The sequence below is a fragment of the Peromyscus leucopus genome, chromosome 4, assembly GCF_004664715.2.
Source record: "Peromyscus leucopus breed LL Stock chromosome 4, UCI_PerLeu_2.1, whole genome shotgun sequence".
In the NCBI taxonomy this organism is placed as follows: Eukaryota; Metazoa; Chordata; class Mammalia; order Rodentia; family Cricetidae; genus Peromyscus; species Peromyscus leucopus.
The window spans coordinates 42,909,836-43,022,070 of NC_051066.1; the positions used below are offsets into that span (position 1 = coordinate 42,909,836).

The window sequence follows — 112,235 nt, forward strand, 5'->3', positions numbered from 1 at the left end:
GTTGTTTGAACAATGGTTGTGGGAATGTCGTGGGACCAACGTGCTCCAAAGATAAGTCAAAAAGGTTCAGCGGAAGGAAGGAGTCAAGGATGACAGATGGGCCTCCTCGTTTGCCCCATTTGTCCCCAGTGGTATGCTTGCTGTGGACTGGAAACATTAAGGGAGGAGTGACTGGCGGCTGGGGAAAGGGCGGCGAGAAAGGATGAATTTAAAAGCCCCACTAATCATCCTCCTCAACGAGGTGCTGTCTGTTGAAATTTCCATAGGAGGTCTGCACTCTCGCGCTATTCTGCGCACCCGTTCCGGGGGTCACCACTACCCTGCGAGTGTGGAACAGCTTGTTTCTTTGTTAAGTTCTCTCGGAGAAAGCAAAGCAGTAAGCCAATTACTGAGATCATTCAGATGAAAATTTTACTTTTGCTTGAATTAGCCAGAGAATTGAAGCATAAATGGACCTTTTCACTTGACTGATTGAGATAATTGCTTCGCTTTGCTAGGGGAGACCTATCCTTGGAAGTCCGTGTTTGGCCACCAAAACATGTTTGTAATATCCATTATCGACGTTTCTTGAAACAACCATGTGTGGCTAGTTGCCACACTCGAATGCTTTTCTGCAGCTTTCTAGGTAGCCGAAACAATGCAGGAAACAATGGCTTCTCTGAGAAGCTCAGTTGCTTGAATTATTTCGTTTTTGGCCATCTCTAAGACATGTCAGCTCAGTTCTGCAGGAAGAGACCAAACAACACCTATGGAAGTCGGGGGAGGTGAATGGGCAGGTCAGTTCAGTGGAAAACACACACACACACAAAAAGTGAGAATTACTTCCAGGTGCACGGGAACAAATGGCTGTTCCTGAAAGGACTGGGTAGGCGGACTTGAAAGAAACATGTAATTTACATTTAATATTGGAGGAGGGAGGGGAGTTAATAAAGAAACCTGAGCAGGAGCAGACAATTAGAACAGCCGCGGCACTGGCAGCCGAGCCTTTGGCCAGCGTCCTAGGGAGTAGAAGCTTTTGCTTACCAGCATGCGGCACCGGGAAAGAAGAAATCTAAAAGCTCAACCTTGAGCTCCGCGGCAGCTTTTCCTACGGTGGCTGTGATGGGAGCCTGGAGGGTACAGCGCGGTCAGCAATGGCCTAGAAAACCCACTGAACGAGATGGACATTAGAAAAGCCTCGCAAACGTCAGGTCTCTGTAATCACTTTGTGATGGCGCCCCTTACTGGCCAACAGGCAGAACACCCGAGTTCCATATCCTGAATGGAAATGGAAGGTGTTTACTCAGGCATTCGTCTTGTTTCTAAGTTTCTGTGTTTAAAAAAATGAAATGAAATAATAATAATAAGTTGCCAGAAGAGATTTTATTATTTTCTGAATAATGAAAGAAAACGACAGCTGCGGCTTTTATAAAATCCATCAGTTTTATTCTTTGATTTGTGTATGTAAAGAGTCAAATGCTAGGTTTTATGATTATAAAATGACTGCTTAAAACTTGTTAAAGTTATATTGCACATATTTTCAAAACCATTTTAGGTGGTTGAATGAGACACATATACACCACAGAACTGACTTTCTCAAATAATCCCCTCTCTCTTTCTCTCCCTCCTCCCCTCGCCTCCTCTCCTCTCTCAAAGGAGACTGTAATAAAAGAGTTGACATTGTTTAAAATAACCACTTTCTTTTTTGGTGGCTGTTGATTTATTGTTTGAAATCGTGCTTTAATTATGACAAATGCCAATGCTCTCAAAGTGTGCTTGACATTTTGTAACGATCACAAGTCATTGAAAATCTACTATATTGAAACACAGATGAACTGAGAAAATCAAACCATTGTATCTAAAATAAAAATTGAGTGTTTTGCTTCCACATTGTTCTGAAGGTCATTAAAATATTAAATAACCCATGAGGTGTATCTCACTCATTTTTTCCCAACAGACTCACACATGTTGTCATAACTAAAAATAAAACGTGAGATATTTCTCTCCATAAATTTCATATTATCATACTGGCAATATCCGATATTTTGTTATCAAGAATTCTTTGGAGACCTAGTGAGTTACTAGTATCAGAACAAGGCTTTCTTTTAATATAAATCAATACTAAGACATCTTACTGTGCAAAATAAATAATATTGGTATGAAAAATGTTTCCATCATCATGGGATTTCTTTTCTTTTTTAATTTCAGGAGATTCTGCACTAGGTCAATACTCTTGAACAATATACCTTAAAATAGTTAGTTTCAGGTTTTTCATTTTTGTGCACATATTTTACTTTTATATTTTTAGTCACAGGACTCTAGGTTATGTTGTGGAAACAAGGAGTCCCTAAAGCCTCATGGCACCAGATCTGATCTGCCTTCAGGCCTGCCCTGAATGGGCAAAGCCTGGTACTTGGTCTCGTTCCTCTCAGATACTGGAGTTCACAGAGGTTTTGCCTCCCTGGACTTCAGGAGAGGAAGACATTCATGAATGGTTCCCTCAAGGTTTCTAGTTGGGAGTGACATGTGTCTCTTCCACTCAAACACGGCGATGTGCAAAGCCAGTCACATGGACACAGAACTGGGTTTCAATTTTTATTATTCCAAGCGATTTCCTATGCATACACTTTAATCTTTCATGGAGAGCCAAGGCAATAGCTAATCCTGCCATAGCATGTTCTTGGAAAGAGGAAGGAAATGACCGGGAGCAGTACCAGCCAGTCCCACAGGAATCAAGGACACTGACAGGATCCGGTGCAATTTATGTGTTGACTTTTTTTTTTTTTTTTTTTTTTTTTTAAAAGGAAAGAGGCCTAACAATTTATTTGCTGGTTAGGTTTAATGTCTGAATTTCTTTCCATGCCTTACATTTTACTGAAATAAATTGAGCTTAAATTGAGCTCATGGGAGATTTCACAGTGATTGACTGATGAGATTGTTAGGGCTACTCAGGATAGACAGGAGGCACTGGGGCAGTGGCATGGGAGCAGCTGCTTGCAGGTCTCCGGCCTCAGCTTGAGTGTTGTCATGGTGACAACTGCCAGCAGGAACCTACTGGGAGCCCAGTGGATGCCTTGGCTGCCAGAGCTGTGTATCAGACAATGTGCCATTCCCAGCCTTCCAGAAATAAGCAGAATGAACTCTTTAGCTGGGGTGCTCCTTGCTTACTACCTAAGGGAAGATTTAGTCTTGCTTGAACTGCCAATTGCCCACTGTCAGTTCAGACAAAACAACTCTATTTTCTCATTGTGTCTATCTGCTTCCTCTCCACTGATTTTCCATACTATGCTGCTCTGTGTCCACTTCTTAGGACATGAACCTATGCAGTTAGTAGAGCGACCGCAACTCATGATTTTAGGTATAATGGAAAAATCAAAATATAAATAGGTCCTCTACCATTGCACTGCCTAACAGATCATCTGTGGTGATGTAGGTTAGTATCTGCACCCGTATGGTGTTCAACATAGTGGCTCCATGTGAGGGGTCACTTGGTATTTGTCTGATACAACCATGAAATGTATTTCCTAACTAATTTTTATTTCTCTTTAAAAAAACATATAAGTAGCTACATGTGGCCAGGGATATTGTATGGAAAGCATAGTTTCAGAATTATACTCAAATTTGACTACCTAGCTGTAGAGGAAACGTAGTAATATCTCACTCAAAATCGTGCACTTACTACCCTCTTTAAGACATACAAAGATTATTGCTGAAAGAGGTGTACCCTAGTATTCCCTAACTGGTTCTTGTAAATTTAACTTCCAACTCTTCATTACATAGCTAAAAAGGAGTAACAGGAGGGATGATGACCTGATCAGTTATGGGTCGCAACCCTTTCGAAGCAAGCCTTAAATGGGAAAGATGCTGCTGTCTCTAAATAATTTATTACCCACTCTATTGTGATTCTGCAGGGGTACCAGATCCCAGCTACAAGATGACAGTTCTCTGACCATATTTTGCTAGTCAACTGTTTTATTAGGGAGGATGTTCAAAAAGGTAAGTCATTTTGTTCCTGTTTATTATTGTTGCTGGTGCTCATTTTGTGGCTTTGCCTAAAATTCCTCTTCTATATTAAAAGGGACATAATATTTAGTGTGCTTACAATATGCTAATGCCTTACATTAATCTCATATATGATTTTTTTAAGAACCCATAAATTAAGGGTTGTTTTGCCCATTACACAATTAAGCTGAAGCTTAGCAAAGGTCCTGGCTAATAACTGAAAGAACCAACATCCATTCAAACAAAGTGTCTTCAGAGCTCACGTTCTTAGGAAATCCCATTCCAGTGGCTGCAGTATCTCTTTCAACTCTTAATTACCATTTAAATGAGTGGCATGCATTGAAACAGGTCGGAAATTCCCAAATACACTCCATTTAAAAGTGTGAAAACAGCTCTAATTATTAGCCATGTCCTAACCTGTACCCACATAAGATGCCCCAACTCAGTCAGAGAGTTTGTTCTTGCCTTTGAATTAGAATAACTTTGCACGTTCATAAAAACACAGATGTCAGGGACTTTCACATGTGAGTGAAATCGGAGTCTCTGGGAATGGGCGGAGGGACCCATCTTGATCACACTGGGCAGGTGAAGGTGAGAGAGAACAGCTCTAAGGATGGGTGGTGCAGAGAGCACCTGCACCAAGCCATCTGTTGTAAATTCCGAATCCACTTCCAGGGTAAAGGCTTGCCATGTGGGTTGATCTATGTTCCCGGAGAAGCTGCCCAGTTGAGGTGAGGAGGCCATCTTACCATGCAAACTCTGTCCCTGAAGTCTGACAATCCAGGATGCAAAGGAATGTTCCACTCTTACTTAGCATCTAGAAGCCTCTGGCCCAGGAAAAGCAGGAAGGAGAGTTCTGACAGGAGAGGAGAGGGAATGGCAGACTTGCTCTACTTCCTTCCCATGGTCATGGGTGTTATAACAGTCGCTGTCCATGTTCAGGAGACAATGCAGTTTAAGAGGCTAGCCCGTGGGCTGACAGTATGAGAGAGAGGAAAGTGAGAAGACTTGGGACAGATGCCTTTCTTCAGGAAGTTAGTGAGCTGCACAACTCGGGCAGTCCACAGACTAAAAGAGAGCACCAGCTACAACTTCTCAGCTAACTCAGATTTCCTCTTGCTTTTTGGGTTTTGATGCAAATTTGATGTGGGACCAATCTCACAACCACTACCAGCATCACATGCATCCGTGAACTATTGCAGACCAATATCTCAGAATCCCCCAATGTAGCTCAGCCTTGACATGATTTCCAAGACGCCTGTTCCTATTTGAAAACACCATTAAATATAGCCTCATTTTCTTGCTAGAGTCTAGTGACTTCTATCCTCATCCGCAAGGATTACTTGCAGAATTCTTGGGAGGGCTCATTTGGTGAGCATGAATTCTTTTAACCTGTTTATAGAATTTTCCCCCCTGCAACTGTGGCTGATAGTTTTGCTGGGTACAGTAGCCCAGGTTGACATCTGTGGTATCTTAGAACATGGAGTACATTGTTCCAGGCTCTTCTGGCTTTCAAAGTTCCCATTTGATTGTCTCCTAGAGTGCTCAGAGAGCTGATGCTCTGCTAACAGCTTCCCTTCACACTTCTGCCCTGTTGGACTCTACAGTAACCGTGCCTGTGGTTTTAAATCACAGAGTGGTGATGCTGTGTTAGAGCAATAATACGAAATGAATACTCTGATCTTTGAAACAGAGAATTACTCCAAATGAAACACCTTCTTAGAAACCAAAGTTCCACTCCTCTCTTATTGAAAAGTAGCCTAGAGCACATAGTGAAGTCATTATTCAACTTTACTCAGGGACTTTAAAAAAAAAAAAAGGCCAGGAAAAAAAGTAGAATTCGATTCTGGCAAGTATCTCACTCAGTCTTTCCCACATTATCCTATGCTCCTGTCCTTAACCCTCCAGAGTAGCAAAATAGTAGACCCACTTTTTATGTGACTGAAGTCCATTTGTTTCTGTCTCATGACCTTTCAGTACTTCCCCCTTCACTGAGTTCTCACAGTGTTGCATGCTAAGGTTCACTGACGGTCAAGGCCTGCCTCCTCTTCAGGACATTGACCTTGGGAACTCTTGGGTTGCTGCAGTTGCCCTGTAATGACCACAGTGAAGTATGCCAGTGTATTCATTCTTCAGCATGAAGATCTAATTAGTTCTTCAGCTTATGAGTACCCCCTACAGTAATATTGAGGACAAAGTGGATGACCAAAGACCTTAGAACTAAGCCAACTGTCTGGATTTTCAAGTTCTCATTATGAACTAAATTTCAACAACTTTGCAAAAATAAATGCTCAGTGAAATTTGTTTACTTAATTTGTTAGATTAGATAGCATATTAGTCACCTTTCTGTTACCAGAATGAAATCTTTTAGGCAATTACTTTATAAGTAGGTCATTTGGACCCAGTGCTGTAGAGGTTCCCATGCATGCTCTATTGGTCAATGAGTTTGAGCTGCTAGTGAGACATGTTAGGGTACAAGTGAATGGAGAGGCAAACTACTCATCTCATGGCCAGAAACAAAGAAAAAGAAAAAAGAGAAGAGGAAGCAACCAGGTCCCATAATGCACTCTAAGACCACATCCACATTGATGTAGGAATTTCGTATTAGCCTCCACATGGCCAACTAACAGTTCAACCTTCAGGAAAAGCCTTGTTAACTCATGGGCCCGCAGGTGCCATTCAATGTCAAGCTATAGCAGATCTTTGTCTTTATTGTTCAAGTTTATTTGGTTGATTGGGAGATGATAATATCTGTACCTCTGTGGAACAATACAGCCCTTTACAATATACGTTTTACTGGCATTTAACAAGCACACTGTAAAAACATCATGCTGAAGTGAATTATTTAATAGATCTTAGTATATTCACAGATCTATTGTTTATCTATTTCATTACTATATCATTAGACAGACTTGTTTATCTCTTTCATCTATATCATTACTGTTTATCTATTTTCAAATACTTTCATTATTCCAAAAAGAAAACATTAACCATTTCTCCCTTTCACCCTTGCCCTAGCCACTAGCAATTGCTATTGTAGTATCTCATTTCATAACTTTGTTTGATTCTGGACATTTGATTAAACTAAATCATTGACTAAGACGTCATTGGTGGCTGGCTTCTTTCACTTAGCAAACTGTTCCCAAAGCTCATCTGTGTTATAATATGCAATAGCTATATTGTGACCGGATAATATTCCAGGGTCTGAACGTACATTTTATACATTTACCTGTTGCTAAACTTTAGAATACTTTCCTTTTTCTATATAATGGAGATATAATATTGCTAGAAAAATTTCTGGAATCAATTTTATTGTGGGAGATATAGTAATATGTTGTCAATTTTAGTGGATATACACTTAAGAGTATAATTGTTGGGTCAAATGGTAATCTGGGTGTTAACATTTCTCCCTTCCCTTGTCATGAAGGTTATTATAGCCATACTACTGGGCTATCTCACTGTGGGTTTACTTACATTTCTGTAATCAATAATGATATTGGACATCTTTTCACATACAGTATTGATTATTTATATGTCTGTTTTAGAGAGAAATATCCTCAAAATTTTAATCATTTTTAAGGTTGCAGAGAATATAGCATCTTGGACTAAATAACAGTCTGGAAATTGGATATACCTAAAAGCACCAAGCAGAGTCTTGTCTCATTTTCCTATACTAACTTATTTCCGATCACCAAGCCCTCTATGGCATCTCTTGACTCACAGTTGGCAAATTTAGGACTTGAACAGAAAATACATGGTGAAATCACTCTCTATTCCCTGAATGCTTTTGTGGGGGAGGCCGCTGGAATGGCTGCTTCCTTTCACTCAGATCTCTGAGTCAGTGATTGACATTCAATCCATGGCACCCATTTACTTTCTGTTGTATTACTATTATATTATTTCATAGTTTTATAATTATTACATGACATATCTCATTTGTTTGTTCATTTTGTCTTCTCCTTGGAAATGCCAAGTCCACGAAGCAAAGGCATTGTCGAGTATCACTGTATGGTAAGTGTTAGCATAGTGCCTGCCATGTGGTGGACTGTGCTTGGATTTCAGGCACATGGGATTTGTTTCTTGGTAAGTACAATGGTCAAAGAAATGTGTGGCATAGATAAGAATATTCTAGAAGGTTGCTAGATTTTCCCAGTGTCGGAAAGCACCCACAGGCAAGAAAAGAGTAGACGAAAGGAAAATACCATTGTGGTTTTCAATGTTGTTTCTGCATCCTCTTCCCCTGATCTGTACCATTTCATGTCAGTACCACATGAAGCTCAAATTTAGCCCCAATTGAGCACTCCTTCACTCGGGAAATAAACCCCACATTTCTCCAACACTGGAAAATCTAGCTCAGTTTGGGAGAAAAGGCTTGTTCTCATTTGCTACCTTGTTATATTCTAATGAAACCTACCTTGTTTAATAGAGGCTGTCATCTAGCATTAGATGATTGATAGATGATAGATAGATACATAGTTAGATAGATGGATAGATCAGTGATTTGATAGATATATAGATAGATACATATACACACAAATACATAGATAGATATGCAGATAGATACATAGATACATAGATAGATGCATAGATACATAGATAGATGCATAGATGCATAGATACCTAGATATGTCACCATCAAAGATAAACACTACCTTAGGGTGAAAGAATGATCAAAGGTATTTCAAGCAAACTGAACCAGGAAAAAAGCAGTAGTCACTATTTTTATATCTGAAAAAAAAAAAAAATAGGTGTCAACCAAGACCAGTAAGAAGATACAAAGAAGGTAACTTCATATTGATTAAAGAAATAATTTATCAAGAGAGCATTATAATTTTAGACATTCACACCCTGAACATAGATATACCTGATTTTATCAAACAAATACTACTATGTATAAAGTCATATGTTAACCCCAACACAATAATGAAAGGTGGCAAAAAGTAAGTTATAGGAACATTAGGGTTAGACGACATCATAGATCAAAAGGATTTAGCGGACGTCCATAGAACAGTCCACTCAAACTCTACAAAATGCACATTTTTCTCAGCAACCCACGGGACTCACTCTAGAACAGGCCACACACTGGGGCACAAAGCTGGTTTCCACAAGTACAGGAAATTGAAATCTTTTTCTGTATTCTATCTGACCACAGTGAAATCAAGCTAGGAATCACTAAAAGAGAAACTAACTATAGAAGATACATAGACTCATGGTGACTAACTAACATGCTCCTGACTAAGGACTGCATCATTGAAAAATCAGGAAGGAAAGCCACAAGTTCCTAGAATCAAATAACAGTGAAAATACAACACATCCAAACCTATGAGGTACAATGAAAGCAATCCTAGGAGGAAATTTTATGTTTCTAAATGCCTACATTACAAAGATTAGATCTCAAAATAATAGCTTAATACATGTTAAGACCCTGGAAAAACAATAACAAATCAAATTCAAAACTACTAGATGGAGGAATATTTATAATATCAGGTCAGATATAAGTGAAATAGAGCTGGGTGGTGGTGGTACACGCCTTTAGACCCAGGGCTCTGGAGCCAGTGACAGGTTCTGAGTTCGAGCCAGCCTGGTCTACAGAGAGAGTTACAGGACAGTCAGAGCTACACAAAGAAACACTGTCTCAAAACAAACAAACAAAACAAAACAAAACAACAACAACAACAAAATGAAATAGAACTTAAATAAAAATAAAAGAATTGAACATAGAGTTGGTTCTTTGAAGAAGAAAAAAAAAGATTTGCAAACTCTTAGCCAAATCAGTCTAGATCACAGTGAATCTCAGTGTCAGATATCAAGTCACAGAAGCCAGAGCTATTCTACTGGACTCTGGTTTCATTTTAGTATTGCTGTGTTTATGCCTTGGCTCTTCTCTTTTGGAATGAAAACTTTTAATGTTTTGTTGTTGTTGTTGTTAATTTCATTTTCCAGGAACACAGAGTTAAGAGACCATGGATATTTCAAAGAAACTGAACTCTTATGTAGTAGTTTTGTTTGTTTGAGTTTGTTTGGGTTGTGGTGTTGAGGGTCGAACCCATGGCCTTGTTCATACTGAGAGATCACTATAGCGTTCAGCAGCATCTCTAGCCAAACCTGTAATTTGTGGAGTGCTTGAATTTTTTTTAAAAGACTGTGGGACTTTTAAAATTTTGATTATGTTTCATATTGTTATATTAACAAGAGTGAGATTTTAGTGAGAAGGTTATGGATAATAGTGATGTATTTGTGGGTCAGGTTAACAAGCGGTCAGCTTTGATGTATTTGTGTGTCACGTTGACAAGCGGTCAGTTTTGCTGCTAAATTTTTGTCAATTCGATACAACCTGAGACCAGGGAACATCAACTGAGGAACCGGCTAAGTCAGCTGAGCTATAGAAGCATTTTCTTGATTGATGACTGAGGTGGGAAGGCCCAGCCGAATGTGGGCATTGTGAGTGCCAGCCCAGTGCAGGAAGTCCTGGGTTACATAAGAAAGTAAGCCGAGCAAGCGATGGACAGAAACGAGTGAGCAGTGTTCCTCCTCGGTCTTTACTTCAGTCCCTGCCTCTAGGGGTTTCTTCCTTTAGTTCCTGCACTGTCTTGCCGACATGATGGACTGTAACCTCTAAGCCAATGCACCCCCTTCTTCCCCAAATTGGTTTTGGTCAGTGTTTTATCACGGCAACATAAATCCAACTAGAACAGCACCTATAAGGCCAGCACTTGGGAGGCTCGCACAGGAAAATCACAGATTTAAGGCGGGTCTAGACTCCAAAGGCAAAAACTTAGCTTAAAACAAAATAAAACGAAACTTGAGAGTCACATTGACTTTGCTATTTTTTTGTTCACTTCCACTTCATGGTAGCTGTTGCTTTCTTCTAAGGTTCTATTTTTATGTAATTTCCAACTTTTCGTTAGCACGTAGCTGTATAGAGTTTCATTCTGACATTTGCATGCACTCGTATAATGCGCTTGCATTCCATTTACCTCCTCGGTTCCTTTCTTGCTCCTCTTCTCCATTCCCCTCTTCTCTTTCTCTTCCACTTCTCCAGTGGTGCCCTTTGTACTTTCGTGTATTGTTTCTCCCATTATAACTGTGAGAGAAAAAGGATTTCTATGGAACTATTTTATTTTACATCTTCCTGTGCAGGACATCCCTTCAGTCTCCTTTAGGGCTGAGTAAAGCTCCTTGGTGTGTTTATACCACATTCTCTTTATTCACCCCAAAGGCATAGGCTTCTATACTGATTCCATAATTTAGCTATTGTGAATAGTGCAGAGATAAATGTGGGTGTGTGGTATCACTATGGCAACCCAATTTGATTTTTTGAGTATATACACAGAAATGATGTGTCCTTCTGTATGTTCTATTTTCAGTTTTTTGAGAAGCCCCATACTGACTTCCCTAACAACTGTAAAGATTTATATTATCAACAGCAAAGAATAAGGTTCCTTTTTCCTTCACATCTTCACCAATGTTTGTTGTCTTTTTCTCAGTGGTAGTCATTTTGGGGTGGGGTGGCATTCTAATGTAGTGGTCGTTTGCAGTTTCTTGATGGCTAAGAGTGTTGAATATTTTTTTCATGTATTTATTGGCCATTTATAGTTCATCATTTAACAAGTCTCTGTTCAGTTAGATTGCTGAGTTATTGATAGAAAATTTTGTTCTTTTCTTGTGTCTTGTTATGGGATTAAGAGATGGGGCCATTGGGAGGTGATTAGGGCAGAAGGGTGAAATCCTCATGAGTGACAGCATTGCCTTAAAAAGGGACGCGAGAGAGTTCTCCTGACCTTTTATACCACATTTTAAAAAAATGGGAAGGTAAAAGTTAGCAACACGGGAGACAGCCTTTGCCAGAACTTGACCATGTTTGCACTCTGGTCTTAAATTCCAGCTGCTAGAACTGTGAAAGATGAATTCCTGTTAATCCACAAATGCCCCGAGTCAATACATAAATATCACAGACTTCCCCCATATTCCCATGAGATTACATTTTTACATCTGCTTTATGTCTCAAACACTTTTTCCCTGACTCATTGGAAAGTAAGTAGCAGAATGATGCCCACTCATCACTAAATTCTTCACTGCTGCTTCAATCCATTCTGCTACCTGGCTGCATCTCAAAACTCTGAAATAGGAAGAATGATGTGATAGTTCATGTCAACTATCAACTTGACGTAAGTTAGAATCACCTGGAAGATGAGCCTCTGGGTATGGCTGTGGGGGGTTATCTTGATTACATTAATTGAAATGGGAAGACCCACCTACTGTGGGTGGCACCATTCCCTAGGCAGCAGATTCTGGGCTGTGCGGAGTAGAGGAATTGAGCTGCATACTAGAATCTATGGTCTATGTGTGCATTCCTTGCCCTCTGCTTCTCAACTGGGCATGCAGTGTGACTTGCTGCCTCAAGCTCCTGCTGCTGTGACTTCCGCATACAAAGAGAGCCTGAGACCTTTAATGGAGAGCTGAAATACGCTCCCCACCCCCCCCCAAGTTGCTTTTCCCAGAGCCTTTTATTGCAGCAACAGGAAAAGAAAGGGAACAGATGAAGACTCATAAACTCTCCAAGCTTTCAAATGAACACTACCTTCAGGTTTCTACTGGTTGGAACATCTTTTCAAGACTTTGAAGCAGTTCATGGACTCACCTAAAAAAGAAAAAAAAGGAAGAAAGAAAGAAAGAAAGAAAGAAAGAAAGAAAGAAAGAAAGAAAAGAAAGAAAGAGAAGTAACAATTGTCAACTCTGTCAGGTGTTTCTTTTTTCCTGATGTTTTTCAACATTCAAAGTTGTTCCACTGTGAAAAAAAATTTTTTCCTCTCATCTTAGTTGCTGACCTAATTCAGCAGAGCACACTCTATGAAATATTTATTAAGCATCACTTCATGGAAGCACTACATCAAATGGGTCTACAAGGGAAATGCTCAATGGGCAGGTTTCCAGTTCATAAAGAATTATAGCTTTGCATGAGGAGGGGAGCTGATGCTTGGAAAGGGGTAAGGTACAACATGAACTTGACTCTTTGGAAAGACTGCGCTGTCTGCTGTAGCACGAGGTGTAGAGGGACGGGTTAAACTGGGAAGTCAGAGGAATGATCCACACGGCCCTGGACCAGCAGCACCCTGTCAGTTTGTCACTCCTGCTCACCTGTACAGCTGTTTCTTCCTTCTGTCAGCTAAGTGCAGGTCTGAGAGTGGAAGCTGTAGTGGGTAGCCATTCCAGCTTGGATCTGGAAGTTCCAACCCCCATTGAGACTCTGGCAACTGTCATGCCTACGAGGCGGGGCGAGGGGAGGCACCTGGGGACCCGAGAGCTGGATGGGCCAGCGCTCTCTCTGTGCGCTCTCTTGGTGAAAGGTGGACTGTGCAGAGCTCCGGAGAACACAGCTGGATTGCAATACACCTTCCCCAGACCCTGCGACCTACCTTTCACTTAATTTGTGAGTTACGCCATTAAATAAATATCCTTTTAACTACGTGGAGTGGCCAAAATAATTTCTCCAATAGGAAGCTCACACTTGTCTAATCTGAGAGCATCTCAGGAAGGAAGTAGAACAAAACGATGAACACAAAATCAAGAAGAAAACCAGATACGTATGTATGATGAATTCACTTAAATCGAAGTGAATTTTGAGTGCTAAAAACAGAACACAAAATCAACAAAATGAGTTTTCTTCAGTATACCTGACAAATGAGTGTTGTATTTTTCTCTGCATTTGAACAAATCTGAATGACTTAAAGCAGAGTATAGAAAAATAATTCTATCCTATGTCTACCATCTTTTTTAATTTAATTTTTTTCATTTTACATACCAACCACAGATCCCCCTCTCATCCATCCTCCCGCTCTCCACCCCCCCCTCCCCCTCCCCCTCCCCGTCTAACCCAGCCCCTATCCACTCCTCCAAAAGGGTAAGGTGTCACATGTTGGGGCAAAAAAGCCTGGTACATTCAGTTGAGGCAGGGCCAAGCATGTCTAGCATCTTCACTAATATTTAATCAACAATCTGATTCCTCTTTTCAGGTGAATTTTAAGCAATTCCTTCACACTCCCCCTTTTTGTCATCACCCTCATCCTTCGACACTGCAGGCAAAAATTCCCCGTTACCTTATCAGATAGTCAATCATGAATCCTTCCAAATCTGGACTCTGCTCTAGAGACGAGCCAGAGGATCCTGGGATGTCAGGGAAAGACAACAAAAATGAAGGAGAGAAGTGAAAAGAAAAGAGAAGAGGAAACCAGAAGGGAGCTGTTGAACTTGTCCCCGCTGAACATTGGCCCAGGGGCGTTGGTAACTTGTTCTCTTCTCCCATCCATTATGAAATCAATTCGAATGCCAAAAAGGCAGGCCCACTTCCACAGATCTAAAAATAAGCAGCAAGCAGATGAGAAGGACCAGCATGAAGCGATCCACTTTTAGGTTAACTGGAAAGAGGCAAGCACAGATGGAGGATGTTTAGTTTATCTTTGCTTCAAAAAACAAAGACCAGAAAATATAAATGCCATGAACCGTTGACTATTCTCAAACCAAAATTTCTGGTTTCATATTTAAGGCCATGCCCATTTAGAACAAAACACATTCATTTGGGTTTCGTGGTTTGGGAAAAGGCTGGCTGGGAGGAGGTGGAAGCCACGGTGGAGAATTCCTGGGCAATCTGTTGCAAGCCTCTGGAGATGACCATGCAGGCCGTTCTTGTGCCATCATAGTCAAAATAGCAACAGGACCACAAATAATTCAAAGCCGGAACCATTTTTTTTTTCCCACCAGTTCAAACTGGTTCTCTCTGCTTCCCTCAGACGGCTCCGACAGTCCTCCCTCCTCTTCAAAGCTTTCCTTTGCTAAAGCAGTGACAGCTGCCTTTGCTCTGTGTGAGAGAAACACACAATTCCCACGGTTCCCCTGTGGCTCCACCAATGCCCCCTCTGTTGAAGCGTAACGCACACCTTCCCGTGCTGTGTTTGTTTGAGGCTTGCTGCGTTGGCCACTCACCTTCATGTCCAGCAGGCTCTTCTAACTTGGAAATGTAAATTCCACATCGGACTCAAGCGCCTGTTGCTACTTAACCAAAAACTCCCGTCCTAGTCGAGAAAGGTTTGTCGGTGATACACTAAGATGAATTAGAGACTACCGGATCACTTTAGAGAAAATCAGGAGAAAGTGATGGCGAATAAAGGAAGTATCCTTTTCGTGTGTATGCTTGCCAGCTTTTCCTTGGTCATCATCTCTCAGACACTTCAGTCACACCTGGGGCCAGCCTCAGCAATCCAGATAACACCTGTTCCTCTTATAGGACGTGTTCTCTCTTCTTCATCTGGCTCTTTCACGTCTAACCATGGCATGTTTCATGTACATGGGGGACAATATGAAATACACCTGTGTTTTAAACAATAAAAAATATATCTCCACTTTGAGAAAGAGAGCCAAGGCCTAGAGAGAGATAGTTTGGCAGTTAAGAGCACTTACTACTATTCTAGGAGGCCTGGGTTTGGTTCCTAGCACCTCCCAGGTGGCTCTGTCTGTGACTCTGCCTGCATGGGTCTGAAGCTCTGGCTTTTTCAAGTGTGCAAACTCACACTCAGACACACCCATATGCATAATTAAAATAAAACTTTAAAAAAAAACACAATTATTTAAAGAAACAGAATTGCAGGGCTTTGGGTGTCTGTTCCCAGCCCCGTGTCCACGCTTTCCCATTCCCAGCTAATCATGATCTCTACATCTGTGTTGTGCTCACCTCAACTGTTACTCCTCTACAAGAGTTCCCCAGCCAGTGCTTAACTGTAACAATACACAGTTTAGTCTTTGCCACTCAGTACAACCACAAGCCTAGTGGAGGGAAAGTCAATTCTTCCCCCGAGAGGAGGCATGTCCTCAGAGAAAACGAGCTGACAAAGGTGCTTCAGCATGGTATGGTTTCATGGTCCCTGGGAATTTGCTTCAGTCTGTGGTAGGGAAGTCAGAGGAGATGAAGATGCAAGGAGGCACAATCAGACCAGGGCAGGGGGCGGGGCTGGAGCTGGAGGCCCAGTGGCTGCAAGGTCAGGATGGGCACGACTCCTTCTTCTGAGTGAGGGCAGGTGCAAGATCACCGTATTACCCTGTGAGATGCTGAAGCGTTAGATAACTCCTGGGAACGGGAAGGACAGTCAAGCAGGCTGACTCCATCTTGCTCTTCAAAATGGAATCCAGCAGGTGTCATCTGCTGTAGCTAGAGTTTTCCTGCCTTGCCCACAGTCAGGACAAATCTTTGTCACCCGCCAGTCCCACAACCGCTCAGACCCAACCAAGTAAACGCAGAGACTTATATTGCTTACAAACTGTATGGCCGTGGCAGGCTTCTTGCTAACTCTTCTTATAGCTTAAATTAATCCATTTCCATAAGTCTATACCTTGCCACGTGGCTGGTGGCTTGCTGGCGTCTTCACATGCTGCTGGTCATGGCGGCAGCTGCAGTGTCTCTCCGCCTCAGCCTTCTGCTTCCCACAATTCTCCTCTCTCCTTCTCCCACCTACTTCCTGCCTGGCCACTGGCCAATCAGTGTTTTATTTATTGACCAATTAGAGCAATTTGACATATAGACCGTCCCACAGCAATCTGCCACTACAACTTGGACACCCCCACAGGAGATGCCATGCCCCAGGGTCAACTTTTCCCTCTCTGCACGCTGTGCTTACCTTGCCGTTGCTCTTAACCCAGCTGGATAATCTCTTCCTTATTAAACTGGGTGGTTTCTGAGGGGGTGGATTATCTTACTCATTTTTAATAGGTCAGCTAATGTTTGTTTGTACAAACCCTAGTCTCCTGAAATGTAAAATTTGAAAATTTATGAGGTGAAATTTGTGTTCTTGGTTCTCCGACTTTATTAGGAATAGAACGTTCTGAATCTCTCGTGTGTCAAGTTGATTCCCTGAGTCCATCCCCCCACCCCCTGTGCTTTTGGCCCAGCACATCTCACAATTCAGTTCCTGTGTCATTCCGCAATCAGGGAGACCTTTACAATAACAGTGCACAGAAAATAAATGGCGTGGGAAATGAACATTTTCACTGTGATTTGTGTATATTGTATACAACATGTTATGTTTTAATAATTTTCTTCTACTCTTTATTATAAGACTAGAAATTGGTTTTGCTTTCATAATTAGGAAATAAGCAGCCACAGAACTAAGAATTAACAGAAAAAGCTACTGTATTTCAATTAAACTTTTCAGCCTTAGCTTTCATTAAAAAAAAAAAAAAAACAACAACAAAACTTTGCTGATGTAAGGTATCCTTAAAGTAAAAGTTAATAAAATATATGTTAAAACATCAGACATTACCCCACTGTTCAGATGAACGATATTGCCTTGTCATATGTTCTCTCAGTGATGGATGGAATCATTATGGAAGTGATGGATTTGGGTTTGGGCTTTGGCCCTGACAGTCTGGACCGTGAACATAAGTATGTGCTCTATGGCTGAGCAACGGTCTTAGCCATATTTCACTGCTTCTTCTTCTTCTTCTTCTTCTTCTTCTTCTTCTTCTTCTTCTTCTTCTTCTTCTTCTTCTTCTTCTTCTTCTTCTTCTCCTTCTCCTCCTCCTCCTCCTCCTCCTCCTCCTCCTCCTCCTCCTCCTCCTTCTTCTTCTTCTTCTTCTTCTTCTTCTTCCTCTTTTTATTTATCCAAATATTTACGTGTATGGATGCTTTGACAGCATCGATGTCTGTGTACTACTGTGTGCCTGGTGCTGCAGAGCCCAGGAAGAGGGCATTGGATGCCCTGGAACTGGAGTTACAGATGGTCGTGATCCACTAAGTGGGTGCTAAGAATTAAACCTGGGTCCATAGCTACCGAGACACCTTTCTACCTGCCATATTACTTCTTAACAAGATATTTTCATGTAGTGTTTCCCAAGTATCTTCCCATCTCAATAATTACATTTTAAAATCTCTGCAGTTTAACCTGTACCTATATAGTAAAACTGAAATGTAAAAATAAAAGGAAAAAAAAACTACCAAATTTAAAAAAGATTTTCACAGGAGAGAATTAGGTTTGCTGAGTCTAGCCACATTTCCTAAAACATCACCTTTCCTCTTATATACATTTCATACACCAAAATTTCCTGAGAAGATTTTTATAATATATGAATGTATGTTAAAGCAATTCTATTCCAACAAGCATTCCAGTTATTTCAATTGTTAAATAAAAAGATTCTCAAATATTTTTATGACTTTTAGGGCAAGGTACAATGGTACATGCATTTCACCCTAGAATTTGGCTGGCAGGGGCAAGTGGATCTCTCTGAGTCAGAGGTCAGCCTGGGTGAAATAATGAGACTCTGTCTCAAAAAATATAGAAAAGCTCTTGTTTTTATTTTTATGCTTACGGGTGTTTTGTCTGCATGTATGTGCATCACATGTATGCATATCACATGTATGCAGAAGAGGGTGTTGGATTCTCCGGAACTGGAGTTCCAGATGGTTGTGAGCTGCCCTGTGGGTGCTGGGAACCAAACCTGTGTCCTCTGAAAGAGCAGCAAATGCTCTTAACTGCCGAGCCATTTCTCCAGCCCCCACCACAAATGCTTTATGTGTTTCGTTACTCTTCTGCGTGTACGTGATGCTGGATTGGAACTCAGTTCCCCTACTATGGTGCTACAGCTACATCTCTACTCTTCTTTTTACTCTGGGATAAACTTCTAGTCATAGACTTAATGAGACAAATGGCTTGTCCAATTTTGAGGCCATAAATACGTATTGATAAACAGCAGCCCAGAAGTGTAGTATTGGCTTCTGGTTCCACCTGCACTATATGAGCCTTTTTCTCTCAGTCCCCACTAACACTGAGAAAAATGTGTCTGCCAATTTGATTAGGAGATACTCATTTCCTATATTTTCTCTAGTTTGAATATTTAATTGGTAGATTGAGTAGTCTTTGAAATGCTTTGTAGCCATCATCTACTTTCCCTTTCATTACATTTTCATTTAGCCGTTATTCATTTCCCTTTCATTTTTATTTAAGTTCTTTGCTCAGTTTTCTGATAGATGGTTAGTTTTATTGGTGTGTAAAGTACTCATGTGCTTACAATGCCAGTCTTTGTCTCATGAGAAGCCGAATAATTGCTTCCCCAGATGTCTGCATCCTACTGCCCTGCCAACCTCTGAACTTCTTTTACTACACAGCAAAGGAGAGTTAAGGTTGCTAATAAACTGCCCCGAAAACAGGGAAGTTACCATAGAACAGACGTTGGTGTGTATGTCATAAGAGCCTTGGAAGCTGAAGAGAGGCAGAATAAAATTTAGAATGAGAGAAACTGGAAAACACTGCCTTTGCTGGCTTTAGAGACAGGAAAGAAGCACAAAGCGAGGAATCCTGGTGGCTGGAAGCTGGGAAAAGCAAGGGATCAGATTTTCCTTTAGCAGTTTAAGAAGCAGCACAGCTTTGGCAATACATTGGTGCTTTCCCAGTGAGGACCATGTCAGACTTCTGACCTTCAGCAGTGTATAGTAACAGGTATGCTCTACCTTAAACTGTCAGGTGTATGATGCTTACAACCACGATAGAAAATTGCTACACATGTTGCAAAGTTTTTTTCCCCAGTTTTTATACATAGAAGCTTTACAAAGCTCTTTTGCTCCCTATTACAGAGACACAGATAAAGGTTGGGCGTATTTATTTTGGGAGAAAAAAAGGACATTATTATGTTTTCTCCTTTATATTTTTCAACTAATCTTTTTTTTTTTTTGGAGGTGGCTGGTAGTTAAGGCTAAAAAGACAAGAAAATGTGGTTTGGAGAGATAGCTCAGTGGTTAAGAGCACTTACTTCTCTTGCAGAGGACTGGATTCAGTTTCTGGTACACACATCAGGGAAGATCACAACTGCCCGAAACTTCGACTCTACTGGATCTAGTGCCCTCTTCTGGCCTCTATGGGCACTTGCACTATTGTGTATGTGCACCAGTGCAATTTAAAAAAAAAAAGTGACATGAAGAAAGCTATGTATGAAGAAAGAAAGTATGGCTAAATAAAGACTGAGGAGATTCTAGGACCAGGGTCATTTCATGATTATTCCTGCGAAGATATAAAGAAATGTCTAGTTTGGTGAACCAATAAGGTAAGTGTGGCTACTGACAATAGCATTGGTTTACCCAAGCCAATGGTTTACGGTTTCTATGGTGGCGATTAGATTCTCAGAGAGAGAAGCATCTCATGAGAAGCTCGTGAAGGACTCATTAAAGTCTCATGAGCCTCGGGAACTTCACAGCCCTCACTTCCCTCAAAATAGGAAGCTAATAGGCCTGACCTCTGGAGAGTCACCTCCCATCACAGCTACTCTGATGCAAGATGGTGACAGTCATGGCACATTTAGAGGAAAGAGTTACTGTAGAAGGCCCATGATTGCTGGTGGGAGAGTCAGAAGACCAGCTATAGGCAGGATTGTTAAGCAAACAAGGAACTAAACTGAAGACTGGGAGTCTGGTTCTCTAATACAGAAAAAGTGTTTATAAATAGAAACAGAAAGGCTAAAATATTCAACTATGAACGGGGGTGGGGGATGAAGAGAACTACAGATGTGTGTATAAGCCCATAGTTAGGATATTTATTACTGATTATAACTGTGCGAGCACGGGTCTGTCATACAAAAGGGACGAGAAATTATGGTACTGTAGTGGCAAGGAGCATGCTGGCCTTCCACATCTTGACTTCTAGATGACTTCTACTAAACACAAGCAGGCTCTGTGAAGAACCAGAGGCCTCCACGGCTAGAAATGAATAACTAAAATATGATCCAGGATGTGGAATTACCTGAAGAGTGATGGATACATGGGAAGTAAACCTACATGGGGTTGACTTGGCCCAATCTGCATAAGCAATAATAGTAACCAAACTATAACCAATGGAATGAAAGTAGAAACTCATCAGGCCACAGCAAGCTAGTGAATGAAGAAAATGTTTCTCCTGGAGTATAATGCCAATGAATTACCATGGCTGGAAGGACGGACACACAAGTGAGAATGGAAGATGGACCATGTAGGAACCATCAGTGGTTATCAGATGCCTTGGCAGGAACTTGATGAATAATCAAATATTTTCATGGTGTGGAGTATCAGAAAATACTGTCACCTACAAAGGAGAAATGGTGGTTTTGCAGAGCAATAACCTGAGAGGTACCAGACCCAAGCAGGTTATTGAAGTTAACATTTCCAGTGGTGGGGTCTATTGATATGGCATGTTCTGAATGTTGTATCATCTCCAAGCTCGCTGACAAGAATGCATTGCCCGAGTCTATACAGGAGGAAAATGGGGTAGCCCCACATTCACATCCAAGCATCAATTATAGTGAAAGTCAGTTTGGCATCATTAACACTCCAAAGCCACGAACTGCATGACCACCAGTGAAGGACTAGCAAGCAGCTGCAGGCTGAAGGGAACTGAAAAGCCATGTCCACCAAACACAATACATGATCCTGAACTGAGTCCTGGGCTGAGAAGGGAAAAGTGACATCACTGGGACAGTCAAAACAATTAAAAAATACTTTTGGGGTCACATGCCACTGTGTAGTAGTAGAGGGTAATTTTTAGGAATCATTTCTCTTTTTACCATGGGAGTCTCAAGGATGAAACTCAGGCCTTCAGTCTTGGTGGCAGGGAGCCTTATGTTCTGAGCCATCTCCCACCTACTTAGAGACGTGTTGATGAGGTGGTTGGGATGGGTTAGATGCTCATCTGATTGTTTATGGTTGAATCCTTATTATGTGTGAGGATGCCTTTGTGTGAAATTTATCATGGGATATTTAGAAGCTATAGGACACTGTGTCTGTTATTTGACCGCAGAATGATCCATAAAAATATTCCAAGCACAATTCATCGACATTTACATTCCATAATGGAGTCCTTGGATATTGTCTGGAGATAGTGGGAAACCTTTGTAAGCTTTTCACAGGTAGATGGGATATTCCAGTCTGTAAGTTGTTAGTCAAACATAGTTTGAATAGAGAAGCTCTAATGTGAGTCATTAGTCAAAAATTGTTTAGAGAAGCTTTTAAATAAAACATGTTCAATTAAATAATGTCATTTTACAAAATGTTCATAAGTAAAGTGGGAAGTTCTTCACACTCAGCATCTGCCAAATCACAGATGTGTAAAATCCATGCTGTTTTAAAACGTGGTAAGCAAGCCTGCACTATGTACCACGAAACACTACAGAGTTAATTCGTTGGTGCCTTTTTATCTGACAAAGTACACAATTCTTTCCCTCAACGTGCAATGTTGCTTCCACCTGGAAGACACTGACAGAGTGGGTGATGTGCACAGGAAGGAAGAATTTGACCCGATTGTGCCCAGATGCAAAATCAGTACTTGGAATTGTCTTACAATTGATAGTGTGTGGTACAACAGTGAGTAGCTGAGATGCACCCCCCCTTACTCTGTGGAACAAGATGCTCCCCTCAGTGCCTATCAGCATCCTGCACTCTACCCATGACTAGAAGGTGGGGCCAAAAGTCTGAATGAGATTCTCCATCAGGCAGGTTTGGGCAGACAAGCTGAGAATGTTCCTCTGAGGTGCAACCTTCACTGGCTGTTCACTGAGAACTCACATGTTGTGTTCTATATGCCGCCTAAAGGAACACCAGAGGTTTCTAAAGATGGGGACAGAGAATAAGTACCAGGAAAACAGAATTCTGAAGTGACTCAAAGAGCTGGACAGACAGACTGTGAATGAGAAAGAGCTCCGTGAATGATTGGAAAAGCACGCATGATATCATATAGCCAAAAAAGGACAGCAAAACCTCAGGGATACTCAAACTCCAGGTTCTGCTGAAGAAAAGACACCAGTTCGGACCTCCGAATGCTTTCAGACAGTCAATAATTGAATCTCAATGAAACATAACAAACTTCAGTTGCAGTACAAGGACCAACTAGATTGAGCCAACCTTCATCTCCAGCAGCTTGATAGGAACCCCCTGTTCTCTGTGGGAAATACTAAGTGTGCTTATGTCTATATATAATTTAGGTACAATGCTCACTGCAAAACATGAAAATAATTAGAAATAACACAAAAGAAGCAGAGAAATATTACCCACAGTAAATAGAAGCAGACACAGGATGTATTTATATTGGAAATGATGGCGAGGGACTTGAAAACAGACCGAAAAAAAATGTGGACAACTGAAAATTTGAGCAGGAGGAAGGAAACTTTATTAAGATTCAAGTGAAAATGCTGGACATGAAAAAATTCAGCATCCAAAATGGAGAATTTCACTAATGATAGATGTGCGCATAGAAACACAACACACAACACACACACACGATATCAGTAGCATGTCTGAACAATAATATCAAACATCTTTACCCAACTAACATTATAGAACTCTGCATTGAGTCTTCATGAAACACTGAGCAAAACCGATCCCATGCTGGGCTGTGAGATGCCTCAGTAAATCTCATAATGTTAAAATTATGAGAAGTATGGCACCTGACCACAACAGAGCTGAACTGGAGACTTCAGAGACTAGGGAGTCAGAAGTACTTGCTTATCTGGCATATAAGAGAACCATCAACCACAATATTGAAAAGACACTAGAAGAGATGTAACCAAGGAAACTGGGCAAGGAGGAAAATACCAGCCCATTACCGGAACTAAAGCTGTTTCTGCTCAACAAAGTCATGGCCTTTTATATAAAAGAAAATTCTGAAACCTCTATTAATGAAGTCTCAGGATTAATAAGTTCAGTCAGCAAGGTTGGAGAAGTTTGGCCAGTGTGTAAAAATTATTTTCCTGTCTATACATAGGCAATGAAAACTCCAAAAATGATAGTAAGAAAATTTCATTTGTATTTATGACAGAAACTATTAGAGCTGGTCATTTTAAAGAAAAGAAGTGCAAAGTTTATCGTCTGTGAACTCTACGCCATTGCTGAAAGACACCGGATACACAGTAAGTGGAAGAGTGTGCACCATTACCCATCGGAGGATTTCCTGTGGAACTGTGGCAGTCAAAACACCGTGACACTGAGTAATGAGACCTGCCCAGTCACAGAGCAGAGTCCACTGGCTCTCAGAGGTAGCCCCGCTGGAGAAGTTCACAAATGGCATCAGGAAATGAGATACCTTCATGAAAAATTAAATAAGGAAATCTCAACACCCTTGAGCATTCCATGTAAAAGTTATTTCAACATGTATTGCTGACTTCAAATGAAGGTGAGAACAGTAAAATATCTGAGGGCAACATAGGAAAGTGTCGCACTTGCTGCATGAGGACAAAGATATGCAAGGAAGAGTACATAAAGCACAGAACATTAAAGAAATGCGATGACTTTTTATGGAAATTAAGACACTTCAGACATGGAAGGGCACTGTGAAATAAGCAGGCAAATTCTAGGTCAATATGCAATTCATATGCCCATATTTAGGATATATAAGCATCTATAATAATAAAGAAATTTCTCCAATAAGTACTCATAGAAATCAAACTTTAACATGAAAATGTACTCAAAATCATTGTCATATAAATAAAAATTAAAGCCACCACAAATACTATTCCACACTCACTAGAATATCTAAAACTAAAAATCTGAAAATATTGAATGTTAGAAAGAGTCTTGGATCCCTAGAAGCTGCCATGGGTTGGTGGCAGGAATGTAAAATATCTTAATTATTAAAAAATTGAAAGGACTTTTTAAAAGTTGTATACATGGGATCCAAGAGCCTGTTCTGAGGTGTGTATCTTAAAAAAAAAAAAAAGTGAAAACAAGCTAGGCATGCACTGTAGTCCCTGCGCTTCAGAGGTGGGAGGAGGAAAGTTGGGAATTTAAGATCAAGGTCAGCCAAGTAGTAGCACACTCAAGGTCATCCTGGCTATTGTAGTCTGTTTCACAAATGACAAACAAAAATGTGAAAACACATTCACAATAAGGTTTGTCCTTAACTACTTATAGTCCCTATCCTCAAAACATCAAAAAAAAATTAAAAAGAAAAACAATACAAACAACAAAAAACCTTGAATATCTATCAATGGAAGGAGGGATTATTAAAGTTGAGAGGCTTTGGAATAACTGTAATGGAATATTACTCAGCAGTGAAAAACAAGGAAGACTGTAAGTAGGCAAAACCTCATGGTTTAATCTCAAATGCATTATAATTTATAACAAAAACAGATATAAAAAGTATACAATGTATGATTATATTTAGGTTAAAGAAGTAACAACAAACACAAATGTATGCTCAGGGGTGTCACAAGCAGTGTCTTTCTGGGTGGAAAATTCAAGTCCAAAGAGACACAGGACATTTTCTAACAGAATTTATTTCAACATGGGTGACGGTTACAAATATCTATAAGCCCAAGCTCATCGAGTTGAATCCTTAAAACCTGTGTATTTTAGCAAGTATGACTCCTTGTTATAGACATCAGTTTTATGAAAGCACAGACATCTGCAAGGAGGGAGTACTCTCAGCTGCTGCTGAGCCCTCATGTCCCCAACATGGCAGTGGTAAGGTGTGCAGGACCTGTCATGTTTCGGAGTGCAAGGTGGAGGTTGCCTAGATGCTGGGAGCAGCTCTCTGGTATGCTGAGTGACATTGGCTCCATAGAGTTAATGATCATGAGAATGAGCTGTTGACCTGAGGACAAGACAGGTCCTTGAATCCCACCCAGGTCTCCTGTCTCATCCTGTGTTCTCTCCTGCACCCAGAAGCTCCTTCTCATTTTTCCCCCATGTTGTGACCCAGCTACAGGGAACCTCATCGGTGGTTGAACAGATACCGATAGCTGATCTACTTTCAACCTTTATATTCATCTGGACCCTAGCGAGAAACCAAGGAGGCAGCAGGGAATATTTTCTGGCAACAGTTAAGTTGGGGATCCAGTCTCAGTCTAAGTGGGTTTGGAGACAACACTCAGAAGCCAGTGACAACTGAGCCACGCCCAGGAATGAGCCAGGTGCAGAACATCCGTCTGGTATTTGATGGCGGTTGTAGCAATACCCTCACCAGCTAAGATTCAAAGTGGAGTACTCTCTCTGCTCTATCCTGCCTGCCCATTCTTTTTGTTCTTCCCTCTGGGGTTCCAAATTGTTCTGTGAACAACTCAATATTCTTTCAGCAGACTCTTTTTCCATGTAAATCATCCAGAGTTCATTTTGAGGCTGGCGCTAAGAACTCTGACGGAAAACTACAATAACAAGCCCACTAACTTGTTACTGCATGCACGCCTAGAAACAGACCTGATGTCCCTCCGCCTGCAAAGTAGAAGGTTCTGGATTTCCTGGGGGGTGGGGTGGGGGCGGGGAAGCAACTCCTTTGTAACATCCTGGATTCTATTCACACTTTGAAAGAAGGACACTTTTATGATTAATATATTTTAATGAGGAGGCATTTTTTTCAAAGACTTACTGGAAAATTGGACTTAGTTCTCATTTACATAATAGATGGCTGAGATTTTAAAGGGACACCTTAAATCACAACATTACAAACTGGAGACAGGCATTCATGACTAAGCATCCAAGAGCATACTGTGACTGAGATGGATGTAGTAACTGAGGAAATGGTAGCATTTGCTATGTCGTTCCTTGAGAAGTGTGAAGACATGCTCAATGTCCCAACTTTTTCTCTTTAGAACTTTTTACTACTTATTTATTGTGTGTGTGTGTGTGTGTGTGTGTGTGTGTGTGTGTGTGTGTGTGTGTGTGTTGGGGGTGTGTGTGTGCATGGCATGGTGCTGGTGTGGGGGGCCAGAAGACAACTGGGAGTCAGTTCTCTCTCTCTACCATGGGGGGCATGGGAGAGCAAATTCAAGTTTTTAGGCTTGGTGGTGGCTGCCTTTACTGGCTGAGCCATCTTTCTAGGCGGGACCACATTTTTTCTTACCTCACCTTCATGGAGAGGACTTTTCCATTAATACAGAGTCAGGTTGCCACATAGAGTAAGGCAATGATTCCAGGTGGTAGCAAGGTTAATACAGGCCTAAGCGTGGTAAGCAAATGTTTGTACCACTAAGTGGTATTTGCTCCGCCCATGACCTTGGGCTATATGGCCCAAAGGAGGCGGTGCTTCCTGCTGTTGTAGTAACTCTGATAAGGAGTTGGAGAAGGGTCACATGCCCTCTTTGCTCCCTGCTCCTGCCTGCGAGGTGGATTTGCTCGTGGTCAGATCAGAGGACGACTTCTGCTATCTACTCCGTTCTGTAATCATGAGTGTATTTCCTAAATTTATATCTTAATAAATTCTGTTACCCATTTAAAAAAAAAAAAAAAGAGGAGAGAGGTGGTTCAGTGGTTAAGAGCACTGACTGATGTTCCAGAGGACCCAGGTTCAGTTCCCAGGCTGTCCAGCGTCTGATCAAGCCAGGATTTAAAAAAAAAAAAAAAAAAAAAAAAAAAAAAAAAAAAATAGACCCACGTGACTCCACTCCCTTTCCTTATCAGAGGTCACATACAACGGCAGGAAGCACCACCTCCTTTGGGCCCTGTATAGCCCAAGGTCATAGGCAGAGCAAATACCACTATAGTACCACAGAGTAATCTGTCCTGATGTGTGTTGTTTTAGAACTGAAAGATGCAAAGGACGCTGTTATAAATACAGCCAGAGAAAAGAATTGTCATAGAAAGGAGGCCTCTGCTGAGCCTGAAACACAAGCTGAGAAAAGTGGCTGGAGAGGAAGCAGGCAGGGTCACACCAAGCATGGACTGGTCACACACAGGCCAGGGAGGCTAAGATAGCCAGGACACTCAAATGTCTCTTAGAACATTTGGGAGCCACTGGAAGGTTTCAAAAGCAGCAGACCAATGCCTTCGTCTTTGAAAGGTAACTCAAGTTGTTGTAAAAAAAAAAAAAAAATCAACTAGAGGAGGGCCAGGAAAATAATTACAAAACCACTGGAGATCATCTCCATGTAGGGTCTGAAGCAGGGCATTAGGGATACATCGAGAAGCTCCTGGTGCTGTAGACACCAGAGATGAGTTTCATAATGAGGTTGTGCCGATTCTTCTAAGTAAATGAAGGAGGAGCTGGGTTTTCAGTTTGGCAAGAGGTTATGGAAGAATGGGTGTTTTCATTAAGAATATCAAATTCTACTTTTCCTTCCTTCTGATTTATTCCCAAACCCCCAAGAAAATGACAGTGAAGATTTGTAAAAATCAAATCCATAGCAAGCAAGAGCAAGAGAGGGAACGTCTCAGTGACAGCGAACCTGGGAAAACAGAAGGCAAAGCAGACCATCAAGGGACCTAAGGAGGTCAGTCCACAGCTACTGCAAGATCACAGGAACCCTGTGATAACTAGTACCTGTGGAAGTCACAGCACAGGGAAGAAGATGAGCTACAGGTGTGTTGACTGGTAGACCCTCCCCCACCCCCCACCCCCTGGTCCTCTCTCAGACTCAAGCAGCCACCCCTGGGTCCTCTCTCAGACTCAAGCAGCCACTCCTGGATCCTCTCCCACACCCAAGCACTCACTTAGAGATGTTCTTGGTTTAAGGTAAGCATAGGGTGTCTAGGACAGTGGAGGACAGGAACCATGTGGTCTTTTTTCTTGGATGCAGGCATGTCTACACTCTCTAGGTAAAGTACTAGAAGATTCTCCTTGGGAATGTGACTAGTCAACAAGCTCTTCTCACATTGCAGAACTTTCTAGTACTTTGTATTGAGATAGACAATTCAAAATCACTAAACGTTTGAGGAAACAATTACTCTGAAGTGTAGGGAGGAGAACAGAGATTGTGGAAATAGATGGAAACTTTAAAAATCCACCACTATTAATATCCTTACAAAGAAAAATAAATACAGGGGATGTGATATTTGCCTAGCATGTTTGAAGATCCAGGTTTGATCCCCAGTACACACACACACACACACACACACACACACACACACACACACACACAATCAAAGTCACATTTCTAAAAATGACTGAGTCATATACAAGCATCATTTGAAATGGTAAGACAGAAATGAAGCACTTAGTAAAACGCATACTGGAAAACAAAATTGAAATACTCTATATCCTATTCCTTTGATGATGTGGGACATCAGTGAAAAAGGTTGCCCAAATAGATTAGTGAATCAATAAATGAGGACTCTCAAATAGTATTTCCAGAAAGAAACAAGAATACAAAAGAGATTATAATTAAATATTTTGAAAACTTTCCAGAAGGTATGTATTTAAAGAGTAGAGCAAAATGCATGGTCATATGAGAATTCCTTCTGGACACTGGGGCAAATAAAAAAAATCTGTATGTCTTCAAAGAGGAGAAAAATAAGATCACTACAAATGATTAAGGATCAAAGACACATTCAACTTTTTAACATCGGAATTTAGAAGATGAAATGAAACCTTCAGCACGATATAAAAGATTTCTAACCAAGAAATCTAGCAACTAAAGGTATTTTAAACATCAGTTATCAAACAAAGTATGAATCCTGGTTTTTTCTTCCAAAGTGACGGTAAGATGCACTCTTCTGAAATGAGAAAGTAAGCCAAAGGGTGAAGAGATAAAACCCATGAAACAAGAGAGAAAAGGAAACTTACAATGTCAAGACAAAGATAAGTGTGTCATCCAAGGAAAGCAACTATCTGTGTGCAGGGATAGGAAGTGAATCTATTTTTTATATATCAAGGGTTCAGTATTTCTGCATTAATTTCTGCATCCCATAATATTCTGTGATGGAAAAACAAACATGGGAATTGAGGGAAGAGAATTATTACAATGAAATACTGAAATTATTCTGTATAAGAATGAAAAGTATGGTCAGGCACAGATGTATACACATGTCATCCCAGCACTTGGAATCAGGATTTCAAGGCTAGCCTCGGCGACATAGCAAGTTCCAAGCCTGACTGTGATAACTAAGACCTTGTCTCAGAATAAAGAATTAATTTAAATAAATAAATAAACCAGACTAAAATGTAGACTAGAGGGGAGGTAGGCAGGAGGCTGCAAGTTGCATAAGTGAACTAGGTAGAACCTGGAGTCAGAAACGATGCTCTTCAATGTAACAGGGCACTAGGCCTCAGTAGGCCCCAGATCATAGCACAACTGACTTCACGGTAGAAGGGCCATTCAGGTCATAAAACTCAGCATGTAGACAGTAGCACTTGCCAAAACAAAAAAAAGACCTAATCCATCTGTGTTAGTTAGGGTTTCTATTGCTGTGAAGAGACATCATGGCCACAGCAACTCTTATCAAGGAAAAACATTTAATTGGACTGGCTTACATTTTCAGAGGTGTAGTCCAGTATCATAATGGTGAGACATGGTGGCATGAAGGCAAACATGGTGCTGGAGAAGTAGCCAGGTGTCCTACACCTTGGCTTGCAGACAACAGGAAGTGGTCTGAGATACTGGGTGGTATCCTGAGCATAGATGAGACCTCAAAGCCCACCCCTACAGTGATATACTTCCTCCAACAAGGCCACACCTACTCCAACAAGGCCACACCTCCTAGTGGTGCCACTCCCTTCGTGGGACATTTTCTTTCAAATCATTCCACCATCGAAGTCCATAGTTCTGAGAAAGTCTGTGAATGTACTAACCTTGCTTTTTGGCTTCTGTAGTTCTGTCTCTGGCTCACTGTTCTTGTTAACTGAAGTGTGTCAATCAGAATATGGTTTTTAGCTTTCACCTTGAGAAAGACTCAGGGCTACACTGAGATTCTGAACACCCAGTGTACCCGCCACCCCGCTAATAAGATGTCCTATTGGCTTAAACCCATGTCTGAGTAGCCTTCTCTGGCAGATACCACACAGCATTCGAAAATTAGAGAAGAATGGTCACTAGCAATAAGGGGGTGTGTGGCTGAGGGGAGAAAATGTGGTAGTCTAGCACTGAGAACTCATGATACGGGAACCATGGAAATGGGTTATGAAGTTGCCCATGAAGAAGAAGAAATAGGTGTGAAGCAAGGCAAAAACAAACAAATGAAGCTAAAACAAGGAAATAAGAACCAGAATATTCAACGGATGGATAGCGTGAGTTCACTGAAATGACCATGAATTCACAACTGATATTAGCACAGAGGAGGAAAGGGTGAAATGTCCAGATGGCATGGCTACAATTAAAGAATGATTTTGAGGGATATTTGTCCACTGTGTAAAGATGTATTGTTGTGATTGCTGTAATGAAAAGCTAAACAGCCAATAGCTAGGCAGGAGTTATAGGCAGTATTTCTGGGGAGAGAAAGGAAGAGGAGGAGGAATTAGGTGCATAGGAGAAGCCAAGAGACAGAGAGAGGAAGCAGTAGGTGCAAGATGAAAGAGAGGTAACACCACGTGATAGAACATAGATTAATATAAATGAGTTAATTTAAGTTGTAAGAGCTAGTTAGGAACAAGCCTAAGCTATAGGCCAAGCTTTCGTAATTAATAAGAAGTCTCTGTGCCATCTTTTGGGAACTGGCTGGCAGTTCAGAAAAAGACTTGTTACAGAATCAAGTTATTCCAAAGCCTAGCCATAAAAACGAAAAGAGAATGGCAGTAAACAAAAATAAAATACTCATTCCTTTCTAGAAGCTGAAGGTACATCCTTAGCAGATGTTCAAGGTAAGATAAGGAATACAGTTTTCATGTAAAGTGAGTTTCCTGAACAAGGAATAAGAGTAAGAGTTGGCAGAGTAGAGGGTCCCTGGAGGGAGTGAATTTATCAGCTCAGTACAGAAAATGGAGGTAGGAACTGCCAGGAAGCCATGGTGGTAGTAACAGAGGTAGACAGAGATTAATGTCTGGTGATGCCCGAAGTAATAAGGATGTGAAGGGATTACCTTGATGGATGATTAAGAGGGCAGGGCAGAGCCCAGTGTGGATAGGACATTCTTAAGCAGGCATGCCTGGGCTGTATAAGAAAGCTCCTTGAGCAAGCCAGTGAGTGAGTCAGCAGCAGAGGTCTTCTGTGGTTCCTGTCTACAAATCCCTGCCTTTAGTTCCTACCCAATCTTCCCTCAATGATGGACTGCAATCTGGAAGTGTAAACCAAACCAAACCTTTCCTACTCTCATTGCTTTGGGTCAGAATGATTTATCACAACAGAAAAAGTAACTACAGCACACGCCTACAGGCCAACCCAGCAGACAATCCCTCATTGAGGCTATCTTCCTAGGTAATTCTACGTTGTATCAAGTTAGCAACTAAACTAATGCCATTTAATTATCATTAAAATTTGGAGCCAATTTTCTGTATTTGGCTGATGGAGCCATCAGTTTCTCATAGAACTTTGTTTGCTCTGAAACATCATTGTGCTGTGATGTCATAATTATGGGATGTCCACATTACTAGATTATGATCTTCATGAGACAGGGATTATTATATTGTACATCACCAGTAACTAATGCTTAATATGGTCAATAAAACAGAAAAAAACGTCTCATGAGTATTATTAAAAACTAGAGAGCATTGTGACAATATATTTTCCTGTGGCAAAATCCCAAGAATAACAATTTAAAGACAGAAATCCCTATTCTGACTCACACTTCAGAGGTTTCAGATCATAGGCTCCATTGCTTTGGGTGTGTAGTAACCATATGTTGGAACATAGATACTTACCTCAAAGCACCCAGGAAACAGGGGGAGCTAGGAGGACCAACACTCCTTCCAAGGGCACACACATTCCTAGTAACATCACCTCCTCTCATTACACCACACCTCTCAACAGTTCAAACTACCTTCTAATAATGGTACAGGTCCGTGATGACACTTGGGGGCTTCCAACCCAAACCCCAGTACTCTGTGTGAGAGAGAAGGGGAATCACGGCCTCAGGGCAACTGTGCCGACAGTAGAAAATTAAAGTAGTTAATATATAAATTCATTTAAAAATATATGAAGCATTTTAATTGGAAACATGCACGCATATACATACACCTTTTATTTTCTTCATACCAATCTCCTTACACACATGCTGCGGTAGGGCCAAGGCATTGATCAGAGTATGATTAAGTTTCCAAGAGCTCTGAGTATCTTTTCACAAGCTACACTACAACCACAGTGTCTTAACGTATTTATTTCTGTTGTCATTAAAATGAATCGTAGACTCACAACTCACTTTAAAGCCAACAAAACTAAATTTCTTCTAAGAATTCAAACTTGTTTTCCCAGAAATAATGACTTTTTTTTCCATTGGTGTCTATTTTGTTTTATTGAGCAAGGTCTGTCCCTTGGCATACCCTGTCCTTAAATTCTCTATGTAGCTGAGGTTGACTTGAAACTTCTGATCCTCCTGCTTCTATCTCCAAAGTGCTGGGATTATAGGCAGGTGCTACCATTCCTGTTTTCAATGTGGTGCTGGGATTGAATACAGAGCATGCTAGGTAAGCATGCTTCCAACTGAGCTACATCCCTAGCCCTTCATATATGTTTTGATGAATATCTATGTGCATTCTCCGGTAATACAGTGATGTAAAATTCATCATAACCAGCAGTTTTGGTGCATTATTTTCTCCCATGGCTAACTAAGTAGGTAGGCACTTCTCAACTGCACCTGATCATGGAATTGACCTTGAGCAGTGCAAGGTACTGGACTCAGTTCTGATGGCCTCTGGAATGGTCCTCTGGAATGAAGGCAGCATGCCAGGTCTTCAGCAGAAACCAGACCATTTGCCCTGTCAGCTTCAAATTGAGCAAGAGTTCCATAATTTTACACTTGAGTGCAGGCCAATCATGCAAGTGGATGACAGCCAGACTCTATGATTTACTGTTAACACTGTTCCAGAACTCAAGGTAGTTTAAGAGGGAATCTCCCCACAAAGGGCCATTCCCCAATCAAATTGCTGATATGACACTTGAGTAATAGCCTGAAGTGGTTGTATCAGGTAAGACCATTCTGGTGGATATATTTAACATGGATACAACATAATCAACCCAATTTAAGAGACGTTACTTGGACCACAAGGTACCAACATATGGCTCTTTGTGAGGGTCTGCATATTGGTTTAATTTTTTAAAAACATGTTTTACTCAAGTTCATTTATAAAATATCATTGAAAAATTGCTCTGTTTTGTATTGCTCTTAGAGGTAAAATAAATGTTGAGAGCAGGTTTTGTTCAAGATTATTTAAGTCTAGTGAAACAAACCAAGGAACAGAAATTGCACATCTAAGTGGCAAAACACAGTATGCTTACATGCCATTAGTAGCTATAATAATAGAGAAACATTTATTACTAATGGACTGCCAAAATTAAAAGGTAGGAAGTCATCTCAGTAATACAACGTAACATAGTGGCATACTGTTTCAAAACTGTGTATCTTTCTCTCTACCCTAAAAGAGACAGTTGAATGCAAAGTCTTACACCCTCTGTAACTTTAATATAAAGTTAGAAACATGATAGATGTTCCTTAAACTGAAAACTCTGCAAAGTAACTGCTTAGAAAATGTGAAATTTTTAATTCAACTTTTTAAAATTTAATTGATGCTTTATTATTTAAAGCTCTAATACTAGGAAATATTTTCTTTTGTACAACCAAGACCTTACTGGTTTTAAAAGTTAAAGCAAATTCTATTTTGCTTCTGAAATAATACAAGACCTCTCTCTATAAGATGGCCAAAGAGGAAACAGTGACTTCAAAACATAATTTTATGAGATTATTAAAGAAAATTATCAGGAATTCATGTAATTACCATCACCCTCGTTCCTCTTTTCATACCACTGTCACAGTTTGCATTTTCCTTCCAAGAATCTGGGGTTCCACAAACAGCAAACAACTAAAACCTAGTACAAAAACCAGATGCTTCCTCTACCCATGATCAATTACAGATTTTACCCCAAACTGGACAAAATTGAAACAAAAGTTTGCAATAGTGTTCAGGGTTCTTTTTTATTGTGTTTTCCACATAGATAAAAGTAAGGCTATTTTTTTATGAGAAAAATCCATGTAAAGACATTCTATATAATGAATCAATAACGACATTTAGAATTGAGTCAAGTATATTGAAATTCAGTATTATAAATATTCAAGATTAGTGAATTTTGCTAAGAAAATAAGAGTACTAGAAAGGAAAAAAGAACCCTTGCAGCCATAGCTAATAATTTATAAAGTTTTTTGTCTTTTTTTTTTTAAAGTGCTCTGGGAAAACACACAATGTAGCCACTTCAGAAAAGCCGTTTGGGGAAGACACCTGTGCATCAGGAGGAGTGGGCTTCGGATTAAAAAAGATCTGTAAATTTTCCAAAAATTTCAATGTTAAAAATAGTCCTCTCCTTATTCAACTTCATGTTCAAGGAAATATTCAACAGACAAGTAAACAGAAGACAAAAAAAGTTTACCTGGATTTTAAAACAATAAATTCTAGATCTATAAAAATTTCCTGGTGTGTACAGAAAGGCCAATGGCTGACCTTCATTGATCCATTTCTATATAGTTATAAAAATACAGTATCAAATCTTTTTCTATTCCCCCTAAAATTCGGGGAAACATTTTAAGCTGTGAATGTGTGGATGTAGCTATGCATGTCCCCAAGTGTACAAACACACATCACTTTACTAGGAAAATTATTTTCTTCATACTGTAAACATCTCTCTTCTACATCTGGACATTTCAGAATAGTCTTTGGTATTTCTAGTTGCTCTGTTTCCAGACAGAAACCCCCAGGATTTCTGCAGCAGTACTACATAGACATCTTAAGACATAAATAAGGAAAATGCACTTGGAATAAGTTACAATTAGCTGCTTTTGCATAATTTTCAACAACTACAGTGTATGCCTAGTCACAGTTTTATGAGGAAGAGTATGTCCTTTTCAACTCCTTAACTTTAAGGAACACTTAATTGTTTTGGCTAAAAATCCATTTTTGGAGTACGTCTGATGGGTCACATGGCACTAGGTGTGGATGCTCTCCACTTGCTGAAAGGCACATTTTAAATAATGGATTATATAGAAGTTGATCCTAGGAAAAAAGAAAACACAACATACATTAAGTTTCAAGATTCACAGTTAAAAGATAAATATAAAAATGACTTTATGGTTTCTCTAAAGGTAAAGGAAGATTTGCATAACAAATGTATCTGATTCTTAACTTTAAATCTAAGGTCAACTAAAGCTCAATAAAAAAATTGATGATTTTGTTTATAGTGATATAATTCACTTTACTGCTATCTAGTCAATGCAAGACATTTCAAAAATGAAGAGGGAAATAGAGAGCAAACTCTGAAACACATTTTCAAACAAGAAGCATTCCACTGGTCTTCAAATGATCAACTTTAAAATCAAAAAAGCCAGTCTCATGATTAAACAAAACTAGTTTTAGATAAAAGTTACTATGATCAAGCTAAATCTTAAACATTTTTAAGAACAGGCAATCTGCCATATGTTCTTTTGATTCTAGATTAATTTAAAATGTACTAAAATGAAGGAAGACATAATTAGCATTTTTATGTGAAAAACACTCTTTTTTCCCCTTTAAAGAATAAACATGGTTTTAAATATCTATTATAAAAAAAAAACTCTTAAAAAGTCAAGAATAAGGTACTAATTAATAATTTATAGAGGTTTTTCACCTGCATAAGCCAGGCTTCAACTTTATGATTAGTTGTTCCCATGGGTACTTAATCCCTAGGTATATTCTCTTATCACATAGGCAGACACATAATAATAATGGAGTTATTGAAAGTGAAGAAATCTCGATATACAGCACAGTAAAGCAATTAGAGCTATTCAAAGAGAACAGATGAATTAGCTGCAGCCAGTCACCTTCTGAATCTCCCATATCTGTTCTCCGGGGGCGATTGTCCTGTGACCTTTATAGACACAGGCCTTCAGCTGGACGACACCCTGAGTAGCATGAAGACATAACTCCTTCTGGATGTTGTGCCGGATTTCACGCTGAGCAGAATACTCAAAGTACTGTGGGAAGGAGAGTGTCATGATTGACAAAGGCACCCATGTGCCCAGTTGCAAAATAAGACAAGATGAAAACCAACCAGCTACCCACTAAATAGTAAACTCAGGAGTTCTTCAACAAACACAATAAAAATATCAGAAATGTAAGCAGGGTCGTTATGCTTTTGTCCACTACCAGCAGGGATTATTTCCTAAATATGGTGCTCCATCCTTTCCAAACTAGAAGTTGGAAATAACGAGGTAGAATGGAGGCCAGCACAAGTGTACTGCAGAAAGCAGCCTGCAAAGTTCTAGTAAACAGTTAACTGGCTTCTTCTCTCTCCCCTGTAATAATCCTTCTCTCATTCATCTCAACTAAGTCCGTTTCACTAGTCTACAAACATAATGGACTTTCAGAGCCTGTTTCTGCCCCTGTGAGATGAGTAGTAGTGGTCCCTGCCCACGGGGTTACTCAAATCACTAACTGAATGGGTTGACAGGTGTAGAGCACTTGCAGCAAAGACCAGCGCCTGGTCAGCACTTGGTACATGGTAGCTCTTTACTAATGTATCTCTCCATATCCAATGAATGAGTCTCTTAGTTGCGCTGAATTTTCCTCTCTGGTGGTATTTCATTCACGCTTTCTCCTCCATCCCCACTTCTCTGACTCAGATTCCCCCTTAGTTTATACTGTAATGCCAACCTCTTACCCTATGATGCATCAATCCTGTCAGCTGCTTGGGAGCCCTATAAGCTTAGGTTTGATATGCTGACAAGTTTGCTTAACAAACATCCCCTCTGTTGCTCAAGGCTGTCCCCCTATCTGATGCATGCAATGTTCAGGACTCACTCCTACTGCAGCCACTGCCTAGCTGTAGTAGAGCACGCTCATTTTGTTTACATCTACCACTAAAGAATAACCTAAGAGTTCGCTCTATGGCCAGGCTGTTCCCTGGAAATCCTGTGACCCTTTCCTGCTTGGCTAACTCCTTTTCATTCTTTAAGAACTAGATCAAACATTGTTTTACCTCTTTATCTCTCCAGTTTTTTTTTTTTTAACTTGGTGGAAAACAATAACTTTCAAGGCTTCCATAGGACACCAGAGACAGCATATCCTATACTGCTAGAACTGTGTGTGTAGCTGGTTGGATTCTCTGTGAGCCAAAGCTAAGCACTGTATCAACAAATAATATTCACTGTCGTGACAGGTACTTTACTGACTGAACTATTGTCCCAGCTATATAATAACATGCATTATAACTCAAATATGTAATAATGTTGGCAGTCTAAGGATAAAATGAGTTATCATAATTGGTTTTCAATACTGCAATAATGCCTGTTAGCACTAATATTTATTGAGCCCTTATTATGTGCTAGGTAGGCACTGTGCTAAAGTAAACATTGCACAGACATTAACAGAATTCAGAGCCTCCACCCTAAGCTCCTTGTCTCAGTCTCATGCTTAATTTTTCTTCTCCTGCATGGAAAATATGAATTGATTTTGTAACCAACCATTCAGGTGAAAGCAGTGTAAAAAGTATTTTAAGAAGGAGAAAGAAACAACATTCTAGTTATCCCTAACTAAGAATTTAAACTAAGATAAACCTTAAGAACTCAAAGATGATAAAAAAGGCTAGCTGGTATTTTGAATCAGGGTTATCACAGAGTCAGTAAGATGAAGGAAAGAAAAAGAGCTGAAAATACTTTGGTACCAACACAAAGTAAATAACTAATTAGCTGAAATGATGGGAGAAACACGTCACTCAGAACCTGCACACGTGCACGAGAGGAGAATGTGCATGAAATATTAGCCATCATAAGGCTGTAATGACATAACTGCATTGGACCAGAACATTCTCCAATCCAGCCACATTAAAAAAATAGTTACTTTGCTTTGCATTCAGAAATATGGTTACAAAAGGATTATATGTCATAAAACACCATTAAATTATTAAAACGAGAGAAAATGCTCAAATTAAATGAGACATCTGAATTGAGTTCTCAAGGAACTAAAATTTGAACAGTAGCTGGGGGAAATAATTGATTAAAAAGAACAGGACTGCCTGAAAGTGAGCTGAACATGGATGACACCAATGGATAGGCCAAAGTACCCAGGGAAAAGCCCATTAAAGCCTTAAGCCTACACAAAGAACTATAGGCAACTGAGGAAGCTGGGAGCAGGAGAAGTGGTCCTTCCCAGGGAACAGCACACCAATTGGTTGTCCAGTGCCAAACATCCACATAAGTAACATTGTACAGACTAAACAAGTTATATTTAGGAATATATACGTACATACGTATATGCATGCAATAACAATTAGTGAAAAAAAGAGGACACGAATTTGAAGGAGAGTGGGCAGGGGTATATAGGAGGGTAGAAAGGGAAGGGGAAAATGTTAAAAGTATATTAACTCTCAAAAATAAAAAACTAACAAGTAAAAGATATAATAAGTGATCGTGTTCAGATGACAGAAGCCAGAGTCGTCTTAAAATACAAACCAGACAAGATTATTCTCCTGTTCAAAAAACCTCTTGATAGCTTCTGTTGAATTCAGAATTGAATCCATCTTCCTTAATAGGTCTGCAGAGCTCTATACAAGCAGGTTCCTTATCAAAATCTCTGACCTCATTTCCTTCGCTCCTTGCCTAGACCACTCTGCGCTGGCCGTGCTGGCCTTCTGTGTTCTCTGAACCTCCTCTACTCGGCTGCTCTCACCCAGACTTCCCTCAGGATGTTCTTCTTGCCCAATGCTTGGCTTCATCTAAGATGACTGTCCCAGAAAGATCTTCTCTAACTCCAAGTCCAGCCTGTGAATCCATCACTCACATTATCTCAATCTGCTCTATCTCTTTTAGCACCTCAAATTATATTTTCACTTCTCATGGAAAAAAAATGCTTCTGTGACATAGACTTCATAAGGGTCAGTGACCGTCAGCTCTTGCAACAGTACAAGTTATATCATGTATTTAAGCAAATATTTTTAATAACTGAATTTCTCCCCAAATCTCTTAAAGACAGTCTATTCTATCGATAATTTAAATTTTATTTTATAATTCTCTGTAAAAATATTAACTTGGAAAAGACAATAGAAAAGCATACAAAATAACACATACACTATATTTTTAAGATAGTACCTGTAGTAAATTATTACAAAAATAGCAGTAATCATATATTTTAAGATAAATATAATTCTGGAGAGAGCTTGAGAGAAATGTCTAAGTATTAACAATCATTGCTAACATATTTACAAATGAGGAAATAACCATATTGTTATTTACAAAATAACGTAACTATTTCTATAACTATTCTTATGTAGAAAAAAGGAAAAATTAAAAGATTATATATAGTCAAATAAAGACTGAAACTAAATTAAGCTGAGTTTAATGAATAGGAAGATGTATAGAAGTAGATTGGCAAGGAGAAACATTGATCCTTTTTTCCTAACACTGATACTTTCAAAGTCCTATCGAAGTATGTACAAAGTAGTACAAACATGTACTGCTATGTAAATCCTGTTCCAAAATATAGGCAATTCCCAGAAAGGAAAAAGTTCCAAATGGTTTTCTTTGTATATTTTTCCTCACAGTCTTTGCATTTCCTTACCATTCCCACTAAACACATCTCTAGGCTGTTCTCACCTCTCAATATAAAGTCTAAAATGTTATCTTTCTCAGGAAAATCCACGGGTACCTCCCCTAATTCTGATGTGGTTTTATTACACCCACCAAGCACCCTGGAGTCCTTACTCCAGACCTAATGTTACTGGCTGCAGATGCTGGGCTTACAGTACAGGTTCCTAAAGGAGCTAGGAGCAGACAGATGAAGCCCACCCAGGGGTCAGTCGGGGAACTTGCGGACTGACCGTGGAGAAAGTCTAATCCTTCTCTGAGTTAGCTTGCACATGATAAGGTCAAAATAAGCAAAAAGCCAGAAAACTCATATTTTCTCTGCAACTTTAGTAAGCTAGGTAGGAACATTTCACATTTGCTCTTAATTGGAAAAACAGAGTGGAAACAAGGAGGTCAGCAATCAAAGAAAAACAAAACAAGAAGAAAAGAAAAACACAGCGTTTTGATGCAGGGAACTGAGGCAGCGTCTCTGCCCTCAAACGACCTTACAATGCGGCTGTGTTAGCATTATCACTGGACGTAATCTGATACCACATTTCATACAGTCTTCACCTGTCGGCTCACAAAGCCGCCATACCAACAGTCACACAAGTGTCAAAACTACATCACACACACACACACACACACACACACACACACACACACACACACACATACCATCAAATGGCATTATTCCTTTTTTTTTTTTTTTAATCCTTCTCCTTTCTATGGATCAAGTGAGTAACTTCAGATTCCTTTCAGAGCCCAAGTGGACGCCAAAGTAACAACTCTGCCACCTCATGTTCAGCTTAGAAACACCTGCACACCACTTTACCTTAGCATCGAGCTGAGCGGTGACTTCTGAAAACCACCCAGTACCTGACCGCATCTGGAAGTGCTCAAAGGAGAGTCGTCCCAGGCAGTGCTCACCTGGTTTCCGCCGAGTCCATGGCACGTGTACAGGATCAACGGTTTCCCTCCCTGGTTATTTTCACCAACATCCAGACACTGAGGTTGACCAACACTCTTAATCTAGTCAAAGATTGAAAGTATATATATAAAAAAAATCAATTGCACAGTTTCTGGTTTTCAATTAATTTTGGGGAGGTGGCATTAATAATGTAAAACTCCGAAAGCAATAAATTAAAGGGTATGGGAGGGAATCTCTCAAGGAAAAGGGAGAACATAAAAATACTCACATATCCAGATATAACAGGATTAAGGTCTGGTACATACACTTCTGGGTAAACAGTATTCAGGTACCATGTAAAATTTTTACACTGAAGGCGTTTCTTTATTTCAAATCTTTTTGAAAGATCACCAAATGATTTCTAGAAATAGATGAGGGAATGAAAGGAGTGCTTAGTCAAACCAGCACTGATAGAGGCTTCAGATGGTACTCTCTTCTCTGTATTTACATCTACATGTACTGGACAAAGTTCTGAATGCAAGGTGGGCCTTAAATGGGCCATTCATTCACGCACCAAGTGTGTCACCCGCCTGGTCACACTGGAGTGCTGTAATACACTTTACTTATGGACAGACCTTCTACAGGGCAAAGGTCTCTAGACCCTTGTGGACCACAATGCTGTGGACACGGGGCTGATTGGGGGAGCATTCGGAATTCACCCCAACTCTTCACGTTAAAATGACTATAAAGTGAGAGGAGAGGAACCACATTCAGATTGGGTGCTAAGACCCAATGAGCTCATTATCTTTTTGTAGTCAAATGGCAAAAAATCATCCCCTAAACTGCACAGTTGGGTGTTTTCTTTTCTAATTTAAGTGTTTTAATCTTAACACAATTCCCAATTGGAACTTGAGTTGAAAAAGGCAATTTTGAGTTAATTGTATTTTATTTTCCTTTTTTCTAAAGGGCAAGGAAAACAATTAAAAATGACTGAATTTTATAAAGCTGCTTAATTTTTTTCTCTTAAGAGAGCAAACTAGCATCATTGATAAGTTATATATACATTCACTATTTTATCATCATCATTATTATTATTATTATTATTATTATTATTATGTGTGTGTGTATGTGTGTGTGTGTGTGTGTCTGAGTACACACATGTGGGAAGTCAAAGGACAAGTTACAGAAATCAGTTCTCTCCTTCCAAAGTATGAGTCCCGGGGATTGAACTCAGGTCATTAGGCTTGGTGACAGGCTCCTTTACCCACCACACCATCTTGATGGCCCCAAGTTATTTATTTTAAGGCTTAAAATTTAAAAGCCTACTTTCAAAAATACTTTTTAGATTTTTTTTTGTGTGTGTGAAGTGATTCAAGCAAAAAAAGGCCTGAGGACTTGGACTAGTTTAAGCGTCCTTTCACAATTTAGCCCTCACTTACTTGTTTAACGATTTTTGCCGCATCTGTGTTTCTCCTGTAAAATATTTCCTTGTATTCATCCATCCAGACTTCCGCAAGGCGAACTTGGTTGCGAGCAATCACCTGCGTGCCTTTTGGAAAGGTATGAGGGCTTTTGCTGCGGAAAACATGTCCAACAACAGAGCAAGGCATAATCTCCAACTGCCCACCACATTGCCACACCTGATAATTAACGATATTTGTTTAAATTCACAGGATTTTGGGGGAAAAAAACTGCTGCTTTAAGCTTACCTTAAAGATACCAATACATACAAAATGTAGAACGTTATTAGCATGTTATAAACAGTCTCTATGCTAGTTCAATTGATGCCTTATAAATATAAAAAATGGCTTTATTAAATGAAATGAGAAATGCAGAGAACAAACGCACATCTTCAGAAAGTAGGTTTACAAGATCTTGAGTTCTGAGTCCTTCATAAAAACTAATTCCAAGTTTTCTTTTTGGCCAATAATTATGCAAGTGTTCTAATATGCAGAGAAAAACAAGGCTCTCTCCGGTGTAGCTGACTTCCCCCTTAAACACATGGTCACTTACTGAAACTACACACTTTTTTTTCTCCTAAGAAATGAAGTAGCTGTCTGGGCACAAAAGAACCCAGACTCTATTTACTCCTTGGATATTCAATTTGGCATTAAAGAAAACCATTCAAGAAAGCCATTATTGCCAAAACATAACCCATTATATTGACAAAGGAGTTGGTCATCATATTAAAAAGTCCACATCTACATGGAATGTGTCTAAAAGTTTGCAGTAGTACTAAATAAAATGTCTTAAGGATTAGTTCTGCCGTTAACGATAGGTAAGCAAAAAACCTAAAATAAAGTCATGCTTAATAGTGGATGCTGAGGCAAGTGGCCAAAACCTCCTCTTGTCCTCATTTAAACAAATCAGATGGCTCAGTGACAAGTCCAGTTCAACAAACTGCGTTGAGCTTCAGCATGTGCTAGGGCTGGAAACACAGAGTTAAGTTTTAAAAGACCCCTGCCCTTCAGCAGTTCAGATGTGGCAAGGCCACTACTGTCATATACAATGGAGCCAGAGCCAACACATAAGCCTAACTCCCAGGTCTTTCCCCACCACATTCCAATCTAAAGGACAAAAAGTGAGTGACATGGTTACCACAAAAATGAAGTCATGAAGTTGAATATATTAAGTACATGTCATGACTACTAAAAGCCTGTTTTGTTTATACTAACTTAAAACATGCATTATGAAAAGGGGAACAGCTCATATGCTACAAAGAGTTAAGTCTAGTGTCCTTTACAGTTATAAATAAATGTTTTCCATACTGACTCCCTTGGTAATCAACTCATTTCCTGAAGCACTAGGTTTAATTATATTTATCTTGGCTGGAATTCAGTAGCTACAAGTGCATTAATTGGTGTTATTGCCTGGACACAGGAGTTTAACTGATTCCTCTTGTTACATTGGCAACCATGAATAAATATATCAAGTTACAACTTAAATGGAAATAGCCTCATTGCCAATTTTCCAGCAATTACATTATAGAAAGCCCTAAATACATAAAGACAGCATACATCTGCAACAGCCTGTATGAGCTGATCAGAACACAATACATCACCCTGTTTGACATGCATGCTACGTTTAATCTCCATAAACTTACTCTGAATGACATTTCTATATTTTCTCCTCCCCAGATTTCCATTTCTTCATCGTAACTTCCAATGTGCTCAAAATATTCTTTAGATATAGAAAAAAGGCCTCCTGCAAAGGTGGGGGTCCTGAAAAGAAAGACATCACCAAAGTTTGATATAGAAATCACACACACTGAAAGGGGTAACTGAAAGAACCAACTAGACATTACAGGTAAAGAGATATTGTGTTACATTTAAAATCTGTATGTAGACAAAGAAGAACTAAAAATTCCTTCTTCAAAGTTAAGGTTTTGGGAGAAATAAGTACTTTAAAAAACATCATCTTCCATATTATTGTTTCTCTCCTTAACCTGCCTTAATATTTTTAAACTACGATTTACAAAGACATGAGAATTCACCTAATCCTACTGGCTGCTCATAGTATCATGCAAAGAGCCTTGTACATTACTAGTCTACATATAGAATGGTATGCATTTTTTTCTGTTATTAAGAATTATCACACAAGCAACTACTGTGAAAATGAATATACATATGTAGCATTTGGTGCTTACGGTGTGAATGTAAGATATGGAAGCAAGCATCTTACTTAATTGGGTAGGTTTCATCTTTCCTTCTTTGTTTCTCATGATCAGGAAGTGATTCCCAGCCAAAGGAGAGGCTCCAGTCAAAATTTCCACGGTTATGGTTGCTTCCATATGGAGAAGGCTTGTTGAACTCAAATGTATTCAGATCTATGGATGCAATATCTGGACTCACCACTGCTGTGTGGTTCTCAGCTATTCTGGCCAGCAGGGGTTCCAACCAACCATAGAAGCACTCACCTGCCCCAAACAGAAGCTATGGTCAATTTAATGGAAACATTGAAAGAGTTTTCTTTGATATTACAGGAAAGTTTATAGGGAAATTAGAAAGAAAAGATTATCTGTGTTTTGAATATACATACATGGGTGATTTCTTTCATCTTAATTATAATAGGCAAAAATGATTTATTTAAGAGTATACAACATGTTTTGACACACACACACACACACACACACACACAAACATACTGTTGAAATTTTACTATGTTCAGGCTAATTAAGATATCCATCACCTTATGTGGGGGATACATGAAATCTACTTCTAGCCAATTGAAAGTATACAATACACTATTACCTACAGCCATCATGCTGTACAACAGACCTCTACAAGGAGGGACTTCTCAAGGGCTCTTGTGATGAGAGTAGGATGAAAAAGAAAAAGTAAAATCAGGAAAATTCTTCTAAGAGATGACTTTTTTCTCCTAGCATGGCAGATGGGCACTAATGCATTTACCATCCTTGTTATGGGGGCCCTTTTCCTTAAGAATGGGCTATGATATGCCGGGTGGTGGTGGCACAGGCCTTTAATCTCAGTACTTGGGACGCAGAGCTAGGCAGACATCTGCGAGTTCTAGGCCAGCCTGGTCTACAGGCCAAGATCCAGGACAGGCACCAAAATGACAGAGAAATCCTGTCTTAAAAAACCAAAAAAAAAAAAAAAAAAAAAGAAAGAAAGAAATGTGCTATGAATCAAGCTAAACTTTCCACTTAACCCTAAAATTATTCTAACTTATTTAAATTTGTGTCTCTTCCATCCACTAAGGTACAGTAATTGAAAGCTTAATTCTAATTCCTGGGTCTTAGGAGAAAGTAAGTCAGCAAGTTAGAATATTCTGAATTTAGTGGCTACAGAAAAATCATTTAAAGCTGCTATAGTCCTGATGGGATAGGAGCAGAGAGTCCCATGAAGGTCACAACCATGGTCTTGGGCCGTGCCACACCATGTCACCCAGGTGGGGGTCTCATTAAGTTAAATTCGTCAGTCATGGCCTGGAAGGATCATTGTCTAGCATGGAGGAAGACCTTACTACATTTTGGATCAGAAAAAGCAATACTAGAGAGTGACATTATCCTTTGAAAAACATTCCAGACCTCTATTCATTTTTCAAATGCTAGGTTAAGAGACTGTCAAATGATGCAGTGGCTATCAACACAACCCAAAGCCCAAAGCCTTTCTGTGATAACGAGTGCAGGTTTCAGCCAGCTTTTGGGTGAAGTGTAACCTAAGAGCGAGGCAGCTCACATCAAGCATTCATACAAAGAGGAAAGCTCCCCAAACGTACAGCTCCAGGGACAAAGCAAGCACTATTTGTTCAAGCCTAGCATATCCAATGAACAGTGACTCCGCAGGACTTTCTAAAACTATAAAACAGTGCCACGGGAACCATGAAAGCACAGAAAGCAACAACTGCCCAAGAGTGACAAAATTAGCCCAAACTGCGATATTCATGGGACAATATAGCAGGGTACCGATTACTAGACAGAATAGATCCAACAGATCTTCAGCAGGAAATTTATATATATATATCTATATAGATATATCCATATCTATCTATCTATCTATCTATCTATCTATCTATCTATCTATCTATCTATCTATCTATCTCAGCTAAAAGTGGCAGTATTGAGACAAAGCTTAATGATAGTGCTTATCATACTTAGATAAAAATGTAGTCTCACAGTGTAGGAGTGAAAAGTTGCAAGGAAAGATTCCTTTTGCTCTTCCTTTGTCTTATGACAGAATGAACATCTAGGGGAGGGGAGGGGTCCTAAGCAAGAATCACCCACAGGGAAAGCTGGGAACTGAAAACACTGAGGAGGCCAGGGCTGCCAGACCTGCCATGGCTACCATGGGTTAAACATGCCCTTCAGAAGAATGCAATTAGACATCTAAAGACAATTAACTTTGAGATGAAGCGGAGGAGGGGGAAAGTTACAAGCCATCTCTACACACACACTTACAGTGAGCATCTAGAAACGTGAGCGTCTCTGCAGTTGCTACTGCTGCCCCTAGCAACCGAGCAGTGATGAGGCCTTTTCTTTCTCGTTGTCTCACTATTTTCACTATAGAAAATTGTTTTATGTATTCCTCTAGCTTTTCATGTAAGTAGTCTGTAAAGAAGAAAAAAAAATTAGAGTTAATTTTTTAAAAAAAATTTAGTTTTATATATAACTTCTGAAAGCTAATGAAATCATAGGCTGTTGACCCTTCTAAATTCATGTCAACGTTTGCTCATTCTGCCAGGAGAAGTAACATTACATTACCTTTAACTCTTTGAGGACAATGAGACTGTGTATACAAATTGTAAGTAACTCCTGTAATACCTTATGTCAGGACTTCTGTCCACATCATACAAATACATGCAATATGTTAGGGGCATGTGAGAGGCCTACATGGGGTGGACCCCAGGAGTTTAGAAAGCTCACAGAGAGCTGAGCTGCATGACTGCAGGAGTCAGAAAAACAGATCTCAATAAAAATAAAATTCAATTAATTTTTAAACTGGTACTAAAATTTGGGAACTATGACAAGAAATGCCAGGCAATTAATACGGCTCACTGGCTGTTTGTTAGGCAGTGGTCAAAATAGCTTACTAATCAAATGTCAAGAAAAAGGTAAGCAGGGGATGCCCAGAGTTGTGGCAGGTTGGGGACATTTCTACCGTCAGCAGAAAACCTTAGGTGTCTCTTGAATTCTTTTCCAATAAAATACAGAACTAAAAAGGGGCGTGTGAGTCAGGCAGTTAAAAACAGACAGAGCTATAGTAACATACATACTTTAGGATACTAAACAGCTGAGGTTGGATGAGCTAGGTGAGAAGCAAGGGTTGAGACAATTAAATCAACCTGGTACTGTTCAGATGGTCAGGCATCTTCAGTCCACTCTATCACCGTTAGATTCTTTTTGTCATGGTGGGTGTTTTACTTTGTTTCTTTCAAGCGTGGTCTTGCCGGATATGGCTGGCCTGGAATGTGTGATCCTCCTGCCTCAGCTTGCAGAGTACTTGGATTACAGGCTTATGCCAATGCATCTAACTTGCCATTAATTTCTTGAATTCTTGTGAATATATAGTTCAATTTAAGCGACCATGTCAGGGCCAGAGCACAGCCTCAGATACAAGGGGAATTTACAGAGGACCCAAGTTCAATTCCCGGCATCCACATGCTGCGTTACAATTGTCTATGTCTTCACTGTCAGGGGGATTGGATACTCTTTTCTGGCCTCCTTGCACTGCATGCATATGATGTACAGACAGACAGACAGACAGACATGCGGGTAAAACACCCCCACTCAAAAAAATGGGAAAATTAAAAAAAAAAATCTGGAATATGTTCAAATTCTTATCTGCTGCCTAAATTTTATCCAACCCATATTCCTTTTTGGGAAGTACAAAATTTCGTCAAATCAGAGCTCCGAGATTATAGAACCATTCGTCATAACTGTTTGACCTCAGAAAAGTTGTTTTCCCTTTTCTATACTTTAGATCCCTTATCTATAGGGAGGACATGACATCGTAAGTGACACAGATGAGTACTGGGAGAATGAGCTGGGGCAATGCTGGACCGGAGAGCACAGGGCCTACCAGGTGGCAGCACTCTAAAAATGTTCTCTCTGGTTTTTGCCTTCACTAGGGTTTAATGACCTTTTTGGCACCTAACTTATCCTCATCTTCACTCCACATGTCCCAAGCAAGCTGCTATCAGGGACTGGTTTTCACTTCACAGGTGTATGGGGGTGGGGTGGGGGTAGGGGTGTGTGTGTGTGTGTGTGTGTGTGTGTGTGTGCATGTGTGTGTTTTCTTTTCTAAAGACAGGTGTGCATCCTAGGCTAGCTTGAACTCCCGAGCCTCCTGCCTCAGCGTCTGAGTGCTGGGATCCCAGGCATGCACTACCACCCCCGGCTTTTCACAGTCTCCTTTCAGCCACACCGGGTGCTCACTGGCTACGTTTCAGATGAATTCAGTGAGACAAATTGCACGAGCATTCAAGCATAAATTTTGTTAGGAAAGCAGCTCAAATTCATTGCCAAGTACTTATGACAATTATAAAACGTGAGCAGGTCTTCTAGCTAAGGAGTCCTCCTTCTCTACCCTTACCTAGCTGAGTGACTCAAGCTCCTGAAGTCACTGTTACATGACATGTGATGATGCTGTGGGGAAAAGATACAAGGAGCCATGGGGAAAAATGTGTCTGGCTCATCAAATAGACTTTTTTTTTTTTTTTTGAAGATAAAACAAAGGGGGTAATCATGATGTTATGTGAGAACATTAACTTTTAAATTGGTATGACGCTAATGTAATTAGGGAAGCCTTATGCTTATTTTGAAAGCGATTAGGAAAGAAAACAAAATGGTTGAAACAGGAAGACAATGAATGGGTATGTCTTCATTCTCATGTCCTTTACTTCAGTGTTGTTTGAGATTTTAAGCAAAGATGCATTTTTCAACTGATGCCTACTAGAAGTAAATTTGCCATGCCTCCACCATCTCACTACTTGGGACAATCAAGCAAAATAAAAATCATCTATGAAAAGACATTCAAAACATCAAAGGGGGGGAAAGCATTTCCAAGACTATGTTAGTGGTTTTTTTTTTTTTTTTTGTTGTTGTTGTTTTCCTTCTTCTTCAGGTAAACCTATAGGGGATGTAGATCTTAATTAAGCATGACTTAAAACCCACTGGCTGCTGTCCAACCAGACAGGAAGAACCACAAAATCGGATTATCAGCAAAATACCAGTTAGTTACAATTAAGTGGTAAAGTAATAGGAAAGGGTATTAGAAATTCAAAGATCTCCATAGTGTGCACTTCATTTCCTCTTCCTTCTCTTGGTCCATTCTTCTTTTTTCCTATTTGTTTGGTTACTGTAGTGCCAGACATCAGCTGGCATTGTAGGCATGCAACACCACATCTAAGTTATGGAACCTAACTTGAATGCATGAGGCATGAATTATAAAACATCCTCACTTGGAGACTAGGTCTCACATTCATGTCAAAAATCTCTGGAATCGAAGAAGTGTTGTTCTTCCGCCCAAATATTTCTCTCTGTTGAGAACATAACCTAACTTTATTTACAGTAAGTTTAACTGGAAACCATGAAAATACATAGAGTATATAGATGTAATAAGGCTAATATTTTATTTTATGGTCACTTATTACCATGTTTGGGCTAAGGATACAAGTAATGTAAACTAATGAGTACCTGCCTTTTTCTTTTCTCATGAATATAAAATGATGGTATACATAACAATATTTTGGATTTGGTAAGGGCATATTTTACGAGGAATCTAACTCCAAACCTGTGTTTGTACAGGAGTAAATTTTGTAATCACTAAAATAAATTGTTCTGTACTTACAGTAATTGTAATTTTTAAAAATTAGAAATCAGGCCGGGCGTTGGTGGCGCACGCCTTTAATCCCAGCACTCGGGAGGCAGAGCCAGGCGGATCTCTATGAGTTCGAGGCCAGCCTGGGCTACCAAATGAGCTCCAGGAAAGGTGCAAAGCTACACAGAGAAACCCTGTCTCGAAAAACCAAAAATAAATAAATAAATAAATAAATAAATAAATAAATAAATTAGAAATCAGAATGTTTGTAGATTTATGATTCCAAATTAAAATATCTAACTTAGTATCTGACTTATGATTTTTAAGTAGAAACAAACATTTAAAAAACATTGCTAATTTTGAAAACAATACTGAATTATTTTTTTAAAAGCCCAGGTCACACTTCAGATATAGCAGATGCCTGCCATGCATGAGGCCTGTAATAGATCCTCAGCACTGCAATGGGGGAAAACGCTCAGGTAAAACAGAATGGAATGACAGTGTGGCATCAGGTACTTATGAACATTACCTATTAATTATAATACTTACAAGAACTCCTTCATATTTAAAAACCCAGTTACGCTCCAGTTCTAAATCATGCAATGGGATGCTTTATATAATCAATAGCACATTAATTAAACTCACTGTAGTTTTCCTTTTCAGTGGTTTAAGGTAATAACATCATTTAAATTTGATACAGCATGATATTATCTCCATTTTATCAATAAAGAAACTGAGGCCAAAGAGTAAGTAACTTAACAAATTCACACAGCTGGATAGGATCACAGCTGAGGTTCCAGTCCAGACAGCTTTTCTTCATGCCCACATCTCTGCTCTTAGCCACCATGCTCTAGAGTAAAAGCCACACCCTCTAGAACTACAGTTCTGAATAATGGATTTCAGAAAGTCCTACAATCCAAAATGTTGAAATATGGCATCCTAGAATTCAGACTTTACCACTCCTCACACCCAACCCCTTCAGGTTCTGAGACGGCTCACAGGGAGTAGGATATAAAACCAGGCCGACGTTGGACATGATCACAAGGATTTATTGGTAAGCATATGCTTTCTTACCGTCTGCACTAGCATCATCCACCAAGATGATTTCCTTCAGCAGGATTGCAGGTGAAGAATACAGCACACTGTGGACAGTTCTAAGCAGCGTGGACCACGCTTCATTATGAAAGACTATTATGACACTGGTGGTAGGCAGGGGAGGGCAGCGCTTAAATTTCTGTTCAATGCATCTGGAGGAAGTTAAAGAAGCAGAACCAGTATGACTCTAACTGATCGACTTCATCAGCATCACACCATTTCTATCCCACTGCTAACCTGTCAACATTTAATCATTATCGCCCCAAACGACAGCAACGCACATAAATAAATAAATAAATAAATAAATAAACCCAAATAAACAGCCATGTGTATTGCACATGAAAGTATCTTCATGGTATACAGATAGAGCCAGGTTAAAGCAAAGTTCTGCAAGCAGCTCATTCATCCTAATCACATTCACGGACACAGATGACCAGAGTCAAGTTTTCCTAACTATCTGATTTCAGAAATAAATACAACCTGTAAAGGAAGCAACATGCAAAAAGCAAAATGTCTAACCATTCTTCAATAAAAAACAAAATAGTCTTTCCTTACTCAAGTCACCCATTGTTCTTATTTGATTTAAGCTAACTTCATTCATTGAACAGGCACTTTGGTAGAAGTTATGTTAGATGTGTCTGTAAGCACAGAATGTGTGTTTCCTAAGTATTTCCCAAGTTAACTTAATTAATTTACTTTATATGTGGAATTGAATTGGAATGGAAGTGCACCATAAAACCTAGGTTCTTATGATCATCAAATGCTTAGCACCATCTGCATTAAGGATTTACCCAGATCGTGTGTTTTGCTCTTTGATTAAGACTTATCATTTTCAAATTGTCTTTTAACATGACATATTTAGAAATTTAAAGATCCATATATCCATGGTAAAAGGTTTGTGCTGGGCCAGCCATGATGGTAAATGACTTGAATACCAGCACTTGGAAGAGAGGCAGGTGAATCTTTGTCATCTTGAGGCGAATCTGGTCTACGGAGCAAATTCCAGGCCAGTCAAGGCTACATAGTGAGACCTTGACTTTAGAAAAAAAAAAAAAAAAAAGTTTTGAGCATATAACCATCGGTTCTATTGATGTACACAGGGAAAGGACTCCAAAGTGGTCTTGGTTTGATTAATTAGTGTTACTATCAATTACCTAGAAGCATTAATTACAGATTGTTATCAAATTCACTTTTGTAACATTGTCTTCCTCAAAGAAAACATTATTTATAAACTAATTCGACAGCAACGTAACGGTGGCTCAGTACATCCTCCAGCCCTTGAGATGAGATGCCATGATGAACAGGCACCAGCCTTTGGAGTTGAGGTGAGGAAGGAGTGAGGGCTTAGACCCAGGGCCTGAAATTAACTGTGTGTGGTCTGTGCACAAGATAATCTGGCAAGACAGAAGAGTCTATAAGGTCATTTAAATGCCATTCATGACTATCATTTTGGGCAGCAGACCATATCATTCCCCCACCCACCCTATAAAAAACAGTACACAAACAATCAAAGATTGCTGCTCAAACTCAAAAGTAAGGAAGTAAATCATTCGCTTGTAGAGACAAGACCCAACACACTTCGGTTGCTTTGAGTGGCCAGTGGGCCATCTCCAGTGTGGCAGCTGAGCCTACAAACGATTCAGCAAGTTCTCTCATGAAAAGCCTTTACAACCACACCTTGGTAGAAATGGGTTTGAGATTCTTTCCCAAAAGCAGGTCAGTAGGGGGAAACGTTTATGGAAGAGAAAAGGAATTAGATCAGAGGTAGCTGTGAACAGGACATGTCGGTAAAGCTGACAGCAAAAGGGGGAGCAATAAAAATATACCGCTGGAGGTAGAACGTCACACAGAATTACAGCAAGGTACCTTTTGAAAATTGAATTTTGAATAAACTGACTAAAAATAAAATGTAAACACACAGATACACTTTACCATAATGACATAGAAATAAATTACTAAATATAAGTTCATATTTTAATACATAATGGTTTATAAGCCAACACAAACTCTAAGTAAGACTTCTGGAAAAACCACACGGTATGGCATTTTCTCCTGGTATATGGAGGGAAGAGAATTTTGGGATTAAGAATTTTCACCTACCTTTATTTGCTATGTAGTCAATTAATACAATATCAATTAAGAATTATATAATATTAAAGATGCAATGGACAAAACTGCACACACACACAAACACACATACGTATCATTAGTAAAATGGTATCAATTTAATTGTGCAAGGCATTCATTCCTCCTGTTTAAGTAAGGTAGGGTTTATTTGCCTAACATTAATGAGAATTAGTAAAAAAAAAAAAAATGATAGCAATAGGGTCACAGCAAAGTGTTGGTTATAATATTGATGCAAGAGACAAAATTTCTCAATAAGACTTTATAAACTGCAATCAATTTGAAATAATGTACACAGTAAATTTATGCTAAAAAACCATTTCATGTTATTTAAAATAGTGTAATCAAATAACCTGCCACATAGGCTCTATATTTACTGTAAGGCAGTTTGTGAAATTCAGCATTTAGAAATTGCTTAAACTATAAATCAGGTCATCACCTAGCTTTAGGAGACACTAGACCCACATGACTGATGAGCCTCGGAAAAAAAACCCTAGTAAGGTCTTCAGAAAATGGGGTTCCTGTTGATACTGGTTATATTCAAAGTAAGAAACAACTGGCCTTTAGCACCCCCACAAATTGTTATCAAGAGAGTAATTGAGAAGCAGATCTCCAACTCCAAACGAATATTGGCTGTTAATGTGCTCAGCTGATTTTCTCTTCTTCAGAAATTAAATTACTGAACATTATTGAAGTTTGCTAATGTTAGAATTAAAATGGTCATCTTAAACTGATAGTAACTGACATCCCAATGAATAAAAATTATGTTTAATAAGTTTTTAGGTGGACTGCTTTTCAGTCATGAATTCTCCCAGAATTAGTAGAATGTAACATTGCATCTGAATGACTGATAAGAGAGAGGATCCTCTGAAACACTAGGGTATTTTATAGAGCAGCCGTTTCTTCCCACATTTACTTTGAAGTGATGGGCAGCTTAACCTTGAGCCATACGAATTAGAATAGAGGTACATCAATCTACCTGTGCAACTTCAACATTCAACAGGGATGCCAGAGCAGGAGTTCACAATCCCAAATCTAGCAAAATCTGAGAAAAAGAATAAGTCTATCTACAGAAATATATATATATATATATATATTCAATGGCAAATGTAATCTGTTAGAACCAGGAAACAAAATATACAGTAGGCACCGGTTGCTTACTGTTTGCCTGTCTTGTGTTCTCAAATATTCATGGATGGGTCAAGAGTGCAGGAATTCATCTCACCTTTTGCAATTAATTCACATACAGGATTTGAACGTCACCTTTCAGGTAACAAAACGGCTAATTAAAGGCACAGAGAAGGATTCTGTACAGTTGAGAAAAGTATGTTCGTGATACTACTTAATAAGGCATATTTGCCTCTAATTCTACAGACATGAAAACCCATCAGCAGAGCTTCTGAGTGAGTGGAGGTTAGTTGTAACAATATCCACTCTTAAAAGAAATTGTACAAAACACAGGGCATTCTGAGATAGCATCATATCTTGGCAGTACTCACAAAGTGTGTGACACATTTTACAAACCAATAAACTACCTAATAGCTTCAAACTCTTGGCACAGTTTAAAAAACATTTCTATTCCATAGCAAATCAGAGCAATGAAAACAATCCCTTCACCTCCTACATTTTCTATAAAAACTGTCCAAATGTTCCTAAATAAATGAGTAAATTATAGCATTTGAGGTAAAAAAGAGATTTTTTTCCCCCTGAGTATCCATCAGATCTAGAATTCAGTTTTCTAATTCAGAAGGTACATTTCATGTCTCCATTGCCAAGCTAGTAAGAGCTATGGATACTCTGCCTCAATAACTATAAACAGGATCAAAGGAAACATCGAATGAATGGCAGTAGCTGGTAATATTTTGCTTCAGGGTGCCTAAAGAGGAGCCTGAGTTAACGCCTCTTCCTTGAAAACCCTTCTGACAAACGGTAAGTGAATATTCTTCAACATACTCAGGCGGGCGGGTGTCAGGTCCAAGATCACGGTGTAAAGAAATCCTGTCACTCACAAAGGCGTTGAAACAGTGCTTTGCTTCCCCACGCTCTTTCTCCTTCTGCTCCTCTGGGCTGAGGTGGCTGATCTTGAAAGGCCTGCCAGAAGCACCAGGTGCATTGGAATCCTGAGGCGGGCGGTCCAGAACGGGCTTCAGCTCTGCCGCTGTGTAGTACCCCTGCAAACAGGGTCTCTCGGGGACGGGGACGCTCTGCTTGACAGGCGCTCCGATTTGCATCTTTGGCATTGCGTCTTTAATGTTGTTTACAGCTTCGAGCATAAAGTCAAACATTTTGTTCTTGTTTTTCAAGTTCCTCTCCATCTTGGATTCCTCCTTGGAATACTGAACACTTACTTCCCTTTGCATTAAAATCAAAACTACTAAAAAGAAAAAGATGATTGCGCCAAGCTTCCAGAACTTTTTATGGTAATATCTTTTAATGTGCAATTTTACCAGTCGCTTTAGGTGAGCCATTCTGGCATTAATGCTTGTTACTTGACAGAGAGCGGTTGCGGTGTCCTTTGTTACTCGTACTTTTTATCATAGATGTGCTGGTAAAAAGATTTCTTTAAATAGTAATACCTACAAACAGAGATGATAGATGGTATTAGTAGTGATTCTTTCCGACCGTCAGGGTACAGCTCATCACTTCAACCAACAACTAACTGAACATGAGCTGCAACGTCCTCTTATGGAGTAAAGAATACACAGACATTTTACCCTCAAGAAAATGATACTTTAAGAAGAAAATAGTTATGATAATTGACTATGATCTACTGTGCTTAAGAAAGAATAAAACTTTCTTGCCAGAAAAAAAAAAATGAATAAAACCAAACCAAACCACACATTTTGTTAACTCTGTCAATAACTACTATACGATATACACAAAATACTGCATGGCAGATATATTTTCAGATTAAAAAAAAGAATTCTCTGAACATCATAACCCAGGGGTCAAAGGACTTCGTTCAGTGGGTTAAAAACAGGGCAGATTCACAGAGAAGTAAAGATATGCTGTCATGCCCTGCCAAATATCCTCAACAGTGACCGTCTTTCCATGAGCTTGGCCATTAATCGGAGAAGCACCGCTCCAGTTAAGCAAGCCGATCAAGAAGCTTTACCAGTAAGTCAGCTGGCATTCTCATCCAGATTTGCTCACATGACATTACTGTGAATCATGACAGAATCTCTACAGTAAGATGAGCAAGTCTTACTATAGTGCAATTTACAATCTACAATCAATTTAAGTCATTGTCTTCAGCAGCCATTTCAATAACTTGCACAAACACAAAATCTAACAGCACAATGAAAACTGCATTAGCTTTACTGGGGGTGTCTCTGGGCAGAAGTTGGCTTGATGAAGGGCTGTTTGCAATTGAGCATGAGAAGAGAACACCGTGTTTGTTAGGTCCTAATGTGAACCCATGTGAGTGGATGACTGGATCAGGCTGGAAGTTGATTTTCTTCACGAGCCTTTAAAATACGCAATGTAAACTGGGTGGTGGTGGTGGTGGTGGCGGCGGCGGCGGCGGACACCTTCAATCCCAGCACTCGGGAGATAGAGGCAGGGGAATCTCTGTGAGTTCCGAGGCCAGCCTGGTCTACAGAGCGAGTTCCAGGACAGCCAGGACTACACAAAGAAGTCCTGTCCTGAGAAACCAAAATAAATAAATAAATTAAATAGTAACAACGTAAAAGGGCTAAGAATATGAGTCCATGCCATTTCCCATTATTAACAGTGGGGAGGAAAGGAAAATTGCCTGTTGTCCCCCATTCTACAAAATAATTAAAGACAATGTCATTTGTGACAGTGAAAACTAACCTGGACACTTTACTCAGCATGTGTTCCAATGCTATTATGAGATTTAAAATAAATTTAAATAAAATAAAATAAGAAACACAAAGTTAACTTTGGCCCCAGGAGATGCCTCCATTATGATGTCTGTTGCCCATAAAAGTGAGATTCCAGTATGTCTGGGCATTTCTAGCTTTAGGAGCTTCACATGAGACTAAAGTAACCTGCTAGGCTTTCACCTTGCTTTAAAAACTTCATGTAGTTGTGTAATTTCCTACTTGTCGAATAGTGTTCTAGGTTTGGCCACAGCATTCCAGAGAACTCCCCCACCCCCGCAGGGAACAGAGGCTGAGGGGTCGAGGTGACACAAGGCAAACCAACAGAGAAAGCAGGAGCCCGTGTGCTATGAGGAGACAGGGAAGGCAGGGTGCTTGCACAGGTCATAGGGGAAAGAGCCCAGGAGCGACTGACGCGGCTGAACAGACTCTTGAAAGATAAGAAACTTTTAGGCAGATTGCCAAGACAGAGATGAGAGATAGGATGGCGTATTTAAAGGCTTAGGGGTAAAAAAGGCCATGGCCTGGTCCAAGTACAGAAGCAGAAATGGCAGGAAATGTCACAGGGAGGCCAGGTGGAAACCCACCCACCAACAGCCTGCACATCCGGGGAATCTGGAACACACCCTTTGCTCCTTATTTTTCGGGGCTGATGACCTTAAGGCAGGACCATAATCAATCTTATGTATTAGAAAAATCAGCCCTAGTAAAGGCAATCCTAACAGGGGCTCTAGAGGGCAGAGAGGAATGTTGAGAGTCCAGCAAAAGAATTAACTCAAGAGCACTGAAGGGAGGAATACGAGCTGGATGGCTACAGTGATAGAGCTGACAGAGGCAGGTGACAGTTCTGAGACCTGCCAGGAACTTGCCTTTGGGAGTCCTGGAAGAGGCTATTCATAGAGACGAACAGGTTCCCGGTACTGGGTAGGCGCTCAGGAACAGTGCTGGCTTCTCAAGTCAAGCTCACTTTTCAATGTGTCGCTGAGGCCAAGATAACTTTGGGCTGGCTGCCTGGGATAGAGGGTGGATAGCTACCTCTACAAATGACCAATTGTTTCAGACCTTGGTGTAAGTCTGGGAAAGAGTTTGTGGAGCGGCGACGTAGGCTGGAAGGACACACACACAGCCTTACTGCCCAAGTCAAGTCCTGGAAAAAGGATGGAGTATAGGAGAGGTCAACTCTAGGAAAGCTGTTCCTGTATTACAGCGACCACTGGAGAAAGCCATGGAAGGAGCTGAGCAATGGTACAAGTATGTTCATTAAGAGCGCTGAAGCCAGGAAGGGAAGCCCCCGTTATGGTCAGTGTCCTTGAAGCCCTTTGCCAACAGGACTGAACATTGCACCAGTTGGCACAGAGGAAATACTTACGCGGTTCGGCTCCAATCCTGCAGAGCAGGCTAATAATTAAAGCACACAAATAGCAAGCTGGGAAGCAGTAAAGGCTATCCTTTGGGCTATTCTGGGGTTGATGGTGTTCTCTGCAGGTGAGGAACACAGCAGCAGATCTGGCCAGGCCTCCCCTTCGACACCCCAGGCCTACTATGGGCCGCCATGGAAAAAGCACTCGGGTAGCTGGGGAAGGGTTCTGGCTGAGATCCATGGTCCACGGGGTGTGTTACTTTCTCCATTTGATCATTAAAAGCTTTCTCTTGAAGTCACAATCCTTTGGTATATTTAGATGAGATAAACCTCTTCAGGGTCTGCCCCTTCTGAAAGGCTTACACACATATCCTCAAATTCCAGCATCACTAGTTTTCAAGGCTCAAGACTTTCAAGGCCCTGGCCATACAACCATTGTAATTTCCATTCAACCAATAGATCTACACCTCTGACTGTCTCTCATTCTCAACACAGTGGAAAAACACAAATTTCTACCTATAGGAAGAATTTCCTTTGTGGGGGGGAGGGCATCTTTTACAACTAACAATGGGCAGGGCTAAATTCTGCAGTTGCTACCCGGTGACTGTTCAAACTCATCTGCCAATTAGGTTTGTTGTGTTCTTATCATTTGGACTAAGGAAAGTCCACCCAAGACGTCACAGATATGAGCTGGAAGGGACAAAGTGCTATGGTTTGGGAAAGTGTCACCCAAAGAGCCATGTGTTAAAGGCTTGCCTGCCCTTACCCCCACTCAGAGGAGGGAGCACGTGAAGAAGTGAAGCCTAATGTGAGCGCAATTCCATCTGCTACCTGACCCCGGTAAGCTGCTAATTTGATATTTTCAGTTTCTAGGAGTTGATGCAGAAGTCTGAATGCTTCCTTTTCTCCGAAGAATACTCTCTAGTAAATGGCTGTGGGGCCCGGCTGGGGGAGGGTTCTGGATCTGTGAATTGACATAGGGTTTGGAAAATAGTTGAGACTAAAGCTCTTAGTTCTTGACAATTAAATGTTGCTAATCGGTTTCATTCATTATAGTGACCACTGGGGATCTGCCAAGAACATCTCAGCTACCAGAAGTGACACAGAAGGCAAGGCTTGCTGATGATTTGAGACCCCTACCTTCCATCGTGGAAGGTCTATCTACTTTGTCTTTGGTGGCTAATGCTGGCTGCCTCTCTGCTTCAGTTGCTACAGGATGGATCCCATTAACTCCACTGACACCGGGATGCTCATCTCAAAAGGCCTAAAGAGAGCAACCACAGGCTGCTTTTTCAAAGGTGCAAAGGTCCCATTCATAGGTGGAGTTCACAACACCTAGGGGAAAGAATGCGGACTGACCCTATGGAATGTAGCTGGAGACTGACCCTATGGAATGTAGCTGGAGGGTGAGTGTCCAAGGTGCACTTGGTAAGTCTCATCAGCCAGCCCACTTATGGAGGGGCACACAAACTCCTAAGTAGAAGGTCACTTCAGTCCACTCATTCTTCCTTTGAAGGCCCAAGAGTATTAAAGGATGGGGATAGAGAGGGCAAAATGGTAAGACTTCTTGCCCAGCTCCTTTCACCTCTCTACCGGCTTACCGTCCAGTCCTCCCTGGATCACATGCTGGACTGCTCCGTGCCTACCAGCCTGTAGAAGTGACAGGCAACTTTTCATAAAGAATCAGTCCCTCCCTCCCTCCTCCCTCCCTCCCTCCTTCCCTCCCTCCCTCCCTCCCTCCTCCCCCCTCCATCCCTCCCTCCATCCCTCCCCATTTCCTTCCTTTCTTTTGGTTTGAAGACCGCAAGGCCTCTATTACAACTATTCAATGCTGGGGAGAAAAAAAGACAATGCATAAATGAAGAAGCACATCTGTGTTCCTATTAAACTGTTTTGTTTTGTTTTGTTTTTTTTTTGACAAAAACAGGCTGTGTACCAAAATTGGCCCAGGGGCTGTATTTTGCCAACTCTTACTCTAAAAATCCTAAAAGACTTGAATTTCAACATAATGTCTCCCCATTACTCCCTCTCTAGTTCTATCAACTTAGCTGTAACACGATCAAATCCAAACTTCAAATTGTTCATAGCATTCTTAAGATCAGGTGGCAAAAGTGCCTAATATGAAACGTAAAATAGCTTTGACTGCTCCAATTATCTCTGGTACCTCTGCATGACCCTCTCCTGGTGGTTAAGCAATCAAACACTTCCTTCGTTATAAGTTTACATTGGACATAAACCAATCTCAGCTAAAACGTTCCTTCAACAGCTGACCTCAGATAGGGTAATTATCCTTAAGGCCACGCACAAGCAGTCAGTTGTCACAGAGTGAGGCTGAGCATCCCTGTGCTGAATGACAAGTTCCAAACAGGGAAGGGATGGGTCCATAATCCTATGGGATTTAAACTTAATTCCTTAAGCAATGGGTGAGGCCCTGGCGGATTTTAAGCAGTGTGATAACTAAAACTGAAAATTAAAATGACTGCCCTTGAAAGTTGTACAGGATATAAATTATTTTTGGAGAAAGAGGAGGTCAGATAGGGGCGTAGAGGCAATTATGGGATTGTTAAAAATAATTAGAGCAAGAGATGAATAAAAGAGATATGGAAGTTTGGAAATGAGACCCAAGAGTCTGCTGAATCCAGCCATTCAGTTGACAGGGAGGCTGTGAGAGTTGAGGATGACGCTGCTTGGGGGAAGAAACTTGCTGATGAACTCTCTGTTCTCATAAGGAACACTGCACCAGACAACAACGAGAGAAAAACCTGCTGCATGCTGCTTTTGAAAATGATGACCGTCATGAAAAGACTAATGACAAAAATAAATCATGAAAAATATGTGTGAAGGTAATAATGATTTTCAGAATGCGGTCTCTTCATTTTCTTAATTCCACAAACCATTATTCAGGAAGATATGTTATACAAAATAATAGAGGGAATAAACAGGAAGGGTCACATCATCTAAAAAAAAATCAAAGCAGAACCAGAGGACAAGATAGAGGGAGCCAATCAATCATCTGATGTTTAGATTATGTAAAACTAAGGAGATCTTGAAATACAAAGAAGTCAGACTCCAACTAATACATGGAAAACTTAGGCAGGTTGTTTTTCTTAAATTAACCATCAGAGTGTTAAAAGCAATCTCCAAGCTAGCCACGGGACATATGCTGATAGCCTCAACTATTTGGAGGCTGAAAGGTAACTTACATCAGAAGCATTTGAGACCAACCTGGTCTATTATAGACCAAACCTGATTCTATATCAGATAAAAGAAAAGCTACAAATCAAGACTAATGCCTAGCTGAGTGTAGTGGTACCCATTTGCAATCAGACCACTCCAGCCTGAGGCAAAAGAATATTGAGAACGCCCTGGACTACATAGAGAACGCTAGGCCAAGCTGGGCTTATACATGAGAGTGTGCTTCAAACACCAAACCAAACAACCTCAGTAGGCTTGTTGGGATTTGTAGCGAACAATATCTACATATATCTACAATATATTCATAACAAATAAATATGAACATGCAAACAAAGAATGAGACTTCCATGCTGAGGAAGGAGTAGCAGAGGTGTATGTGTGAGTGAAAGAGATAAATATTTGTCTGCCATAATGAGAAATCAGCAGAGCAGACAACGCCAAACACGGATATGAGAAACAGAACCAGAAGCGCATTATTCCAGAGGAGAACACTGGGAGAGGCAGCTAACGAGAGGTGGACCAGTGACTGGAGAGTTCTAGTTACAGCTGTGACTTGTTTAGTAGTCCCACTTAGCTTTATTCACACATAAGGTGGATGGAAGTACTGATTTATAATCAGACTTAAGTGGCTCTGTGTTCTGAGATGTCAAGAACCTACTAGGTGGAAGTAAGTGAACTAATCTCTCGTTTTTATTTTCCTTTTCTCTAAAAAAATAAAAATGGGAGAAAACCAGGATATACTTTCACAAGCTGCTGTGAAAATTTAATGAGTTACATGCAAATTGCTTAAAATGTGTTGGACAAATGAACAGCAGTGAACAAGGATCAATCATTACCAAGGTGATAAATACGAATTATTACATGATAAAAACACAAATAGCTATTCGTGACTGAAAACATGGTTTAACCTGTGGGGTAAATATTAAAGTTGACCACCCTCTTCTGGGAGGAAATTCATTGTAAAGGTTGATACACACCTGAGTACCAAGTAACTGGTTATTTCTTTAGGCTAAAGTTTAGTGTGTGGTTGGAAGGGAGGGGAGTGGAGAGAGTGCAAGAGAGAGAGAGAGAGAGAGAGAGAGAGAGAGAGAGAGAGAGAGAGAGAGAGAGAGAGAGAGAGAGAGAGATCCCAGCTATAGTTAGAGGTGAAAATGAAGGAGCTCAGATCGGAACTTGAAGGTTGAGTATTAGCCTGTCAGGCCCAAAGGTAGGGAGGTGCCTATTACAGGCAGAAAGAATGGCACTTGGCAATGACCTGCAGGCAAGAAGAACCTGGCAGTGAAAGAGGCTGCCAGAGCTCAGGCAGGAGGGGTGTGGGGCGGCAGCAGCTGAGTCATGCTCAGGCTTTAGGCCACATTAAAGGGTTTGTCTTACCCTAAGGGCGTGGAAGGGCTTTGAGAAGGGGTCACTGTGGCCAAGTATTTTGAAAACTCTAATTCTGGATGCAGTGTGAAGAACAAACCAGAAAGACATCAGAAGTAGTTGAGAAAGCCTAGCCATCACAAAAGTCCAGCCGTAGTCTTAATGGGCCTAGAGAAAAATGCACAGATTTGGAAGATGCTTATTTAAGAGATAAAATTAAGAGAGTATGGCCATAGTAAGAAATTTGAGAGGAAACAGCTAATCTCAAGCCCTCTTTCTCTATTTTCTGTCTGCACCCCCACGTTTGGTTTAGTCTATCCACAAGTAAAACCTGCCCTCTTAGCCTCACTTTCTCACGGGGACTAACATCCTCAACTGGGGAGTACAAACAAAGGCTGCATGCAGGGTCTTTCAACCACAAACCACATTTCTCACTTCTGAAAAATGAATCTTGCTCGAACACAAGAATCCTCAAAATAACAGAATCCAAAGGAATGAGATGAGCATAATAGCAGTCTACGTTCAACAGGCAAGTTCAAGGAACCGCTTCTCTCATGTCATCGGTCATTTCCTAATGCTTTTCCCACCCTGTGACACCTTTTTTTTTTTTTTTAAGTGGTGTTGGGGATCCAATCCAAGTCCTCCAGCATGAGGAGAAAGTGCTCTACCACTAGGTTACCCTCCAGCTGCCTCAATTCACTCCTTCGTACTCTTGGCTTGCAGAAAATGGTTCTGCGCTTTGCAAACCATCCAATTGTAGTGGGTAGCCATTCCAGCTTGGTTCTGGAAGTTCCAACCCCCATTGAGACTCTGGCAACTGTCACGCCTACGAGGCGGGGCGAGGGGAGTCGCCTGGGAACCCGAGAGCTGGATGGGCCAGCGCTCTCTCTGTGCCGGGACGCTGAACGGTGGAGATTGACTGTGCAGAGCTCCGGAGAACACCGCTGGACTGCGTTACACCTTCCCCAGACCCTGCGACCTACCCATTACTTAATTTGTGAGTTATGCCATTAAATAAATATCCTTTTAACTACGTGGAGTGGCCAAAATAATTTCTCCCATATCCAATGGTGCTTGTGCCTGTCCATACAGACAGGTGCACAAGCAGACCTTCCAAAAAGCTCCAATCAGGTGAGACCTGAGAGCTCCAGAAAGCTTTGGATGAGCTCTACTCAGAGAAGGAAGTAGTTCCAGTTCATGGTTTTTGTTTGTTTTGGACCATCGCCTGAGGGGTTCTGCTGAGGATGCATTTGAAGATGGCAAGAAGACACATTAAGAATTCAGATAGGAAGTAAGTATCTATCCTAGACAAGAGCTGTTAACTCTCTGCTAAAGGGGAGTTTTAGTGTGAGGAAACAGTAAAATGTTGAGCAGACCGAATGAGCTGATGATTGCTTTGTTAGTTTGACACCACCATTACAGAGTACTCTGCTCAAGCTAATTCATAAACAAAATTAACTTCCCACATTCTGGAGGCTAGGAAGTTCAAGGTTGAGTGTTGGCAGATCAAAGCACAGAGATAGCCCATTCCAACACACGTGTCCTATGTAGACCCACTTAGTTGAATTACATAAAGCTCACAACTCTCCAACTTTCCTAGCCCCAGTGAAGGCAGAGCCCTCATGACCCAATCACCTTCCTGTAGCTGAAGTTTTCCTGGTCCTGCCTGGCCCACGGTCAAGACAAAACTCTCTCACCTGCCAGTCCCCCAGCCAAGTAAACACAGAGAATTACTTATAAACTGTATGGCTGTGGCAGGCTTCTTGCTATCTAGTTCTTATATATTAAATTAACCCATTTCTATTAATCTATAAGTTGCCATGTGGCTTGTGGCTTACTGGTACCTTACATCTTGTTTCTCATGGCAGCGGCTGGCAGCATCTCCTGACTCAGCCTTCCACCTCCCAGAATTCTCCCCTCTCCTTATTTTGCCTACACTATACTTCCTGCCTGGCTACTGGCCAATCAGCATTTTATTTATAATCAATCAGAGCAACACATCCACAGCATCCCCAACACCTTCCAAAGTTGGGTTTTGTTTTGAGATGGTCTGAACTATCGAGCCTTGGCTAACCTGTAGTTTGCTATATAAGACAGCCTGACTTTAAACTCACAGAGATCTGCCTGTTTCTGCTCCAAGGGTACTAGGATTAAATGTGTACAGCATCATAGCTGGTAACTCTTGTATACCGACACCAACACACATGGAATTAGATTTCTATATATGTATTTTGGAGGGACACAAATACTCAGACGATAATTATTGTGGAGGCTGATAAGGTTAAAAATAACCTCTGTATTTGCATCCTGATTCTCAGACAGGACTATAGATTCAGAGTCTATTCCTCCCAATTTCTTGAGCCAGATGTGTTTCAAAATTCAGAATGTTTTGGAATGTTAGGATAGTGACATGGTAATATACCTAATATAATGCTGTTCCTCATGGGGCCTAGGCAGTATTATCTAATAAAAAAGTCAGTACTATTTCTGTAGCAAGACACAGTCTGCCAGTGGTATAAAAGGTGATTTCCTGACAGTTCACTTGCTCAAATTTTGTTAACAAATGATTCACACAATTTTTTTGTGGGTAAGACATGATAAGATTTCTAACGTCTATAGATGAACTACAGAGAGTGAAACTTTTTTTTTTTTTTTTTTTTTTTTTTTTTTTTTTTTTTTGCCTTGAGATGTGATGAAGGTCCTGGTTTACACATGGGTAATCTCCAGTTATTAAGACGGTAAGTTAAATACACCCAACAGGCAATCATACAGATGAGCAAATTAGTTTAGATAGTTTGAAATTCAAACACATATAGGGAAAAGATTACAGAATTATAAGTCCAATTCAGAGAATGACTCAAAGCTTTTGTCTAGTGGTCAGTAGCCACTAATGGCCCAGAATTCTGAGTCTTACTTGCCTATGTTTTACCATAAATAATGGTCTCCAGCCATGGCTGGAACTGATTAAATTCAATGCTGTCATTGACAGTATGCTAATTATGTTAAAATTACCCAAGTTATATAGTACTAATTATCCTGTATCAACCAGATGCATAACTGGATAGGTAACAGAAAATACTCCTTTCTTCTTGATCAGATTTTAGATTAATAATTGATCTGCTTATTCCAAATGTATGACTATACTTGATGGACCAGAGAACTGAATGTATCTGAATGATTTTGGTATTGGCCATTCCCAAAATATAAAATACAACAATATTTTCTTCAGGAGAAAAGTTCCTTCCACCAAGAATGTGAAGGTGGGTTAAAGTTAAAAGTGTCTTTGAAAGCATTAGTTTATCCCCAGTCAGACTCCCCAAGATTGGGGATCTAATCTATTTTTATTTTTTTAAATATGAGGTCTCAGCTATGTAGCTCTGGCTGGTCAGGAACTCACTATGTAGACTGGATTGGCCTCAAACATCCTCTGCCTCCTGAGTGCTAGATTCAAAGGTGTATATAACACCCCCAGTCTTAATCTACTTTATTGATTTATTTCAATTTGTTTATTTTTATGTGTATAAATGTTTTGCCCGAGTGTATGTGTGTACCACATGTGTACAGTCCCCTCAGAGGCCAGGAGAGGGTGTGATATCCCTTGTAATTGGTGTAAGTTTGTTGTAAGCAGCCACATGGGTGCTAGGAATGGAAGGTTTTATTGAAGAGCAGACCATGTTCTTCTCTGTTGAGCCATACCTTCAGCCCTTTAGTCTAATTTCTGAATCTAGTCTTTTATGGAGGAGAGGAAGTGATTTCTTATAATTCATCTCTGATACCTGTTTCAGAATAAAGGTTAAAATATTAACAGGATGTGTGTGTGTGTGTGTGTGTGTGTGTGTGTGTGTGTGTGTGTGTGTATTAGACTAGGCATTCCATGGTAAATATTTTTCATAATCCCAACCATAACTCAACCATAAAACTTAGAATAAAATTAGCACTGCTGGTGGGTGAAGGACAGAATTACTTTTCTCAGACTTTCACCATCAAAATGCCCTCAGAAAACCTTTCTCGTTTTCTTCCCTGCCTCTAAATATACCACAGCCTGAGACCTCTTTTAAAATATAATAATATACAATGAGATTTTCTGTAGCCCCTGATATTTGAGAGATTATCTAGTGTCAATATCCTAGAGCCTCAAACTCTCCATCAAATAACTAGGAGTGCAATATGATTTTATGAAATGTGTATGTATATGTGTGTGTGTGAGAGAGAGAGAAGGGGGGGGAAATAAGCTTATTATTAGAACAGTGAGCATTAACAGCATATATATTCAAAGGAGAACACCATTTTAACATTACAGGTACCAGCCATTAGCTGACATGAAATCAATCTAGTATACTGAGGTAAATTTAAAAAAAAAAAAGGCATCTGTTTTCCAAGGCTAGATATTGTTTTGTGAAACTCATTTCATGTATGTACATACACCCTTGCCAATGTATTGAGTTGAAACAGAATATTTCGAATTAGAGGACTGTGGGTTTTAAAAAAATGTTTTTGCAGCACTGGTATTAAGGAAGTGTGCTTGAAACCAAACGTCTAGATCATGGCAAGGGGATGGAAGACATTGGGTCTATGCCTTACAAAATATGGTGTAAGCCAATATAATAAAAGATCAGAACTGGCTAATGTCGTCCAAACTGGCTCGAAAAAAATAAAATAAAATAAAATAACTGTGTCTCTGAAATACCAAAATGGGATTAAAAATCCCAGTCCATATGGCACCATCAATACACATGTGAAATTCTCAGCCAGGGGAAAGCAGGATGGCCTCCCGGAGCCGCTACAGAGCAAGGTGGAGATCAGAGGAAATCAGAGCTGGACAGAGAACAACTGACTATCTTATAATTACAAAGAAAAGATCAGCGAGCTGTGATAAGTGAGTATGTGAGTGGTGAGACAGAATGATAGGGGAGGCCCTCAGTCCAGCCACCAGAACAGTGATCTCTCGTGCACCTGCAGCGTGAAATACAGTTAGAACACAACTGGGAAGCCTTGACCAGACAGCCAGGTCAGAAAGGAAGTCCAAGAATGCTATCATACAAGATATCCTAATGTCCTTAAAGCCTTCATTAGCTTAGTGCAGGAAAACATTTTCCCCCAATCCTTTACAGATAGAAACTAACAAGAGCATGCTACATCCCCATTCCCCCCAACCCCCCACCCCTAAGGTTGGAATCAAGCTAGTCTGATAATACCTGCCCAATAGCCAGTGAAAACTAATATTCAAAATGCAGGGGGCAATACCTATTCAGCATTCAAACAGTACTTAGCACATCCATTTCTCACTATGGAGACAAGACTAAGAAGGTAGGTGAGGCTCTTAAAAAGCCATGGTTGAATTAACAATTATGTACTGTTATGAAGGTTTTTTTTTTTTTTAGATTTTAATTGCACCTCATAAAAAAACCCATATGAACAGCCTAAAGCGTTTTAAGTTAAATGTACAATCTATATATGTTTTAAAAATTAGTAAAGGCAGAACTAAACATTCCTAGGGAGAGGAATTTCTATTTATTATTAAAATTTTTCTATGAAAAAATATTGGTTAAAACAATGTATTTTTAAAAATGCTTGGTATTAATACACTGCCCAGAATGTTTCAACTAACAAGTATGTTAGGTTCAGTTAATGGTAAAGGTTAAAAAGAAATAATTATAGGGTTCAGCCTTAAACTTATATGCCTAAGCAACAAACTCAAAGTTAGTTGATTAGACTACAGATTTTTCTCACAACCAGAAACTCTCAAATTCAAATGTAACTTTCTGGATTTTAACAAAAGAATTCAGATGTTCACTGTGTAGTGTAACTTCAACAGCAAGTCATATTAGTAGCATGTTCTTAAAAAAAAATCAGAAGGGGGGGGTTAACTTGATGCAGTCCCCAAAACAGAAGGAAGGAATTAAGTCTATGGTAAGAGTTGTTTCAACCTTAATGTTTAGGCTTCTGAAAATCCTAATTAGGTAGACAGGAATTTGGGCTTGGCACTCCCAGGTTCAGACGTGGCAGGATGCTGAAACCAAGTTTTTTTTTTTTTTTGAACTTTGAGTCATATGCCACAGGCACACCAGATCCGAGATACACTGGTCCTTAAGTCAACAGGTCCTCTAAGAGGAGGGCGTGCAGTTGGTGAACCGCAGCTCTATTTCCTCCTGCCACGAGGACCTGGACTCTACCACCTTCAACCGGAAAGTGGGCGCAGCTCTGGCTCGGGGAGTGCACCCGGAAAAGCACAGAGCGCGGATGCCGGCGTCCCGACCACCGAACGCCTTCCAAACCAGTCGGAAAGCTTCGAGATGGCTCGGAGCTGCCGCGGTTTCCAGTCTAGGACTGTCTGGGGCTGGCGGGGAAAGTTGCCCGGCACAGCCACAGCCCTCCCCGTCGCGGGTTTGGCCCCACTAGGTACCCGGGAGCGGGCAGGCAACCTGCTAGCCCAAGTTGGCGAGCCTCGCGCAGCGCCTCGGCGGGAGACCCGCCTTCCCGAGGACCAGCCGGGGATCAGCCGGACTTTCGGCCCGGGGTGAGGGGAGATCACTCGGGCTAGACCCTTGCCCCGGGGTCTGCCGAGGGACATCGGCGACAGGCGTGACCCGTGTCCCCGCCGGCTTCTCCCGAGGGGGGCAACTGAAACCCGCTCTCGAGACCGCGTCCAACCGGCCGCGGGCAGCTTCGGGGCCGTCCCGCACCCTGTCCCTCGCCCGGATCGCGGGGGTCCTCCACCCCCACCCCCCGCCGGCTGCGATCCGGCTTACCTGGCAGGTGGGCAGGGCAGGCGGCGGGAAGCGGTGGCCGGTCGGGGGCGCTGCCCGCGGGGCCCGGGGCCAAGGGCAGGTGGCGGCGCCGGCGACTCGGGTGGCTGCGGGCTCCCGTGAGCCGTTCGCTTCAACTCCTCCTCCGCCGCCGCTTCCTGCCTCGCCGCCGGGCCGCCCGCGTTGCCAGGCGAGGCCGCGGCGAGCCTCCTCTTCCTCGGCGAGTCTCCCAGGTGAGCTCCCGCCGGCGACGTCGGCAGGGGCGAGGCCGGCTCCCGCGCCTGCGCGCCAGCCCCGCGCCCCGCCCAGGTCCTACCTGAGCGCTCCAGGTGAGCCGCGAGCCGGGTCCCGGCGCGCGCCCCGCAACTCCTCGGCCGCCCGCGCGCCTCCGGCCAGCCCCGCAGCAGCGTCCGGGGCTGCGCGGTCCCGCGCGGCAGCCACCTGGTACCCGGAGCCCTCCCTCCGGCGGGGACCTGGCGAAATCTGAGCCGCACTTCCCCCCTCTCTCCCCTCCACGCGACTCCCCTTCCTCTTGGCGTGGTCCAAACCCGGGGATGCCGCGGGGACCACTGTTGGGACCGTGGGTCTCCCCCAAGGGGACCCAGCAGCTTGTCACCAGTTAGGTCGGTGAGCTTCCTTCCCTCGGAGCCTTGATTTCATCACTCCACTCACTTGAGCGCAGCTAGTGGTTTCCGTTTCTGGCCGCGGGGCGCTAGGGTAGGGAAGCCTCGCGTCCCAAGGAAGCGCCTCCCTCTTCCAAAGTAGAGCTTCTAGTATTTGGTCAAGTTTAGCTGATGTGAGGGCCACCGCCTCCCCCTTCCAAGGTTGCTATCTATTGCAAAGCAAACCCATATCCACGGGAGAGGGACAGCAGTGTCCTCGGGAGAATCCCCACTGTCAGGGTTTTGGGACTGGTTTGTGGTTTCCTGGAGAGGGATTGTTTTCAATGAAGAGTGGTTTAAAAGGCCAACATCTGTCCTGCAAGGTGAGAACCTACCCTCTTAAACGCGTTAGGTTTTGCCAGTGTGTCTAAGACACTTAAACAATGTTTCCCCCTTTCCTTTTCACTGTGCCTTCCTTTCTTGGGACGCTGACACCCCAGAGCAGGAATTCAAATTGCTTTTACACATTTCTATGAACTTGTTATTTGACCGTTCTCAAACGTATGTGGGGAAGTGGAAAAACAGCTAAAGACTTTGGGCAACGTGTTTGATCACGCAGGGGTAGGCTTTCCTATAAAGCACCATGAAGGCCTTCGCCCTACATTTTGACACGCACACACTGCTTATTTACTAGCTTATGAGTTCTATGTGACCTGCAGCTAAGGTTTAAAATCATTAGTACACTATCAGCAGGTGTTAGTTTTATTTCATTGTGTGCAACATTGGTTTTAGCATAGCATCATTTTATAGTCCAACACCTACAATTAGGTTTAAAACTCAGATAATTCTTTGTTTTGCACATTTCTGATGGTTTGTAGGCATCCTGGAACTTTTGTGTGACATTTTAGCATTAACATTTTTAAGTTCTTTCTTCATTTTTCCTCCAAAAATAAAGATTTAGAGACACTTGTATATTGTGTGTATTGCCATAATAACTTCCTATTGTGTGTCTATAGGCCCAGAACTAAAAACATTGATTTCCTGAATCCATTTTATTTTGTTGGCTCTGCAATTTATTTTATTTTTGCTGTTTACATTTAAGTGGAGAGAGATTAATGCTCATCTTTGGGTGAATTTGGAAGAAATCCTAGTGCATAACCACAACATTCCTACCTCCTTGCTGTGCACTGCCCACCCTGAATGAGGCAGGAGCCACAGATGGTCAGAAGCTTTACTCCTCACCAGGAGGCTAAGTGTGACAATTTCCACTAACAAGAGCAGGGCCAAAGCACGTGGTAAAGGACGGCATCCTAGAATCACAGGTGGAGATACAGTGATGTAAAGGCTAGTCACACCAGGAAGCAACTGGGAAGAGCAGCTAGGGCAGGCTGACCGAAAGACAACGAGAGATAATAGGTCCAAAGTTGCAAGATGAGTGGATGGAAAAGATGTGAAAGATGCTCCTGAGTTACTGGAAAAATTCACTTCTAGTTTCACAATGACAGAGATGGTACCCGAGTCATCAGTATTTCCGAATGTAGCATTTGTTCCCCTTCACACAGTATCTGAACTGTTATTTCATATCACTCTGAAAGCAAAGTCTTAAAATTAATCTAAAAAATTTTGCTTCACATTAAAATTAGAACGCCAAAGGCTGAGAAAAACAATTATTGTACTGAAAACTTTAATATCCTCAGTCTAATTAGATATAAGAATCTTGAAAGTATCATCCTATTCAAAATTACAATATGTAGCATTTATTTCATAGAAGTAAAATTAACATTTCATCATAAAACAAAATCCAGGAGGCTTAGTACATATATGTGTCTCTGAAACAAGCCTACTTAATAGTGTGTATTTGGCATATGATACACTTAAGTTAGGAAACTGGGCAGATTCTACACAGGAAAGAAGTGCCACAAACATCTCTTCTCTCCTCAGCACATACATGTATGTTCAAACATGTAGACCCAGTCACAAACCGCTCCGTTATGTAGACTTGAGACACTCACTGATTAATCATTTCTGCTAACATTTAAACTACTACCAAGATCAAGACTTGATATGTAGTAGCTTCTCAGGAAATATGTGCTAACCAAGTAAGTCCATCAAATGCCATGAAATAAAAAAATCAATATGTATGCATCTTTACCAAAATGTAGATGTAAAGGATGGCTGACTTAAGAACACATATAGGGAAATAATCTTGGGCAAGAAAAAGTAGTGTGTGGGTTGGTAATCTAAAGGACATGGTTTAAAGAGCAACCAATTTTCAGATACCTCTCCTTTATAAGACACTATGTAAAGCACCTTCCCCTCTCATGAGGCACATTCATTTCTACAAAGTAAAATGAGTATGCACAAAATTCTTTTACAGTCAAATTCATCTAAATGCCACACTGTGAGAATCGTCATGAATTTAAAAAACCCTACATATATATACCTAACAGGGAAGAAAAAATTGAAATAACTTACATAAGTATAAAGTACTAAAAATTGATTGTAAAAATTGTATCGTTTAATAAATAAAATTGTGACCTTCAATGCAGCATTCTGTATTTTTAGCTTGTTAATTGTTTAATTGCTGATTCAACAAGACGAGTCACTGTAGTTTGAGCATATGCCTTGGCTTAGACTTTAGAACAGTTTTACCTCATGGAATCCTCCTGAGCTCAAAGTCTAACTGAGAGATTTGGCTCAAAGACTAAACAGATTGAAGCAATTTCTACCAAAAGGAACAAAAGATCTGAAATGTTTTTAATTCAAAGAGGACAACAGTGGTGGCATGTCAGGGAGGTGACACAAATGGGTGACCATTTAAAAAATTTATTAAAAAACTGTCAGCACGATGAAATCATCAGAGTACATTACTCATGTTTGAATTGTTTTGGACTTCTTGTCTTTTTTTGGGGGGGGGAGCGGGGTTCTGAATATCATCAGAATGACCATCCTGGATTTAGAAAAGAGATAAACACTTTTGTGACGCTGTTTATTGACTTAAATTGCAGTAGAACTATCTAGTTATGTTGTTTCCTTGATGATTGGCACATAGTAGGTGCTCAATAAATATTTGATGAAATATATTGAATAGAGAGCAGAGTATCAGGCTTTTAAGCATTAGCATAAAAGCAAGAAGCAATGCGATGCTGAGTCAGACTAATATTCGATCTAGCTAGCTCTGAATTCTGACAGTGGCACAAAAGGACATTTCATAGGAAAAAATATGACAGTGATCTTACGTGATGTTGACCTCTGCAATCTACTCCAGCTATCCCTCCCTGGCTTATACTCTTCCTAGACTGATCTTTTGTTTTCTGAACAGTGAGGTTTTTTGTTTGTTTTTATTGCAAAAGAATCTATACTCACTGCAGAAAGATTTGTTCATAGCAAGATGCATGAATTTGTGGTGTGTGTGTGTGTGTGTGCGCGCGCGCGTGCGCGCGCACGCGCAAAATGCGTGGTGGATATTGAGTATTGAGTTCAGTATCTCTTCATATGTCAGGCAACAGACACTCTACCACTTAGCTACACTCATGGCTCTTCAAACATTTTCTGTTAAATATATTTTCAAATATATTTATTACTAAAGGCATTGTGAAAGTCGAACAATGAATACAGAAAAGAGCATGTCAATAAAAAGGCAAGATCATTTTGGGGGACTTGTTGCATAACCACAATTCTTTTTTTTTAACATAACTTTCTCAGTCAATTGATTCATTTCAATATTATTTCAAGTGGTTGCCTGGTATCCCGATGTCTGGTTCCATCCATTTGTCAGTTATTGTTGGACAGTGAAGATCGCTTCCAAACTTTGCCATTTCAGACAGTTCTGGAACGACCACAGCCTTCATCTCTTGAAACATTTATAATAATTTTCTTTATTTCTCTTAAGATAGCTGGTGGATACCACAAAAGAAGTGTGTGGGTTGGATGGTATAGTAGGAAAGACACTGAGGACCTTGGGTTATAAATGAGAAGTGGAAGAGTAAAACACAAACCAATCAGCCATGCGGTTTATTCTCCGAAGGCCTGAGGGGACCTTTGGGACACTTTCCACACCAATGTCTAGTCAAGGAGGCTTCATTTCAGAAAGTGTACAGAAAAAAAGAGCTAAACCAGAAGTGGTATCAAATTTCTTCAACTCTGCACAGATTTGATATAATTGCCTCAACTTAGTAGTTAGGACCTTAGGCTTCATTGACTCCTCTGTATTTGGTTCATAAAAGGATGGTTTCTGTGGTGGCTTGAATGAGAATGGCCCCCAAAGGCTCATCGACTTTAAAATTTGGTCAGGGAGTAGCACTGCTGGGAAGGGTTAGTAGGTGTGGCCTTGTTGGAAGAAGTGTGTCACTGGAGGTGGACCTTGAGGTTTCAAAGAGTCCATTTCAAGCCCGAGTCTTTTCCTGCTGCCTGGCTGTAGAACTCTCGGCTACTTCTCTAGCACCACGTCTGTCTGCAGGCTGCGATGCTTCCTGCCATGATGATAATGGACTAAACCACTGAAATGGTAAGCAAGCCCCAATTAAATGCTTTCTTTTATAAGAGTTGCCATGGTTATGATGTCTCTTCACAGCAATCAAACAATGACTATGACAGTATCCAACAAGGCCTGTGTGTTTTTGATGGTTAGTTTTGGTTGCCAACTTGATGGAATTGATACTAACCATGGAAGCAAGTCCTTGGGAATGTCTGTGGGGTTTTTTTCTAGATTTGACTGAAGTAGAAAGACCCACTCTAGACGTGAGCAATGCCATTCTATGGGCTAGGGTCCTGAACTTTTGTGAATAAAAAGAAGAAATTGATCTGAGCAACAATACTTATCATTCCTCAGCTCTGTGCATCCTGTTTCTGCAGCTGTGCTGTCCCTGCCTGAGTGGACTGCACTCCCCTAAAACTGTAAGCCAAAATAAATCCACCACCCTCCCTCCTCTGCTTCTTTTCTTCCTTCTCTCCTCCCTTCCTTTTTTCCTTCCTTCCTTCCTTCCTTCCTTCCTTCCTTCCTTCCTTCCTTCCTCCTTCCCTCCCTCCCTCCTCCCTCTCTCTCTTCTTCCCTCCCTTCCTTCCTTCCTTCCTTCCTTCCTTCCTTCCTTCCTTCCTTCCTTCCAGTAGCTTTTGACAACACAGCAACATGACAAGTAACTAATGCCATTGCTTTCACTGCCCTATATGTGCCTTAGAAAATGTCATCAGTGGGCATGGTAGAGCTCCATCCTCCAAGGGTATGGCCACCACTGTCTTGAAATCAGAATAGAAATATGTAGATGTAACAGTCTTATTAAATAAGAAACACAGAGCCAAATGCAGAGTTAAAAGCCCAAGAGATCAGAGCAGTAGCTAAGAGCTGAGACTAAAACCCTTTCTTACCCCTCACTGCCACTGCCGTCCTTCCCCTCCAACAGAGGCCTACTTCCTGTGTGTCTGTCTTTTTATTGACTTTCTGTTCTGCCTTCTTATTGATAGTAAATCCAACCAGCATGTGCCACCACAACCAGCAATGTGTAGCTCAGGTCTGAGCTGGGCCTTCTTATTGGTTGTAAACCCAACCACATGACCTCCTCATCACTGCCTGTCTATACAGACCTCCAGGTCTCTATGGTTAGTACTGAGATTAAAGGTATATGTCTCCATGCTGGCTGTATCCTTGAACAGAGATCTGCCTGTCATGTGATTGGGATTAAGGGCATGTGCTGCCATTTTCTGGCCTCTATGTCTATCTAGTGTCTGTTCTGTTCTCTGACCCCAGATAAGTTTATTAGGGTGCACAATATTTTGGGGAACACAATATCACCACAGAAATAGAACCTCTCAAGACTCAGCCTACTAATATTTCTCAGCTTCTCTCCCAGCAGCACATAACCCTGTATTGCCTTGAGAAGTGCTAGAATATATAGGAAATGGAATATTGACTAGACACTACTGGTTCAGCTTTTATGAGTGTTCCCCCCATGCTAAGTTGAATGTTGGCCATGAATCCGATCGAGAGTCAGTTATCCATTCTCCTGTAAGTAATTTCTCACTAATCCTTTTATAAGGAACCCCAGTAGCTCGCTGGTTTTCCAGCTGGGCTGGGCTCGTATGAAGTTGCTTCTTTAGTTTGTTGGTGTCCTATCTGGAATGAACAGACATATCTGTAGATATCCTCAAGAAAAATCATTAAACCCTGTAAAGTTCACACGGGGGGGGTCAGGATTTGGCAAGTGAATGACGATTTTCCCTTCCTAGAGGTGACCTGGTGAGGCTCAGCTGGCTGAAGGGAAGCTGGGATGCTCTCAGCCCCATTCTCCCTCTTACAAGACACTTTCTCCCCATAGAGAATAATCTCCTGTCCCAGCAGGCATTTATCCCCTTTCACAGCCAGCCAGCAATCTTCAGATTGTATTTGTTGGAATACAAAGTAGCCTCCAACAAATACAATCTGAAGATGACTGGCTGTGAACTTTGTAGTCTTTGAATGTGTAGAAGATATTGGATACAAATTCTCCCTACTCCAGGAAGTAAGCACATTCTTCATACTTCAACTTCCCTCTTCCTTCCACCGAGAAGTATACGTCATTTTCGTGGCTGTTGACCTTTTAGAAGTTGCACAATTTGCTCCAACCAGTAAAATATGGTGGAAGTACTGTTCTGAATTGCAGAACTAGAACATAAGAGAAACATTTTACCTTTTTCTTTCTCTTCCTTAAAATGTACTGTTGTTGTTTTTTACTTTTTTGGGGAGCCCGCCACCCAGCTCTCTAGTAAATCACACTTATCATTATTATTATTATTACTTATGAATGCCCAGCCTTAGCTTGGCTTGGCTTCTTGCCAGCTTTCCGTAACTTTAAATTATCCCATTTATCTTTTGCCTCTGGACTTTTCCTTTTCTCTTACTTCTGTGAGTGAATCTTACTCTTTCTCCATGGCTGACTGTGTAGCTAGGTGCCTGGCCCCTGGAGTCCTCCTCCTTTTCTGGCTCTTCTTCATTCTTCACTCCTTCATCTCTTTCCTTCTTCTTCCCCCTCTCCCCCAGATTTCTCCTTCTATTTATCCTCTCTGCCTGTCAGCACTGCCTATCCTTTCTCCTGCCTTGCTATTGGCCGTTCAGATCTTTATTAGCCCATCAGGTGTTTTAGACAGGCACAGTATCACAGCTTCACAGAGTTAAACAAATGCAACATAAAATAAAACACAACACAATAAACAAAAGTAACACGCCTTAAAATAATATTCCCCAACAATGTACTCCTGAGTTGGCTGTGCCACAAAGCATGGGATGAAAGAGGATCTATTTGTGTGAAGGGAGATAAAAGAGGTAGAGAAGGAGATGGAGAGAGGAGAAAGGGAGATGGGGGAGAAAGACCCCCTCGATCCTAGAAGTTCCAGTTGAGCACAGTTCCCTGCCAAGTGCCAGCTGAGTGTAACATGATGGATAATCCTAGACAATGACTCACCGAAGAACCATGTGACCAGTTCACCAGTCAAGAGAAACATTAATTTGTTGCTGTTTTAAGCCAGTAAATTTTGGGGTGCATTTTAAGTCTTTAAGTTTGATATCTCAACAAACACAAAGAGAAGGCTTCTAAGAGGCAAAGGATTGGATTTATTACAATGAGAGGAGTGTAGGCCCTAGAAGAATGCCCATAATGTCTCACAATTTCACAGCGCCATTGCTGAACTACCTAGGATACTGCTTGTATAGACCAAGATAATCAGTAAAATGAGAAATGATCTATGAAATCAGACTGGCAAGAGGATGCCAACAGAAACAAAAAGCGAAGTTGGTTTCATTGACCCTATCATGGCGAGAAGTGAGCCCCTGATGCTACACATTGCCTAATGTTGATTAAGAACAGAAGGCATCTTGGATAGCATAATTACATAATGTGCCCAGAAAGACCTACCAAGTTCCCCAAATATATCTAATTGCAGACAAAATCATTTTTGTAAATCATTTTTCATTGAAAGAGAGGCCTCTCAATATATATATATATATATATATATATACATATATATATATATATATACATTCTACAGCTGCTTTGATGTGACAGTACCAGTTTTAAGGAGTTGTGACAGAGACCACATAGGCTGCATAGTCTACTAAGATATTTGCTATCTGTGCCTGGAGAAATCTTTGGTTTAGAAGAAGCACAAGAAACTGAGAAAACATGCATCTTGTGTGACAACACAAAATAAAATAAACCAGGTTGATAACAGCCAAAGTCACACTGAGGCCAGCATCAAAACATGACAGCCTGGATATCTGTGAAGGTTAAAAGCCCCATGAAATGTAGTTGCTAAGATTTGATTACCACATGGTGTAGCAGGGATGGATGTGAGGGAAAAAAAATCATCCTTAAGGATAGACATAGAGGACATTAGAGAGGGATCAACCAGTGAACTGCTTGCTGTGCTGGACAGACATGAAGAGTTGAGGCAGATTCCCAATGTCCACATAAAAACAAACAAACAAACAAACAACAAACAAAACCCCCAGTGCTTCTGTTTGCACTTGTGATCCCACTATCAGAGAGGAAGAGACAAGAAGACCTCTGGGGTCGCTGAATCACTGAATGAGGCTCTGTGTCAAAATAGAAGATGGAAAACAACTGAGTAAGACATCTGACATCAACCTTGGCCTCCACATGCCTCTGTACACACATATTCACACACAGCACACAGGCATACACAACCGGACATAAAAATAATGTTACCCCTACGTTTCTTACAACTTATTCTGTCTTCAGAAACTCACATGCCCCCTGTTGACCTTCACCCTGAGAAATAAAAAATTAATGCAAAAGAGATGCATGTGGAATATCTAGCCTCCATGCTGCAGGCAAGCACTGGTGTTTTGTAAAGACTGGATGGTGGACTCCAAGCATGCGCATGAGCTTTTGCCAGCGAAGTTCTGAGACTGAAGGGGACAGCACACTCTTGGGCTTCCATCCTTTCTTGATGCAATTATTTCCTCTCTCGTTTCTCAAATGCCAAGACTAAGAGAGACTGCCGGATGGGAAGACCACTGTCAAGTAAGAAACAGTAGAGCAAGGCTCATGACGTCTGAGGTTGGTTGCTAAAACAAAAACAGAAACAAAAACACCATTAAGTGCTAAAGAAGTGGCATATAATATTTCGTCATAACCTTATATTTCAAGAAAATTTTACTTCTGACTTTGTACTAGGGCATGGGAAGAAGAAGAATATTTGCTGCCAACTAACACCATGCCAGGGATTATCACACCATTACCTTACATGGTCCTTGCAATTCTCGTGTAATTGTTCCAGTGAGGAGGTGCAGGGCCATTCTCAGAGACATACAGCTAACAGTGGGGTAAAGTGAAAGCATTGGGAATGTGCCATCACCTTTAGTTTATCCCTAGATTTCTGTCCCACTGTGCTTTCTGTTGCCATGATAAAACACTGATCAAAAGCATCTTGGGGAAGAAAAGATTTATTTCACCTTATTGGTTATAGTCCATTACCGAGGGAAGGCCAGGCAGGAGCTTGAAGAGGAATGCTGTTTACTGGCTTGCTTTTCTGGGTTTGCTCAGCCTTGCCTTCTTATACAAACCCGCACTACCTTTTAAGGGATGGCGCCACGCACAGTGGGCTAGGTCCTCCTCCATTAATTTCCAATCAAATAACGCTTCACAACATGCCCACAAAGCCTGTTTGATGGCAAATCTTCATTTTTGGTTCCCTCTTCATAAGTGTGTCAAGCTGACTACCAAGAGTAGTTATCACAACATTCACTGAAGTTTCTGATTCCCCCAATTCCTACCTTATTAATTCAGTAACAATATATTGGAAAGTAAAGCCATATAAGTTTATTTTTACATACACATTTTACAGTACATGTAATTATATCAAGCCAAAATAATTTTTTGTCACATAGATATTCCTTTAGGCATAAGATATGATCAAATGTAATAGCATACAAAAACCAAATATACTGATTTCCATAATGAAAGTATTAAAAAAAATAGGATTCAGAGATATATAAACGGAAGCAGAGAACTATGTCAGTACGATGCTCCATTTGACCGTTTGTTTCTTTTGGTACATTAAATGTTCCTGAAGGGCTGGAGATGTAGCTCAGTGGTGGAGTGCTTGCTTAGACCATACAAGGACCTGGCTTTGACTAATAGCTACACCCACTCACATACGCACCCAAACATGTATATCAATAGTTATATATATTTGTACCTATATATTTGTGTATGTACATAAACTATAAGAAGAATGGGGATTTAAGCATGTATTTTTATGTAACTACCTGGCAAGGTAGTATGTAGTATTTTTAACACATAATAATGTTATAAAGTAATGCTTTGTAATGTCTAACAGCATAATTTTGCCCATTTAGGTATAATTAAAATATATAAACACAAATTTACATCTCATAGTTTGATATAAAAATAGTCTTTATGTTAAGTAATACACAAACTGTGGTTGAAAATGAACAGCTGTTAGACAAAGTATTCATGACAGCAGCCAAACTCAGGTGAGATAAGAAAATCCATTAATATAAAAAAGAAATTGTGGGTTTTGGAGTTTAATCATACTGTAACACACACATATATATAAAACCCCACTAGATTTGAGGAATTTCAGAAGCTAGGTTGCATTTGTGGAATGATTCCACAAGTATATAATATAAAAATGATGACGTGGACTAAACTAGAAAAAACATCCTCAAACTACTTCATAAGATTTCAAAATTTGATGTCTGAAGATTGTCAGGCACTGAAGACTGGTGACAACTTGTTAGTTTTCTTTGTGGAATGTGACCTCTTATGGCATCAGAAACCACAGTAAACTGGATTTACTAGTTTTCATCTGACCTTTCCCTTTCTCTTACAGTAATTAAACCTATCCATCATCTCATAGAAGTCAGGAAATAATGGCTTAGGTAAGGTTTCCAAAATTTATTTTTATTTCATGTGCACTGGTGTTTTGCCTGAATGTATATCTGTAAGAGGGTGTCAGATCCCCTGGAACTGGAGTTACAGACAGTTATGAACTGCCATGTGGATGCGGGAAATTGAACCTGGGTCCTCTGGAAGAACAGCCAGTGCTCTTAACTGCTCAGCCATCTCTCCAGCCCTGGTAATTTAAAGGTTGTATTACCTTAAAAGCATGTTCTTTAGATGTAAGAGTGGTAATGGTTTCCTTATATCCTTGTATACTTTTACTAAAAATAGAGCATTTTCTTAGGAATATTCATTAGGCACATGAACTATGCAAAGAATATGGGAAAAATGAAGAAGTATGAGCCTGGTTAGACAAGAGTTTTGCTTTTGCTTTCTCCTGTAAGATGCTCAGGTTCCCACTATTCCCAGTTCTGAGTCTTGTGTTTTTCATTCTCTTTGCCTTCCTTCAGAATTTGGCCACATTTGTATTTAACACATGTGGGTTAATTTGTGCATTTTTGAACTTAGTACATCAGTCACATGCATGGTGCATGTCATATTTTTCCTCAAAAATGTATACATTATATTTATTCAAAATTTACACATGCTGTTGTATGTAGCTGTGACTAATTAAACTTCTGCCATTTTGTGTTCTTCCGCACCATTCTGCTTTTAATGGATATTGAAGGATTTTTGTTACATGTGTTTGTAAGAAGGACACTAAGGCTGTGGTTCTACTTGGCTTCTGGTTACAAAGCACGGAAAAGCCCCCTCTTGAACAAATACCTAGGATTAAAGATGCTGGGTTATAACTGACTTATCAGATGATCAGGTTGAATAGTGTGTCCTTACAGTCTTAAGTGTACATTCTTTAATAATTTGTTACATAGACATGGTATACATGTATAGCCACATATGTGTATTAGAAATATGTCCTTTTGCACAAAAGGGTTTTATTTTCCAGAAATCATGAACAATAGCACCAGAGCAGCCTTTTAAAAGAACCAAACATTGTGAAAGCTGTGGTTGATTGAGAATTTTGTCATTTGTTGCCAGGAAACAAAATATTAAGGGAAAAAATGGCAAGTATGTTTTCATTGTGCCTTAACAGATGGAAAAACAAATGCATCTATCTTTCACTCGCCTTCCATCACACGGCAGATGCCTTCATTTCAGAAACTTGCTCCTGTTTCGATCCTGGTCCTCTTTTAAAGATTCAAAGGCTGACCAGAGGCTTTTAAGTCCATGTGTGAAACAAGAAACCAGTTTCAGGAATGAATTGTTCTTCTTCAGCCATAACTCCTAAAAAAAAAAAATAACAAAAACAGAGTAAGAACACTGGAAGACAGTTTATTATATTTTTATCAGGACCATAGCTTTTTGGGCAGATATTTTCTACTATGATTGTTACATGCTTTAAGTTGATGGAGACCCACTAACTGCACTATTGAGTATAATTCAACTATCCTGAACCTTTAGACTTTACTTAACTAAAACCCACAGGTACAGTACCACCAGAAGTACATGCTTCTTATTTATAGCTAAGTTTTTTTAATCAGTGCACACTCATAAGAAGAGTGTTATTCTTTTATAAAGAACATTTGGCAAAATGCAAAATGAGGGAGGGGCTCCTACTATGTTCCCCTCAAGTAAGCATACTATGCCAAAGCTTCCCAATGTTATAAGAACTCCGAACTATTTAATTAGAACAAAGCAAATGATAGTATCTTGAAAATTCCTTGAGTGGGTCATACCAGCTCTAATGTTTTTCTAATTAATGTCTGTGCCTTTTACGGTCTGCTGCACTAGGAGTAGGTATTTCATCATATGTTCAGTTCAACAGGGTAGTACATTCATTAATGTGCTTTTTAAGTACCAAATAAGTAACCAGAAATACTTATGAACAATCATTGCTATTAGCTTTGTGAGGAATTTATTGAGTATTAGATAGTACAGTTAGAAATACATCACAGACCTTTTACTACTAATGACATGGAGGATCACAGAACATTTCTGAGTTTTCAAAGCAGAGTATATTGGATCCTGAATTATTTGGTGGTTGTTATTAATTTGTTGTTGGAGAGCTACTCAAAGCAGAGATGGATTCTGCAATCCAATATTGCACAATGAGTATATCAGCCATTAAAACTTCAAACATATTAAATGCAAATAATAATGGTGTTGAATGAATATTAAGGAATACTGTTCATGGGTACTAAGAATTTTATATATGTTATCCCATAATTTTCATAAAGTTCTTGAAGGTAGGTAATATTTTACCATGTCACAGATAAGGTTTAGAAAATGACACAACTTACCCAAAGATGCAAAGCAAATGAACAGATGAATGAGAATCCACCCCATGCAGACTACTACAGAAGACTGTGTCCATAATCACATGCAACTTTAATAATATATGCCTATATTAGTACCTTCCTCTCACAGCAATGATCTCACATGGTCCAATCACTAAGCAGTAGACATATACACTCATGAGTAACAATAAATGCCTAGTGTATTCACTGTGCCACAGTGACATTCACTATACCTTTCCTCAAGAAGCTTACAGTGCAGATTAAAGGACAATACATGATGACAATTATATGCAATCAAAAGCAAAATGTGGCAAGTGCCATAGATAACATGCTCAATCAGTGTACAAATGACAAATCTCCCAGTGGCTGAAGAGATGAATGAGACTTTATAAAGACAGGGGTGTGATTTTTGGGAGAAGGGAGAAATAATCATGATTTTGTAGCAAGCATGCCTTTCATTTAAAGAAGGAGAAGAAGAGGAGGAGGAATAGAAGGGGAAGAGGAAGGGGAAGAAGAAGGAGGAGGAGGAGGAGGAGAAGGAGAAGGAGAAGGAGAAGAAGAAGAAGAAGAAGAAGAAGAAGAAGAAGAAGAAGAAGAAGAAGAAGAAGAAGAAGAAGAAGAAGAAGAAGAAGAAGAAGAAGAGTTTGTATGTTATGGGTATGGCCCTTTCTGTTGGGCTAAGAGAGGGTTTGTATAGGGGTGAGAGGGAAGAATTTGTGTTAAATATGAGAGAGTGAGAAATTAGTGTAGGATTGAAAACAGCAGTATCATTCATTTAACAAATATTTGTGTGGTTCCTGTCATGCCAGGTATTGTGATAAATCATGGAATTGGAGTGAACAAGGCCACTCTATTCTGTTTCTTTCTGTAACTAGTATCAGTTGATGACAGAAAAAGAAATCAGGTTTTCTCATACTGAGAAAGTAATGGCTATATATCAACCAGGGACAAAACTCAGAACAAAGAAACATTTTGGTGCATTACTTAATGCTTCTTAAATAAACCTCCTTTAAAATCTAAGCATTTAGGGATGACATCAATAAGCATGCCAACGTGGATGGGGAAAAGCCCATGAAGCTTCAACCCTACACAGAGAACTACGAGCAGCTAAGAAACGCGGAGAGTGGGAGAGGTAGTCTTCCCCAGGGAAGATCACACCAATTGCTTGTCCAATACCAAATACTCAGCCCTGAAAACATGCACACACATAACATGACACAGCCTGAGCAGGTTATATTTAGGAATACGTACGCATATCCATATATATCTTTGACAACAATTAATGAAAAGAGAGGCCATGCATTTGAAACAGAGCAAGGAGGAGTACGTGGGGGGTGTTTGTAGGGAGGAAAGGGAAGAGGGAAATGTTGTAATTCTAATCCCCCAAATAATCCTAAGTATTTTGTTTTGGAGTAGCTTTGGATTCTAATACTATTTTAAACTTAAGAACAATGTGTTTTATTCAGAGAATGTTATCATGATTCTGAGCCTCATCATGTTTTCATTTTTACAATATTCAAAACATTTTAAGCAATGTTTATTTTGTTTGGTTTGGTTGGTTGGTTTTGGTTTTTTTGAGACAGGGTTTCTCTGTGTAGCGATAGCTGTCCAGGAGCTTACTCTGCTGACCAGGCTGACCTCAAACTCACAGAAGTCCACCTGCCTCTGCCTCCTGAGTGCTGGGATTGAAGGCATGCACCACCACCGCCCAGCTTGACAGTGTTTTCTAATAATGATAATTTAGATAATTTATCTCAATCGAAATTAGAATTGGGGGCTGGATTTGAGGTCAGTGGCAGAGTATGTGGTTGGCATACACAAGGCTCTGGGTTCAAACCTCAGGACTAAAGACACTAATATCAGTATTTCTCCCCTAGAGCCTCTCCCACTATCTCTTACTAATCTACATTCTCTATAATGTAAAAAATTAACAAACAAATCCATTTAGTATCGCTTACTGCATGATTATTAGAGCATGCCTCTATGTCAGAATTCTTGTCAGTCAAATTTTGGGAAAACAAACATATTTACACATTTAGTTGCACAATTCAAACTAGTGCCGTGACTAAACAGACACACATATTGAGAGATGTCTTTGGTACATTTAAATTTGGCTCTGATATCTCCAAATATAACAAACCAAAATGTTATTTGAATTAGAATTGTTTTTTAGTGAGCAGATAATGAGTATTAGAAATGTAGGAGGCGCAGTCTAAAATGAACTCCAAAGAAAAGAGTTATGAACTATCCAGCTTTGATTGTGCAGCTCCCCCATATCAAAAAGCAAACTGGCAAGATTGCGCTAATGCTTTTCTATAGACTTAGAAATATAAAGCATGGGTGTTTATGAAACCAAAGGTTTAGACTACTGAATTATTATTTCTGAGAATATCATTGTCTCGGTAGAAATTAACAGTAAGGGAAGTGCTTCAAAACAATTCAATTAGCATGGAGACAGCTCACAGGAAGAAGAGAGTAATTACTCCGAAAGAAGAAATTAGACTGCAGCCAATTAAAAAAAAATGAAGTGGAATGTACTAATGCTTACTTTGCTTTAGCAGCTCAGTGCATGATATTGAAAGGTGTGGGGACAGTGGGTAGGATGTACGCACTAATCACCTGCATCCCATAACCAATATTTACTGTAAAAGTTTCCCAAAATAACTTGATTTTTATTAGAGAGCCAGACAAAGCTATCACTTTATGTTTTGTCTTTTTAAATGTTTTTGTTTCAAAGTCAAAATACAGGATCTTATTTTTCCTAATGTATGTACTTTGGAGCTGGCCATGGTGGTGGCACACACTTAATCTCAGTAATCAGTAGGCAGAAGCAGGCAGATGTCCATGGTCTATGTAGTAACATCCTGTCTCAAAAAGCAAATTCTAGATGGTAAAGATTCTTTCCTGTAAACAGCTCTGTAGCTGCCTTTGTGAGCGTTTTATTTGATAAAATAAATTTTGTTTTTATCAGAAAAACCTTCTGAGAGAAACTCCCTCTTTTCTATTGTCTGCATGTCGGTGATATCCTACCCCCTGTGCCTTTTTATTCTGAAATGTCACTGCTCTAGTGACTCTGTTATCTGGGGTTTGTTAAGAGTGTATTTGGTTGCAACTTGGAAAAAAAATGAGTATAAATATTAACGTAACTAGAGGTTCATTTTCTCATGTAAGAAGTCTGAAATAGGTAGCCGCTGCCATTGGTTCAGTTACAGGGCAGTGTCAGTATGAGCTGTATCCTTTTCATTTTCTGTATTTCCATCTCTGTTAATGGTGCTGCTGGCTTTCCTACCAGATGTTTGTCATATGGGACATCTTCCATTTCTCACGCTGAGGCTTGAACAAGAACCTTTTTGCGTGTCCTGTAACTGTTCTACCACTGACCACATCTCCAGCCCCCGGTTGTCATATCAGAAACACAGAATGCAGGCAGCAATACTTGCTTGTTAAGCAAGGGGAAGCTGCGTAGACAAGCTGTTAGCCACTTCTGTCTTTTAATTCCATAAATACAAAAACACTTCCCACTTTTCCTCAATGATATCCTTATGCTAAGGCCACCACAAACGTCAGAGAAGACTAGGGAAGCAGAAACAAGTTTCTCCAGTTTGTGTGCCCATCAGCAGATATATGGGTCAGGACATGGCACATATACACAATGAAAATCTGTGCAGTCTTTTTAAAAAAATGTGAAATCATGGCATTTTCAGGAAAATAGAGGCAACAAGAAAGCATTTTGTTACAAGAAATAAACAAGACCCAGAAAGAGAAGAATCATATATTTTCTCTCATACGCAGAACCCAAATTTAAATATATGCATATGTGTGTGCGACAAAAGCATAAAGGGAGGAGGAGAAAGAGATATGTTAATAGGATCTGTAACACGTAACAGGAAAGCAGAAGACAGGACGAACTGGAGATAGGAAAGCACGAGATGGAGGGTAGAGTGTGAAAGAGCAAAGCATAAAGACACAGGTGTGAGGATGGCATGATGAAACCCATTACTTGGTGTGGTAACTTACTAACTTAAAAATCAATTAAAAATAAAAATAAAAAAATTTTTGTGGGGGTGGAGTAGAGAGGAGAATGTTTCTATGTGAAGCCCTGGCTGTCCTGGAACTTGCTCTATAGACCTGGCTTCAAACTCAGAGATCCACCTGCCTCTGCCTCACAAGTGTAAAATTTTTAAAGTTTAGGATTGCATTTATTCTCTTACATACAGGACTGAAGTCATAACCAGGAAAGTATTCCCAAATTTCACCCAGTTATATAAATGTGAGAGGTTCTATATGGCTACAGATAGATAGATGATACATGATGGATAGATAGATGATGATAGATAGATGATAGATAGATAGATAGATAGATAGATAGATAGATAGATAGATAGATAGATGACAGATAGACAGATGATAGATATTTCTCAACCCACCCAACCATGAGCCATATCTTTTTTTTTTTTTTTTTTTTTTTAGACAGGTTTTCTCTGTGTAGCTTTGTGCCTGTCCTGGAACTTACTCTGTAGCCTAGGCTGGCCTTGAACTCACAGAGATCCGCCTGCCTCTGCCTCCCAAGTGCTGGGATTAAAGGTGCCACCACCACCCTGCTGAGCCTTATTTTATGAATAAGAAAACTGAAAGCTGAGCCTCAGCATTAGGAGGCTGAGGCAGAGGAATTGCCAGAGTTCATGGTCAGTATGTATTATATGGTGAGTCCCAAGCTAGTCTGAGCTAGAGTGAGAAAAAGCCAAAAACCAAGTAAAGTAGAGCTCCAGTTTGGACTAGAACCTCTCTGTGTTCAATATGATTCATGTTTTCACACAGAGCACATACTGCTACAGACTCACTGATTCAGTTTGTGGGGGCATTTTACATGCCTGCTTCACTTTAACCCCATCATCCCTAGATTTCTCTCTGGTGGTTTTGGTAAGTGGGTAGAAGGAAACAAATTTGGATTAGATTCTTGAGAGAGAAAATAAGCTTTTTTCTTTTCTTTTCTTTTCTTTTCTTTTTTTCTTCCCTTTTCTTTCTTTCTTTCTTTCTTTCTTTCTTTCTTTCTTTCTTTCTTTCTTTCTTTCTTTCTTTCTTTCTTTCTTTCTTTCTTTCTTTCTTGTATGCATATTGTGTGATGGTTCTGGAATTGAAGTGCTGCTTACATCCAAGTGAGGTTATGGAGAAGGATGATTAAGATAAAGGGGTAGAAGGAAAGAAAAGAATGAAGACTGAAAACACGAGACAGAAAAGACAAGAAGGGAGGATCGTGAGGTGTGTCTCTGGTACCCTGGACCCTTTGGCACAGTACCACCCTGTGCTGTGACTCTGTCATCTCTGGTGTCTAGCCAAGGAAGTGGTTTGGCACAGTCCATCACAGTTAGCAGAGTCCCCGGGAGTCATGACAGTGACTGAATTACTTTTCCAAGCTATTCTTGCCTTCTAATCCTGCCCTGAAGGCCTTTGGTTGTTAATCTTAAACCATATAAATATTTAACTCGAGTTGTGGTTCAGAAGCCTACTTTCAAACAGGTGTTGAGTTAATATTCTCAGTTTAAACAGCAGGCTGAGATGAATGTTCTGTAATTTCACTCTTGTTCCTCTTGCAGTGAATATAAAGCACAGATGTTCAACGTTGAATTTATTTTGTATCTACGTTTAAGTTTCCATCTTTCATTGTCCAACACAAGACACATGGAATCCTGCCACTAGGAAGTCTAGAAAGGAGGCAGGGCAATCCAGAAAAAGACCAAGGATGTTTTGAATAGCATGATCTTTAACCCCTTTATCAAGCCAAAATCCTTATCAAACTATATTCCACCTGTGGTTTCTACCCATTACCTTTTTTACCAACTCTGAAAATATTAAGAAATCTCACCAGCCATTTTTGTGGGTTCCTTTTTGTTTGTTTTGTTTTGTTTTTTGAGTCCTTTCCTCTAAGCCAAGAGGCTCTTCTTCCTCTATAGACCTTTATTCTCTGTGTTTAGTGGTTTTACCTCATACACTTTCTAGTTGTTTTGAGTTAGTGCATGGGGACAAGACAGGTTTGTTCTCCAAAGTAGGATATCTCTTAATATAGTTGTTTTAGGGTGTTGGCTTTTTTGCTGGGACCAGTCTTCTAGATTAAAAGACTTTCCAGAAGTAATGTTACCTAGTACATCATCCAATTTCCCAGCAGCTCATATGATCATGGTGCTCACAAAATCACAGTCTCTTTGCCCGTTATTACATACATCAGAATTTAGAGGTCTTCGAACACTTCCAGAGAGCCTATGTCAGATTCCCTGACTGTTTTCATTCATTTGTCAACTTAAAGGTGGCTGTGAATAGAAAAAAATTTATTGGAAAAATGTTAACTCTCTTATTGCATAGGACTAATTGAGAATGTGGGCTTTGAAAGTGTTTGGTCTTATCTCAAACCCTAATTCCTCTAAATGTTGCCTATATGACCTCAGAGAAGCCGATTAATCCCTATGCTTTAATTTCTGTATACCAATAAAAAACACATTGAGAAAAAAGTCAGGGAAACTACCCCACTCACAATAGACCTTAAATAAAATAAAACAATAACAAATAACTAGGAATAACTCTAACTGAGGAGGCAAGAGCCCTCTGCAATGCAAACTTAAAGAAAGAACTTGAGAAAGACTTCCAATCTCATGGGTTGAAAAAATTAATATTGTGAAAATGGCTATCTTAACAAAAGCAATTTACAGATTCAGGACAATCCCAATCAAAATCCCTGTGCCATTCTTCACAGAAATAAGGAAATGATACTAGAATTTATATGGAAGCAAAAGACTCCAGGTAACCACAGGAATGTTTAGTGAGAAGCATAATTTACCACTGGAAGGTTTACCATACCTTACTCTATCTCAACTTATAATGAGAGTAACAGTAATAGTTTCCGCACGTAGGGAAACAGAGCTGAGAGTTGTCTTTATCTGGCTTCATTGAAGGGACTAAATGACAATGGAACTCGGCAAATGTGTTCTCTGGTTCAGCGTAGGGTCTATAGTTCTCTTTACTTTCAAGTGAAAATCAAACTCTCTAGCACTCCTTTAGGTTTCTCGCAGCTAGGTGGACTTCCTCCTTCAGGTATTCTGCTGTCCTGAAATCCCACTGCCATCAGCATTATCCAAGCTTACTCAGCATCTCTGAGTATTTTCCAAGAATAAGATGTACTACAATCAGCTGGAGGTTCTTAGCCCCGACCCCCGCCTCCACCCCCCTACCCTCTCATTTCAGAGCAAGAACAGTCAGAATGTGGAACTGGTAAAGCATGCACTAACTGCACAGAGTAAGAGGTTTCATTAGAACATGCTCATACGTTTACTGTAATCCTATTAACTCCCCATCTACCATTCCTCCCTACCCCACTCATTTCCCTTCCACATCCTAACCTCTATGCTTTTAATTTCATGTCCCTGTTTCCTTCGCTCATTCTGAATATGAGAGAAAACATGTGACATACTTGTCTTTGTGAAATAAACTTATTTCACTCACCATGGTGATTTTCACTTCTATTTTCCCACCAATAACTTAATTTCATTCTTCTTTATGGTGAATAAAACTTCACTGTGTATATGTTACATTCTTTTTATCCATTCAACCATTGATGAGTAGTACCTAAGCTGGTCATGCATTTTAATAAGTTCCCCAGCTAGGACTGCCAGATAAAATAGGAGACTTGCAGATTAATTTGAATTTTAGATAATCAACAAATGACATTTGGTATGTCCCATGCAATATTTGAACATAGTGAGGAATGATTCGTTGTTTATGTGACATTTAAACATAAGCAAGTGCTGTAGTTTAATTGCTAAGTCTGGTGGATTCTAATCTTCCTAAATTTGAAGACCACTGACCTGAGATATTTGACAAAAAATAAAAAATAAAAATTTTAAAAAACCCTCAAATTTGACTTTATGAGCTTCCCTTCAAGGAAAGAAAACTGAAAGAAAAATTATTCCTCAAGCACTGAAAATAAGCATGCTGAAAAATAAGCATACAGGTTTCTCTAGTGGGTCAGCCTTTGTCTTCAGCAGCTACAAGAGAAAGATTGGCAATCTGGTGGCCAAAGAGAAATCCACTTCCCGGTGTCCCTGATTCTGCTCTAGTTTTGAGTTGGCTTAGACTGCCTCCTCTGTTTCTTCCTCTGCCTCCTCCTCTGCTTCCTGCTCCTCTCCATCTTTCTCTTCCTCTGTGTAGCTTTGTGCCTTTCCTGGAATTCACTCTGTAGCCCAAGCTGGCCTCAAACTCACAGAGATCCAACTGCCTCTGCCTCCTGAGTGCTGGGATTAAAGGCGGGTGCCGCCACTGCCCGTGCTTTCTCTTCCTCTTGTCTAGATGTTCTCACGCCATGCCAAGCACCCATCCTTCATCCAGTCTTTCTTCTTCAGTCTTTCTAGAAGGCACCTGGGGTACTTCCTTCTCTGCCTACTTTTCCTTCACAGATATCAGAATACCTTAGCACATCTTTCTTCTCACATGCAAAGTCTGGATTCATCATCATTATGTTGGGAAGCAAGGCAGCATGCAGGCAGACATAGTGCTGGAGAGGTGGCTGAGAGTCCCAAAGAGCAGACAGCAGAAAAAGGGATGAATATTAGTCCTGGCTTGGGCTTTTGAAGCCTCAAAGCCTACCCTCTATGACATACTTCTTCCAACTAGGCCAAAACCTACTCCAATGAGGCCACACATTCCAATAGTGCCACTCCCTATGACCTTATGGGGGCCATTTTCATTCAGACTGCCACATTCCACTCCCTGGCGCCCATAGCTTTATAGCACTATCAAATGCAAAAAGAATTCAGTCCAACTTCAAAAGTCCCCATAATTTATCATCTCAACCCTGTCTGAAGTCTCTTCTGAGGCTCTTGGCAATCTCTTAACTGTAATCCCCATATAATGGGACAGGATATACATGACCATTCCAAAAGAGAGGAAAGGGAACATAGTGTGGAAATACCGGACCAAAGCAAGACAGAAAACCAGCTGGGCAGACTCCAAACTCTATCTCCATGTCTGATGTCAAAACACTCTTCATATCGCTAACTCCTTTCAGCTTTGTTGACTGCAACACACTTCTTTCTCTTGGGCTGGCACCACTCATTGTTAGCAGCTTTCCTCAGCAGGTATCCCATGACTCTGGCATCTCCAGCATCTTGGGGTCTCCAAGGCAATCCAGCTTTACAGCTTCATGCAATGGCTTCTTTAGGCCTCTATGCAGGGACACCCCTGACATATGCCTGGCCTCAGCAGCTTTTCTTAGTCTCAGAAGAAATTTCTTAACCCCTTTCTTGTATCCTCAAGTTTTAAGCCAAAACCGCTAGGCTGAAGCTGTCAAGTTCTGCTGCTTGCTGGGGCTGGAACATGGTCTCCTCATTTCAATACATTCCCACCAGTTTTATGTTTTTGATGGATTCCTTCCCTGTCTAGCCTTTGCTGTCCTGGATCTTGCTCGGTAGACTAGGCTGGCCTTGAACTCCAAAATCTACCTGTCTCTGCTTTCCCAGTGCTGGGATTAAAGAAGGATACCACCGTGTTCAGCCCTAAACACTTTTTAGTTCCTTTTCACAAGTTAGAAGCTTAGCTGGGTAGGGTCTTGCCTTCAGGTCACCACTCCCTTTATCCCATCTAGCATCAAGCTTTGCTTTAATCTTTTGATCTCCTTGAACACAGGATTTAACTCCATTAAACTTCCTGATGTCCTTTTCTCCTCAAACTGTGTTTTCTTTGCTCAGCTTGCTCCTTTTCATTATAGATCTGAGTAAGACTGGCCACCAATAACCACATGACAGTCAATGCTAGCCTGTTTTGAAATATCATCTGCAGAAGCTGTTAATCCATAACTCTTCCATTTGACTGCAGACAGATTTTTTTTTGGAAAAGGGCAGAAAGCAGCCACATTCTTCACAAAAATATCACAAGAAGGGTCCGTAGGACACATACTAAAATTCTTCTTCTCTGAAACCTCTTGAGCCAGATCCCTACAGTTCAGTTTACACTCAGCACCGCTGTCTTCCATGCTTCTACTTCTTTGGCTCATTAAGCCTTACTTAAATCACTCAACGGCTTTTCTAATCCAAAGTCTCAAAGTCTGCGTTCCTCCAAAGAAAAGCACGATCAGGCCTATCATAGCAATGCCCCAGTCCCTGGTACCAACTTCTGTCTTAGGGTTTCTATTGCTGTGAAGAGCTACCATGACCATGGCGATTCTTATAGAGGTAAATATTTGCCGGGCGGTGGTGGTGCACACCTTTAATCCCAGCACTTGGGAGGCAGAGGCAGGTGGATCTCTGTGAGTTCGAGGCCAGCCTGGTCTACAGAGCTAGTCCAGGACAGGCTCCAAAGCTACAGAGAAACCCTGTCTCGAAAAACCAAAAAAAGAAAAAAAAATAAAGGTAAACATTTAATTGGGGCTGGCTTACAGTTCAGAGGTTTAGTCCATTATTGTCATGGCAGGCATCATGGTGGCATGAAGGCAGACTTGGCGCTGGAGAAGTATCCTAGAGTTCTCATATGGATCAGTAGGCAGAAGGAAGAGAGAGTGCCACTGGGGGCCTGGCTTGAGTTTCTGAAACCACAAAGCCCACCCCTAGTGACACACTTCCTCCAACAAGGCCACACCTCTCAATAGTGCCACTCCTTATGAGCCTATTGGGGTTATTTTCAATTCACACCAGCACAGTAGCCAACAGTGACTTTTTCATGCTGGGCAGATAGAGAGCCCTGCAACTACTCTATCCACAAAGCTGAATTCCTCAGCAGTACCAATCTGGCACTGGAGGCCTGGAGGGTTCCTGGAGAGCATCTGGTCTTCAGTCCACATTGGAAGGCTGAGGAACCTGGGTTCTGATGACAGCAAAGGACTGGTAGGAAAAACAGTGGGGTGGTTCACCAGCAAGCAGGGGAGATGGGCCAGCATCCTGCACTGCTTCACTCTTGGACTTCTGGTTAGCCCAGCACTGCCCCTAAGTACTGCTCACTCTTGGGGAAAAAAAAAGTCAAACTCTCTCAGTTAACTCTTCCTGGAGAGAGGGCAAGAGTTTCCACCTAAAACCTGAGAAAAGATTCTAAAACGGAGCTAAAAACAGCTTCCTAATTGTCTCTCTCAAATGAGCAGCAGCCTGCCGGTTTGAGCTACTGGCAGGTTCCTGGCGTGTGTGCTTGACGTGCAGTATGGCGGGAATGAGGCCTCTGCAAGTGGCACATTAAGCTGCATGGTGGATTTAGCCTTTGCTAGTACAAAACAAAAAGAGGCTTCTGGGCTACACGCTGCTTTGATAAGAAGCATACACCCACTATTTCTGAGAGTTGATGGCTCCCAGAGCTGGCAGAAAACGTACCACAGCCATGTTGGGAAGCTGAAGTGGGCGGAGCCAGCAGCCACAGCACATTTTCAGTCTTAGAATGACTTCAAAATTTGGCTATAAGGATATGTTGCTTTGGAAAAGAGGCTCTGCTTTTGTTTCTACAGAAAGCCAGAGGCTATGGAATTGTTGGATTAAGATACATCAGGTTTGACCAGCCAAGACCACCTGAAAGGTCTCCGATGACACCATGGCCCAGATGATCCAACATCCAGAATCGTTTCAAGGCAACTTGCTCAGATGATACAGTCTCACGGACTACTCCATGATCCTAAAATTTTCTTTGTGTCCCCATAAGATACAGCGCCCCCCTCCAGCAGGAAGTAGTAAGAGAATCTACGCCCAAATCCCAAATATACCAAGCTGGCTTTGGAGATGTATAAAAGTTAAAACCTTCCTTTTTAAAAAAAGAAAAGGGGAAGTGCTGTGGGATGGTCTGTATGTCAAATCTGTTGCTCTGATTGGTCAATAAATAAAACACTGATTGGCCAGTGGCCAGGCAGGAAGTAGGTGGGACAAGGAGAGAGGAGAATTCTGGGAAGCAGAAGGCTGAGGGGGGAGACACTGCCAGCTGCTGCCATGACCAGCAGCCTGTGAAGACACCGGTAAGCCACCAGCCACGTGGCAAGGTATAGATTTATGGAAATGGATTAATTTAAGCTATAAGAACAGTTAGTAAGAAGCCTGCCACGGCCATACAGTTTGTAAGCAATATAAGTCTCTGTGTTTACTTGGTTGGGTCTGAGTGGCTGTGGGACTGGCGGGTGACAAAGATTTGTCCTGACTGTGGGCAAGGCAGGAAAACTCTAGCTACACTCTCATAGACCCAGCCAGAGGCATATCTCTTAGTTGGTTCGAGACATACTCTAGTTGGGGATCAAGATGAACCATGGTACCCATAATTAGCCTGATCAAATTAATTTCAAAACATTTCATAGAATTTGAAACTTAAGTCTGGAGCTTTTCATTTTAAGAGCAAGAGCCTTCACTTAGCCATTGCTTTTCCTTGGGTTCTTAAATGGCGCTGTTATTTGTTATTGAGACTATTAGCTATACTAGGGCTGTGCAGCCTTGGTCAAGTGTTTTTCAACCCTGTGCTTCCATTTCCTCCTTGGTAAATTTAGTTTGGCATTGGTGCCTAGCACATATTGTACTAGATATAAAGAGGTGTCCAGGCGGTACTGAGGAAACACGAGCCATTGTTAAAACTCTCAGTGGACTAATTTCTCTTAAGGCATGGTTCTCATACTGTCTTTTCATCAAGAGGAGCAGATGACGGGAAAATTGTATAAGAAATAAGAGGAGCGCACGCCTTTAATCCCAGCACTCGGGAGGCAGAGCCAGGCGGATCTCTGTGAGTTTGAGGCCAGCCTGGACTACCAAGTGAGTCCCAGGAAAGGCACAAAGCTACACAGAGAAACCCTGTCTCGAAAAACCAAAAAAAAAAAAAGAAAGAAAGAAAGAAAGAAAAAGAAAAAAAAAGAAATAAGAGGAGAAGTATCAAGAGCTGTGCAATGAGGTAATGCAAATCTATGCTGGAGTCACTCCTGGCAAATACTTCCTCTATGATCCTGTCACCCTCCCTGTACTTATCATCCAACTTGCCTACAATTTCATGCCTGTGCCTAGTAAAAAAATATAGCAGTCTGGAGAATACATCATTGTAATCATATTGCCCTTAGTCAAGAACAAGATCTAGAGTGTGGCACTAAGAACAGCAATTAAATGATCTGTGTCTTGTCTAGCTTCCTCCTTTTATTTTTCCTTTGGTCCATGTGTCCATTTTGATCTTGTTATAATAGGCAATGTGCTATGACATTACAGATGGATCTGTCACGGGAAACTTTATAGAATATTTTTGGGTTGCAGCTCACTAGAATAATTTCCTTGACAAAAAAAATCAACCAACCATAAACAAAAAACCTTGGGATAATGTTGGGATGGGTAACAGACATGAGGAGCAGGTTGGTTTTTTTCACACATATGCACCCCACCCCCCAGACACAAACATGCAAGTACATGAAGAAGTGACTAGGGGAAGTTATGAGACAAGCAAGCTGCAGTTGAGGTCACTGTGCCGCTCCAGGGGAGATATGAAGAGGTTCCCTCTCAGGCCAGGTGCAGCTCTTGCATCCCAGCTGCCTTTCTCCTTAGGGGCAGGACACAGTATCCAAGAGAAACAACAAGTAGATGCTTAGGACACCACGGAGAAAGCTCCTTACACAGCTAGAGGAAATTGACATTTGAATTAGCTAAAAATTGTTTTCTTTGTTATTTTCTGTGTTCATGTATGAGGAGAAGAGAGGACATCTTTCAGGAAGCAGTTCTCTCATTCCATTCTTGATCCTAGGGATCAAAGTCACGATGTCAGGCTTGTGCCTTGAGGGGCTTTGACTTGATGAGCCATCTCACTGTCCTAGTACTTCGTAAGTGGAAAACATCGTAGTTTCACAGAACTTCATTGTATTTTGTTTTTACTTAAATTTTCTTTCTTTTTTTTTTAAAAATGTGTTTTTGGAAGAGTAGAGGATAGGCGAATATAGAAATTGTCCTTTACTTTTAGAAACCGTACAAGTTTTAATTCTTCCTCGTCCAACATTGCTTAGGGATAGGTATCTTTTGCCTCAGGGGTAGGTATTCTATGTCCTTTACCTCTGTGTAGAATTTTTTTTTCTGACAGGAAGATGTGGAATGTGTCAGTGCCATGACTCTGATGACTAATATGTTAGCCAACATTGACATGGGCTCTAACATTGGAGCTGACCCTCCAGCAGCTCAAATCCTCTTGTCTTTTGCCAGCATGAGCAAGTGTATGTGGGGGACACATGTCCCTCCTTTCTCCATCTCCTGACACTCGAGCACATCAGCGTGTTCCATTGCATTTGCTGTGTTCACAAACAATTCATTGCATAAATACTGACTAAGCATGTGCCATGTACATAGGATCTACTCAGTGAATATTCTCAGTTCTACTATGCATCATGCCTGAGGAATTTATCCATGGATAGGAGGAGGAGTAGAAGGAGAAAATTCCTGTTCCAGGAACTTCAGATGTTCTAGGGGAAAAACAATTAAAGACCAGGGCCACAAAAGTCTTCTCTTGCCTCCACAGGTGGGGGCGGGGGGAGTGTGTGTGTGAGTAAAAGTGTGCTGTGGAAAAGGGAGTTCTGGGAAGGCAACGTCCATGGCAAAGTACAAATAGAGTCTAGAGTCATGTCCTGGGAAGGTAGAAGGCTTGTATTCAAGTTAGGTGGTATAAAATGGGTAGATTTGGAAAGTTAAATATGGTTTTGAAGCTATTCCTTTTCCAGCAGTTATGTGATCTCGGACAGTCATTTTTCCTTCTGAGTCTTGTGGCTGCAACAGGAATCAGAGATCAGCACACGGTGTTGATGAGCATCTCTGCTCAAGCCCAGCAAAGCAGCCCCACGCCAACACTGATTAACTGGGAAGAATGATTGGAATTGTTCATGCCTCAGCTTCCCCAGCTGATAGTGGAAGTGATAGCACAAGTTGATTCCTTATGGTTGTTGGGAGAACATGTTCATTCAATAAAATATTTAGTAGTGCCTGTTCCTGGTAATCCCTCCAACTGTGTCCTATTAGTTAATGATATAATATGTAGTATTAAAGGTTGCACATTACATGAGGAGTGGAGGCACAGTAAGTTTTTGTTTTACTCATGATAGAGTACTGTGCTAAACATTATGAGAAATATAAACTTACATTTTAAAGAAATATAAAAACCTATAGCCTAGTCATAAGAAATATTAACACGTAATCATAATAAAGGTGGCATGTGATAAAATATGCAGGAAAGAACAAATATTGACCCTTTGGTAGTTCAGAAAAACAAGAAATAATGAAAGTTATACTGGACACACCCTTGGGTCTGGGACTCTGGAGGAAGGACTGGGCATCTTCTGGGCAAGATCATTAACTACCCTGAGTCAGTGTGGGGACAGGTTGGCCAGTGCTGGGTGGACTCAGGGAGTGAAAGTGACTCAGAGAAAACTGACAATGGGTCCAAGACAAGCATGAGCAGTTTCTCTTCCCCTCTCCTTCCGTGTGTGTGTGTGTGTGTGTGTGTGTGTGTGTGTGTGTGTGTGTGCAGCGTAGCAATGAAAGTGACGCATTCAAAAAAGCCAGCTCATAAGATGCCTTCTTGTGGCCATCACATGGCAGACGGAGATACAATGATGAATAAGACCTGAAAGAAATCTTGTTAGACGATGCTTGCAAAAGACTCGTTTGTAATGTCTTTTACTGCTTGCCTTCTCTATCTTTCCTCTCCTTTCTTCCTGGAAAACATAATCATTATGAGCTACAATGCACTAGAGAAATGTGCTTTCACTTACGTCATTTCTACGTGACACAGCTTTGTTGTGAGAAAAGTGATGTAAAAGAACTCCTTTCATTTCCCATTTCATACTATACAACTTCATCATGTGAGATGATGTGGTTAATGTTTTTTTAAGGTATAATTAGGCTCCAAGTGGGCCATTTTATTAAACACAGCACACACATTGCTGCTGTCTTCTCTCACCCCCTGTCCTTGGAAGCACTGGGTTCTTGTTTTCAAGCCATGTGAGCATGGTGAAGGACAGACAGCAATAAATACAGATGTGAACTGAGTCTTCTTGAGAACTTCAGTGCGCTAAAAACTATCACGATGAAGGCAAATTTTTCCAGATACTGTAAGGTGAGGTTATTCTGAAGGAGTATAAACTTGTGAAGATCCTTTTTTTATGGTGGGAAAGCAAATGTATGCTAATATTTTAATGCATTAAAAAGTTAAAGTGCATATTCTATTCAATTTAAATCAATGCTCATCTCTACTTATATTTGATGTAGTGAACATCCTGATCCTTCATATTTTCATTATAAAATTATTCAGAGAAGAATGTTTTGTCAAATCGCCTAACCAGGGAGAGTTTCTACTTCAGTTTCATTTTTAGAACTTTATCCTACGGCACACAGTCACATGTGTGTGCACACATATATCCTCATGTTTGCTGCTAACTGAAGGGTTGCTGTTGAAACAAAGGAGACATAGAGATGGCCCAACAATAGAAACAATAGAAAGAAAATTGGCATAAGGTTTGTGAGACATATACATACTTACATTGGGCATTTCATATGTTCATTCATTGCATTTTAAATGCTGTGTTTGCCCAGAAAGTTTCTGGGAAGATGGGAAGGAAGTGCACACTTCATGGCTGGGCATGCAGCTAAGGCAGCTTCCCAACCTTATAACCCTGCTACTTTCACCATGCTAATGTCTTTTTATTAAAATGTTTAATTAAAGCAATAACATAGCAAATGGAGAAAAGCCGTTTTGGAGTCATCTCCACAGTGGCCAATAGAAGACTAAATACAGGCAACTTGGACATGATGTTCACATTAATAAAGCAACATTTCTCAGCATTTGTTTTGTGAAAAGGCCATTTCCTAATATCTCAAAGATAACAAAACATCTTAAATGATAACTTAGTTTTCAAGGGAAACATGTTTATTTCACTTTGGGGAAAGAGAGAGACTGAGCAGGAACTATAAAAACAACGGGTGTTTTATAGTACAGTATAATTGCTTTAGTTCCCCTATATTCAAAGGCCCCAAAGCACAGGAGAGCCCCCTGCTCTTCATTTTGCAGCTCAGGAGGGTAATATTTCTCTTTGCTCTGGAGCACAGTTCGCTTTTGGGGCAACAGGCCAGCGTTTTTAGTTTCTGCCTTTCACGGTCTCTGTCTGTCTTCCCCTCTGCTTCAGCTCAGGTCAGGCACACAGATAAGCATTATGCCTAGAATAAAACTGGCTTTGTCTATCTGGACTAATAAATGAATGGAGCCAGTTATTTTCGTTGGCTTATTCTGCAAGGAAACCAAACTGGTTTCCACAGATCTTAGATTGGTCCTAAACTGAGCTACTTGTTCTTATTAATAATCGGCAATGATTACTCCAAAGTATTAATATATACATATATACATATATATATATGCAACAGTTTATAGAGCTAGTCCTATGAGCTGCTGGCAAAGGCTGTGTTTCAAACTAGAAACTGACACAGGACTCCATGAGGCCTGAGGCCTGTCCCACTCCCATTTTGGGGGGTTTGAGTTTCTCCGGTCAGTGGACACTTCCTTCAGGTTCCAGATGATTCTGTGGGTAATGTTCCTTCTCAAGTTGTGCAGCCGTCTGCCAATGAGCAGAGAGTATTTGTGACCCAGGCACAAGTTTTGCACAGAGCTCTATGTGAGGAAGAAACCTAAAAGTCCCAGCTGTGTTCCGGCTGATCGCTCACTAATTCACACTTGGTGCACAGAGCGGCAAGCTTTTTGATTCCATGGTGCACATGTATCAAAAGCCGAAGGTGATTCTCCCTCTGTTTATGAGAAGTAAGCGTGGTCTTTCTCTTTTTTTTTTTTTTTTTTTTTTTTTTTTGGTTTTTCGAGACAGGGTTTCTCTGTGTAGCTTTGCGCCTTTCCTGGAGCTCACTTGGTAGCCCAGGCTGGCCTTGAACTCACAGAGATCCGCCTGGCTCTGCCTCCCGAGTGCTGGGACTAAAGGCGTGCGCCACCAACGCCCGGCGCGTGGTCTTTCTCAAAGAGTGTTGGTGCTCTAGTTCAGATTCTTGATGGACCTCTTCATTACACTTTCTGTAGTGTCCCTAAATGATTCCCATAGAATATGTATGAACTCATTTAACGTAATTATTATCACTGTCTGGGGGGTGATAAAGGGGCTCAGTTCTCACTTGATATCCCAGGCTGGCCTGGAACTCACTATATAGTCCAACTTGGCTTGGAGCTTGTAGTAATCCTTCTATTTCAGCTTCTTGAGTGATAAGATTACAGACATGAGCCATTATACCTGGTTTTAGTTATTATTCTGTTTTTTTAAAAATTGCAATTGATGTTTTAGATTTCAAATTTAGCTTAGCTGTTCTCTCCAATTGTTATGTCTGATATACTGACATATCGAAGAAATAATTTAATAAGGAAAATGTATAAGGAATTTAAAACAATATAAAATTTTCCTAATATATATTTTATATGCACTTAACTGAAAACAGATCCATACCCTACCTGTATTCTTAAGCCCCCAAGCAAACTACTGCTAAAATTCCCCAGAGAATTGCATGGCAGACCTTAGGAAAGCATTTCCAGACAAACAGGACCCTCCACAAGCAGTCTGAGATATGCTGTCCTTTGGTGTGTTGATTATTTTGAGGTGAGATCACTTGAGAAGCAGCAGGGGTGGGGAGAGGTTTCTGGCCTCCCCCTTTCTACCTAAAAATAGGCTACACCATTTTGATGAGAAGGAGAACAAAGTCCTGACCTCCAGAGACTGCAGGGGCTCCCATCCAAATCCACTGCTGTAGCCCAGTTCTCTCTCTCTCTCTCTCTCTCTCTCTCTCTCTCTCTCTCTCTCTCTCTCTCTCTCTCTCTTTCTTCAGCACCTTCCTATAACTTACTGCTCTTAGAACCTTAGCCCACACTACAGGGCCATTCTCTTTCAGTGAAGACCATGCCCATCAGAGAAAGAGACTGGCTGTTGATTTCCAATTCCCCACTTATACTGTCTACCGTAGGCAAACATTTAAGTAATTCAGATTCAGTTCTTCGGTAACACTACTGCAAACATCTAAGTGCATTTTTCTGATCACTTCTTTGGGTTTCATTTCTACAAGTTACTTGCTGTAGATATTTAAGGTGTCTCCAGTGGATTGTCAACTTTAAAATGTTAAGATCATTAAAGAGTAGTTTATTATTTCACACCGAAGTTACTCAGACAGTAATTTTTGTTGGAAGAAGCAGCGAGGAGACATGAGGATAATGGCGTGTCTACTTAAAGAGAAATCAGAAAAACAGTCAAACTGCTGAGACTAAGAAATACAACAAAGAAAAGGTGTGTGCTACAGGAAGTCAAAACCGTGGTTGTGCACACCCCTGAGTTTGGTTGCCTGCTGGAGAAAACACCTCGAAGTTTTGCCACGAGTGAGGGTAGCTGAGCAATTTTGTTCAGGAGAATGGATTAAATAGCCATAGATCATGCCTAACTCTCCTTTCAATGTTACTAATTTCTCAATAGGCTGAAAATAAGAGCTCCCTTTTCTACTACAGTTTAAAACAATTCCTTCTTCTCTTTTCCCTCTCTCCTATTTATTTATTTAGACCAGGACCTGCTGGCTTAGATCTGTTTGACCAGTATCTTTTCAAACCAAATACACTTACAAGTTTTGACATCTTTCCACAGTGAATTACAGCAATTCTTTCAGTCTATAGATATTTAAATCCAGAGGTGTTAGTTCAATGGCTAAAATCACAGAGGTGATTCAGCTATTTTACAAAATAAGTGCCTAGTCAACATGCAAATAAAAATGTAGCCCCGTGGATACTATTTCCCAGCACTACGCACTGTTTCCCAGGGACGCACCATTCCCAAGGACACCTGTATGACCCAGTCTGTGTATGTGCCCACAGGCAGAACTTCCAGGCAGGGCCCAAGAATTTATGCTGTCCAGCTCAACGAAGGAAGGCCTGGCTAGGTGCTTTCTGTTAAGCCCACAATTGTAAGGAAACTTGGCTCCTACTCACAGTTATGAACGTTGTTGAATACAGTGGTGAATACTCCCATTTGAGGTTTGTTTGTATGTGTGTTTGTTTTTATCAGCACAATGCACACATGCAAGCTTTTAAAAACTAAACCAATACTTGAAGACTCTCAAGAAAATCACTTCCCAGCTCCAGTGTCCCAAGTCAAGGGCAAGATCTTCATCACTTGATTTGTTTATATTCAGCCCCAGATGCTTCTACCACCTGCTCATTCTACTGATTTTCCAATTTGGGGCATCATTATGAATGGTTGAGAACAGCAGCAACAATGTATATATCCAGGAGTCTGCCACACTCTTCCTGCCACACACAAATAGAAGATGCTTTTCTGACTTTCTCATTCTCTATAGTAGCACACTTGGGGGTTAAGTCAAATTCTAATTGCCATTGTTATACCTATGCCTATGACTAACATTTGAACCATACTGGCTTGTAATTGATATTGCATTGTATTGCATGCACGCATGCACGTGCGTGCGTGCGTGCGTGCGTGCGTGTGTGTGTGTTATAACTTTAAAGTAGTTTTGTCTCCTTATTTTATCTACCCTTCAGTCAGTTTCTCTCAGATTTTCTGAGGCTTCTGTTAAACTGGTGGTAAGATCAGACCCATTTCAGCGAACTATCCCTGCTACCCATTCTCCCAAGATGGTCTTCCTGAAGGTGTCTGGCCTTCTTTTCGTTCCTTCTATTTTGCTGTACTCCAGTAAATGGCGTCAGCTCTTATTCTAAATATTCCACTTTTCCTTATCTGTAATCAGCCTTTTGTGGTTCATATTTCACACACCTCTTTTTTATTCACTTCGCCATTTTGAAGAAACAAATTATTGAGTAGTCTCTGACTGTGGGGAACTAAGTGGCAAACCTGTTTGAGGAATTACCTGTCAAAAAGCACCTGCATTTCCCCCTCAAGCTTGGCTGTGGTTTGGCAGGTCCAGAACGTCCGGGTTAGAAGTCACATTCCCCCAGTATCCTGAAGGCAGTGCTCTAGCAGGAATGTGATCTGGGTTGCTCTTGAAGGAGATCAGTGTAATCTGATCCTGATTCTAGGAGATAACATGTTTTGAGTTGTTCTTTTATCTCTAACTGCTTTCCGATGATGAGTCAGTCTGCGTCTTTCCTCACACGCTCCTGATCATTGGTTCATCTATTTTGTAAGTGTGTCCTTCAGTTCCATTTTAAAGTTTCTCTTTTTTTCTCTGATAATGCTGCTCCCTCCAATTTAGCTCTTCCTCATGGAACTGTTACTGACAAGGATGATGTCTAGTTTCTGAACAGCGAATTGGATTCCTCAAGTCACAGGTCCGGTCCATGTTAACAGCCTTACAGACTATCTTAGATTGAAAGTCTGTTCTTTTCATATTTTACGTTTCTATTTTTAATTATATTTATCTGAAAGTTTTCTCAACTCTTATATTTAATTCTTCTAGCTTTTTGGTACTACTGTATTTTCTTCCTTCCTTCCTTTTTTTTGGATTTAGAGACCTCTGTTTTTCTGAATGTTCTTTCCAGAAAGGATACTGTTGTTTCTCATGGATAAATTCTCTACTTTTGCCTCTGAAATCACTGAAATCATTGCTTCCAGGTATTTGTCCTGTTGCTCTCTGAAGGGATCCTAGTGTCTGACGTAATGTCAAGATCTCAGACTCTGTGGACCATTCAGAAGCTAGCACCAGCATTGTCTTCTGCCATTAACTTTGGGCAAGTGGCCTGACTTTTGTTTTTCTCAGTGAAATGGAACAGGGGTCATCACTGTATAGGATATTGGGGGATGCATGAGAAGTTCATGTATACCATCACACTACCTGGGAAAAGGGAAAGAGTAAGCCTTGATGATATTTGTCACACCGAATGCACTTCCCGTGTGTTCTTTGTTAGTTTCACACTGTCTCTTTTCAATGTTAAACACTGGTGATCTTCAGTTCTGTGTTCTTATTTAAAGATAAGGAACTAAAAGCTGATTGGATGCTGTCAGGATATACTTCAGACTCCTATGTTAGAATTTCAGGAAAGACAGAACCTTATAAACTCAAGAGTACTTTAAGAGCAAAGAAACAGAGTTTCAAAGAAGCTTAAATTCTTGAAGTAATTCCTTTAAAAAAGAGGGTTTTTTTTTATTCTTAAGAATTTCATATGTGTATACAATGAAATATGATCATGTCTAGCTTTCCACATTTCTCTCCCACTCTTCCCATATTCCTCTCGGCATGTCCTCCCTTCCAACGTCATATCCTTTTTTTTTTTTTTTTAAATAACCCAAGTCTAATTAAAGCTGCCCATATGTTCATGAATGTGGGGCCATTGATGGAGCATGAGAATTCTACAAGTGGCCACATCCTCAAAAGAGAGTAATTTTTCCTGGCCCAACACCAATAGCTCTTTGATAAGTGGTAGGACATGGCTATCATCTACATCATCCTGTGCCAGAATTTTAGCTGGCTTGATTGATCTTGCGCATTATGCAGGTAACTCCACCTGGTGTGACTCACAAGTTAGATCACTGTGTCAGGTCCAGGAGACTGGATTTCACAGTACTCCTCCTCATCCTATGACAAGACATGACCACACTCACTAAGACTTGACTTTTTGAAGCAGATGATTTAGCATAAATGACATGCAGCAGGATCGCTAAAGACCTCCATGTTTGCATGATCGCCAAACAGCCACACTGGGAAGGATAATTTTGGACTTTGAACATCTTGACAGAGACTTTGTGTCTAAGATAGATTTATTTCAAGTCAGCAGACACTGTTTACATTACATTGCTGGCTTTATTTTCACCACTGAAGATGAGATTAATCCTCACTCACAGAAGTCATTGGTTTGAGGAAAGGAAAAAAAAAGCAAAGTAGTCAAGGAGCTCAAACAGGGGACAAAGTAACGAAGCATCCAAACCGGAACACTTAAGGGACTGTAATCATGTTATCAGCCGTTCACAATGTAACTGGCAATTTGAGCTGTACTCACTGGCAATTTTACTCTTGGTTTACCTGACATGTTCAAAACTCTTAGATTAAGATGAATATAATAGTTGGTTGGCATGGAAAATTCTACCCATTCCAATTATACAATGTTACAGTGAGCATGGGGAAGTCCTTTGTAAATGACGTGGGAGATATTTATTGATTATTTATTGAAACTACTATCAACAGTATTCACAGGCTGCACACTAATATATCAGCAGTTAAGTGCTGTGTTTAAGAAAGGGAAGATGAGGAAAGTCTAGCTAGCTACAGAAAATTTCTTTGGGAAACATGATCCATACCTTACAAATTGTATTCTGTCTCCATACTACTATGGCTGCTGTTTCGTTGGATTACCTGCATGTGGAGGAGAACTTGGCTGTGGACTGTGGTGGAGCAAAACTACAAAGAGAGCTGTGGTGCTTAGCCTTTCCCACACAGCAGAATCCCTGGAGAACATGAAGAGACAGATGTCTGGGTCCCAGCAGCTTTTGATACAGGAAAATCTAGGTCAGAGACTGAGAAGTTACATTTCATGAAAGGTTGCGGGTGTTGCTGCTGCCATTGCCTTGGGACCACCCTTTTACAAATCACTGAAACAAAGCTATCGCCTTCATTACAGACCCACAAATGCTAGATGGTATCAAATGATATTCATTGATTAACTATTACTGAATCAGCAAAGTCAGTGCTTTTTGAAAGGAATCAATTGTATTCTTTGAGAGTTTACATGACTTTCCATAAAAATCAAGATAAGAAAAAGGTAAGTTTGAGCTCAATTAGAGACACTAAAACCTAAAACTAGATTGAGCTAAGCTCACTAATAATGGCTTTCACAGTGAAATCACAGGTAAGCACTCTTCTCATATTATGTACTTCACATTGACAAAATGTTGCATGGATGTGTCTATATCCCTCTGTATGTTAGGAGAAACCAGTGCTTTAAAAGGATAAGAAGTAGGCTGACAAGCCTTCTGTCTTGCACAGGCGTAGAATTTCCAAGATCTCGGAATCCTGAACAAAGCAGGATGGTTGATTGCCCTAAACAGGGAGTCAACAAATTTCCAACTTATGTGGAAGAGCATGACTTGGTGTACTGCAAGTCTGAGCGTGCTACAAGGCTTCAAGCATGGCCTGAAGGGTTACTGGGTGTTTGCACCGCCTGTCATCTATTCATAGACCTGAGAGCCGCTCACCCTGTGCTCTCTGCTAAGGAATCAGAATTGGAACCTGGATCTGATGGAATCCCTGATATTTGCAATAGAAGAAGCTGGTGCCTCAAGAGGATAAATTGCTTAATCAAGATGACCTTTGACTTGACTTTTGTAGATCATCTCTTGAGAATTAAACAGACTATTTTATCTTTTATATTAGAAGTCCTAATATTTAAGAAAATTCAGTTTCTTTTTCCACAAAGAGATCACATTTCAACTTGTTAGTACTGAATGATAAAACACATTAAGTGTAATAATGTATTTTCTGTATTAGAGAATAGTTCATTCCACTAGAGAAGAAAGCAGGGGATAAGTGAAACTCTAGAGATGCATTAAACATTGGTAAGTCAATTAGATGTTGTGAGGTATACTCAATATAAAAGCAGAATATGTGGGTGTGATTATAAGCAGGAGAGATAGAAGAACCACTCACTGTATTCTAAATATGCATTAAGTGTATATGACATGGCAGTCACATTAAAGAAATTGTGCAATGCAGTATGGTAAGAGCTCACAAGAGGAAGTCCTTAGCGACATATGAGAAGGTGGGTTTCTAGAGGACTCATTCCTGAACCCAGATCTGAAGGAAATTATACTTGCTTGAGGAGAACACACAGAGGAGACAACAGATGGAGGAAGCATCAATGGACTCAAAGCAAGGACTCACTGGGAGTTGGTAATATGGAAGTCCGAGATAAATTAGAGATGGAAATAGAGCACCAACTAGAGGAGTATCCCCAAGGTATTCAAGAAGCTCTCAGGCTACAGAAGGTGGTTGAGACAATGGGTTGCTTTTGAGCGTCTTACACTGAGAAGAAGTCCAAGGGTTTGTGTTTCAATGCCTTTAGCAGCGTTAGTTCGACATTACAATGGTCATCATCATTACTGTTACGTTTATTATTTAGGCAATCTGCATTGTTTTAAATAACTATACACATTATCTTACGTTATGTGCAATACTGTAAAGCACAAATTTATTAATTAATTGTGTATGTTTCTGTGTGATGGTGTGGGGGTGGGGTGGGGGGGTGGGGGGTTATGCTTTCTCATACAAGTGTGAATGAGGAGGCCAGAGGCCAATGTCAGGATGTCTTCCTCAATCATTTCTCCACCTTAATGTTGTAAAAGATTTTTTAAGGTGGAGTTCATCACTGAATCTGGAGCTTGAGGTTTTGGATCAGCCAGCTGGCCAGCAGGCCCTGGGATTCACTATTTTCGGAAACCCCAGTGCTGGGGTTACCACACCCAGCTTTTTCAATGGGTGATGGGGATCTAAGCTCAGGTCCTCCTCATGCTTGTACAACAAGATCTTTACCCATGGAGCTATCTCTTTATCCCCCTAAAATTAATTTCAACAGAAAATATGACTCTGAGAGTTGAGATTTATACTGTCAAGTGGTAAAGCTTATGCACGACCAGCATCTCACTCCAAAACTTTCTTGTGAAATCCTCATGCTGTACATATTATAATAATTAGGCTGAGAGTACAGAATTTAGATCAGTGACGTTTCCACAAAGTTCCATGGTAGCAGGTGCTAATCCAAGTGGCTTATGTGATTATGTAACACCTGTATATTCCTCAGTAGCCACAACAAAAGAATAAAAGCTTAGTGTTAACACTACTTAAAACGTCCAGTAAGGAGGGTGTCTTAGTTAGAATGTCTGGATCTGGAGGCAGCAGGAAGAGAATGCCACTCTTGCTCTGATTCAAGCATCTGAGACCTCTAAGCCCTCCCCTAGTGACACACTTCCTCCAACAAGACCACACCTACTCCCACAAGGCCACATCCTAGTAGTGCCACTCCCTATGGGCTACGGGGACCATTTTTCAAAACATCACAGAGGGGAAAAGCCCTGTTAAAGCCCTATTTATCACCAGTGCTACTGATAGAGTTCTTTTATCGTATCCATGATCTTTGTATTTTCTGAAACTTCACTCTAAAAAGCTAAAAGAGTCAGATCAAATCATTGACTTCTTTTCATGGTTATCCCCCACCATTAAGAATTAACATATTATATTAGTGCCACTTCTAAGGGATTTTAATCATTGGAAAATACATCTTTTAAAATTGAGATTTATTCATTTTTATTTTATGTGCATATAGTGTTTTGCCTGCATGTACACCTGTGTATCACGTGTATGCAGTGACCAAAAGGGCAGAAGGTAGCACACAATGCTCTGGAACTGGAGTTACAGACAGTTGTGGGCTGCTACATGGGTGCTACTAATCGAACCTGGGTGCTCTGGAAGAGCAACCGGTGCTCTTAACCCCTGAACTATCTCTCCAGTTTCCAGAAAAATATCTTTAGTCAGAGACTGACTTTTTTTCCTTTTCAGAGCAAAGAGCAGGGATAGGATGACAGGATGTTGGGTAGACCAGTTAGAGAAAAGAAAATCTTATTCTCTTGGCAACTTGCTTTGTGATGATTCCACTCCTGGATCAGGAATACTGTGGGAAAACTGTTGGAGAGTCTGGATTGTTCTAAGTGCTAAACTGGGAAGTCATTCACTGTAGTCTCCAGTCTCCATCTACATGCATGCATGTGTGTCACCATGTCTTGGCAATAAATGTATGTGTGTGTCATATATTCACCATAAGTTTATTAAGCATAAATAAGGACAGTTTTTTTGTGTGTGTGTCACTGTCAAATCAAGAAATACAGTGATAGACCTTGTAGTATGCCAAGAGAGTCATAACCCTCATGATTAACAAAGGATCTGCCTCTAATAATGTACCCATTTCCAGTTGTGGGATTCAAATATTTGAGCATGCACCCAAGATTCAGCACCTTTAGGCCTATGTCTACATACCCCCATATGATTCTCCACTGTTCACTTACCTATGAGGAGCCCCACATTAAAACAGTTTTCCACATTCAGGAAATGCCTTGGTTCTTCCTAAGAAGAACAAACTAAGAGGGTCTGATCATTCTTGCTATATTTTGTTTTCTCTCTTTTGTCTTGATCATAAATGTGGGGAAACTGAGCAGTACTTAAGACATTTTGTGTTCTCTTGATCTTGGGATGAATGTATCTCCTGAAGAGTAATGGTAACAAAATTTAATAAGGATTTTAGAATGAAACCCAATGAAATTGCCACTCCATACCAATAATCTCTTTATCCCTGGAGTCAAACAACCACGGTTCCAGAATATTTTTGAAGAATTATGTCTGAATTCAACTTGTACATATATTATTATTATTTCCTAAATAATATAGTGTAACAAATATTTTAATACATGTCCATTGTATTTGGGATTATAAGTAATGTAGAGATGATTTAAAGTATTCAGGAGGACATAGGTTATATGCAGATTCTGTGCCATTAGATATAAAGGTCATCATCATCCAGGGACTCGAGTATCAGAGGGGTTCTAGAACTAATGGTCGGCTGTAGGCAGTAATTTCTGTCCCACAAGCTGCTCCCAAGTAACCACACAAAGGCTTAATATTAATTATAAATGCTCGGCCAAAAGCTCAGGCTTGTTACTAGCTAGCATTTAAATTAAACCATATTTCTCATTTATGCTTTGCCATGTGGTTTGGTACCTTTTCTCAGTATGGCATGCCCATCTTGCTTCTCTCTGCTCATGACTCTGTCCTTTTCCTTCCCAGAACTCTCAGTTTGGTTCTCCCACCTAATCTTTTCCTGCCCAGCAATTCTTTATTAACCAATGAGAATAATACATATTCACAGTGTACAGAAGGATTATTCCACAATAGCCTGTGGTTACTGAAAAGTAACTGTACATAAAACTTCTTCATCATACCATCTGACTATTCTTTCTGAGACTGCTCTGTGAAGATTCTGAGAACTTCTTAGCAAGATCCATGATGAGAAAACTTGAGCCCATTCATTCATGGATCCCTTCCATGGGTTGAATGACTGGCACTAGGTGGTACAGCACTCTTGTGCCTTACTGAGGCTTGAACCAGCAAAGGCATGTAACAGTCCAATGCCTGTGGCTGTGAAATAGAAAAAGAAACCCACATCTCTTTATT

General features: G+C 40.5%; 1 protein-coding gene across 1 annotated transcript; it reads right to left on the bottom strand.

Annotated features, from left to right (window-relative positions):
* Positions 1–34,725: 34,725 nt before the first annotated feature.
* Galnt3 (polypeptide N-acetylgalactosaminyltransferase 3) lies at positions 34,726–70,559 on the bottom strand. The gene is made up of 11 exons (XM_028879753.2): positions 70,273–70,559; positions 55,715–56,337; positions 51,617–51,789; positions 47,182–47,331; positions 44,946–45,180; positions 44,368–44,485; positions 42,704–42,904; positions 41,554–41,685; positions 41,285–41,386; positions 36,617–36,769; positions 34,726–35,813 (listed from the first exon to the last, which is right to left on the bottom strand). The coding sequence occupies exons 2-11, from the start codon at positions 56,227–56,229 to the stop codon at positions 35,691–35,693; spliced, it is 1,902 nt and encodes a 633-aa protein (XP_028735586.1). The 5' UTR covers positions 56,230–56,337; positions 70,273–70,559; the 3' UTR covers positions 34,726–35,690.
* Between the last annotated feature and the right edge of the window lie 41,676 nt (positions 70,560–112,235).

What these genes read in the sequence shown, in the direction of transcription:
- Galnt3 (XM_028879753.2), bottom strand. Translation starts at nt 56,229, where the DNA reads ATGGCTCACCTAAAGCGACTGGTAAAATTGCACATTAAAAGATATTAC. An exon ending in ATATAGAAATGTCATTCAGA is followed by an intron (nt 42,905 to 44,367) that starts GTAAGTTTATGG and finishes GTTAATTATCAG; the next exon opens with GTGTGGCAATGTGGTGGGCA. An exon ending in ATCCTGTTATATCTGGATAT is followed by an intron (nt 41,387 to 41,553) that starts GTGAGTATTTTT and finishes ATCTTTGACTAG; the next exon opens with ATTAAGAGTGTTGGTCAACC.